At 36.9% G+C, this 144,179-nt stretch overlaps 1 protein-coding gene across 3 annotated transcripts; it reads left to right on the top strand.

Moving 5' to 3' along the window:
- The first annotated feature begins 38,784 nt into the window (after positions 1-38,784).
- EMC2 (ER membrane protein complex subunit 2) lies at positions 38,785-105,410 on the top strand. 3 transcript variants are annotated; one of them, XM_010588451.3, is made up of 12 exons: positions 38,883-38,935; positions 46,057-46,105; positions 63,131-63,244; positions 63,764-63,828; positions 66,241-66,326; positions 72,508-72,565; positions 83,706-83,791; positions 83,947-84,006; positions 90,749-90,830; positions 91,757-91,867; positions 93,978-94,082; positions 104,999-105,410. In XM_010588451.3, the coding sequence occupies exons 3-12, from the start codon at positions 63,133-63,135 to the stop codon at positions 105,083-105,085; spliced, it is 852 nt and encodes a 283-aa protein (XP_010586753.1). In that variant the 5' UTR covers positions 38,883-38,935; positions 46,057-46,105; positions 63,131-63,132; the 3' UTR covers positions 105,086-105,410. The 3 variants fall into 3 exon arrangements, with proteins under 3 accessions (XP_003408483.2, XP_010586753.1, XP_064124071.1); XM_003408435.3 differs by lacking the exon at positions 46,057-46,105 and having other exon boundaries at positions 38,785-38,935; XM_064268001.1 differs by lacking the exons at positions 38,883-38,935; positions 46,057-46,105 and adding an exon at positions 50,791-50,981.
- The last annotated feature ends 38,769 nt before the right edge of the window (positions 105,411-144,179 follow it).

Here is a 144,179-nt window from a genome sequence, read left to right on the forward strand (position 1 = left end):
AGAGACAGAAAGGGGCACATAAACCAGAGAATCCATCAGCCTGAGACCAGAAGAACTAGAAGGTGCCCAGCTACAACCGATGACTGCCCTGACACAGAACACAACAGAGAACCCCTGAGGGAGCAGGAGAGCAGTGCGATGCAGACCTCAAATTCTGCTAAAAAGACTAGACTTAATGGTCTGAGTGAGACTAGAAGGACCCTGGAGGTCGTGGTCCCCAAGCCTTCTGTTAGCCCAAGACAGGAACCATTCCCAAAGCCAACTCTTCAGACAGGGATTGGACTGGACTATGGGATAGGAAATACTAGTCAGGAGTGAGCTCCTTTGATCAAGTAGACACAGGAGACTATGTGGGCATCTCCTATCTGGATGGAAGATGAGAGGGCAGAGGGGGTCAGAAGCTGTCGGAATGGACATGAAATTAGAGAATGGAGGGAGGGATTGTGCTGTCTCACTAGGGGGAGAACAACGAGGAGTATATAGCAAGGTGTATATAAATTTTTGTATGACAGACTGACTTGTAAACTTTCACTTAAAGCGGAATAAAAATTAAATTAAAAAGATTTAATATGGATAAAGCACTTAGAACAGGGCATAATATATAGCAAGAACTCAGTATTTTCCAGTTTTTACTACGTGGCAATCTCTCATTCATTGTTTAAAATTTTGGTTAGTCCTCATCTTTCTGAAGACTTTAAGATTATCCCTTTCCTAATTCCCCACTGAATAAAAGTATTCATACCTCTGTTCTTCCTATCTACTTAATTAGTCAATATCATGAAGTAATTAACTTCCAATACAAAATTGGTAAACTACATTAAAAAACCAAACCCGTTGCTGCCGAGTTGATTTGAACTCATAGTGACCCTATATAAGTTAAATTTTGCTCAATTACTCCAATTCCTTTTAAAGGAATAAAAGTTTCTGTAATGTAGTTTCTACAGCAATATGTTTAAGTCAAATTGTGGAACTGTAGAATTTTAAGTTCCAGATAAAGTTTATTTTCTCAGAGGAATTTTATCAGGCACATTGTTAATTTTTTAAAAAGAGCTCAAGAGAATTTATATAACACATTCAAATGTTAAACTTATATTCTTTAAGTGAATTATTAATGGGAGGGTCAGTATCCCTTTCTTACATTCTGAATCTAATGGTAGTGTTCTCATATTTATGGCATAATTATTAAAAGAATACAATTCATATTTCAATTATTTTCAATTGCACATGTTGCAATGACTTTTTCCCTCTGAGATATTGCTTAATTTAAAAGTACATCAAATTCACTTGTGGGAACACGCAGAAATCGCACTAATTAAGTGCACATGGAGAAATTACTTAGCATTCCGGGGTTGCTTCACAGGCTATACTTCGATAATACATTAGTACAAGTGGAGCAAGAACAATAACATAAACCATAAGTCAAAGGAATGATAAATTTAAAACTTATGCCCTGAAAACTAATGTATACCTTTTGCAAGATTGTTATGAATCAGTTATTGTATAGAGGCTTTTAAAAATATATGTTGGATCAATAACTGCAGTTTTTAGACTCCTTTATAATTTGTCTTTAACAAACTGTCATTGTAATACAATATCAGCAGAAGACTCTGGGGGCTGAGTTTCTAGTCATCAATGAGAGCATTTCAGCTGTAATGTAAGTCCCAAAGTTCTATTTTGGTAAAGTGATGAGTTTCATCTTTGGTCCTAGGAGGTAGCAAAACAATGATCTAAATAATTTCACTAATATAACTAGGATCTTCTGCTTTCTTTATGAAAAACTTCTCCTATCTACCTTGGTGTCACAGTTGGAACCATAGATTGTTTACATATTCATTTTCTTTCCAGCTGACTATGTTGCAAGTCCAAGGGTACTATGCTTACTTGCTAATCTCTATTCTTTACGCATCCTTCCTCTTTCACCTGCCAGACATACTTTCCTTTCTGGGTCAAAGTTCTCACAAATCTCATCTTCTCCACAAAATTTCCCAAACTAAATGTAAACAAAATTAAAATGCCTTAATCTTTTCCCTCTGGATCTCACAAGGTGGGAGAAGTTAATGTAAAAATATTAATTTGTCTTTTTTTTTTTTTTTAATACAGTCCTCTATTCTTCCACAATTCCCAATCCTACTACAGAGCCCTGCCCTTTAGTGGGCCTAAGCCCTGAGGTTCTCATCAAAATTTACCTGTCTGGCATTCCACTCCCTCAGGTCTTTCAAGTGATGATTAGATCATCTGAGAAGGCAATTTGCGCTAATGTGATGTACGGAAGTAGCACTGCCCGTGGTTATAAAACACAGAATCTTATAAGGTATGAACTCAAAGGGGCCACCCATGATCTGCCACCAGCCACAGGAACTGGAACCAACTAGTTAGATTCTGGCACAATTAGGAAAAGGCTTTATTTCTAGTTTGTTTTATAGCGTACGGTAGATATTTTAAGTGGTTGGTACTGTATTTCAAGAAAACAAATGTAATGATCTAGTAAAAACCTCAATTTAGAGAACATATTTAAAAATTCCATGGACTAAACAGGTATTACTGGAACTAAAATTTAATGAATTACACTTAAGTAGCCATTGTAACACATGCCTCCTGATAAAATATTACTTTCCTTGAGCATGTTCTGATGCACTAACCCGAAGGCCAAGTGACTTCATTCTTCCCAGAATGTCAACTTCTCAGCGTAACACACCCTGGAATGTATTATTGTAGTTTCGAAATGGACTGTGTAGTGGGAAATTTGTCATAATTAAAATGTTTTTCAGCAAATAATAAAGTATTAAGTGAGAGTTATCCCTAAGTATTGAAATGTGTGGAGATTTATGTATATAAATATATAATTGAAAGTACTCTTACATTTATATAATTATACATTTTATGTGTTGTTATATTAATACATTTATTCTATATGATTTTATATATTCTATAATTATATGTTGCTGTTGTGTGCTGTTAAGTTGATTCTGACTCATAGCAACCCTGCAGGACAGAGTACAACTGCCCTGTAGGGTTTCTAAGGCTGTCATCTTTATGGAAGCAGATTCTCACATCTTTCTCCCATGGAGCAGCTGGTGGGTTTGAACCACTGACCTTTCTGTTAGCGCGGAGCACTTAACCACTGTGCCACAGGTCTCCTCATACAATTATATACATATATAACCTTAAGTTGAATTTAACTTTTTCCAGATGTATTTCACAATCTTTTCTCTGCATGCAATTTATTTAGCTGTTATCCTGCTTCTTAAGTATAAAACTTCTGAGGAGACTGAACTGACCAAGAATAAGGTAACGACGTTTTCATGAATTTACAACATAAATAAACTAACACCCAATGCTAGTAAGGGTGAGGAGAAACTGGTGAGTTCTCACACTCCTGGTGAAGATGTATATCGCTACGTATCGTCTGGAGGTCAATTTGGTCTTTATATCAAACACCTTAAAATTGTGGATACCTTTCACTACAACATCCATACCCAAAGATGCATCCTAAGGAAATGATTCGATGAAAATACAAAAAAGGCATATGAAACGGTGTTCATCGTAGCATTATCATATTAAAAGAATGGAAAATATCTACAAGTACACAAAGAGGAGCTTCATTAAATATGATATATAACTACAATGAACTATTTATGCTTTAAAAGTAATTATACAGATTACACATAACACCATTAAAACCAAACACACTGCCATCGAGTTGATTCCGACTCATAGCAACCCTACAGGACAGAGTAAAACTGCCCCATTGAGTTTCCAAACAGCGCCTGATAGATTCAAACTGTCAACCTTTTGGTTAGCAGCCAGAGCTCTTAACCACTACGCCACCAGGGTTTCTGGATTACATATAATAACCTGGAAAATGTTCACAGTATATGTGTTAAGAGGAAAAACTCAGGTTACAAATGTTATGAATACCATGACTCCGTTTTTAAATACAAATTTACATGTGTGCATATACCTCTGTGTTTGCGTGTGCTGCTTCATGCATTAAAAAGTCTACATTTACAGCACTGTCAGAATTTTGGGTGGTGATGGAAATATTCTTTGTCTGTGCTGAAAATACTTGTGATTACTGAGCACTTGAAATGTGGCTAGGAAACTGAGAAACTTAATTTTTAATTTTATTTAATTTTAATTCAAATAGCCACATGTGGCTGTTGTTTGGTGTCATCGAGTTGGTTTCAATTCATAGTGACCCTGTGTACAACAGAATGAAACACTGCCTGGTCTTGTACCATCCTCACAATCGTTACCTTTGAGCCCATTGTTGCAACCACTGTGTCAGTCCATCTTATTGAGGGACTTCCTCTTTCTCGCTGACCCTTCACTTACCAAGCATGATGTCCTTCTCCAGAGGCTGGTCCCTCCTGATGACAAGTCCAAATTACAGGAGATGAAGTCTTGCCATCCTCACTTCTAAGGAACATTCTGGCTGTACTTCTTCCAAGACAGATTTGTTCATTCTGTCTTGGAAGAAGTACATGTGGCTTACCTGTTGCCTTCAAGTCGACTGTGACTCATAGTGACCCTACAGGACAGAGTACAACTGCCCATGGGGTTTCCAAGGAGCGGCTGGCGGGTTTGAACTGTCAACCTTTTGGTTAGCGGCTGAGCTATTAACCACTGTGCCACCAGGGCTCCACATGTGTCTAGAGGCTACCATACTAGATAGCACAGATCAAGAAGGGTATACACCATGATGTTAACAGTGATTATCATTGACTGCTATTTATTTTCTTTTTGTCATTCTTATTTTTAAAGTTTACAAATGAACGTGTATTACATAAAAGACGTGATAAGAAAAGAATAAGGGTTCTGTTGTGGGAGGCTGGGGGGAAATTTAAGCATAGGACTAGGAGTCTGAAGTACTAGTTCTGCCTTTTACTGGCAATGTTAATTTTCACTCAAAACAGAAATTAGAAAAACTTGTGTAATACCTGCAGCACCTCTCATGATATCATTTTATGGTGCTTTTGATTAAATTATTTAATGTCTGTGACCAATGTCTTCATTTAGGAATAACTGAGAATAAAGGAGGCTTTATTTACTGTGGAATCTCTATGTGGAAAATGAAAAGAACAGTCAAAAAAGAAAGACATGTAAGAATACCAAAACCAACTTAAGATTATGATATTTATGATATGGAAAATGAAAACTAAAAGTCTGCATAGAGGGAAAGAAAAGTTGCCACATTTACCAAAAGCAAATGAAATTACTTGAGACAGAGTCATTAACGTGAATGGAACCCTTGGTGTGTGTCGTATAGCTATTCACTATTTCAATAAGGCATAATAAAAACAAAAACATTCATCTAAGAATATCTCACTGATGAGATGAGTTATCTAAAACACTAATAGAAGCCTTGCACTCCCATTATTAAATTTCACTAATTAAATTTTAAAATCCACATGACTGCAATAAAAATATGGCATTTGTATGCTCAATCTATAACATTGTGTTTGAAGAGCAGTTTTCTGTTTGAGATTGACAAAGGATCTTTTGTAAATTCATAAGACTCTGAAGAACCTACTCAAAATGAGTTCTTAATTCAATGAAAAGGGTCATTGACAGGGTCAGCAGAAATACCTTCATGTTGTTGTTGATCTTAGGTGCCATGGGGTTGGTTCCAACTCAAAGTCACCCTATGTACAACAGAATGAAACACTGCCTCATCCGGCGCCATCCTCACAATCATTGTTACGCTTAAGCCCACTGTTGCAGCCACTGTGTCAATCCATCTCATTGAGGGTCTTCCTCTTTTTCGCTGATTCTCTGGTGGTGTAGTGGTTATGAGCTATGGATGCTAATCAAAAGGTAGGCAGTTCGAATCCACAAGTGGCAGTTGGAAACCCTATGGGGCACTTCTACTCTGTCCTTTAGGGTCGTTATGAGTCAGAACTGACTTGACGGAGATGGGTTTTTTGGTTTCTACCAAGCATGCCGTCCTTTTCCAGGGTCTGGTCCCTCCTGATAATATCTCCAAAGTAAGTGAGATGAAGTCTCCCCATCCTTGCTTCTAAGGAGCATTCTGACTGTTCTTCTTCCAAGACAGATTTCATTTTGGCAGTCCATGGTATATTCAATATTTTTTCACCTATGTCATATTCAAGGAAACCCTGGTGGTGTAGTGGTTAAGTGCTATGGCTGCTAACCAAAAGGTCAGCAGTTTGAATCCACCAGGCACTCCTTGGAAACCCGGCAGGGCAGTTCTACTCTGTTCTACAGGGTTGTTATGAGTTGGAACTGACTCGAGGGCAAGGGGTTTTTTTTTTTTTTTGCACCATAATTCAAAGGTGTCAATTCTTCTTCCATCTTCCTTATTCACTGTCCAGCTTTCAAATGCATATGAGGCAACTGAAAACACCATGACTTGGGTCAGGTGTGCCTTAGTCTTCAAGGTGACATCTTTGCTTTTTAACATTTTAAAAGAGGTTTTTTTTTTTTTTGTAGCAGATTTGTCCAATGCAATGCATCTTTTGATTTCTTGACTGCTGCTTCCATGGGTGTTGATTGTGCATCCAAGTAAAATGAAATCTTCGACAACTTCAATCTTTTCTCCATTTATCATTATGTTGATACTGGTCCAGTTGTCAGGGTTTTTGTTCTCTTTATATGGAGTTGTAATCCATACTGAAGGCTGGAGTTTTTGATCTTCATCAGTTAAGTGCTTCAAGTCTTTTTCACTTTCAGGAAGCAAGGGTGTGTTATCTGCATAACAGAGGTTATTAATGAATCTTCCTCCAATCCCAATGCTCCGTTTTTCATGTAGTCCAGTTTCTCAGATTATTTGCTCAGCATACAGACTGAGTAAGTATGATGAAAGGAACAACCCTGATGTACACCTTTCCTGGCTTTAACCCACCCAGTATCTCCTTTTTGTTTGAATAACTGTCTCTTGATCTATGTACAGGTTCCTCACGAGCACAATTAAGTGTTCTGGAATTCCCATTCTTTGCAATGTTATCCATAATTTGTTATGAAGAAACAACATTTTAAACGCATTTACTTAAAAGTCAGAGGCAGATGAACACATACTTCTATATTCATAAATGAAATCAGGTATAGAGTTTAAGGATAGTCGGAAGCTAAGATTTAAAAATACTCAAAATGCTCTGTCTCATTTTTTTTTTCTATAAGATGGCCATAGGGAATAATGTTTTTAAGAAATGACTAAAATTTTAGGATGTTCTTATAGGATTCAAATAAGAAGTAGAAAGAAATAATTTATTATTACCCATAAAAAGAAAATAGATATTTATTAAATACATAAAGCTTAAGAGAAATAAAAGACAAAGACAAATTTCTACCACCCTAATGACCAAAGAGTTATTATCCTTGTCTTCCTAGAAAAACTCATTTGTGATCTGATTCATCTAAACCCATTGCTGGCGAGTCAGTTCTGACTCAGGGAGGACAGAGTAGAACTGCCCCATAGGGCTTACAAGGCTGTAAATCTTTACGGAAGCAGATTGCCACATCTTTCTCCAGTGGAGCGGCTGGTGGGTTCGAAACACCATCCTTTTGGTTAGCAGCATAGCACTTAACCTCTGCACCACCTGACTCCTTCTTATTCACCTAGGTGGCTAAAAATGAATGTGACATCAAAGAATGGCACTAAAATATACGAGAAAGATGTTTTTCTAAACTGAAAGCTTTCCCATTTGTAAAGTCCAATTCTTTCCTCTTAGGTTTCTTAGGAAACCCTGGTGGTGTAGTGGTTAAGAGCTATGGCTACTAACCAAAAGGTTGGTTTTTTAAGGAATTGGTTGAAGTCATCAGTAGCCAGTAACAATTGTTTTGGGGAGACTGGACAGATGCCAGTCGGCTAGGCTGTAAGTGCTTATAATCACAAGGAGAGAAAATAACGATGTTAGAAGCTATAGATTTATAGCATCAACTACAAAACTTGGAAAATACTAATACATATTTTGAAGAAATAGATTTGTAATCATTTAGGCCACGGGTTAAAAAACAGCTTGACCCATTTCTTTTCATTGAATGTTATTAAAAATGACCATAGAAATTAAGTCTAAGTTTTTGTATTTGAGCATGAGATAGTAATGTTGTAGTGATTTGTTGTTTATAAAGTATTTTCATGTAACTTTTACAGTTTTACCACAGAACTATGAGCTAAAAAGGGATTATCGGAATGAGATGAGAATTTTACAGAAGAGAAAACTCAGAGAAATTTGTAAATTTATCTAAGGTAAGCAGCATTGGTAGAGCATGAACCTAGATTTCCGGATTCTAAGGCTGCAATTTTAGTCTTTATGACCTTTCCAAGTCAGAATCAAAATGAGTGCATGGTTATTTATTGATGCAAATACCTTTCCTTCATATACTCCCAGAGATAGGTAAAGAAGCACATAATGAGGGCTGGATGAATCTTTTTTTTTTTTTTTCTTTTTCCTTTTCTATAGTATAGTATAGGCAGTGTGGTTACTTCCTTGTACCCATTTGAGTAGGCACTCAGTCACATGCCCCTCTGTTTGGGATACAGGAGATCATTGCCATATACTTAAAAAATAAGCTGTAGTCTAGACCTGCTGATTCTTTTAACAACATGGAATATCAAAGCCATATGTAAGTATTATTATAAACTGCTGTTCTGAAATGTCAGGAAACTATTGTCCCAAAGACAGCAGATCATCAGAGCCACAAAATTACTTAGTTTTAAAATAAAATGTGTAACAGGAAAGGGATATTTGGAACGTCATTTGCAATTGTCTGGTTCTTCTTTCCTGAGAATTTTTACACTAAAAAGAACAAGCCAACTACACTAGGCAAAGGAAAACTCAGTCTGTAATTGATCAATAAAGTTATTATCTGTGGTTGTATAACACTAGGGCAGAGAATAAGTTTGGGACAATCTGAGTGAAAAATAAAATGTAAGGTAAACTACATTTACTTTTTTAGTGTTTTCTTGTTTTGTTTTGGTTTTTGTGGTTATGAAGTTCACAGAAATGTCTTCATTTCCTCTGGAATAAGTGATGGTTAAACCCCAGATGATTATCCCCAAGATTTCCTACATAGTCGAAGCCTTCTTACAGGTATAAGGAACACATAAGACCTTCCAAGTATCAACTGTCTTCTTATCCTCAAATAGCTAGGTCATAAAGCAGGCATGCTGACTCCTTATTTATGTAGAAGGAGTTTCACAAAAACTATTTCCCACCTGTAAAAGAATGTAAAATAGTAACAGTCATATTGGCGCTGAGAAACATTAAATTTAGTCAGGCCTTTTTCTGCATAATAAGGTTGAAATCTGGTGAATCTGAACTGTGTGGACAACCATTCTTTATAATTTTAACAGAATATACATCCATTTTCCTTATTACATGCCGTCGAGTCGGTTCTAACTCATGGCAACCCTACAGGACAGAATAGAACAGCCCCATAAGGTTTCCATTTCCCTTATAGGGTGTAAAAAACCCATATACTCATAAAAGTAATCACATCTTACACAAGTCATTTTAATTTTCATAATAGTAATTTTAATAATATTTGTAATACTACTAACCATGACCTTATTTAAAGAATAAGCATACAATAAATATTGAATTTATGCCCAAATTCATATTTGAATTAGCTTTAAATCTATTATGTGCTTGGCATTAAGCTAAGTGCTTTATGTGCATTATCTCAGTCAACCATCATTAATACCCTTATGAGGTAAAAGAGGATTATACCCACTTCATACACTTATTTTTTATATTAACATTTTCTAGTATGTTCCATAGATCACTAGTTCTAAAAAATGTCCAAAGAAAAGACAGTTCTGTGATCAAAATTTGTAACATCATTCCTCTCGGAGATTTAAAATATACTTTATAAAGGATATGCGATCTGGTGCAAAAGAGAAAGAAGGAAATGAAAAGACTCAAAGAAGAGTCTAGTTACAGGACTAATGGCCTCATCTACCCAGAGACCAGAAGAACTAGATGGTGCCCAGTTACCACTATCAACCATTCTGATCAGGGTTACAACAGATAGACCCCAATAGAATGGGAGAAAAATGTGGAAGAGAGACTCAAATTCCCAAAAACAAAAAAACAGACATTGGATTGCTTGAGACTGTAAGACTCCTCAAGACTACTGCCCTGGGATAAACCTTGAACTGAAACTAGCCTCTGAGGTCATCTTTTAGCTGAATAACAGATTGGCTCACAAAATAAAGACTATCACTTGTGAACACTGTTATATATATACACGCATCAACAATGAAGCAACCAGAACAGAAACATTGAGAGTGTTCTTGCATTGCGAAGAATGTAACCAATGTCACTAAACAATTTGTGCAGAAATTGTTGAATGGGAACCTAAACTGCTATGCAAACCGTCACCAAAAATAGTACAAAGAAAACAATATGAAAATTTACATCAACAGGCTAAATAAGATAACCAAGATGATCTTCCCAAGAGATATAAAAAATAATTTGACAAAATTCAACATCCATTCACGATAAAAATTTTCTCAGAAAATTAATAGAAGGGAACCCCCTTAACCTGATACAAAACCCTGCAATTTGCTATCATAATTACCATATTTTTACAGAAATAACATGTGCCTTCTACGTTTGTTTGCCAACTGCACCCTCCCCTGAGGTATTTGCATAAGGGTGCTATGCTTCTTTTGTTGCATCAACATGTTAAAAAAAAATGGCATACCAGTGCTTAAGAAAATACCTCACAGTGGGAGGGCATGGTTGGTAAGGAAATGTTGAAGGAGTGCATTATTTGCGTAAAAATACGGTGAAAGACTGAATACCTTTCCCCTAAGATTGGGAACAAGGCAAGGACATCCCATCTCACTACATCTTTTAACATTATACTGGAGATTCCAGTCAGTGGAATGAGGTAAGAAAAACAGATACAATTAATCCAGATCAGGAAAGATGAAATAAAAGTTTATTTGCAGATGAAACAATTGCCAATATAGAAAATCTTATAAACTAAAAAACAAAACAAAACCTGTTGCCATCAAGTCGATTCCAACTCAGAGTGCCCCTGTAGAACAGAGAACTGCCCCATAGAGTTTCCAAGGAATGCCACGCCACCAGGGTTTCCACAATAAAAAAAAAAAATGGAATACTGCCAGGGAAACACAATGAGGAAATGATTGTTATTTCAAACAATTAATGTATGATTAAGCAATTCTACTTCCAGGTATTTTCCAAAGGTAAATGAAAATGCATGTGTATATGTATACATATGTATGCGTGCATATACATACACACACATATATACATATAGGTATTTTTACATACACTTCAATAAACCAAACTTGAAGAAAAAAAGAACTCTTAGAAATTCTTCACAAAGAAACTGGTTTAAATATTTTTTAACTCAACAGTTTTCTGACTATTTTTCACTGAACAAATTTTTGCTACTTCTTTTATCATCCTATAGAAATCTCTAAAATGCTCTACTATATTAATTCTGAAATGTTGTCAAAAAGATGTTTACTACTATTAAGAAAAAAACAAAAAACCTAAAACTTGTTGTCATCGAGCTAGTTCCAACTTATAGTGTGGCCTTATAGGACAGAGTAGAACTTCCCCATATGGTTTCCAAGGAGCGTTCGGTGGATTTGAACTGCCGACTTTTAATGCTTAGCAGTCAAGCTCTTAACCACTGCACCATCAGGGCTCCTAGTATATTTAAATAGGCAATACCAGAAATTAATAATTACAAAAAAGAATGAAAGTTGCTTAAAGTTCATTCTGAAGACTGTAGATATGTAATAGAGATATAACATTCCATATGTTTGAATGCCACCCACAGAGAAGCAGTACAGGACAGTTCCCAAGAGTATGCAGCACTTAAGAAACATTCACTATTTATCCGATACTACAAGAGCTGCTGAGAATATAAAGCTAAAAGGCATATTTCTTGCCTTTACGTTGCTAATAAATGTGGAAGTTAGATAAGTCAAGTGCTATTGGCAATTCAGCATGAGAAGGGGAATATCAGAGGTGTTTACACAGCGATGCCTGAACTAAGTGTTAAAAGACAGGCTGAATTTGTCTAGGCAGACGATGAGAGTAGGGAAGTGTGGGGCGTGTGTGTGCGCGCGCATGCATGTGCATGTGTGGGGGGGGAAGCATTGTAGCAGAAGTAAAAGCATGTACAAGTGTGAGATAACATGGCCCTTGACAGAAAATTCAAGTGGTTCAGCACTGCTGGAATATAAACATTTTGTGGAGATTTTAATTGGGAAAATGACATCAGATTCAGATTTTAGAAGGTAATTCTAATTTCAGTGTAGAGGTGATTACAGAGGTAAGACTAAAACAGAGAAACTAATTATGGAGTTTGAGGTGACAAATTAAGAGGGTATAAACTTAGATAAGGAGCTCTGGTGGCACAGTGGTTAAGAGCTATGGCTGCTAACCAAATGGTCAGCAGTTCAAATCCACCAGCCACTCCTTGGAAACCCTTTGGGGCAATTCTACTCTGTCCTGTAGGGTTGCTATGGGTCACAATTGACTCGACAGTAATGAGTTTAAACTTAGACAAGGAGCCCTGGTGGCAAAGTCGTCAGAGCTTGGCTGGTAACCAAAAGGCCGGCAATTCACTCCTTAAATCCTATGGCAGTTCTACTCTGTCCTATAAGGTCACTCTAAGTCAAAACTGACTCAACAGCAATGGGCTTTTTTTTTTTTTTTTAATGGAAAAAAGGAGATACATGATAGGTTTATTTAGAAGGTAGAACTGATACTTTTTGAAGGTGGAGTGGATGTTGAGGGTTAGGTAGAAGGAGGGGTTCTTTCTGGGTTTTGTTAAGAAAACACCTAAGTCCAATTTCAGATAAGGATCCTTCTCAAACTTCTATCACAACATATCAAACTATATTTATACAGTTTCATTCCCTACAATTTCCCACAGTGTTCAACAGGCAAGACATTCTCAAAAACTGCTTGTTGGGTGAATGATCAAATGAACGAATAGAAGACTAAAGAACGAAATAGTCGTAATTGCAGATTTTGGGGATAGAGAATAGAGTTTTAAAAATAGAATTTCAAGAAACTACAATTTTTTCCAAGGTCCAGAAAGTACAATTGCTCCAAGGCCCTGTTCTCTACCTTATTGTTCAGGTGACATTATTCTAAATCTTTTCCATTCTTTCCAAATGCCCATTCCTATTCTTACCCTTCTCATTTTTAGTTAAAGATCTCACCTTCCACTTTACTGACAAAAACAGACATACAACCCGAACTCCCTCGTTCTCCCCTCCACTTTGTGAGCTACTGGAAGGTTTTCTTTAATGAGAATTGGTTTCAACAGTTCCAGTGAAAATGATTGCTTTTTGAGTATGTTAGATAAAAAACTAAATATTAACCTTCCTGATACAATGGTATACAATGTTGATTTAAAAGATAAGCTGGATTTATAACTTGACTTTGATTTAATTTATAGATGAGAAAACTGAGGTTCAAAGAGGTTCAATAAATAGTCCATGGTGACCAAGCTATTTTCTTCGCCTTAAAAGGTCCCTCAGCTCTAAAAATCTATTACCCTTTGATTAAAAAAAAAAAAAAAAAAAAAATGAGGTTATAAGAGAGAGAAAAAAATAAATTGTATACAAATTACCAAATTAAAAGTGGATTATGGTTATTTAAAATGTAGCTATGAATAGGTTAAGGAGCCCTGGTGTCACCATGGCTAAGCATTCGACTACTAAACGAAAGGTTGGTGGTTCAAATCCACCCAGCAGCTCCACAGGAGAAAGACCTGGATTAGCTCCCATAAAGATTACATCCTAGGAAACCCTATGGGGGCAGTTCTACTTTGTCACATGGGGTTGCTATGAGTCCAAATCAACCTGATAGCACTTAACAATAAGAACACGAACAGGTTAAAAATAAGTACATCAGTGTACATTAATGTATTAAAAAATAGTTACTGAGAGCCTACTATGTGCCAGGAGCTGTTCTGGACTGTGGAGATACAATAGTGAACAAAATGGACAATAATCCCACCCATCTTTTTTTTTTTTAATCTGGCTTATATTCTAGTGAGGAGTCACAGTGAATATAAAAATAAATAAGCAAACTGTGCATTATATCAGTTGATGATAAGTGCTATGGAATAACAAAGCTGAAAGCAGCATGCTAAGGAGGCAAGGTTACAGTATTCTAAATAGGGTCATCACGGAGGCTCTTAAGAAGAAGGTGACATTAGAGAACAAAGACCTGAAGCAGATCTTTGAAGCAAGAAATAAATGCAGGAAGAAATCCATGAAATGATTGAGGGCTGGGGGGATGTGGAAGGAACATGAAGTGCAAAGGCTTTGAGGTAGAAAGCATTACTAGCGTGTTTCAGGAAAAGGACGCCAGAACAAGGAGGCCAGCGGGGCTGGAGCAGAGGGAAGGGGGTCAAATTAATAAGTAATAAAAACAGGAAAGTATTAGGGTACCAGATTGGTGTAATGTCTTATATTCAGAGTGACACGGACGCTGTTGCAGGATTTTTGAGTAAAGATATGATGTGATCTAACTTATCTTTCCAAAGGGTTACTTTAGCTTCTATATTGACTATATAAGAGGACAAGGGGTTAAGCAGGAACCAATAAGAGGGCAGCTGCAATAATCTAGGTGAAAGATAGATGTGGTGAGAAGTGGTTAAATTCTGGATATATTTCGAAGGTGGGACCAACAGGATTTGCTGACAGATTGGATGTGGTGTGTGATGGAAAGACTATAGGGTTTTTGGCTTTAACACCTGGAAGGATGGAGATGCCATTACTGAAGAAGGAGAGACTTTGGAAGAAGCAGACTTGGATGGCAATGGGGGAATGGAATATCGAGAATTCAATTTTAATCATGTTAAATATGAAATGCTTATTAGACATCAAACTGGTGATGTCAAGTAGCAGTTAGATACATGAGTCTGAAGTCAGAGGAGAGGTCTAGGCTGGAGATACAAACTTAGAATTCACCAACATATAGATGGCAAAATAAATTTAAAGCCATGGAACTGGATGAGATTATCCAGAGAGAGTGCAGAGAAAAGAAGGTTCCAAGGGCTCAGCATTGGGACATTCTAACAGGTGAGATACAGGGGAATCAGTAAAGGAGCTTGAGAAGAAGTGACCAGTAGAGCAGGAGGAAAACCAAGAGAATGCATGTCCTGGGAACCACTATTTAAAATGCTGCTCATAGGTCAAGTAACATGAGGACTAAAAATTAACCACTGGATTTAAAAAGGTGAAGGCCATCTCTGTCCTTGACAAGATATATCTAGAAAGAAGAGGACACAAAAGTCTGATGGGAGAAACCACACCATGTTTTTATATTTTTAATCCAGAAAAAGAAGAATGAGGATGAAGCAGGAAAGAGAAAAATTGTTGGAATGATGGTCTCAGTTGATGTGAAGGGATGGAATCTAGTGGGTTTGCCTTAGGTAAGAGCACAAACAATTCACAAATAGGAACAAGGGAGAAGGCAGAATAAATTCTGTTTATAAAAAACAGCTCATGTTCATTTACTACTGCTATTTTTCTTAGATTCATATTTTATCTTTGCCTTAATGCATTATCTTAACTCCTTTATGTTTTATTACTGTACTTACTTTACTTTTATGCATAATAAAGCAGTGGCTTTGAGACTTTCTAGATTCTAGAATATCTTACCTGCAGTTCAAGGAACACTGCCTGCAGTTCAAGCAATCCCACTGTGCTGCAGCACTAGGCCAAACAGCAGAACCACTCACATTCAGAGGACATTCCAAATCTCTTTATTATTTTTCTTCACAAATAAAAAAGTAACCAGCACACCTCATAAGGTATGGTATCCCCATTAACAGAGATATGCCAGGATAATATTCCTTTTAGTCTGTATTATTTACCTGGAGTGAATAATTTATATCAACAAATTACAACAAATTGTTACAATTTAAAACAACAGAAATCAAATATTATCTCCTTTCATATTTTTTTATCCCAGGTAACAATATACTGCCATAGTATAATACCCGGGTAACTAATAGACAGGGAGATAATATTTTGATATACAGAGAGATAATGTTATATTTGGGCCAAATAAAATAACATTTGTTCTCTTTCTTCTGATTAATAAATTGACTTCAAATGTTTTTCTAATCATATTATGAATTTTTGAGCATGTGAGATAATATCAGTAAGTTATGCACTTTTCAAATATTTTTATTGATTTATTTTTATTAGGTTATTATTAATAACTTAACCTAATATATCAGAATTACCATACAGTCTCACCAATTCAGGTTATGCCTTAAATACAAATGAGAAACTACATTATTTTTCAAAAACCTACCACACAGTTGCAGTTTATATAATTCCTGTTTCTAATTTACTGACTGTGTCTATATATCTATACAGATGTATACATTTTTTTAACAGCCAAGAAAAATCACTTGCATGCTAGCTGAATTTAAGCCTTATTTACACCAAAATTTAGACTGTTAAACAAAAAATAAAGCAAATCTTACACAAGCTATTGATGGTGCTACTGAGTACATGACTCAATAGCATTTTTTTTTAATGAAGTTTTCCTGATTAGATTTATGAAGACATTACCACCTTATTTCTCAGTAAAATTTAAACTAAATACAATCAGAAATAATGTGAAATAAAATATTAAGTCAATAAAATTACCAACCTTTTCTATTTCTAGAAAATAATCTTTTGGATGCTTGTAAAATAAATTTCTAAGGAAAAAAATGCATTTTGTCCTGGAACAATATGTGCCATTAACTTAATTATATTTTTCTTTCTTTTTGTCTTAAACACTACAATACAGTTAGTTACAGAGAAAATGCATGACATAGAGAAGGCCCGGAGGTATTTTTTAATGTAGTCACACTATCTCAATAAATCAAAAAGTAGCTATCCATTCAAGTTAGCCCATTCAAATTATTTTTACTATAATGATCGTTGTTCATTCCTTTTCATTTTAAGGAGAATCATCACTCAGCGTTCTTTGAAAAGCTGAAAATGGTGGAACGCATATACAGGTTTCTTCATCATTTACACCAAAACCAAACCAAACCTGTTGCTGTCAAGTGGACTCCGACGCATAGTGACCTTGTAAGACAGAGTAGAGCTACCCCACAGGGTTTCTCCAAGGTTGTAATCTTTACAGAAGCAAACTGCCACATTTCTCTTCTGCAGAAAGGCTGGGGGGTCCAAACCACCAACCTTTCAGTTAGCGGCCAAGGGCTTTAACTACTGTGCCACCAGGACTTCATTTACAAGGCACTTTCAAACATATATTCTTGTTTGATTCTCACAATCCCAGGAAATTGACACTCATAGAAATTTGGAATATATGACTAGGTCCAAAATTCAGTCTCTTATTCTTCACTGGATCGTCATTTAACTGTACTACGCTACACATAGAAAAGATAACAGCAAATGAAAATTTATGTGCATGAGAACTTGGGAGACTCAAATAGTTTACGTTTTAGAGAGTTTTCCAGAAGACTGATTTAGGCCTAAGCCCACAGCTGGACAATGCTTCAAGGATCCTAAGTATGGTTGCCTGTATCAATCACATGGTATCATAAACAGGGTGAAACTAAGAAGAAAGAACAGACTTATTTCATAAACTGGACTAAGCTGTCTTCCTAGGTCATCTGAATAGACATTGGCTTATATTTTACAAACAGACTTTCCTCAGCCTTTGATAAAGTAAACTTGAAACTTTGGCCAATGTATAAAATTTCAGATCACTCCCAGTAGATGATAGTGACTATGGTAAGCTAACATTCTGTACTGTATTTTTAAGGCTGCAGTCTAAAGGGCAGAGCCACAGTACACAGGACCAGTGGCAAGCACATGGCATTCTCCTCCTTGGGGATGTCCCCAGAGGACCATCACTTAGCTTGATCAAATTAACTGAATCATTGTTCCACTCATTGTGCCAGTGTGTTCATGGCCTAAAAATTTACAGCTCTGCCAACTGTGGCTACCATTATTATGATGTGTTTTTTCCTTTTGGCTAATACCATGCTTTTTGGCTGAGTAGAACTATAGGTTATTATAACTGAAGTTCTCTATAAGAATTCAGAAAATACTTCATGCTAATTTTTTTATGTTGAAATCTCTAAAGCATTATAAGCTGGGATAAACTCAAGACCTGGCAAGCAATATGCAGAAGCATCTTTTAAGAAGATGATCTGTATTTATACTTCACGAAGTGAGGAGAAAACTTCTGATGAACCATGCCTCTATTTCCTCATTCTCCTGTTGTTGTTCTGTGCCGTTGAGTTGACTCTGACTCAGTGACCCTATAGAACAGAGTAGGATTGCCCAATAGGGTTTCTAAGGCTGTAAATATTTACAGAAGCAGACTGTCACATCTTTCTCCTGTGGAGCATCTGGTGGGCTCGAACTGCCGACCCTTCTGTTAGCAGCCTAGCACTTTAACCACTGTGCCACCAGAGCTACTTCCTTATCCTCCTAAAGCCCAATAAAATTATATTAATTTAAAAAAGGACAAAAATGTAACAAAAAAAATGATGAAAGATCAAGGTGATAAGAGATTTCAACTGAATTTTTTGAATGGAATTTGACCAAAAAAACTCACTGCGACTCAGCACCATGTGAGTTCTTCAGGTCTCTTATCTTGTCAGATGGGCCATTATCTATCGACTTTTTTTTTTCAGATATATACTGGGATTCCAAATCAGGGGAGCTACAGGAAACTTCTCAGTCCTATTTTTTTTTCCTTCTAAAGGCATTATCACAATTGATCAGCATTTTAGGTCAATATCATTCCCCTGGAAACCCTGATGGCATAGTGATTAAGTGTGATGGCTGCTCATCAAAAGGTCAGCAGTTTAAATCTACCAGGTGCTCCTTGGAAACTCTACGGGGCAGTTCTACTCAGTCCTGTAGGGTCGCTATGAGTCGGAATCGACTCAATGGCAGTGGTTTGGTTTTGGCTTTTTATCATTCGCCTGATGACATGAGTTGTTACTTTACTATTTTCATAATGGCTGCTGTTGGCATGAGAATAGACCCTATGTCACAGGAAGAGGTTACCAGATGTTGTTATTCATGCTGTTGCTGCTTTGCTTATTTTTAAAGGATTAAAAACATTGTATTTACATTACTGTATGTGGAACCAATTTTACATTCTCATCTACTTTATGTCTTATATAGATAAGCACAAGGAACAGTTAGGATGATGAGCAATGGACTGGAAAAATATATTATATTCTGAAACACAGATATTAAAACTAGCATTATTGTAGCACCCATAAAAATATCCCCAACCCAGGTTTGGAAGACCCGGGGTTTGTAAGGAGCCCTGGTGTTGCAGTGGTTAAGTGCTGGGCTGCAAACTGAAAGGTTGGCAGTTTGAACTCACCAGTGACTCTGTGGGAGAAAGATGTGGCAGTCTGCTCCTGTAAGGATTTCAGCCTTGGAAACCCTATGGGGCAGTTTTACTCTGTCCTACATGGTCAGAATGAGTGAGAATTGACTTGAAGGTTTTTGTGTTTTTTAAAAATATTCCACGTGCTTATTTCTTGACAATTGCTTTCAAGTTCTTTTAGAGCTGAAAGAAAATAAAACAAAATCAAATTTATCTTAAATGACACTCATCAAAGCCATAATCTTGGCTTTTTTCTAAAGACATTAAGGGGAAATTTCAAAAAAAGACAAAACAACAACCATATGTTGGCAGGGTTTATCAGCAGTGTTTTCATAGTTAAGGGAGGTTCAGTTTTATGTGTGGGAAGAGATGTGAGACAGGTATGATTATAATCTCATTGCATTTCCAGTCTTCTTAGAATGTTAGCTCAAAATAGGTAGCTGATTATTTTATAAGCTTAAGAAACAATTTGGGCTTCCTGGAGATCTGACTGAAAGTTCAAGACAACCGCCTTCAGATTTTACAAATTTAAAGTAGATTAGTCAGGTGTGAATAAAAATGTAGCAAATGGAAATTACCTTTGCTTCTTCAGCAATATGAATATTTTCAGATCTACATCAGGGTTCCATTAACTGTCACCAAGGAAATATTACGCAGTTGGCTATATCATCCTGTATCAGAGCTGAATGATGAATGGAAAGGAAAATAGAAATTGTCCATGAAATGCTGACTTCATTACAGCGATTATTCTTAATCACTTACATTTTTTTTTACTTGTCAAGTATTATGGTAAGCTTTCACCATCATTTTCACATTTAATCATCTCCAGAACTCGCTGAAGTAGGTATTATTATCTTCTTTAATCAAGTGAAATAGTCATGGCTTTATGCAAGGTTGCATTATTAATAACTGATAAAGTCAGAAATCAAGTCGAACCTTTTGGATTCCAAGCATATCAGGTGTTTTAGTATATTTTGCTACAATTGAAAAAGAATAATTCGATGCAGTTTCTTTTCTCTTTTCTATGAGTCAGAATTGACTTGATGGCAACAGGTATGGAAGGGTATGAGAAATGGTATGCCCTTACTTTTGTGTCATATTTATTTAGATTATTATTTGCATGCTTGCAAGTTTCATTTGGGTGTCTGTTCCTTAGTGATAAATTCTTCAAAAACAATTTGTCTCCTCATAGATTTGGACACCTTGGTAATTCAAAATTATAGTTCAGAAACTCAGCTGCCTAAAGTTTCAGCAAAAGAATTTTTATATTTTATAACAAAAAAAAAAATTTTTTTTTTTGTTATCAAATATATAATTTCTCTTCCTCAAATTAAAAAAATTCTTTATCTTTTCTAGTTTTCAGAAATTGCCTATGTAAGTTAAAAATAAAAGTTAGCTTTAGGTAATTACTCTTACGTGACTGTGTTATGAAACTTTAGAAAACTCTCGAAATCAGACCAGTGGACTCTGGTTGAATTTTGTTTTTCAGTTAATGGTGCTTCGTGTGCAGCTCAGGTTGGTAATCTTGTCTGTGTTAACACTTAAGTATCTACTCATTGATAGTATACCCCCGGTTAGTTCCAGATAGTTCAAAACTATTTAACTATTGTCATTAACATTTCTAAAAAAAAAAAAATGGTAACATCATTTTATTTTTCATTTCTTAGCATTTTCAGAACAGGAAAACTTGTGTTCAAAATTAACAGTTTAAGATGTTATTAGTCTATTTATGAACTACATGAAAATCTGCAAGATAGGTTTACATTTTTAAAATATATAGTGTAAACCTGACCCCTTATGCCCTGGCGGTGCAATGATAAGCGCTCGGCTGCTAACTGAAAGGTTGGTGGTTTGAATCCACCCAATGGCTCTGCAGGAGAGAAGACCCAGCAATCTACTCTGGTAAAGATTACCAGGAAAACCATTAGCACTGAGTCGATTCTGACTCATAGTGACCCTATAGGACAGGGGAGAACTACCCCATAAGGTTTCTAAGGCTGTTATCTTTACGGAAGCAGTCTGCCACATCTTTCTCCTGTGAAGGGGTGGTAGGTTCGAACTGCCAACTTTTTGGTTAGCAGCCAACCACTTTAACCACTGCACCTTTAGTAAAGGGCTCCTTCCAGTAAAGATTACAACCTAGGAAACCCTTTGGAGTGGTTCTACTCTGTGGGGCCACTATGACTTGAAAATTGACTCTACGGCTCTGTATTAGGGTTCCATCGGGCTAGATTAATGATACCAAACCAAAACCCATTGCCTTCGGGTTTCCAAGGCTGTAATCTTTGTGAAAGTAGATTGCCACATCTTTCTTCTGTGAAGGGCTGGGGGGGTTGAACCACCAACCTTTCAGTTAGTAGCCAAGCACGCTTAACTGTTGCACCACCGGGCCCCTTAGATTAATGACAGTAATCATAAATATCACTTCTGGATGCCAAATTAATTATTCCTTAAGTTAATAAATTAAGTACTGCCTTAATTGGGCAATAAGTACCGGCAGACCCAGGTTACAAACGTTCTACCTTCTGACAACTTGTACTTAAGAACAGGCTGCCGTAAAGCCTATTATATTAAAAATTTGAGTTAAATACATACAATGGTTCGTATTAATGAACGTACACACTACTCTGTGATGTTCATGAAAACAACAGCAGTTTGGAGGTGTTTCTGAAGCGTTTTATATGCACTGAAAGGTAAAATATATACTATACACTAAGATAAACATTTGACTAACTGATGAAATTTAAGAACCATATGTACCTGTTCCGACTTACTTACAAATTCAACTGAAAGACAGACTTAGGAATGGATCTTGTTCGTAACTCAGGGACTGCCTGTATATCAAAATAGACTACTTTTTACAAGTTGGATCTTACAAGTTGTGTATTTCAAATCAGAGTTAAATTTACTAGATTTTTCCCTTTTCAAAGAATTTTGATAAGGCAAAATACAAAACAAATTCCTCTTAAGAGTTAACAGTGTAGAGATCTATAATTCATGAGATTTCTAATTTTTATTCTTGGGAGCTGGACTTTAGTTGTGAAATTTATCTTGTGAGTCTCCTGTATCATCAAGGGTCTAGATTATACCATTATATCATCATTGATTCAACCTTTTCCATTTCCTAATTTTAATGGTTCTAGTTTCCCAAAAGGCTGTTGTAATTTATTCCATGGGTTCTCAAAATAAATTTAAAATAGAAACATCGCTTCTCTATTTTTCTTTATTGTCATTTGTTAACATTACACCTATTTGCAGGGTAACAGTACCTACTGCTCTAATTCCAATGGAAATTCACTGTTTTGTCACTGAGATCAAAATTTTTTTTATTTTTTAAAGGAAAAACTAATAATATATTTACCCTGCTTGTGTAAAATGTAATCAGTTGAATTTTGCTGGATTTATGAGACAAGATCTATATCCTGAATAAATCTGCCAGAAACATTTTGCATCATGAGCTACTTCAACTATAATTTTATTTTTCTTCTTAGATCACTGGAGCAACCCTTCCTCAAATATGTTTTTTAAAATAAAATTACAGTAGTTCTTCCTTCCTAATATGTTCAGAAATTTATTAGGAAACAGAGTAAAAAATCTTGAAGAGGATAATGAGTCCCAGCTGAGTATCATGTACCAAAATATTCAAGAGACTTTTTTTCTTTCGTTAAAAGACATAGATTAAAAAAAAAAAAAAAAATAGGGATAGAGAAACAATTTTTGGTTAATTGGGAGCGGTTCTTTAAAAAAATCTAGAAGTTGACATCTTGAAAATAGCTGAATTACCATTTCAAATTGCCCTACTTTATCTATTTGAAAGTTTAACAGGATTTAAGAAGTTACCAGTAGTTCCCAAACCTGTCAGCCACGTGGTGCCAATCCAGGTGGAAGTGGACACTAGTCTTTGACAAAGAAGTAAAATTTACTCCGTTTCAGGGACTGTTCTTTACTAAATCCTTACAACACCTTTGTTGTTAAAAAGCAATTTTAAGACGAAATTATGTAAAGCTAAAATACAGTTATTTTTTAATGTATAAAAAATAAAGAGTTGGCAGTCTTATCTTGGTCTCTCCTCCCCTTTTATTTCCTTGAAATTCTATTTGTCCATTAGCCCACTGACCTAATGGAGCTTCTGCCTTTCCATGGATACTTATTGGGCCGCCAGGGACTGACTGTGGACATGACACACTGGTGTCAAATAGAGCTTAGAGTCTAATGATAAAAGAAACACTAATAAAAAAGTAACAATTACTAAGAGTCTAAAAAAAAATTTTTTTTTTTTAATGATAGACACAAAGAAATAATAGAATCAAGGGCAACTAACAACAACAAGAAGGATACTTGCTTTTGGGGAGAATATGCAGGGAATACTGGAGCGTATGAGGGCACCTAACCCCAATTTGGAGGCCTGGTGGCACAGTGGTTAAGTTATGGCTGCTAACCAAAACATCGGCAGTTCGAATCCACCAGCCGCTCCTTGGAAACTCTATGGGGTGGTTCTACTCTGTCCTATAGGGTTGCTATGAGTGGGAATAGGCTTGACAGAAACGGGTTCGATCTGTTTGTTTTTTTTTTTTTTTAACCCCATTCTGGAGCCTTGGTGGTACAGTAGTTAAAAGCTTGCCTGCTAACCAAAAGGTCAGCAGTTCAAATCCACCAGCCACTCCTTGGAAACCCTATGAGGCAGTTCTACTCTCTTCTATAGGGTCACTGTAAGTTAGAATCAAGAGGACGGCAAGAGGTTTGGGTTTTTTGGTAACCCCAATCTGGAGGCCTGGTGGTGCTATGGTTAAAATGCTCAGCTGCCAGCCAAAAGGCTGGTAGTTCAAACCCACCAGCCGCTTTGTGAGAGAAAGATGCTGCGGTCTGCTTCCCTAAAGATCTACAGCCTTGGAAACCCTACCAGGCAGTTCTACTCTGTTCTATAGGGTTGCTATGAGTTGGAATCGACTCGATGGCAGTGGGTTTGGTTTTGGTTTTAGGAACCCCAACGTGGGTAGGTCAGGCAAGGATTTCTCTAGGAAAGACAAAAAAAATTTTTGAATAGGATATATCATCTTCATGGGCAGAGTTATCTCCTTCAAGGTATCTAGGTCCTTGGGAAAGCCAACCAAAGGGTTGCTTTATCATCAGCCCAACTAATCATGTCCTAGCCCAAACAACAGTTCTTTGGTGAGCAGAATATTCATTTCTCAAGATTCAATGTGGTAGGAAAATATTTTGAGATATGAAGTGATTTTCTCTCTCTTTCTCTCAGGTCCTGGGTCACTGTCTTGGGGAAGGAGCGTGTCAGACAGAAAACCAGGAGACAAGAACTTTTTGTCTCCGGTTTTGGTTTTCAAAATCCATCAAGGAGGATATACTTAGGTGCCTTTGGATTAGTCACAAGTAAAGCAATAAAGGTGCTGTGGGGGAAATTTACTGAGACTGAAATATTGCTCTCACAGGCCTGGAGGGCAGAGATAAACAGGGAAGAGAAGAAAAGCAGAAATCCAGTGGAAGCTGATGAAAAGATTCTGGTGGTTTCCAGGAAGAGCAGCCCAATGTCCAGTCAGAGTTCCAGAGAGGTGAGAGCACCCAGAAAGGAAAAGGCTTCAAGGTGTGCCGGAGAGGGAACCCCAAATTCCCATGTGACCCAAAAGTGGGTAAGAGAGCCAGAGGACTGGAGGTACTTGTGAAGAAGAGTAAGGGCTTATATGCTAACTGGAAGGCCAGTTGGGATTCCCAATCCCTTAAGACTACTAAACAAGACTGATATACAACTGGTATGGCTGTACTGGTTTAAAAATTATCAAAATACTTTGTACTGGTTGATAAATAGCCATTGTCCAGAACTACCTACCCGCCCCAAGCTAAAGAGATCATGCCTGGGATAGCACAAGAGCCTTCAGGACTCTGCTTAAGCACTAAAACCAGTATCTGCATCCTTTCTGACTGGTTGGCAGATTAGTTATCTATTGCTATATAGCACTATATTCCAAAAATTGGCAGCTAAATGCAGTAATAAACACTTATTATACATTTTCTGTGGGTCAGGGATTTGGGAGTAGCTTAGCTGAGTAGTTCTCGCTCAAGGTATTTCATGAGTACACAGACAAGATGCGAATCAGGTCTGCAGTCTTGATGCATTGGAGGATCTACTTCTAAGATGTCTTACTCCCTTGCCTGGAAAGTTAATGCTGTCTGTCGCAGGAGCATCAGTTCCTTGCCACGTGGACCTCTCTGTGAGCTACGTGATGTCGTCATGACATGTTGTCTGTCTTCCCCCAGAGTTAGTGATCAAAGAGAGAGTGAAGCAGAATCCACACTGCCTTTTCTGACCTAGTCTTAGTAGCATACTTTATCATTTCTGCAATTTCCTATTAATAGCACAGGCCATCCCCTATTTGATGTGTGTTGGTGCGGAGGGAGTACTACACAGGATGTACTAACCAGGAGACAAAAATCATTGGGGGCTATCTTGAAGGCTCATACCAGTTGGTGACTTTGCTTTATAGGTTGTTAAATATTTTGAGTATCACTTTCACACATGAGTCAGTGTGACCTAGAAAAAGTAGAAGGGAGCAGAGTGGGGCAAACCCCAAAATGACTGAAATTAAATTTTTGTCTTCTTAAAGAACAGTACCTCAAGTAGAGACTAAGTTGAGTTTATAAAAATATAGTTTTTATTGTTGCATACCTTAAGTTTTATATTGAGATTGACAGCTACTATGTATCATGTAACTCCTCCCTAAAGATTATGGCCAAAGTTTTCTTTGTTCATCACTCTTTTTCTGTTGCTATATTTGTTTTTTTTAATGAGACAATCCTTTAATAACTCTGCTATTTGTGTGAGTCTGAGAAGCACTTCCCCTCCTTCCACTAGGTACGGATTTCATTACATCATTTCTCGGGTATCTCAGAGTACGGATCACTTCTAATACCCTCCCCAGAAGGGCACCTGTGCAGCCCGGCAGATGCTAACTAGGGTTGTCTTAGCATCCAGAAGGGAGAAGAGCAGGTTGATAGTGAGGGTCTGTGGATTGATGTGACATTCTCATTTCGGACTTGTAATCAATTAGCTATTATTGGTGGAAAGTATTGATAAAATTTGGCCTTGCTTACAAGTTTACTAACAAGCAATCATTAACGATGGTACGGCAGCTACCCGATTGATTATCAAGGAACATTGTGAGTGTAATGTCTTTGGAATCTTCTAGCACTCTATGGAGATCTTGGGTTCTAAAATTTTAGAAATGTTATGTTCAAGACATACTAGACAGACACTTAAAAAATTCTAAATTATTTGGTAACTGAGTTAAAAAAAAAAAGGATTATGAAGTCCTAGGAATTTTATCAATGGTAGTAGTATTAATTGCCACCTAAGAAAAGAATGAATAATTCCTGCTCCGTGTCTCATAAACAAGCAAAATTGTCACGTCTTTATGGGCTACATACATATTCTACCATGTCTTTTCTTTGACAAAAGGCAACCACTGCTGAGCTGTTCATCATATACTAGAAAAAGACATTCTATAATATTCTATAATACTGCTATTTCTAGAAAAATTATATCAACTGAAATCATTCCCTTCTGGGGCTTCCCCCCACACAGATACAGGACAAATATTCAAAAATGTAAAAGAAATGTATAATAGATATATAATGAGAAGGAAATAAAAATACTGACAGTGTTAAAGGTGACAGCAATTTGAACTGAGTGGCAACTTTTTAAACACACCTATTTTGTTTCTTGCCTGATAGTTTCAAAACAGAGAATTTACATTAAGTAAAATCTTTAAAATATTACATACAGTTTAAAAGAAACATTTGAAATTGTACTCTTTCCTCAGAGAGTGGGGTGGTGATTGATGGGGTTGGTGGAATGGATTTAGGGGGTGGGAAGTCTTCTTAGTGACATTCTGCCAGGAAATTAGTCTTTTCCCCAAATAAATCCATGAAAGTTGACTAAATAAACCCTCCTATGTGTAAAAAAAGCATATGATTTATGATCTCAAAGGTGAGACGGCCACTTTATGCCCAATGTGGCTACTGGCCTTTATGCCAATTTTAGCCAAGAGTGGCCAGCAAAACCACAGAAAGAAAAAAATGACCAATGAAGTAAATGACATTGTAGCCTAGTGGCCAGGGCAAGATACCTCTGAACTACAAGTCTGAGAAAATGACTTAGCCACTTTTTGGCTAGAGGGAAGCTTCTAAACCACCAAAGAGTTGGGCTGTTCAAAAATGAAAATCGCAACTCTAAAAGAATAACATAATTATAACATGTATAAGCTAATATTCATTATATCTTTGTATGAATTTACCCAAGGCAATTCATTTATTGTGAATAAATAACTTTTGAACATTTTTCAAGTAAAGAACTCAGTTAAAGTTCTATTGAAAAAAAAAAAAAGAGTCTAGATGGGCTCCAGAGACCATTAGGAACTGGACCATAACGGCAGTAGTACGTAGGAACTCCTGGATGTTTGGTACCCCAAATGGAAGTTTATGAAAATAAATTTTGCACAAGGACTGTTACACATGTACAATGTATGTGTATATAAACAGAAAATGCACTTTGGGGAAATTAAATACAAATCCTTTGGAGAAGTGGCACTTAAGTATGACTATAACTCTCAAAAAGAAACAGCTTTAACAGGCTGCCCATGTGGGAGAAATTCTGGGTGTACTCTTCCTGGATGTACTTGCCTCTTTAATTGTTGCATCTATGGCCAGAGGGGTAATTATCAGTTTCTGAATTCTATTGTCAAAGAATCAAAGTGATCTCACTGGAAATGTATCCCAGAGACTCTCCTTTGCTTTCTAAAATAATATAAATGAATGTGAAATGAATGGCTGGCACATTTTTAAAAATCGTATATTGCAAATGGTGGCAAACTTGAAAAACTAGAAGTTTTTCAAGCAAAGGGGGCATAGGTCTTGTATTTGGGGGGAATATTTCAAATCACATAATCTAAAACATAATAAAAAATGTTCAGTAGGTTCCTAAAACAACTCCATGTTAATCTGGCTTTTGGTACATAAAACTCTGAGGAAAATTTCCTTCCAAAGTAAATGTGTCACACCGACATGGAATGAAAGATGAAATAATAGTTTCCCTTAAATACAAAAGGATTATGATTGTGATTCATTAATTAGAAACAATAACATGATTTAAAAGCTACGGTAAATTTTACATGAGAGTTATAATGAGACCAGTTTCCTTTGATGGTTAATTGTCATAATGAACAGGGGTTATAAACGCTGCTATATTATGTGGGAGGCTTCAATTCACTATGATTAAGACAGGACAAAGTCAACAATAGATTCTAAACAAATGATTTGATGAATATGCTGAATACTGTGAAATCAATTAAAAAGGTATTATGCCTTGCCCTGTTAAATAACGTATATTTTAGAATTTTTTATAAGGCTTATTGGAAACCCTGGTGGTGTAGCGGTTACATGCTATGGCTGCTAACCAAGAGGTCAGCAGTTCAAATCCGCCAGGCGCTCCTTGGAAACTCTATGGGGCAGTTCTACTCTGTCCTGTAGGGTTGCTATGAGTCGGAATCGACCCGACAGCAGTGGGTTTGGTTTTGGTTACAAGGCTTATTAAATTTAGTCTTTTATAATTTCTAAAGATATTAATTGAACTAAGTAAACCCTGACCATGAAAAAGCACTCTACAGTGCTTTGTGGGCCAATCTGGCTTGATAAACGATAGACTACATTTCAAAGAAAATGTGGGCTTATTCAAAGTTACTCCTGTCTGAGCTGAGTTCTTTCTGATTTATCATCATTATAACTATTCAAATATAATCTTACAGAAACAAAACAATTATATCACAGACCATATCCAAGGGCCTTTTTCACTGCATTGTTGAGAGCATTAAATATGATAATGCTTCCCATGGTGTCTGACACATAATGTATTAATATACCACAAATACACGAACGAACCTATTAATATAGGCTAACCAATATTTGACCTTTGCACAGATATATTTGGGTATCAAAACAAAAAAATGCACTTTAGGGAAATTAAACAAAAATAAAATATTAAATAAAAATATTTGGCTGCCTTGATATTTCCTTCATATTTATCACTAATATTGGATGGTAGTCAGTCAAATTGGATTAAATATTTTCACATGAAAACTCTTCTCTTTCAAAGGAGTGGGAAGGTGAAGGCAAAACCAAAAACATCTTGTAAAGGCGGATTTATAGAAGGTATAATTGATGTTTATGCTTTCATGGTTATAGTTTTATCTAAGGAAGATAACTGTTTTTTTATTTAAAGTTATAATTACATGTTATAAAATGTTAAAGAAGAATACAGAATTTTGACACTGATATACCAGTGTTTTTTTTTTCCTGAGTGTGCCTGAGGGAGCAAAATTTTTTGGACATCTGAAAGGTTGTAATCTATAACCAAACACAATCACTTTCCCTGTTTCAAAGAGCATTGTAAGTGACAATATTTCCCTTAAATATATTTTTCTCATAAATATTTCATGTATGACCTAAACAATTCATTTCCTCCATATGAACTGCCCATCTGTGTTACCTACTAGTGAGAAGTTGGCCAAATCCTTTCACTTCCAGGCCTCAGACTAGGAAACATGTACAATGTCAATTAGTGTTTTTCAAACTGTCAGTTATAACTCGATTAATAGTGCTAAGAACTGCTAACAGGGTCACAACCAGCGTTTTTTTTTTTTTTTTAGATCACATTGTGGATTTATATCACAAAATGGAGGATAACTACATCATTCCATAACTGCAAAACTTAACATCATTACATAATTGCCGAACCACTGAAAATTGTGGCCCAACTAAGTTGACACACATAAAACATCACATCACCCTAAACACATTTAGCTATGAGCCTCAGAATAACCCTTGAGTCCTCTTGCGATTCCATCTCCTCCTCCTCTAATGCAGATGTTTCGTCTGCATTCTGGCAATCACTAAGTCTCTCATTGGGGTCCACTAACAGGTCTCCCAGCCTCTTTCCACTCTAAATGGTGAGCCGCTTTATTTTTTATTTTTTTAATAATTTTTATTTTGCTTTAAGTGAAAGTTTACAAATCAAGTCAGTCTCGCACATATAAACTTACATACACCTTACTACATACACCCACTTACTCGCCCCCAATGAGTCAGCCCGCTCCCTCCTTCCATTACCGTTTTCCCAGTTTCTAACCCCCTCTACCCTCCCATTTCCCCTCCAGAGAGGAGATGCCAACATAGTCTCAAACATTCACCTGATGCAAGTAGCTCACTCCTCATCAGCATCTCTCCAACCCATTGTCCGGTCCAATCCACGTCTGATGAGTTGGCTTCGGGAATGGTTCCTGTCCTGGGCCAACAGAAGGTTTGGGGATCATGACTGCCGGGATTCTTCTAGTTTTTAGTCACACCATTAAGTCTGGTCTTTTTATGAGAATTTGGGGTCTGCATCCCACTGTTCTCCTTCTCCCTCATAGGTTCTCTGCACAAACAGCATTTTTAGAAAATAAAATGGAATTGACTCAAATTGAATAGAAACTATAGAAGGCAAAACACGCAGTAAATGCAGTCTCTTAAATGTTTTTGTTTTACATGTATGTATGCATACTGTATGCCAATGTAAATGTCTTTTTTAGGTTGTGTGATAGATATGTTTACAAAAATGCCAAAAAAAAAAAAGAGCAACTGCTAAGGCTGGTTATGTACAACCAAATACTTCATGGGATTTGGTTCCTTGGTTTGGAGGTTTAGGGTCATGGTTTCATGGGACAGCTCAGTTAACTGGCCTAATATCATGTTTAGTGCTTCTGTTCTACCTCTGAGTTTATTGTGTAGTGCCTGGGGTCTTAAAAACCTGCAATCAGCTATCCAAGGTACCACAATTGGTCTCTATTTGCCTGGCGCAACAAAGGAATCCACCGTCTGTAATCTGTTGTTGTTAGGTGCGGTCAAGTTGGTTCTGACTCATAGTGACCCTAATTGTACAAGAGAATGAAATAATGCCCAGTCCTGCACTATCCTACCATTGTTATGCTTGAGCCCATTGTTGTGCAGCTACTGTGTCAATCCATCTTGTTGAGGGTATTCCTCTCTTATGCTGACCCTCTACCAAGCATGACGTCCTTCTCCCGGGACTGATCCCTCCTGACAACATGTCCAAAGTATGTGAGACGAAGTCTTCCCATCCTTGCTTCTAAGAAGCGTTCTGGCTGTACTTCTTCCAAGACATATTTGTTCCTTCTTTTTGCAGTCCATGGTATATTCAATATTCTTCTCCAACTCCACAATTTAAAGGTGTCAATTCTCCTTCAGTCTTCTTTACTCACTGTCTAGCTTTCCCATGCATATAAGGTGATTGAAAACATCACGGCTTGGGTCAGGAGCACCTCAGTTTTCAAGGTGACGTCTTTGCTTTTTAACACTTTAAAGGGGTTTTTTGCAGAAGATTTGCCCAAAGCAATGTGTCTTTTGATTTCTTAACTGCTGCTTCTATGGGTGTTGATTGTGGATACAAGTAAAATGAACTTCTTGACAACTTCAATCTTTTCTCCATTTATTATGTTTCTTACTGGTCCAGTTGTAAGAGTATTTACTTTCTTTATGTTGAGGTGTAATCCATACTGATGGCTGTGGTCTTTGGTCTTCATTAGTAAGCGCATCAAGTCTTCTTCACTTTTAGCAAGCAAAGTTGTGTCACCTGCATATGGCAGGTTGTTAATGGGTCCTCCTCCAAACCTGGTGCCCCATTCTTCTTCATACAGTCCAGCTTCTTGGATTATCTGCTCAGTACACAAATTAAATAGTATGGTGAAAGAATATAACCCTGACGCAACCTTTCCTGACTCTAAACTACACAGTATCCCCTTGTTCTATTCGAACAACCGCCTTCTGATCTATGTAGAGGTTCCTCATGAATGCAATTAATTTTCCAGAATTCCTATTCTTTGTAATGTTACCCATAATTTATTATGATCCACACAGCTGATGCCTCTGCATGTTCAATAAAACACAAGTAAACATCTCTCCAGTATTCTCTATTTTGAGCTGGGATCCATCTGACATCAGCAGTATCTCTGTCTGGTTCCACATCCTCTTGTGAATCTGGCTTGAATTTCTGGCAGTTCCCTGTTGATACACTGCTGCTGCTGCTTTTGAACAATCTTTAGCAAAATTTTGATTGCCTGTGATATTGTGACATTGTTGGATAATTTCTACATTTGGTTGAATCACCTTTCTCGGGAGTAGGCATAAATACGGATCTCCTCTAGTCAGTTGGCCAGGTAGCTGTTTTCCAAATTTCTTGGCACAGGTGAGTAAGCACTTCCAGAACTGCATCCCTTTGTTGAAACATCTCAATTGGTATCCAGCCAGTTCCTGAAGTCTTGTTTTTCCCCAATGCCTTCGGTGCAGCTTGCATTTCTTCCTTCTATACCATTGGTTCCTGATCATACGCTACCTCCTGAAATGGTTGAACGCAGACCATCTCTTTTTGGTATTGTGATTCTGTGTATGCCTTCTACCTTCTTTTGATGCTTCCTGCATCGTTTAATGTTTTTCCTATAGAATCCTTCACTATTGCAACTTGAGGCTCGCACTTTTTCTTCAGATTTTTCAGCTTGAGAAATGCCAAGTATGTTCTTTCCTTTTGGTTTTCTATCTCCAGGTCTTTGCACATGTCGTTATAATACTTTGCCTTCTCTAGCTGCCCTGTGTTCATCTCTTTTACTTCATCATTTCTTCCATTTGCTTTAGCTGCCTGGCATTCAAGAGCAAGTTTCAGAGTCTCTTCGGACATCCATTTTAGTTTTTTCTTTCTTTCCTGTCTTTTTAATGACCTCCTGCTTTCTTCATATATAACGTCCTTGATGTCATTCCATAACTCATCTGGTTTTCAATCGTTAGTGTTCAACGCATCAAATCTACTCTTGAGATGATCTCTAAATTCAGGTGGGATATACTCAAGGTCATACTTTGGCTCTCATAGACTTGTCCTAATTCTCTTCGGCTTCAACGTGAACTTGCATATGAGCAATTGATCATCTGTTCTGCAGTCGGCTCCTGGCCTTGTTCTGACTGCTGATATTGAGCTTTTCCATCATCTCTTTCCACAGATGTAGTTGTTTGATTACTGTTTATTCCATCTGATGAGGCCCACATATATAGTCGCCATTTGTTTTTAAAAAAAGGTATTTGAAATGAAGAAGTCACTGGTCTTGCAAAAGTCTATCATGTGATCTACTGCAACACTTCTATCACCAAGGCCATATTTTCCAACTACTGATCCTTCTTCGTTTCCAACTTTTGCATTCCAGTCATCAGCAATTGTCAATGCATCTTGATTGCATGTTTGATCAATTTCAGACTGCAGAATTGGCAGAAATCTTCAATTTCTTCATCTTTAGCCTTAGCATTTGGTGTTTAAATTCGAATGGTAGTCATATTAACCTGGTCTTTCTTGTAGGCGCATGGATATTATTCTATCACTGACAGCACGGTACTTCAGCATAGAGCTTGAAATGTTCTTTTTGATGATGAATGCAACACCATCTCCCTGTCATCTAGCGCTGTAATCTAGCCTCTGAGATTGTGTATGTTCAGGAGGAGGGGCGAGAATCAGGATTCGCCCAAAGTTGATACCAATGCGGTGCAGGTCAGACATATCGCTACTGTCCAACTTTTTCCTATTTGACACCAGTGTCCTTCCCACCCGCAACGGCACTCTCTACTTCTCTGCTGGGTTTGATAATTCGTTCCACTGGCCACAAAGAACTCATAGACTACAACAGGCTGTAACTCAGGATGAGGACCAGCTTGGAAGTAACAGGATACAACTCAGGACACAGGATACAGTTTGTCAATCAGGATAGCTTTCAAACAGGATGACTCTCACCTCCTTCTTGGTCATGCTGCAGGCAGATCCTTCTCCCTGTTGTACCGGCCAATGGCCCTTTTTTAAATCACAGCTGTAGGCCCTCCTCTTGACTATGCCAGCAGGTAGGCCCTTCTCTTGGCTATGCCAGGAGGCAGTTGCTTTTTTGACCACACCAGCTTGACAGGCCCTTTTTTCAGCATGCCAACCAGCAGCCCTTCTCTCAGCATGCCAGCTGACAACCCTCCTCTTAGCTGTACCAGCCTGTGGGCCCTCTCTAAACCCCTGCCCTGCAGAGGCAAGTGTTACAACTCTTTTGGTTCCACTGACAAGTGCTTGTAGGCATCCCACTCAGCCAGCAAGGCTCCTGCCTGAAGGCACTCAGCTTTCTCTCACTCCACGGGCCAGCAAGCCCACTGTAGCCGCCTTGCTCTGTGGGCTGGCAATCACCACTGTAGCCATCTGTTGTCCCCGTGGTTCTTGCTGTTCATACTGCTGCTGCTGTTTCTCTGCCACTGGGCTCTGCTGTGGTTGCCACTATTTCTTGCCATCTTACACTGTCTTGTGTTATAGCTCTCTCTCTCTCCTGGGACTACAAGGTTCTTAGTGCAGGGACCCCAGATCCAAAAGATGTGCTCTACTCCAGAGTCCTCTTCTTGGTGGTAATGAGGTCCCCCTCAACCTCTGTGGTACTGGCCGTTATACTCAATTTCAAGGCATGTCCTTCCCAGCCAGACCATGAGCTGACCAATCCTCTTGGTACACTGCACTTAATCTGCATAGTAACGGACAAATTTCCTCAAGGTCACTTAATCCTACTGCATTGTCTTACATACCCTATCTGCATAGTATACTGACCAATCGCTTGTAAAACTGTGGTCCAGCCGATCATTTTTGGCAGAATTATAAACCCAAGGCCAGAAAGGCCACGTATAAGAGAAACCCATTGCACTAAAGAGATTCAGGAATGTTACTATTGTGCCCTATCAAGGTGATTCCAACTCATAGCAACCCTACAGGATACAGCAGAACTGCACTATAGGGTTTCCTAAGCTGTAATCTTTATGAGAGCAGATTGCCAGGTCTTTTCTCCCAAGGAACTTCTGGCAGCTTAGAACCACTGACCTTTCAGTTAGCAGCCAAGGGCTTACTCATTGTGCTACCAGGGCTCTCAGGAGTCGCTGGTGGAAATGGAATGTGTGGCTAACTGCCTCCGTGAGTAGGTATGTTTCAAACTGAGAAATGAATGACAAAAAGACGGCTACTTGAAGATCTGGAGAGAAGCATTCCAGGGAAAGGGAACAACCAAGGCAGATAACAACTTGGCATGGCTGAGGAATAGAAAGTAGGTGAGAAGGGCTGGAGTCCAGTGAAGAGAGGAGATTACCAGGAGGTGAAATCAGAAGTAAGTGGGGGTCAGATTCAGTAAAGCCCTGTAAACCATAAGAAGGCATCTGGAGTAAATTTTTATTGTCATCAGGAGTCATTTGAGGGCTTTAGCCATGGACTTCCATGGTCTGATTTTTTTTTTTTTAAGACCATTAGGGCTACTATAAGAAGCCCTGGTGACAGAGTAGTTAAGCAGCTCAGCTGCCAAAAAGTTGGCAGTTCTAACCCATCACTTGCTCCGTGGAGAAATATGTGGTAGTCTGCTTCCTTAAAGACTGCAGCCTCGGAAGCCCTATGCGGTAGTTTTACTCTTTCCTATAGGGTTGCTATGAGTTGGGACAGATTCTGCAGAATCCACCAGGCGCTCCTTAGAAACTCTATGGAGCAGTTCTACTTTGTTCTATAGGGTTGCTATGAGTCGGAATCGACTTGACGGCAATGGGTTTGGTTTTTGGTCCTGGTATGCCACATACTGTGGTAAGGGGCTAGGCAATACAAGATAAACTGGACATAGTCCCTGCACTTAGTGAATATATGATTTGAAGGAAAGCATTGGATATAAAAAAGAAAACATGCTATTCATACCAAGTAATAGAGTTCATGTGTTGCGCTATGAAATATTATCCTTAATAATCTCTAACGTCAGCTGCCTTTTTTAGTTATCTACTTCATTCATTCATTCATTCATTTAATAAATATTTACTGTGTGCCAAGAGTTTTTCTGGGTTGATCTTCCAAGGTTAAAGTGACAGACAAGGTCCGTATCGTCAAGGAGCTTATACAGTAGTAGAAGACACAGAAAATAAGTAAACAAAGAAAAGGTGTCAAATAATAATAAGTGCCATAATGATGTGATAGGCATTGACTAGGGACTACTTTTTATTGGATGCTCAAAAAAGACCTTTCCTATATGCCAGAATTGACTCCGCGGCATGAAAAAGCCGGAAAATGAAAAAAGAAGACAGAAGAATTGGTGCATTCAAATGGTAGTGTTGGTGAAGAATACTGATTATATCATGGACTGCCAGAAGAATGAACAAATGTGTCTTGGAGGAAGCACAGCCAGAATGCTTGTTAGAAGGGAGGACGGTGAGGCTTTGTATCACTTACTTTGGATCATGCTTGGTAGAGGGTCAGCAAAAAAGAGGGAGATCTTCAACAAGATGGACTGACACAGTGGCTGAAACAATGCAGGATCAGGCAACGTTTCATTGTTATACATAAGGTTGCTATGAGTCAGAGCTGACTCAATGGCACCTGACAACAATACATAAGGTCTCCATGAATGAGAGCCCACTTAATGGCAACTAACAACAACATAACTACAGGGCTAGTACTTACGTGAAAGTGCCATGAAGGTACTTTAGCTGCAGTATCTCTTTTAATCTTGATAACAAGTCCACAAGGTAAGTATTTTCTTTGTTGTAGTTGTTAGGTGTCCACCAGTCAGCCCACAACGCATGATGACTTCATGCACAACGGAAAGATACTCTGCCCAGTCATCTGCGAATCAGACAGCTGTGATCCATATGGTTTTCACTGGTTTATTTTTGGCAGTAGTTCACCAGACCTTTCTTTCTAGTCACTCTTAGTCTAGAAGCTCTACCAAAACCTGTTCAGCATCATAGCAACACAATTGATCACTGACACAGAAATGTAGATTGTGCATGAGGTGCATTGGCCGGGAATTGAACCCGGGTCTCCCATAAGGAAGGCAAAAATTCTGCCACTGAACCACAAATGCCTCTTACTTTCCTTCTATATAGAATGTTATTAGCTTCTTTTTATATACGAGCATCTCTGATGCTCAGAGCGTCATATATGCTCACAGCAGTGGATCATGGATTCATGCCTGTCTGACACAGGGTTCTTCTTTCTATCACATACTAAACCCACTGCGGTTGAGTCAATTCCGACTCATAGTGATCCCATAGGACAGAGCAGAACCGCCCCATAGAGTTTCCAAGGAGCGCCTGGTGGATCTGAACTGCCTTTTGGTTAGGAGCCATAGCACTAAACCGCTATGCCACCAGGGTTTCCTCTATCACACCAAGTTGTTTTATAGATGCGTTAGGAGAATCTGTGAATTTCTGAGTGGACAATTTTTAACTTTTTTTGAGTGAAAGATTTTTTAAAAGGTCTGTTTAGTCTGGGGAGAATGAAGCTTATTCAGATTTTAAGCCAAGGCTATAAAATCACCAGTATTTTCTGTCCTTATATGACTTAACTGTGGCATGTTCCACTTATATTTACTTTTTTTCTGGATATTACTTTCTTTCTCCTTGCTCAAATGTTGATTGATTGCCTCTTATTTCTTCACTGCCCCTTAACTGTGGCTGTTTTACAGGGACTTTTAGCCTTCTTTCCTCACTTTACACATTCCTTTTATACAATATCATATTCTTATACCTTCAAATACTAAACATATGCTTATGACTCTAAAATCTTTTGCTTCTAATTCAGACATTTCTCTCTAGTCTTGGGAGAATAGGACCAAAGGTTCCAGAAAGCAGTTCAGTTTAGTGGGAAACGGTGGAAAAGTGAAGTGCAGGGCTATGAAGGATCATTTGAACATTCATTCATTATTTAATCCACTATTTACTACACACTTACGCTGAGGCTGTTCCTGTGGAACTTCACAACTACAGTGGCAGACATCACAAGCAGAGCAATTACATTCACGTCGAGAGTTAACGAAGGGTGCAGGTGGCCAGGAAGGTACTAGTGCATTAAGTCCTCAGGCACAGGTACATAAAGCACAAAGGCAGAATTCCACCTAGTGCCTCAAAGGGATTTAATGAAAATCTTGGAGTTTATCAGTTCACTAGATCATTAAAAAGGAAATAATCGAATGTAACACTATTTTAACGCTGGGAACGATTAAGAGATTCGGGGCAGAATGTTGCAGCAGGCCATGACTGGGGAATGTGAGAAGATTGGATACACCTAAGTAGAGAAAAAAGAAAACCCGCCGAGGGATGTTACAAGCCATGTGTTTGTTTAAAAGTCACGGTAAAAAAGCCCCCACCAAACGCTGCCTTTGCTCTCGTCGGCCTCCCGAGCGTTCCCAAACTTCCGGCGCGCTAGGCACCGTCCATCTTGCTCCGCCCCTTCCCCCAAAGCCTCTCCGCACAGCCGCTTGCACGTGCGTGGCGAATCCCGCCCCCTCCGCGCTCTCGGCCAATGAGAAATAGTATCGTAACTCGCTACCGCCCGGTCGTCCGTCACGTGACCGCATCTCCCCGCCCCTTCACCCCGCTGTTTCTAGGTTCTGTGAAGATGGCGAAAGTCTCTGAGCTTTACGATGTCACCTGGGAAGGTAACTGCGAGCTCGGGGTGGGGGCGGGGGAGGGTGCGCAGAAAGATCAAAATCTCTGGGAAGCAGTTCGGAAGTACCGCTGCTCTCGGAGAGTTGGGTTCTCATGTCTGTTTCCGGTACCGTGTTTCTCAGTGGACGCGCCAGACTGAAGTCTGAGAGGGGCCCCTGCCTTGGCCCGGCCACGGACTGGGGTCCGCGGCGTTCCCGCCGCGTGTGTTCATCTGGAGACTGGTCCGCCTATCTCCGCGCCAATCCACTGGCTCAGGGTAGCTTCTGTTGTGAGGCGGAGGGGACGTGGTGCTGGGGCTGTCACACTCTTGCGGTGGCTGCTGGGCGGCGCGGAGGAGGCAGGACAAGTAGCTGCTGTAGCTTCTTTGCAACCAAGAAATACAGGGCCTGTAAGGCCTTGTACTCAGCGCAGTGTCAGGGTTACACGTCTGTGCAGAAAAGGTGTAGAAGGTCCGTGAACAAATCTGATTCTTCTAAATCTTACTTTTTGTTTCGTTCTCTCTTCAAAAGCGGGTTTTGACCCCCCCTTTATTTATTTTTTCCGTATTTCTTTACCTTTCAAAACACATTTACACAACAGAACTTTTTTCTTACTTCCTACCGGTATTACTTTTCTGCAGGGGAGAAGAACTGGTTAGCTTAGGGGCACCTGCTCAAGTGTGATGGACTTCTGGGTTGATGTAAGGTGGGGCGTGTTCTTTAAAATCCAGAAGCAGCCAAACCTTGGGCCAGCTCTGTAAGAGAGATTTTATCTTCTCAAAAAGTTTTATTGTTGTATGCTTTCGAGTGGATTCCTACTTAGCATATTACATTAGACTTCAATAACTAATCTGTTCAATAGATGCCTTCTTGGAGTGTTTAATACTTGGGAACTGAAAGTTTGGTGGTAAATAAAGAAAGAAAAGGGAAAATTCTTTTATACTTGAACTGAGTTCAATGCTTTATTGGCTTTATGGCCTCTAACACTCTGTGAACCTCAGTGTTTCCACCTGTATTGGGGAAATGCATTATGTTAAACAAAGGTGTTAAGTAAGGAGAGTTAGATCTTGCATATACCAGGTTAAGTGACACACAGTCCCACCTTCCTAGTTTGATGGAGAAGTCCAAACTCAAACCCATTGTTGATTTCCTACTCATAATGACTCTGTAGGACAGGGTAGAGCTGCTCCATAGGGTTTCCAAGGCTGTAAATCTTTGTGGAAGCAAACTGCCCCGTCTTTCTCCTGGGGAGCGGCTGGCTGGTGGGTTTGAACGCAGACCTTCAGTTTGCAGCTGAGTGCTTTAACCACTGCACCACCAGAGTTCCTTTGATGGAGCACATAGACCTGTAAATACGTTGTGTCAGGATATGTTTTTTTAAGCTGGGTAGTGGATATGTGGCTGTTATTTTTAATGCTTCAGTTGTTTCATAATTTTTAGAAAGTGCTTTGATGAATGTTCAACATAGGCTTCTTAGAGGATGGTAGCATTGTAGGGGATCTTGAGAGAGGTATAACTACCAGCAGACAACATGGTTAAACCACTTGGACTTTACCCTTTGGGCATTCTAAAGAGGAGTGAAAGAATTAGGTTTGGAATAAGTAATAACTACTTCACAAGTTTGTTGAGTGACAAAACATAAAACATGTTGAAGTACTTTCTTAAATACTTTAGAAAAGGATACATTTTTATTAGGTAATAACATGATTATGTCCTTCTCCTGTGTAGTTTGGGTCCTGCACACATCTCCGGTTTTATCTCGAGCTATTTTCCCTCTAAAGAAGCTCTGATGGTGCAATGGTTAAGCACTTGGCTGCTAACCAAAAGGTTTGAATCCACCCAGCGGCTCTGTGGGAGAAAAGACCTGGTGATCTGCTCCTGTAAACACTACAGACTTGGAAACCCTATGGAGCAGTTCAACGCTGTCATACACAAGGTCACTATGAGCCAGAGGACTCCTGGTGGTGTAGTGGTTAAGAGTTTGGGTGCTAACCAAAAGACCGCTGTCTGAATCCACCAGCTGCTCCTTGGAAATCGGATGGGGCAGTTCTACTCTGTTCTATAGGTATTGACTCAATTAGCAATGGGTTTGTTTTTTTTTCAAATGAGTCAGAGGAGCCGTGGTGGCACAAAGGTTAAGAGCTATGGCCGCTAACAAATAGGTCAGCAGTTTGAATCCACCAGGTGCTCCCTGTAAACTTTACGTGGCAGTTCTACTCTGTCCTGTAAGGTCACTATGAGTTGGAATCAACTTGACAGCAATGGTTTTTTTTTTTTTTTTTCTTTAAGAGTCAGAATCAACTTGGTGGCACATAAAAACATTCTCCCTCTCAACTTTCTCTGAGCTGGTTACATTGGCTTTCCTTGAATTTCCTAAATGTGCTGTGCTCTTTCTTGGCTTCAGGATGAGCACGTGTTATTCCAGGAGTGTTCTTTCTTTCTTGTCCTCCTCTTGCCTCATTACCCTTTTCATTTCTTGTAGTTTTCCTCAAAGGTTACATACTTAAGACATCGACTCTGCTTTCCCAGTTCTCTGGCAAAAGAAAAAAGAGAAAAACAAAACCTAAACAGCAATAAGAAAAGAAAACAAACAAACAAAAAGCCTAGGCCTGATCCTATAAGTACATGTTCTCATACTTTGGAAGCATTTGCCCAGTTGTGTAAGTTTTAAAAATGTTTGTCTCTCCATCTAGAAGAAGAGGCCTATATTGTTCATTGTCACATCACTCCCCCCCACCAAAAAAAAACCAAACTCATTGCCCTTGAGTTGATCCTGACTCGTGGCAACCCCATGTGTTTGTGTTATAGAGTAGAACTCCTCCGTAGGGTTTTCCTGGCTGTAATCTTTTTGGAAACAGATTGCCAGGCCTTTCTCCAGTGGTGCCACTGGGTGAGTTTGAACCACCAACCTTTAGGTTAGCAGCTGAGAGCATACTGTTTGTGCCACCCAGGGAGCCTTGTCATATCACTCCCACCCACCAAAACCCACTGCCATCAAGATATCACTAGTGCCTGGCATATAGGAGGGGCCCAGTAATTATTTGTTGACTGAGTGAATTGTTAATGGGATTAATAATAAGCATTAACAAATTGTCACCAAAAGGCTGTAACTGTACATCATTTTCTAAGTGATGAAATAATTTCTTTGGTATCTTAGATGAATTTAGGGTACAGTTTGCTCATCTGTGAAATGAGAGATTAGACTTTTCCAGAACTAAAATTCTATGTAAGGGTCTTTTAAGAATAAAGAATTCTAGATTTTTATTTCAGAAATCTAGGATAACAGATTTTTTGGGATTAGGAGAGTGATGAGATGACTCTCAGGATTAGTTTTTTATTTAAATTTAGGAGGTGAGGGCTGTCAGTTGGCGCTGTATCCTCAGGAATTCCACGGAGTACTATCATGAATTCAAGTCATGGAAATGGTTAGTTCAAATAGTACTGTGATTCTTTAATAGGAGAATTTATCACATGTTTATGAAAGACTTATATAATTAACACTCACCTCACCTCTGTTGGGCTGTATTAAAAAGATATGTATATGGTTTATTTAGCCAGTTGAAAGTTACATTTATGTTTATTATCTAGGGGAGCTATTAAAGAGGAGTTTGGAGGTGGGAAAGAGAATTTTGAGTTGTAAGGAGGGTAAAATCAAGTTTCTTGAGAAGATGGCATTTGGGCTGGACATGGATAGGATGCTTAGCGCAATGCCTGGCATATAATCTGTCTTTGTTTCTTAGGGCTGCAACAACAAAACACCACAAAGTGGGTGGCCTTTGACAACAGAAATTTACCATCACAGTTCTGGAGCTGAGAAACCCAAATTCAGGGTATTGGTAGGGCCACACTCTGTCTGCATTAGGGGAAGATCTTTCCTCGTCCCTTCCACCTTCTGGTGGCCCCAGTCATCTGTTGGCATTCCTTGGCTGGTAGATGCATCTTCACATACCTCAGTCTGTTTCTCTCTGTTTTCTTCATTCATAAGGACACCACTCATGGGATTAGAATCCATCCTAGTCCAGTGTGAGGGCATACTAATAACATCTTCAAAGACCCCATTTCCAAACAAGGTCACAGTCACATACCCAGTTAGGACTTCAGCATATCTTTTGAGGGGACACAATTAAATCTGTAATAGGGACTAAATGAATATTTGTTGAAAAAAATTATTAAAAATGTTGGAGAGAACTTAGTTGTTTTTGCTGTCCCTACTTCCTGTCTTTTTACTCAGTCCTTTAAGCCACCACAATTTTGTTTCCATGTCCTGTGACTCCACTAAGGTCTCTAGGGAGATCTAATGCCAAAACTAATGTATGTGTTTTGTACATCTGTACTTCATTTGCCATTGCAGTTACCCCTCTATGAAAAATTCTTTCCTTGATTTTCTAACAATGTTCTTCCCAGATTTTTCTCCTGCTTTTCAGACCTTTCCTTTGCTGAGTTCTCATTATCCATTTGCACCTTAATTTTTGGTGTTCTCAGTGGTTCTTCCCTTAGCCTTTTGTTTTCTTAATTACCAGTGATTATTAAACCTGAAAGTCCCTGGGTGGTACAGTTTGCGCTCGACTACTAACCTAAAAATTGGTGGTTCATACCCACCCAACAGTGCCATGGAAGAAAGGCCTGTTGATCTATTTCCATAAAGATTACAGCCAAGAAGACTCTTTGGAGCAGTTCTACTCTGTAACACATGGGTCACATGGGTCACATGGGCCATGAGTCGGAACTGACTCAATGGCAACAGGTTTGACTTTTTGGTTTTTATTAAACCTAAAGTCAATAGACTTCTGGCTGATGCCAACATAAGTGTTAATGTGGTCTGTGAATACCCTGAAATTATACAGTATATAAAATTGAGTATGTATGTAAATATTCATGGTTTTGGGAAAAGATGGTGCAAAGATCTCATCAGTTTTAAACAGATCTAAAAAACGTTAAATGTCTTCTATGAGCAGTCTCATTCACACCCAGCTTTAACTGTCAGCTTTTACGTCAGGTATATAGTTGAGTATGTTGTTCTCGCTGTTCCCTTTCCTGAGGATACAGTGTTGAACTAAACAGGCAAGGTCCTAGATCTTGTGGAACATGTCATGGGATTTCACTCCTAACTAAGGATCCATATTTCCAACTATTTACAGGGCATGTCTACCCAGATGTTCCACAATTAATAAAATTTAGAACTGAACTCATCGTGTGTCTTCCACCTGTCATAGTTATCTAGTGCTGCTATAACAGAAATATCACAAGTGGACGGCCTTATCAAACAGGAGTTTATTCTCTCACAGCCTAGTGGGCTAGAAGTCTGAATTCAGGGTGCCAGATCCACGGGAAGGCTTTCTCTGTCTATTGGCTCTATAGTAAAGTCCTTGTCATCAAGCTCTCCTCGGACTAGGAGCTTTTCCGTTTACGAACCCCAGGCCCAAAAGATACCCTCTGCTCCCGGCACTGCTTTTTTGGTGACCTGAGGTCCCCCGTCTCTCTGCTTGCTTCTGTCTTTTATATCTCAAAAGAGATTGGCTCAAGACACAATCCAATATTGTAGATTGAGCTCTACCTCATTAACATCACTGCTGCTAATCCCACCTGATGAATATCATAGAGATAGGATTTACAACACATAGGAAAATCACATCAGATGACGAAATGGTGGACAGTCACACGATCCTGGGAATCATGGCCTAGCCAAATTGATAGATATTTGGGGGACACAATTCAATCTCTAACACTACCTGCTGCGTCCTCTAGCAGCATTACCACGGTCGTCACTTATTCTTTTCTGTGTTTTCCCTACGTAAGTAGATGACACTGTGTATCTCTCTCCATTTCACAAGACAGACTCCTGCTGTTCCTTTCAGAGATAGCTCTTTCAGACTTTGAAGTCTGGAAAATACAAATATGATTGAGAAATAGGTAATAATCAAATTTAACTGAAGTGTATGTTTCCTGACAGTCACTTTTGAAAGATAAGGTCCAGAAAGGTAAGTTGGAACCTTGAATCTAGCCTAAGGAGTTTGTACTTTATTTTGTAGGTAGTTGGGAGCGACTTTCCTAATTAAAAAAAAAAAAAAAAAATCAGTGGCTTCTTTCATTCAACTTAAAGTTATGAATGTACAGGTTGATATAGGGCCAGGCCTTTTCTTTGATAGGAATTCACTGATTGTAGTTCCTTGTCATCTTTTGGGGCTCTGGTGGTGCGGCGTTTAAGAGCCACAGCATGCTACGGTTGCGAACCAAAAAGGTTGGCTGTTCAAATCCACCAGCGGCTCCTTGGAAACTCTATAGGGTAGTTCTATTCTGTCCTATAGGATTGCTGTGAGTTGGAATTGACTCAACGGCAGCAGGTTTGGTTTCGGTTTGGCTTGTCATCTTTAATAAACCATTTTCATTTTTTAATGTGGACAGAAATATAAGACCCTTGTATAGTAGCTTCAGCACACAAGTATTATAGATTATTTTCTTCATAATATTTTTAATTAAGTTACTATACGTAATGTTACAGCAGTTTTTCAAATCTCTTTACCTTCATGGAGTCTTTTTAAAGCGTCCAGCTTTATTTCGTGAAATAAGTATCTTTTTGTCCTTAAATTTTCTTTGACTTGCGTAATACTTAATTATATTGTATAACTACATTAGGTTTAACTGGCATGAACTGGTGGAAATACAGATACAGCTGACTTTTAAAAATGTAACAACTGATGGAATAACCAAGAGCTAGTTGATGAGGCCTATTAACCGAGAGCTCCTAAAATGCTATGGACATCATCAGTATGTTTTACAGAAAAAATTCTTTGAGTTCATTCTAACAGGATGTTGGTTAAGAGAGTTTTTACCGAACCTTATTATCTCACTTTTCATATTTTACGTACTTCTTTATGTTTCTTATGCACATATATCTTCTCAGTCCTTTCAGTGACCACATAGTGGTGAGAGTCAGAAAACGAGCTCTCACTAAACACTTGTTTGTTTAGCGAAAGAATGAATGCTAGGATATGTAGTTTATGAAGTTTGACCCACTAGTACCTCTGGTAATGGTAATAATAATGATGAAAATGGCATAGTGTATATTTTGCAGATATTATCTCCTTTAATCTTCATACCTATCCTATGAGATATGTTTTATTTCCATTTTACAGGTGAGGAAGCAAACTAGAGAGGTGAAGTGGTTCATCTGAGATCACACAGGTAGTAAATAGAGTGCCGTGATTTGAGCTGCTCTGATCTTATGCTGCTTTTGTCTTATTCTCCCCTTCCCCACTCAGTTAATAACTGAATTCATCTACCTAGGCTGTCATTCTGTTTTTGAAACGTGACAGGCTAGTTTCTGTCTTAAGAACTTAACATTTGCTATTTATGACTGGCCCTTTCTCGTTCTTCCCTTAGCTTAAAATCTACCTCCTCTGAGAAGCCTTCTCTGACCAGCCTTTCCAAATACTGCTCCTTTCCCTATCCCCTGACTTTATCATTATTTGAAGTTATGTGGCTTGTTTATCATTATACACTACTGGAATGTAAGCATGATGAGTACAGGGACTTTGTCTTGTTTCTCACTTTATCCCCAGTACCCAGAATAGGCCTGGCACATAGTAAGTGTTCAGTAAATATTAGTTGAACGAATGAAAAAATTCCAAAGGTTATGGTTCCAGTCATTACACTGTACTGCCCAAAAAGCAATAGGGGTCATTGAATACCTTAAGAATTTGAATTGCATAATGAAGTAAATCCTTTTAGAAATATCTGGTATAATTTGCAGATGGAATTTGGACAGAGACCAGTTAAGAAGCCATCCTAGCATCTTTGGCATGAGGTTAGGAGAGCCTGGGCTTGAATAGTAGCGGTAGAAGTAGAGTGGAAGATATAAACCATAGAAATATTTCAAAAGAAGAGTTACAGGGCTTAGATACCAAAGGAGGAGTCGGAGACAGCAGTAAAAATTTGAATCCTAAGGTGACATTAACAGAAGGTGGCATTAACAGAAAAGTGAACATTAAGAAGGGAAGCCACATTTGTTAGGAAAAGAAGATGATTTGGTTTTTTGATGTGGTGAGCTTTGAGATAATGGAATATCAAAGGGGAAAACATTTCTCGAAGGAGTAATTTTACTGCTTATATTTTTACTAGTCATTTATTTGATGAAGGTATTTAAGGCATTACTGAAAAGATTAATATGTGACAAATATTTTCACATCGTACTTAACAGCAGCGTCTGGAATGTGACAGGGTCAACTGTGTAGGTATAGTTTAAGTAAGATACTTACAGGTGAAATGCTGCTTATTTTACAGAAGTTATATTTTCATACATAAAAAATGTTCCTTGTTTTCTGTTCAGCTGTTGTATTTTTATGTTTGTGACTGTGTGTTAGACTGTTGTTCTCCTGAGCAGATGTGCTTTAAAACAGTGTGTCCTTTCTCCTGCAATAGTGTTTTCCCACAATTCACAATAAGAGATACATTTTACAATTTAACCCAAGTTTACTTATTAAACGAATAATTTCAGCACACAGCTTGTTCCTATGAGGCAGAGGTTAAAGATGTCCCAAATGTCCAACTTTTCCAAGCTGCTGTACCACTGCATCATCTCTAACATCGACTACTCCCTCTCCCCTCAGCACTCTCCCTCCTGTCTTTGGGTTCCCTAATTTGCTGCAACATCTCATAGAATTCATGAACAGTATAAATGATGTGGCTCACTTGATTGTGGAGGCTGGCAAGTTCCAAATTTGTGGGTCTGGCGTAGACTTCTCCCGAACCACATGGCTGCAGGGACTGATGAATCCAAACCGCGAGTTTAGACCGTAGGGTGCTGGCTCACAAGGCTGTGGAAGCTGGTGGATCAGGTCACACAATAGGCCAGTGGCTCTAGGGGCTGTGGAGGCCAACAAATCCCAGAATTGGCAAACAGCAGCCTCTGGCTTGAGTCCCAAGAACTGGAGGCCAGTTGATCACGAATGGGACACGGGATCCAGATACAGAGAGAGAGAGCCCCATGAGGACACACACAAATATCTTAGATGCAGGCCACACCCCAGAGAGGGACATAACTTGAATAAGAGTGGAACTTGAACCTCACCCTCCTGCAAGGCTTCCCCCCAAGACACATCCTACACCAGTCCTGCCTCTTTAGCATGTAGAGGTTAGGATCCACAACACATAAAATGGAAGATGGTTGTTGTTACGTGCCTTTGAGTAGCTTCCTCTTCATGGTGACCCTATGTACAACAGAACGAAATGTTGCCAGGCCCTGTGCCATCCTCAGAATCTTATGCTTGTTGCAGCCACTGTGTGAGTCCATCTTGTTGAGAGTCTTCCTCTATTTCATTGACCCTCTACTTTACTAAGCATAATGTCCTTCTGCAGGGACTGGTCCCTCCTGATAACGTGTGCATAGTCCGTGAGATGAAGTCTTGTCATCCTTGCTTCCAATAAGCATTCTGGCTGTACTTCTTCCAAGACAGATTTGTTAGTTTTTCTGGCAATCCATGGTGTGTTCAATATTCTTTGCCAACAGTATTGGAAATACATGCAATACTGGGAATCATGGCCTAGCCAAGTTGACATATAACCCCAACCATCATAGGTTCCATATATCTTATTTGCATAGTCCCACTCAGTCATTGTGTGTGAGTCACAAAGACCACGACTAGAAGGGCCATATTACGTAATTCATTGCACTGCACTCGTACACAGAGTCTCGGGGACGCAAATGGTTAAGTACTTGACTAGTAGCCCAAATATTGGCAGTTCAAGCTCACCCAGAGGTGCCATGGAAGACAGACCTGGCGATGTGCTTCCGAAAGGTCGCAGCTTTGAAAACACTATGGAGCAATTCTACTCTGAACACATGAGGTCGCCATGATTCGTAATCAACGGCAACTGTAACAACAACAACATGCTCATACACGTACACATACGTAAATGTGTCTCAGCATGTGTGTATGTACAAACTGAAACCAAGGTCCATTTAAAAAGTATTCTTACAGTGAGCAAAGCATTCTGTTCTATCCTGTTCTAGTCATTCTATTTAACTCCTCCTCTCCCTCCTTTTTTTTTTTTTCTCCCTCCAAAGGAAACCCTGGTGGCGTAGTGGTTCAGTGCTACGACTGCTAACTAACGAAAGGGTCAGCAGTTCGAATCCACCAGGCGCTCCTTGGAAACTCTGTGGAGCAGTTCTGCTCTGTCCTATAGGGTCACTATGAGTCGAAATTGACTTGACGGCACTGAGTTTGGTTTGGTTTTTGCTTTCTTCCCCCAAAATACTGGAAGAAAGTCACTGAATTAATTTCACACCCCGCTAACAGTGCTGCAGTGCAGTTTAAATACACTTGTACTGGAGTTCTCTGTGCGTTACAATAAATGACTTCCTTTTTTCCGGTCAAATGGCCTTTTCTTTCAGATTGACTGTTTTCGACATCCTGAAACAGTCTGATTAGACAAATTTTTAGGACTGTGAATAATTCAAAATCTCTGTTATCCCATAGGTATTGACCTTTTTAAAGAATATGTTGATTCATGTAAATGAATAAATGGTATCTCAGGATATATAATGAAATGAAAGGAAGAGAGAACAGGATTTGAGGAGGGAGTTTTGGACTAAAGGAGTCAGCAGAATAAGAAGCAGGCATGTTTGTCCACCTTTCAGACGACAGCAGCCTCTCCACAGCAGAACCTAGGCCTCGTGGAAGGAATAAATAGAATGCTCATAGTCATTTTTGTTTAACCTTTGACCATTAGCTCATCCTACACAGTAGTTAATAGAATGTGCAAGCAGGTAGTGAGCGACCTATTTACACAGAATATAATAAAGTGCCCTTGGCTTTGAGGAGCGTGCCTTTTTTTGGGATAGAGTAAAATGAAAAGTCTTAAGTCACCTTTGAAGAAAGAGTGAGGGAAGAGTCTTTCTTTCTTGCCAGAGGCTGAAACATATATCAGAGATTTTTCTTAAAATAAAGTTAATTAACATTTTTGTAGTACTTTATGTTTTATGAGATGCTTTATATAAGTTATCTGTCACAAATTCATGGGCTAAGCAGATGAGGAAAACATGTGAAGCTGGATGAAGGATAGTAGTGGTGCCTGTGGAGAACTGGTACATGCACGCCCTACCTATAATCAAAATCAGATTAAAAACAAACAAAAACCCCCAAAGTATTCTACTGGCCAAGCAACATTTGAGGGAACCAAACTTTGCTTTATGTAATATTCATCACAGACCTCTAAGACAGGTTTATGGTCCTCTGTATTTTACAGTTAAGGTTACTAAGCACTGGAAATGTTAAGGGACAGGTCTAAGATCACCAAACTGATAAGTGGCAGAGTTGGAATTTAAACCCTAGTCTTCTTTCTGCTACTTCTTGCTCTAAATCAGGGCTGGCATACTTTTTTTTTTCCCCCGGTAAAGGGTCATATTTGTGGGCCATATGGTTTGTCTCAACTATTCAACTCTATCATTGTAGCACAAAAGCAGCCTAGACAATAAGCTAATAGAGGCGGTTGTGGTCTGATGGAAGGTTATTGACAAAACAGGCGGCTGCAAGATTTGGCTGCAGCATGCTGATCCCTGCTTTAAATCTCCTGCTGTAAATGAAATGTGAAGAGCGAAGCCAGAAATGGTGGGATTAGGAAAAGATAAATAGCATTTGGTTTTACAGGGTGTAACACTGGCTTGGGGAGAAGCTTCAAAACCTCTTGGTTCAAAAACTTAAAAAGAATTAACAGTGGACCTGAGAACAAGGAAGAAGGTAGAGAGTAGAAATTAATGATAGCTAAAATATATTGAGCATATATTGTCCTAACACATAAATTAACTTGTAATTGTTATCGTAACAACTCAATGAGGAACTTCTTATTTCCATTTTCTAGATGAGAACCTTAAAGCACAAAGCAGTTAATTCAACCAAAGTCATACAGCTAGAAAGTGGCAGAGCTTGAATTTGAACTCAAGCGGTTTGACTTCTGCATCTCAGTTCTTAACCACCACTTGTTGTGTGCTGTTGAATCGATTCCAGCTCATAGGACCCCATGTGACAGTAGAACTGCCCCCATTTCTAAGAAGTTTTCTAAGGTTAGTGGTTCAAACTCACCCAGCTGCTCTGTGGAGGAAAACCTGGTGATCTGTTCCAGTAAAGATTATAGACTACTCCTAGGGAAATTTTGTTTGTTTGTTTTTTTAAGGGAAATATTTAGATAAAAGAGCTCTTTGCTCCTCCTCTTAATCTTTGGAAAAAATTACTTTCCTCTCCCAGTTTTCCTTCTGATGGGTGATCCTTCAGGTTTTTATTTGGAGTCCCCAGGAGTAGCCTTTGACAGAGAAATGTGGCTCCCTCCCTGGCAGTTTTTGCTTACATCAGTGAAAAATTACCTTGAGCACCATTCTGCAGTGTCCTAAAGGAACTGTTTCATCTTCCTTCTCCCTCTCCCCTCCCCATCTGGGTGGATTGGGCAATTTCCCAACCCCTGAGCATAACAGATACTGTTACCCACCTACCATTGCTTATGCTCTTCCGCAAACTTCATCTAACAAACTCATTTTAATCCTTAGGGTTTAATTCATGTGTCATGGATGTCTTCCTTAACCCTTTCTCTCTGCCAGGTGGAATTAATCTTTCCCTCACCTTGCTTTCTTAGTGCTTTGAACATAACTATATCTTAGCTTTTATGACCTTTTGCAGTTAAACAACTTCTTTTAAATTATGGATTTCTTAAACACAAAGGATTTTTTTTTATCTTTATATTTCTAGTATATTTTATAAAGGTGATATATAATAAGTTCTTAATGTATTTTTGAATAACTGAGTGGAAGTCACAGGGATGTATCAATAGATGAAACGGAAATGTTTTAAAAAGCAGAAATAGTTCAATGATATATCTTAACTATGAATAAGTTAGAGGAAACAGATGGAAAATTGAAGATTGTTGGTAAATGAGATATTTGACAAAATAGGAACCATTTTTTCTCTTTTAGACTTTAGTTTATGGGCTAGTGTTCTGCTTCTTACAGCAACGTAAACAACTATACACACGGACCTTACCAGATGGAATACACAGGAATCAAATTGACTACATCTGTGGGAGGAGACAATGAAAAATCTCAGTATCATTAGTCAGATCAAGGGCAGGGACCAGCTTTGGAACAGACCATTAGTTGTTCGTGCAGGTGTTGTTGAAGCTGAAGAAAATTTTAAAAAGTCCATAAGAACCAAAGTATGACCTTGAGTATATCCCACTTGAGTTTAGAGACCATCTGAAGAATGGATTTGACCTGCTGAACATTAATAACCAAAGACCAGAGAAGTTGTGGGGTGACATCAAGGACGTACATGAAGAAAGCAAAAGATCATTAAAAAGACAGGAAAAAAAGAAAAGACCAAAATGGATGTCAGAAGAGACTATGAAACTTGCTCTTGAATATCGAGTAGATAAAGCGAAAGGATGAAGTAAAAGAGCTGAACAAGATTACAAAGGGTGGCTCTATAAGACAAAGTACACTATTATAATGAAATATGGAAAACTAAAGGGAAGGACAAGCATGTCATTTCTCAAGCTGAAAGAACTGAAGAAGAAAAACCAAGCCTTGAGTTGCAATATTGGGTTCTATGGACAAAAAGTTGAATGACGCAGGAAGCAGCAAAAGAAGAGGGAAGGAATACACAGTTACTGTACTGAAAAGAATTGGTCGACATTCAACCATTTCAGGATGTAGCATATAATCAAGAACCGGTGGTATTGAAGGAAGAAGTCCAAGCTGCTCGAAGGCCTTGGTGAAAAACAAGGCTCCAGGAATTGACAGAATACCAGTTGAAATGTTTCAGCAAACGGATGCAACCCTGGAAGTGCTCAACCGTCTATGCCAAGGAATTTCGAAGACAGCTACCTGTCCAATTGAATGGAAGAGATCCATAACCATGCCCATTCCAAAGAAAGGTGATCCAACTGAATGTAGAAATTATCGAACAATATCATTAATATCACAGCCAAGTAAAATTTTGCTGAAGATAATTCAAAAATGGTTGCAGAAATACATTGATAGGGAACTGCCAGAAATTTAAGCCAGATTCAGGAGAGGATGTGGAACGAGAGCTATCACTGCTGATATCAGATGGATCTTGGCTGAAAGCAGAGAACGCCAGAAAGATGTTTACATGTGTTATCATTGATTATGCAAAGGCATCCGACTGTGTGGATCATAACAAATTATGAGTAATATTGTGAAGAATGGGAATTCTGAAGCACTTAATTGTGCTTATGTGGAACCTGTACATCGATCAAGAGGCAGTCATTTGAACCAAAAATAACAAACCAAACCCAGTGCCATCGAGTCAATTCTAACTCATAGTGACCCTATAGCAGAACAAGGGAATGCTGAGTGGTTTAAAATGGGGAAACGTGTATGTCAGGGTTGTGTCCTATCACCACACTTAATCTGTGTGCTGAGCAAATAATTCAAGAAACTGGACTATATGAAGAAGAATGGGGCATCAGAATTAGAGGAAGTCTCATTAACAACCTGCAGTGTACAGATGACACAACCTTGCTTGCTGAAAGTGAAGAGAACTTGAAGCACTTACTGATGAAGATTAAAGCCTTCAGTATGAATTACATCTCAACATAAAACAAAAATCCTCACAACAAGCAACATCATGATAAATGGAGAAAAGATTGAAGTTGTCAAAGATTTCATTTTACTTGAACTCACAATGAACACCCATGGACGCAGCAGTCAGCAAATCAAATGACACATTACATTGGGCAAATCTGCTGCAAAAGACCTCTTTCAAGTGTTGAAAAGCAAAGATGTCACTTTGAGCACTAAGGTACACCTGACCTAAGCTATGATATTTTCAATCACCTCATATGTATGTGAAAGCTGGACATGAATAAGGAAGACCAAAGAAGAATTGATGCCTTTGAATTATGGTGTTGGCGAAGGATATTGAATATCCTGCCAGAAGAACGAACAGATCTGTCTTGGAAGAAGTACAGTGGGAATACTTCTTAGAAGCGAGGATGGTGAGACTTTGCCTCACCACTGTGGACATGTTATCAGGAGGGACCAGTCCTTGGAGAAGGACATCATGCTTGGGAAAGTAGAGGGTCGATGAAAAAAAAGAGAGATCCTCAATGAGGTGGATTGACGCAGTGGCTTCAACAGAGGGCTCAAACATAACAACAACTGTGAGGATGGCACAGAACTGGGCAATGTGTTGTTCTTTTTTGCATAGGGTCACTGTCAATCCGAACAGACTTGAGGGCACCTAACAGCTAACAACAGCATTCTGCTTCTTAAAGAGCATTACAGGGAATTCCCATTTAATGGAAATTAGTGGGATTTATCTAATAGATTAAGTAATTCTTTAGGATTCAAACAGCATATTACTTTAATTTGTCTAGGCTAGCATTTTTAAGTTGGGTGTTAGGGTATATGCAATGGGTACGCTGTTGTGGAATAGAGGTACAAAACTCTAAATAACTCATATTCCTGAGGCCCCTCATCCTCTTTAAAGATCATCTGTCAGGTTGAAAGAGAATGTGAACTTCAGACAGTGTAGGAGAACTATGGCATGGGGATGTGGTCTGAAGGAGTTCTGAGAACCAAATTTATGGAGCTCAAGATAACATACACTTTCTTTGTACAAGTTTATTTTTGAATTGTGGATGAAAATCCAGATTAAAGCCACTAGGTTTTTATACACAAAGCCCAACAATTTTGCAGATAGATAGTATATTGATGCATTGTTTTAATCCTTCTTAGCCAACTCAGTTTTAAGAGAATATTATTTTTAATGAGATATTTATCATTGGATGTGAATATAGTAGCACTATTTTGTTTAATGATTTTTTATTTTCTGAGTGAATAAGTTTTGCTTTTTGACATTGGTTTTATGTCAGTGATTAAGTGACAGTTGTTATTACATTCTTTTACCATATTTCTTTTAGTAGTTAAAACTTTATGTAAGCTATAAAATTTAATGATCTAATTAGGGTAAAGCTTGGAGCTGTTTGTTAATTTTCTGTTTTTAAGCTGCCATTGTCCAGAAAGCATTTGTGTTCATTAATGTTTTTGCTCTCTAATTTCTTGGAATCTTCATGTCAAGAACCATGTGTTTTTAGCCAGTCACAGGAAATATATCCCCATCTTGGTTTTGGTTGATTTTCAGATTACAAAATATTACACAATAACAGTTTTATGAGAGATTCGAGACCATTTCTGGCAAATATAAACTCTGTCTACATTTGAAAACTGTTTGGTTATTAATCTGTGTCAGAATTTCAAGGAATAGATAGTGCTATTCAATGTAAATATTTTTTCAACCTTCCAGTGCTTTATTTGGTGAAAGACTAAAAGTTTTCAATCTGTTTTAAAGAATTTCCCTCCCCTTTTCATCATCATCTTTTTTTTTAATCTTTTTTATTGTAAAACTGAAAGAAAAGCACACAAAACAAATGTATGACTGGATGATTTATTACAAACTGAACACCCTTATACTACCACCCAGATTAAGACATAGAGCTTTATCAGCCCTCATGAAGTCCCTTCATGTGCCTCATCCCAACCACAGCTCTCTCTCTCCCCCCCATAAGTAATCATTATGCTGACTTTTCTAGTAATCACCTTCTTGCATTTTTAATAGTTTTATCATTCAGATAGGTATCCCTAGACACTATAGTTTCGTCTTGTCTGTTTTTAAAAAGATTCGTATGTCTTTCAGGTCTCTTTTGATCTATAAGTTCCCATTCCATCTCTTTCTTTTCCTTAAAATCTATGAAATAACTTGGGCCGTTTGACCTGTAGAGTTTTCCACAGTCTTTATGGTGCTGAATTGTATACTCAGGGTGCAGTTCAACATGTTTCTCTGTTCTTGACAATTGGCAGCTGGATTCAGAGCCTGGATCAGTCTAAGGTTTTATCTTTTCGTCAACACTATGTTGTTGTTGTGTGCTATTGGGTTGATTCCGACTCACAGTGACGTCATATGACAGAGTAGAACTGCCCCATATTGTTTCCTAGGCTGTAATCTTTACGGGAGCAGATGGCCAGGTCTTTTCTCCTATGGAATGGCAGGTGGGTTCAAACCTCTGACCTTTCAGTTAGCTGTCAAGTTTTTAACAGTCGCACCACCCAGGCTCCTTGTCAAGACTGTAAAGAAAAAAACTGTTGCCTTCGAGTCAATTCCGACCCATACCGACTTTACAGGACAGAGTAGAACTACCCAGTAGAGTTTCCAAGGAGGAGCTGTTGGCTTTGAACTGCTGACCTATCGGTTGGCAGCTGATCTCTTAGCCAGGAGGCCCATAATAACTGGTTCTCTCTCTTTTTGTGATGTTAGCAGTCGTTGATCCTTAACGTATATAGTAATTTCAATAAGTTTGCAAAATGGTGGTATACTAATTGTATCATTTCTTTTTCATTCATTAGTTGGACTAATATAAAGAGATACTTCCCCTTATCTGGTTAAATAGTGGTACATGTTGAAAAGGCGGGATAAATGGTTTTTTCAGTTTTCAGAATAGTGAGTTGGTTCCCTGTCATCCTCTGAAAGTGATCAATTCTTTTTTTTTTTTTTAATCACTAAAAACTCATGAATTTAAACATGTTTGATGGGTTTCCATCCATTGCAGTTGTTATCATTACTGAAACTCAGATTGTTCTTTGATCAGTGGGAGCTCTTCAGATTAGCACCTGAGGTTTTTCTGACCTGATGCTGGTGGTCTCCCTTGCTATGTGGTATAACAAGATGTTCCAGGCTCATTTTATACACTTGTTACCCTGTACCTGGAATCAGCTATTTATTTGAGAAATCCTGATTTCTTTCAGTGAGAAATGGTATTTCAAAAGCACTGACGGGGTCGTCATGAGTCAGGGGCAGACAAGACGGCAGCCAACAAGAACAACAGTTGGGCGCTAGGGACGCTCATTACCCCTGGATTTGTTATTCATTGTTTCTGGGCCTTTTTAATGGACCTAGCTACGAAAGGGTGTGCATTTAAAGACAAAATACCTTATGAGTTTATACAAAAATACTTCAGAATTCAAAATTCAGGATGGTTGTTGGATGCTATCGAGTCAGTTTTGACTTAGCCACCCCATGTAACGAAGTAGAACTGTCCCATAGGATTTTCTAAGTTGTAATCTTTACAGGAGCAGATTGCTAGATCTTTCTCCCACACAGCATCTGAGTGGGTTTGAACCGCCCATCTTTTGGTTAGCAACTGAGTGCTTAACCGTTGCACCACCAGGGCTTCTTAAAGTCAATCTTAGAGAATACATAAAATGCTTTTTTTTTTCTTTCAACACATTTGTATCTCCTTTGCTCTACTTAGAACTCTTGGTTCTCAAGGATACAGAGGATGGCAAAACTTGAATACCCCATAATTGCTCATATATTTTACAACTGTAACAATCTTAGAAAAACAAAATAGAACCAGGAATATTATTACTAAAAATGTTAAAAAAATTTTTTTAAACATCTCCTAATATGTAGGTTGTGTTTTACTTTGTTGATAGAGTCCTTTAATGTCCAAAAGTGTTTAATTTGTATGAGGCACCTATCTATTTTGTCTTTTGTTGCTTGGGCATTTGTTATCATATATGGTAATCTATTGATAAACACTAGGTCCTGGAGCATGATTTTGGTTTTCTTACCCATTTTTTCCTCTGTTTTTATAACGGTGGTGACACAGCAACTTCCACATTTGCAACTCAGTGATGTTGACTACACTTCATGTTGTGCCACCGTTATGGATATCCTCATCCAGAACATTCTACCACCATTAACCTAAGCTCGTTGGCCCCCAAACAGAAACTCCTTCTTCCTCCCTCCTTCCTATCCCTGGTTAACATTAATAATCTGTTTTGTTTATATTTGCTTATTTCATATAAGTGAAATCATACAGTATTTGTCCTTTTGTGACAGACTTATTTCACTCAGCATGTTTTCAGGGTTCACCTGTGTTGTATCATGCATTACAACTTCATTTCTCTTTATGGCTGCGTAGTATTCCGTTGTATGTATATACTGCATTTTATATATCGATTCATCTACTGATGGATATTTCAGTTTCCACATTTTGGCTATTGTGAAAAGTTCTACAATGAACATTGGTATACAGGTGTTTGCTTGTGTTCCTACCTTCGCTTCTGGGTATATACCTAGGATTGGGATTGTTGAGTCATACGGTAATTGTATGTTCAACTTTTTGAGAAACTACCAAACTGTTTTCCACAGTGGCTGCACCATTTTACATTCCCACCAGCAACGGATGTAGTTTCCAGTTTCTCCACAACTTTGTGAACACTACAGTTTTCTGTTTTTTTGATCATTGCCATTCTTATGGAGTGAGGTGATACCTGATTTTGGTTTTGATTTGTATCTCCCTAATGACTAATGGTGTTGAGTCTCTTTTCATGTGCTTGTTGGCCATTTGAATATCCTCTTTGGTGAACTGTCCAAGTCCTTTGCCCATTTTCTGATTGGGTTGTTTGTCTTTTTATTGTTAGTTTGTAGCTTTATATATATCTTGAATATTAGGCCCTCATCTGGTATATGTTCCTGAAAAACGTCTCCTGATATGTAGGTTGTGTTTTACTCTGTCGTTAAAGTCCTTTAATGTCTAAAAGTGTTTAATTTGTGTGAGGTCTCATCTATTTTGTCTTTTGTTGCTTGAGCATTTGTTTTCATATATGATAATCTATTGATGAACACTAGGTCCTGGAGCATGCATTTCTTTTTTTAAAGTTGTATTTTGTCTGCATCATCAGAGTATAAAGCATATGTCCCCTTCTTCTTAGTCACTGTCTATTCTTAGTTTTACACGTACCTATATATTTAACGATAACTACAACTTCTTATATTAATGTCTCATAAGTCATTTTAAGGAGCCCTGGTCATGCAGTGGTTAAGAGCTCGGCTGCTAACCGAAAGGTTGGCGTTCAGGTTCCCAGCTGCTCCTTGGAAACCTGATGGGGCAGTTCTACTCTGTTCTGTAGGGTCACTATGAGTCAGAATTGACAGCAGTGGATCTGGTTGGATTTTTGATGGCACACTCGTTAAGCTCTCAACTGCTAACCAAAATCTGCAGTTTGAATTGATCAGCTGCTCCCTGGGAGAAGGAAGTGGCAGTCTGCTCCATAAAGATTAATCCTTGGAAACTCTATGGGGCTGTTCTATCCCGTCCTGTAGGGTCACTATACATCAGAATCAACTTGAACGCAATAGGTTTATAAGTCATTTTGTTTTTTTTGAAACCTATTCTTTAGTCTGTTCCTCAGAGAGAGTGCATGGGCACACTATTACCTCAGTTCAGTTTGTGTATTTTATACTTGGACCTGAGTTTTGAGGGATGAAAAATCTTAGGGCTTACACTTTCTTTCCTTGAGATCTTAAATGTTACTCCAGTCTCTTCTGACATAAAATACTGCTGTAGAAAAGTCTAACAGTCATCTAATTTTCTTTCCGTATAAGTCAGATACACCTTTTTTTCCTTAGATACCTAAAGGATTTTTCCCTTTTTATTTCAGCAAAGTTTTCTTGAATTATAGTTTTTAGTATTTGTCCTGTTCCTTTGCTTTGATTTTCTTCTTCAGGAATTCCTTTTCTTGTATGTTGCATATTCTTTGCCTGTCTTCAATATTTGTCACATTCTCTCCAATTTTTTTGTATCTCTTTATTTCTTTTGTATTTAAAAAGTTTTCCTTTTCCATCTTCTGTGTTTATGCTTATTTTCCTTATAGTTTAGTTTCAATTTCTGAACTGGTTTTTCTTTTATTTCTAATTCTTTGCTGAGTTCTTGAAACTTCTCACCTCAGTTCTGAAGTCCTCACGTTCTGATTCATGTTGCAATTTCATGACTGATATATTATCCTAAATTTTTTTAATAACATTTTGAAATAGTAGGTTAAGTTTTGATCTGTTTATGGGCTTGTCTTTGTGACATGCTTTCAGTGTCTTAGCAATGATATTCTTATCTTTTGATCACCTGATATGGGATTTGACCTTGATACTTCTCTGTTACTCATTTGTATATGAATTTAGTTTTCCTGAAATTCAAGATGAGGTAGAGTTCAGTGAATTCTTTTTTTTAAAACTTCTAAGAGCTTTCCCTTCTATTGTTTGTGTAGTGTTCAAAAATATGGTGACTTGCTTTCTGAGATTTTCTGTCTCTGTACCTCTTGTTGTTGTGGCTGTACTGCTGAATTTTGATTCCACTTGCAATGGTTTCTCCTCAATTAGGAGTCTTCTAGAAAAAAGCCCTGGCTGGTCAATTTTGAGAGTTCACAGAGACTCAGCTGTTCCAGTCCACTGGCCCTTGCATTCTCTTGGGATTGGAGATGTCAAAGCCAAAAAAAAAAATCAAACCCGTCACCATCGAGTTGATTCCAACTCATAGCGACCCTACAGAACAGAGTAGAACTGCCCCATACGGTTTCCAAGGAGTGCCTGGTGGATTTGAACTGCTGACTTTTTGGTTAGCAGCCGTAGCTCTTAACCACTGCACCACTGGGGTTTCCAGAGATGTCAAAGCTCCTTTTATTTTAGGTGCTTTTCACAATTTGGCTCATGGTGAATACTTGTTGGCTGTTTGGGCTCTCCTGTTGCTGGGTCCATCAGATACCACCTGTTGCTTCCTTTCGTTTTCTCCCATATAGATATTGCTACCATGCAGCTCCTGTAGCTGTGGGTAAATTATCCTGACCTGCTTGGATTTTGGGTTTACGGGAATACCTTATTACCTAGTTTTGTTGTAAATACTGTTCCTGACCCTAGTTGAGATATATATATGCGTGTTTTAATACATATATATACACACACTCTCTCTGTGAATACATCATTTCCAAAAAACCAGACCCACTGCCGTCGAGTCAATTCTAACTCATAGCGACCCTGTAGGACAGAGTAGAACTGCCCCATAGAGTTTCCAAGGAGCACCTGGTGGATTCAAACTGCCGACCTTTGGTTAGCAGCTGTAGCACTTAACCACAATGCCACCAGGGTTTCCAAATACATCATTTAGAGATATTGAAAAACTGTTGCTGCCACTGCCACCATCCATCTAAAGTCTCTCCCATCTGTTTTTAAAGAAGAAATAAAATAGTTCATGTGTAATTTTCTGATTCTAATTCCTTCCCTCATTCTCTATATTTATTGCCATTGCTTAATTTATGTATTTTATTTAGACTGTTTCATTGTCAAGAAGGAAACTAATGCTTACAGAGTCCCCACTGTATGCCAGAGACTCTGCTGAGAGCTTTATATGTATTTCATTTACTCCTAACTACACATTCCTGAGCTATGCATGCTTTTATCTTCAGTCATAGGTGTGGAAATTTAAGCACACATTTGTTAAGTTGTATGAGGCCATGCAGGAGATAGAGTTTTGTTTCAAAACAAGCCTATTAAATCCATATTCTTTCCACCAGACTATACATCTTCCCTGACTGGTTTCTTTTACTTTTCCCAGTTTATCTTATGGGTTTGTCTTCTCTCTCTCTCTCCTCTATTATCTGTTTATCTTTCTATCACTAGAATGATCTTTCTAATATGCAGATCTGATCATGGTACGTTTTTCTTTTTTTTGGCTTAACATTCTTTAGTTTTTTTCCAGCACTTTAAAAAATGAACTTCAAATTCTTTAGTGTGAAAATAAAAGGCTTCTCATAAAACTCACTCTTTTTTACTTCCTACCCATTCATCTCCTGGTCCCACTGTTTGTTTTTAATTCTGAATTGCCAGGAGTTCCTTCTGTGTGGAACAACCTACTTTCTGGTTTGCACGCTGAATTCCTCTTCAACCTTTAAGACTCAATTCAGTTATTTCCTCTGTAGGGTGAGAAGCAAGCCCTTGCAATAGAGGGAATTAACTACTTGTTAATTTGTAATGCTTGTCGAAGACTATTTTTGTAAGGTCACACAGAGTCTATTTTCATGTCTTTTGTTTTCTTTTGGAGCCCTGATGACACAGTGGTTAATAGCTTGGCTGTTAACCAAAAAGTCCACAGTTCGAGTCCACGAGCCACTCCTTAGAAGCCCAATTGGGGCAGTTCTACTCCGACCTATAGGGTCGCCATGAGTCGGAATCAACTTGATAGCAACGAGTAGGTTTGAGTTTTGTTTGTTTGTTTCATTTTGTAAAGACTTTGAAGTATAGGGTAAACCCAGTGCCGTTGAGTCGATTCCGATGCATAGCGACCTGATAGGACAGAGTAGAACTGCCCCACAGAGTTTCCAAGGAGCGCCTGGTGGATTATCAGGTAATACATATAAAAAAAAAAAAAAGATACTGACAATTACTTGTGCTTCTCGTATTTATTCCCTAGGGGCCTGGCATATTGTTTATTTAATTCATCTGTTTAACATGTATGTAATTCAACGATTTAAATCTCTTCAACACCTATGTCTATAAAACAGAGAAAGTGGTACTTCAGATGAGTACATATGTAAGCTTTTCAGCCAGATAGAAATAACAAAGCATGTGTATGATTGGTAAATTAGACAGTTCATTCCGTCTTAACTGTGTAAAAAGGAACCTTTTGTTTTCTGGAGCCCTGGTGGTACAGTACTTAAGAGCTACGGCTGCTAACCAAAAGGTCAGCAGTTCACGTCCACCCACTGCTCCTTGGAAACCCTATGGGGCAGTTCTACTCTGTCCCGTAGAGTAGCTGTGAGTCAGAATCAACTCGACAGCAACGGGTTTGGGTTTTTTGTTTTGTTTTGTTTACTAGATTAGGTACTTTTTTTTTTTTTTTCTGTTGTTATCAATGATATGCATTAAAACTTCTAGAATTCCCTATTGTATGTTGAGCTGTTTTCTTAACTTTTGATGTTTGCCAGTGATGCTGACCTTACTTGTTATGCATGATTTTATGCATTTTTTTCTGGAAGAATAATCCTTAGTGTTTATCAAATTCTGAAAGTAGCCTGTGATTCTGAAAATTTAAGATCCAAAGTTGCTTAAAGGGGTAGAGTGGATCATTGTAGCAGATGCATGCCATTCACTGCTTATAAAGATAGCTGTAATATCAATTGAAATGAATTTTCAGTCTTCTCAAGGATCTGTTGCTCTTATTAAATTGATTTTCTACTTTTTCAGTTTTGGGATGCCATATAGTGTTCTACATTAGTTTAAGTTTATTTTCTTTACCTAAAAAAGTTCAATTCATCTTGTGGATTGTTTGTCATCAATCAGAGATATAACACTACTTATTTTACTTTGCCAGAAATGCGAGATAAAATGAGAAAATGGAGAGAAGAAAACTCCCGAAATAGTGAGCAAATTGTAGAAGTTGGAGAGGAGTTAATTAATGAACATGCCTCTAAGCTTGGAGATGATAGTAAGTTTTTTATTTATTATATTCAGACTCAGCACATGTCTCCTTTATGGTTCTTAGTTGCGGTTTTTTTGTTGTTAATTAAAACTGCATGTTCATTTATCATGTTTTTCTACTGTTCATATCAATCTATCTAACTTCTTGTTTCAGAAAGGTTAATACTATATTTTGTGAGGGATTTATAGTTGCTGGTAGTAGTGAAGGTATCAAATAGGTAATTTTGTTTTAATGTTCACAGGGCCACAGGTCTGATTTGGCCAAAATGTGTTTCACAAAGAATCTTTATAGAACAACAAAGGTGTTAAATCACTGTAAATTTTTACTTTATAAGATATTAAAATATTTTAAAATGCTAAAAGCATGTAAGGATGCCTTATTAATTCCAGAAATATATTCAGTAACTCAGTTTTCAGTTATAAGTAATATTTTCTAAAAAATGAGAGAACACGAAGAATTTACTAATATTTCTGTTTCAGGGATTATTATCTTAAATTCAGTTTATTTCTCTCTTTATTTATGTAGTTTGGATCATATATGAACAAGTGATGATTGCGGCCCTAGACTATGGTCGGGATGACTTAGCGTTGGTAGGTATTTAAACTAATTATATTTTATCTTTAATTTGCTTTATGAATTACATATAATTGAATATACTGTACTACACTATATATACTATAAGTAGTTAAGACATAGTATATGGCCTTATATTGAATGTTTTCTATAGCTGGTTTTGAATGCTACTCAATAGTAAGTGGTACTAAGTACTTCGGGATACAGCATCTCATATCTTTATAATAATCCTAAGAAGTAGACCTTTAGTATCCTAGATTTACTGAAGAGGTTAAATTAGTTACTAAAAGGTATTCACATAATAAGTGAATTATGCCACACTTACAGAGTTTAAAATAAGAAACATAGTTTAAAACAAGTTTATCTTTTGAGTTGTTGAATGGCTTTCATAGTATATAATGTTATGTACTATCAAGCAATATTGTAAACATTTATCTTAAGTTATTAGCAAATCCTGACCTGTACAGAGGATGACTTAAAATATTAGTACTGATTCTAAAAATTAAAACATTAATAGCCATTTTTTTGAACTCTCACATGCTAGGTATTATGCTCAGTGCTTTACACCCGTGATTTTATTTAGTCTTCACAATTATTTTTAATCAGATTTGTGTTTGATGTTATTATATCTGTTTTATAATTTAGGAAACAGAGGTTTCTGTTTTTCTGTCTTGCTTTCCTTATGATTCTGAATTCTTGAGTACTATTTCATGTTGTCTCCTAGTCTAAACTAAGGAAATAATCAAAAACAAAAAGTGGAAAAGCAGGAAAGCATGTATGTGTCTGAATTAACATTGTCTCTTTCAAGGTAGCCACCTTGTATTGGCTGTTCACAGAATTCCAATGGTTCTGCCAGTGCAGAAAATATTCCACAAAACTGTTTTGAATTACTTTCAGAACTTATAAGATATAGACTTTGGAATATTTGCAGAGGTGGCAATTTTATAATTTGAGGAAAATTTTGATATTTTATTTGAAATAGCCAGATGCCATTTGATAAACAAAGTAGGAAATCATATTATTCAATACTAAAAATAAATATATATGTATTTTTTTTATTGATAAGCAAAGCAGAAGAAAATTAGACAGCAACTTTTTTTTTTTTTGGTAAGACAGTGCTTTTTTATGGTTCACAATTTCTACGTAATTAACTTGATTGACCAAGTGATACGAATTTTGTATGATGTCAAAGAAATAAATGAACATCATCTTCACTTTGACTAACTTGAGTGTTTTTCTTAGATGTCAAATTTTCAGGCACAGACTTTGAAGCTATTTCCAAATCACATTAAAACTTATTTTTACTGGTTAACAGTTTCAACACTAGTTATACTTTTTGATCATACATGCTTTGGGGAACATGAATGGACCATTTGTGTAATCCTTAACATTCTTAGCATTTCCAAGGCTCCTGTAACCCCTTATGTATTGCGGAGAACATAATAGGTACTCAGATACTTGAGAATTTGTTTAGTTGAGTTGATGGGCAAATTATGGATAGCTGTTCAGAAGAAACTGGTACTCAGTAGATTTGATGTCTCCATTTTCTGACCTCATATCCAGATTATGTGGACTGACAAGATGTTTGGTTATGTATGAGTCTCACAGAGCAGAATTAAAGTGCTGATAAGATTGTACTTGACGGCAGTGGGTTTTAAGATTGTACTAGACACTTGAGATGAGCTTAATTCTTACCAAGAGAATGCTTATGCTATAGTTGGGAAGAAAAGACCAGTTCACAAATAATAATCCCACCCGTTGCCGTCGAGAAAAGCAAATAATTATAACTTCATATATAAATGTTATGGTGTAAGCAGTCAGTTCTTTAGAAATCTCTGGAAGAGGGAAAATGGGACATAAACCAGAGATACAGAAGGTTAGGGTCTTTTGGCTAATGAGAAGTTAGAAGGTTACTCTGTATTGGTGCAGTGTAAAAACAGAACGGATGCAGACGGAGCTTGTGAGTTAGATTGAAAAAGCCAGCTAATTAAATAATTCTATTTATAAGAAGCAGCATACTATGTTGAATTACATAGGATACAGCTAGATATTTGAGGGTGTTGAATAAATTGCTAATAGGAATCTGTCGACATTTAAGTAGGGACCTGACACTTGATGAAGACAGTTTTTAAGGAGTGGTAATATGGTATTTGAAGAGTTACTGGTGGACCTCATGGTATACTCATTTTCCCAGTTTAAGACCATGATCAGTTTCTGAGAGCTGATTGCTGCCTTCACTGTAATTTCATAGTTGCATTATTTTACCCCATTATTTGTTACTGATTAATTTCACTTTGTGTTATTAGATGACAGTAATAAAATTACCTAAAAAGATATACTGGAGTACGTAGGCCATTCCTTGTAGCTCATTTAGGGTATATAGTATAATAAATACCCTTCAAGTCTTACTTACCAATTATTTTTTTTAGTTTTGTCTTCAGGAATTGAGAAGACAGTTCCCTGGCAGTCACAGAGTCAAACGACTAACTGGGATGAGATTTGAAGCCATGGAAAGGTAACAGAATCTTTGTCAGTGTGCTCCTGTTTAAAAATGGCAAACACCTGGCCTACATTTAAGTCCTCCTACATCCATGGCAACACCATTAATTGTACATGGTCTTTTTGCTGTTGAGCTTCAGAATAGTGCCAGAGTGCTTTTCAACATAAATCCTAGTAGTAGACTTTGACATAAAAGTGCAATCCCATTGCCATCTTTAGCCTAGTGAAATAAGATCGTGCTTTGGATTATGAACTGGTTTCAAATCCTGTTTCTGGCATTTAATAGCTGCTCACCTGGCAAGTCATAGTAAAACCTGTGAAAGCTGAAACCTGTGTAAGGCAGAAACCTGTCAGAGAAGGAAACTCAAATGTTTTCCTCTAAAATGAGAATAGAAAAGTGGTACGACTACACCCTGTCAAAGGCAGAAAACTTGCAGTCCTGTCAAGTTCTGGCTCTCACAGGTTTCGCCGTATTTTTTTTTTTGGTGACGTCTTTAAACTCACTGCTCTGTAAAACAAATATACTACCAGTTTCTCAGGGTTGTTTTGGTAACTTATGGTGATATGTGTATAGTATCCCCACAGGTACTTGAGATGTGTTAGCTATTACATGTAATGATAATTTCTGTTCATGAACTCTTACATAATTCACCAAAAACATTTGAAATAGACTCAGAATAAAGCAAATGGAAGGAATCTTAATCATCTAGCCCAGGAGTTTTCAAGCTTTTTAAAAAAAATGATCTCTTTTTTAAATGAAATTTTATACTTAGCCTAAAAAACAGAAAAGAGAAGAGGAGCTGTTCTAATCGGCACAGTGTTAGGGACCCACTTGGCCTATCCCTTCTTCCCCTGTGATAACTTCTGAAGCACGTCTGTGGGGAACTCAAGGAGAATGCAAGAATTCACTATAGCTAGAATAGAAGGTGTAGTGGAGTTCTTGGCTAGAGTTGAAGCTGGAAATGTAGGCATATTAAATTGTGGAGACTTCATATGCCCTGCTAAGGAGTTTGAACTGAATGTAGGGGAAACCATTGTAGGAATTTGAGGGAAGTAACGTTAGAATTTGTCTGTAAGACCAGTGTAATATGTATGTGGAATCTAGGGACAAGAAAACTATTTTTGAAACTACTGCAGTAGTCCATTAAAGAGGATGGCTTGAACGATGACAAAGTTTGGAGACGTTAGGATGGTTAAGAGAGAAATTAAAGAGGTAGAAGATGGGTCACTGATTGCATCTTAGGGGTGAGGGAATAAAAGAGATCTAAAATGACTTGGATTTCTGTCTTGAATACCTAAGTGTTATTAATCAAATAGGAAAAAATACAAGAGGATGAAGAAGGGAGTAGGTTTAGCAGGAAAGAGATGTTGGGTTTGACATATTGTCATGGGATATCTAGCTGGAAAAGATAAGGAGGTAGTTGAATTATATATTCTGAGGATGGTCTCAGAGAGAGTTTCTACCTGTCAGACTAGGTTTACATTGATGGGATGAGAAGGTCACTTTTATGATGAGAATGTAAACTGGCACAACCTATGTATCAAGAATCTTAAAAGAATTTGCTCACATTAAAGCTGGCGATAAACAATGTCAAATTGTTCATCAGAGGATTGTACCTGTTTGCTCTCTCTCCAGAGTTCCTAATATCGTCTCATCCTTAAAAGAGTAGACATGGCTATTCTTTTTTTTTTTAAATCTTCATCTCTTTTTAAGGGTGAAAAATAACCTTTTATTTTAGATTTCTTCTGCCATTTTTCAAATAGCTAATTAGTCTTTTATTTGTAATTTACCTACTTAAAACTGTTGGCCATTTTTTAAAAAATCAACCTCATCGAGGTTTTATATTTAAAAAATCACCTGTTTTAAGTATTTAGATCAATGAGCTTCATAAATTCATAGACCCATGTAGCTACCACTCCAATCAAAATATAGAATATTTCTATTACCATACAAGTTTTTTCATACACCTTTACAGTCAATACCCCCCACCCCCAGGCAGTCACTGCTCTGATTTCTGTCATAGATTAGTTTTGCCTGTGCTAAAAATGTATATAAATGAAATCATTTTGCTGAGCATAGTCTTTTTGAGATTTATACATGTTGTTTTCTGTATCATTCGTTCATTTTTTGTGTGTATCATTAATTTTTTTTTTAATTGCTAAGTAATTTTCCATTATATGAATATACCACAACTTATTTATCCATTCTCTTATTGATGAACGTTTTGGTTGTTTCTCATTTGGGGCTGTTACGCATAAAGCTGCTATAAATATATGTGTACAAATCCTTTCATGAATTAATGTTATCATTTCTCTTGGGTAAGTACTTAGGCGTGGATTTTCTAGGTCACATATGTTTAATTTTATAGGAAACTGCCACACTTTTCCAAATTGATAGTTCCATTTTACCTGCCCACAAACAATGTGGGCGGGTGCTTGTTGCTTCATATTTTTCTCAGTATTTGATATTAAGTTTTTTATTTTAGCCATCTAGCTGGTGCTATTGTAACTTGCATTTTATTGATGGCTAAAGATTTTGCACATCTTTTCATGCTTTTATTGGCTCTTGTACATGTTTTTTTTGGTAAATGTTTTGTGAGGTGTCCACTCAGATCTATTTTTTAATTGCTTATTTTTGTTTTTCTTTTTTATTCTTGTTTACATTTTTACTGGATATGTATTTTCATTTTTTTTTATATAAATGTCTAGGGTTAGAATTTATGTTTCATAGGGTAGATACGTGTTTAATTGTGTAAAAGCAATTCTTTAATGATTTTATCATTTATAGTCTCAACTAGAATGTGAATTCTAGTTGCTTTACATCTTCCTCAGAGTTTGATAGTGTTAATCTTAGATTTTAATCATTCTTATTGTTGTTAGATACCATCGAGTCAATTCAATTTCAACTCAGAGTACGCCCTTGTGACAGAGTAGAGCTGCCCCATAGAGTTTTCTAGGCTATCATCTTTACAGGAGCAGATTGCCAGGTCTTTCCCTTACAGAGTCACTGGGTGAGTTCAAACCACCACCCTTCTGGTCAGTAGCAGAGCACTTAACCATTGTACCAGTAGGTATTCTTCCTGTGAAACCTGTCTCATTATGGTCTTAATTTGCATTCCTTGATGACTAACTTTTTTATGTGCTGATTGGCCATTGAAATAGCTTCTTTTTGAAATGTCTTTTTAAGCCTTTACCCATTTTAAAAATTGGACTATTTATTATTTTTTATATTTATATTATTTATTTATTATTCATGTAGAAGTGCTTTATATATTCTGAAGAAAAGAACTTTGTCAATTATATATGAATATTTTCCACTATTTTTTTTTTAATATGTATGTAGAGAGGTAGACATGCTCATACATACATACATCTTTTTTTTTCCTGACACGTGTGGCTGACAAGTTGATCATGACTATTGCCAGGAGGCCTTGTGTGTGTGTTTCAGTCTCTTTAGATCCTCTAAGTAAGCAAAGGGGCATAGATAGATAAATAAAAACAAATGATGTAGTAGTTTATTTTAAGTTAGCAGAAAGTAATTTTGAATCAGAGGACATGATGGAAGAAATCTGGAAAGGTTTTTATTGCTACTAAATTAGTCATCTACTCTACTTTTTGTTGTATTTCAAGTTGTATGAATTCTTGGAGCCCTGGTGGTGTAGCGGTTAAGAGCTTGGCTGCTAACCAAAAAGTAGGCAGTTTGAATCTACCAGCCACTGCCTGGAAACCTTATGGGGCAGTTCTACTCCGTCCTGTAGGGTTGCTATGAGTTGAAATTGACTCAACAGCAGTAGGTTTGGGTTTTTCGTTTGTTTAATATGAATTCTTAGACCATCAGACATAGATTTTTAAAATATGTGAATACAAAACACATTCCAGAGTCTAAGACGAATGATTTTTGAATTATCTTGCAAAAGGTAGAGAGGTACTACTTTCCAAAGCATACATTTTGATAGTTAGCATCCCTCCGTTTCCTTTCCAACCATACTAAAAATAGAAATAGTAGCAACATGTTCTCTTCAGGCATTAACTCAGGTTTTCCAAGACTCTCTATTATGTGACTGTGCATATTTAAATCTAATAAAGTTTCATTTGTTTAAGCCTTATTCTTTAATTGTAATTTGCATCATCAATTAGTTTAGCTAAGGTTTTCCTTTTTCTTTTTTCAAAAGAGTATCATTATGTATTTGTTACATAGGACATAGACCATTGATTCTCATACATGACTGTGTGTATTGGAACCATCTGTGGAGTTTTAAAACAATATAGTTGTCCAGTCACCACCTAAAACTTACTAGGGTCAGAGTCAGGGTTGCAGTCCAGGTCTTTTTCTTTTTGAAAATCCCTGCAGATGAAACTCGTGGATAGATAGGGTTGAGAACCATTGCTGACTAAAGGTAAATTTTTGTGGATGCTCAGTTTTTACATAAATTATTATATTTTGTAACATAAACGTGTAGAAATATAAAACTAGCTATGAATAACCTGTATGCATAGCTGTATAACTATAAAACCAATATAAATTTGCTAAATGCCAACAAAACTTAAAACTATTAAAATTAAATTATCATATTAATAAAATGGATAGTCTTTTGTCTTCCTTTGCCATCTTGGATACATTCCCCAGAGGTTATATAGTGGGAAAAAAGATTCTCAGGTGATTCTTGTGTACTGTGTCTTATAAGAACTCCTGCTCTAGAGCATTAATTTGCCCTTGTTTATGTACTTTATTTTATTATTTCGTGAGTTTATGTTCTATATACCCATTTAGTAGCAGGTTCTTATGGGGCTAACATACCTACCCTATTACAGGTATTCAATGCCCGAACTAATTTTCTTCGTTTGTACTACTGTAAAGTCTGGTTCTCTAAGTGTACATTTAGCTTTTACATGATGTGACACATTTATGAATTAAGTCTTTTTATTTTTATCAATAGTCTACTGCAGTTAAACTATTGTAATCTATTGGTGTGATCTAATCACAAATACAAACATGGACACTAAAATTGTGTGGCAGTACTCAGTTTTAACTTTTAAGATGTCATCATGATGATACAGAATATTTGTATGTTTAGTGTTAAAAGAAAAATGTAAAATTAAAAAATTCTCTTAGGGAACTTTCAAATGGATCCTTAAGAATGCATCTGTTCTTCTCAGTGTTAGAAACACTACTGTGAAATTCTTAAACATTATTTTCTACTCTTTGAAGACCTACATCCTTAAGTGGAGAAATTAATCAAAAGGAAGTTGGGGGTTGTGGATATGGTTAGGAAGGAGTTCCAGAATTACTCATTGCTCCTCTGTACCAAATAAGATTATATAATATACTAGAGGAAATAGGTAAAGTTCTTTGTGATTTTTGATATATCCCTCCTATGAGATTCACTGTCATATGTTAACTTTGGGTTCCTAGTTACATGCTGTCTTAATTTCTTTTTTTCATTTGATGAATATGTGCCCTGTTTCTCTTAAGAGATAGTAACTTAGCAGGTAATAAGTATTTTGTGTGCATACTTAGTAGGCGCTTAATAAACTGAATTGCATCAGCTCAACTAAGAAAAGCTGTCATAAATATTCATCAAAAGGGAATTAATACATAGATCATTTGTGAATTTTTTTGTTGAACTTGAACTTTGATGTTTTATAGGCTATAATTCTAGTATAACTAGAATCATGGTGTTTTATGTTGCTGATTTTTACCTTTGTTCAGGCCAAATTATATCAGTATTTTGGGGGAGTACGTTTTTCTGAAGATATTTTATACATGACTTTTTTCTACTTAAAAATGGGACTGGAACAAACTTTTACTGTTAAATGAAGATAGGAGGAGACTTGGATTGTAAATGGACTTGGATAGCAATTGTAAATGCATTCTTAATATAGTAAAAGATTTCAAACCCTGTCAGTCTACTGTATTTTTATGCAAATAATGCCCACCTTCTATGTTTGTCAACCGCACCTCCCCCGCCCCCCAGGTATTTTCATTACCGTGCTATGCCAATTTTTTTTTTAACAGCAAATGTAAAAAAAAATGGCATATGGCACTTATGAAAATACCTCATGGGGTGTGGGCGCGGTTGGCAAACAAACAGAAGGTGCATGTTATTTGCATAAAAATACGATAGTCATTTTCTGTATTTACTGTTTATCTCCGTATTTTAAAGGTAATCATTCCTGATTTTTTTCTTTTTAAATAGATACGATGACGCTATACAGCTATATGACCGAGTTTTACAAGAAGATCCAACTAACACGGTAAGTTAGCTGATGATCCTGAAAATGATCTAAAATTTAATTGAAAAAGTGAAATTAATTTATTGAGGAAAGAGTGAAAAATACATATGGAATGAGGTTTTATCTTTGTATTTTAAATATTTCATGATGGGCCACATTTTCTTTTTCTTTCTTTAAAAGATTTAGGAATCTCCAGTACTGTATTTGTACGCAAATAATGCTTTTGTAAGTGTCCTATGCTAATTTTATTTTTTTTACAGGTTCATGTGAAAGAGGATCAGGTGGCCTTACTCATGAGGGCGTCCCTTACTGGTGGGGGGGGGGGTTGGGGGTGTTAGGGGCCCCGTGGCCAGCATTATTTGCATAAAAATATGGTACTTTAACTTTTATAAGTTATCTTCTTAGAGAGAACCTAGTTAGAATTTGGAAAGCATAGACTGTGTTCTTGAAAAAAAAGTCTGGCAGTGTTCAGTGTTTTTGTAATATTTGAAGATTATGAAATACTGACTTATCTAGTTATTTTTAATTGTCTTAATGAAAAAAGTCATTTTAATAATTAGTATATAGAATTAACGAAGGTGTTTTGTTTCTGCCTTATATCTAGATAAGAGTATATGTGTTTTATGCTTTTCTTAAGATAACATCTTTAATTTACCTTGATTTTGAAGAAATATTTATATCAGTTTATTAGACAGAATATTTGTTCTGAAGATGCCTATTTAGTATTACTTGTTTTTACAAATACCCTGATGAATTTTTTTTAATGTTGAGAACATTTTAGTTCAATGTATTGGTATAATATAATAGCTTCCCTCAGACTTCCTTTTACTAAATGAAAAGTTGAATAACCAAAAAAAACCAAACCCAGTGCCATTGCGTCGATTCCAACTCATAGCGACCCTATAGGACAGAGTAGAGCTGCCCCATAGAGTTTCCAAGAAGCGCCTGGTGGATTCGAACTGCCAACCCATTGGTTAGCAGCCCTAGCACTTAACCACTATGCCACCAGGGTTTCCGAAAAGTTGAATAGAAACTTTATATAACATATCAGATATTTGAATATGTTATGCCATCATTTCCATGCAAATATGCCTGTTAGAAGAAAATAAGTATTTTTAGAATTTTTTTTTAACTAACATTTAAAAATATATTTTTTTCTATTTTTGGTGAAAATAAACACAGCAAAACCTGTTCCCATTCAGCAATTTCTGCACATAATGTTCAGTGACATTGGTTACATTCTTCACATTGTGTCAACATTCTCATTATTTCTGTTCTCGTTGTTTTACTCCCGTTAACTTAGTCTCACTGCCCCCCAGACTGCTCATCTATGCTCTACAGTAACTGTTACCCATTTGGTCTCATAAAGATAATTTTTTTAAAAGAGCCTAGTACTCATTATTTACTTTTGGGACTAACCTGCTATTTAGTTAAAAGATGACTTGAGGGAATAGTTTTGCTTCAAGGTTTAAACGGCATCTCAGGCTAGTAGTCTTGGGGGTTCCTCCAGTTTCAGTAGGTCTGGTAAGTCTGGATTCTTTAAGAATTTGAAGTTCTATTCCACGTTTTTCTCCCTTTCTGTCAGGATCCATCTGTTGTGTCCCTAATAAGAATATCTGGTACTGGTAGCGGGGCACCATCTAGTTCTTCAGATCTCAAAGTAGAGGGGACAGTGGTCATGGCCACAGCCCTGTAGTCTGGTTCCTTCTATGATTCTTGGATTTCCTTCTTTCTCTTTTGCTCCAGATGAATAGAAACCAATAGTTGTATCTTAGATGGCTGCTTGTAAGGTTCTAAGACTCTAGACACTACTTGCCAAACTAGGAGGTAGAACATATACTTTAAGAGCTGTATTATGCCAGTTGACTGGATTATCCCTTGACACCATGACGCTAAGTCTTCAAACCAAGAAAACCCTGTGAGGCAATTGGTTATGTCTAAGAATTACAACCATCTGTAGTCCCTATTTGTTTTATATATATGTATTTTTTGTTTCCTTTTTTTTGGTGGTGGTTGTTACAAAATTACATATAACATGTTGTTGTGTGCCATTGAGTTGTTTATGATTCATAGCGATTCTATAGGACACAGTAGAACTGCCCCATAGAATTTCCTGGGCTGTATTCTTTACAGGAGCAGATCACCAGGTCATTTCTCCTGCAGAACCGCTGGTAGGTTTGAGCTGCCAACCTTTTGGTTAGCAGCTGAGCACTTTAACCATTGTGCATTTACCAATCCACCCTTTTTCGTGTGTACAGTTTAGTGGCATCAGTTACATTAATCAATCTGTGCAAACTTCACCTGCATTCAATGCCACCTTTCCCATCACCATAAACCAAAAATGACTGCTATCTAGAGAACGATTCTTCCTCCCACTCCACCACTGACCACCAATGAATACTGGTCTCTGTATATTGACCTATTTTTGTCATTTCGTAAAAGTGAGGTCATGCAGTATTTGTCCTTTTGTGATTGACTTATTTCACTCAGCTTAATGTTGTCCAGGATCATCCATATTACAAAATGATTCAGGAACTCATTTTTCTTTATGGCTACGTAATATTCCATTGTATGTATGTACCGCATTTTGTTTATCCATTCATCCGTTGATAGGCACTTAGGTTGTTTCCATTTAACCAACATTTTTTTTTTTTTTGTATATGTGCTTTAGGTGAAAGTTTACAGAGCAAATTAGTTTTCCATTCAATAGTTTGCACATAAAATGTTTCATGACTTTGTTTTCATTCCCCACAATGTGCCCACACTCTCCCCATTTCTGCCCTAGTTTCTTGTTTTCTTTCATCTTGATTATCTACCCTTTCCTGCATTCTTATTTTACAATCGACTGCCTGGTCTTTTTTGTGAATTTGATTTTTTTTTGTTTTTTTTCCTACAATTTTCTCCCACTCTCTCCAGGACCCTCTGTTGTGATCCCAGTCAGAGCAGTTGGTAGTGGTAGCTGGGCATCATCTAGTTCTTCTGATCTTGGGTTGTGTAGTCTGTGTTTCATGTGGCCTTTGGTCTCCTTTACTCTCCTGTGCTCTGGATGGGAAGAGACTAATAGTTGTATCTTAGATGGTCACTCGCCAAGCTTTTAAGACACCAGGTGCTACTCACCAAAGTAGGATGCGGAGCATTGACATTATATACCGTGTTGTGCCAGTTGATGTAGATTTTCTCTGAGTCTATGGTCGTTTGTCATCTAATCTAGGAATTTCATCCCACGACGTGTTTGGTTTTGTCTAAGAGGTTTTCTTGACTTTACTCCTCGTGTGCTCTATATGAGCTGCAAATGCAATCATATACGTAGAAATATCTACCACCAAACCTATATTTTCCCGTGGGTGTATTCCCTTACATCCTCCCACACCTTTCGGCATATCTATCCACCTATTTGTCCATTCCTAAATTATTGTTTGTTAATATTATTGCTGCAGGATTGTCTAAGGCTATAGTAGTTACCATAGTTGCCCTTTGTTCTTGTGTTCCTCTTAGTATTCTCTCTTGCCTTGGTCATGCTGTACTGACTTCCCCCATGCAATGTATTGCCTTTCCTTTCACCAATATTAATTCCTGTCTTCAGTCTAATTGATAATTTTCCCTCCTTCCCTGTCCCATGCCTGGTAACCATCAAGGAATGTTTTTTTTTTTCTTCTTCTTCTTTTTTCCCTGTGTCTAAGCCTTTTGTTGTTACTTTATAGTAGTGGTCTCATACAATATTTGTCTTTTTGTGATTGACTTATTTCATCAAATTCATCCATGGTATGAGGTGTTTCACGGATTTGTCATTATTCTTTATCGTTGCATAGTATTCCATTGTGTGAACGTACCACAGTTTGTTAATCCATTCATGTATTGATGGGCACTTAGGTCGTTTCCTTCTTTTTGCTATTGTGAATAATGACTGCAGTGAACATGGGTATGCATATGTCTATTCATGTCATGGCTCTTATTTCCTTAGGGTATATACCTAGGAGTGGGATTGCTGCATCATGTAATAGTTCTATTTCTAGCTTCTTAAGGAAGTGCCATACCCTTTTACAAAGTGGTTGTACCACTTTACATTCCCACCAACAGTGTATAAGAGTTCCAATCCACCCGCAACCTTGCCGACATTTATTATTTTCTGCTATTTTTTGAATAGTGCCAGCCATGTTGGGAGGAGATAGTGTCTCAGTGTAATTTTGGTTTGCACCTCTCTTGTAGCCAATGATCGTGAACATTCCTTCATGTGTTTGTTAGCACCTGAATGCCTTTGGTGAAATGTCTGTTCATATTCTTTGCCTATTTTGTAACTGGATTGTCTTTTTATTGTTGAGATGTTGAAGTTTTCTGTAAATTTTAGAGATTAGATTCTTGTCGGATATTCCGTAGTCAAAAATTTTTCCCCAGGCTATAGGTTCTCTTGACTCTTTCGGAGAAGTCTTTTGTTGAGCATTAACTGTTTACTTTCTAGGAGGTCCCATTTATCTAGTTCATCTTGTGCCTGTGTGTGGGTTTAGGCCATATATTAGGGCCCCTAGGGTTGTCCCTGTTTTTTCCTCCATGATCTCTTTCGTTTTAGCTTTTATATTTAGGCTTTGATCCAGTTTGAATTAGTTTTTGCATATGGTGTGAGGAGTGGGTCCTGTCCCTGTTTTTTACAGATGGGCATACAGTTTTGCCAGCACCATTTATTGAAGAGGCTGTCTTTTCCCCATTTAATGGTCTTTGATCCTTTGTCAGATATCAGCTGACCACAGATAGATGGATTTACATCTGGGTTACTTTTAGAATTTTTAAACAAAAACCAGATTGAGTTTGATTTTTCCTTCCATAGAAGGATAAATTGTTATATTAACACATGTTACAGGTATGTGAAATTTTTCTCTTACTTGGCAGGTATTTTAGTAAAAGTAGACATTTTTTAAAAATACGGATTTTAAGATGCAAAGCTGCTTAATAATTGAACAACAGTAGCGAGATTAATTTTAAATAAATTAGCATGTGAAACAACTTAACATTGAAGTGTACAGATAGCATTTATCTGAGGCATTGGTCATAAATCCCTGATGTTATATTTTTTAATCTTATATATTTATTTTCATTGTTTTGTGATCTTATTTCATAAATCTCTGATCTTATCCCTAATCTTAATTTTTGATGCTCAGTAGTAATGTTCATGTATTAAAGTAGTTAGTATATTGTTTAAGTGATAAGATTCTTGATTTTAATGCCATCTATATCGGAAAAATTTCCCTGAGAAACTTACCATTTTTTAATTTAATTTTTTTTTTTTCTGATACTTGAATTGTAAATTTTCATTATTTTGTAAAGATCCTCAGAATATGGAAAGTTCAGGGGAAAGTGTTGACAGATCTGCAATCCTAATTGCTATTAAAAAACAAAAATAGGAAACTAGCTTGATCAGTATATCTAGATATTACTAATAGCCAGAAAACCAAACCTGTTGCCGTCGAGTCAATTCTGACTCACAGCCACCCTATAGGACAAAGTAGAACTGCCCCGTAGGCTTTCCAAGGAGCGCCTAGTGGACTCTAACTGCCAGCCTTTTGGTTAGCAACCAAATAACCACTTCGCCACCAGGGTTTCCAGATATTACTAATAAAAAAACCAAAACCAAACCCACTGCCATCGAGTCAATTCTGACTCATAGCAACCCTGTAAGGAGAGTTAAAATTGGAAAGTTTTTGTATTATTTACTAATCTCAAATATCCTAATAGCTTGCCATCTGTCTTAACAAAACAGTCCCTTTATAAAAAGCACTATTTCCCTTTTCCTAGAAATTTTCTCATTTTCCTATTTCCGTTATAAGACTTCACCATAGTTTCAAAGGTATTTGATTTTTCATTCAGTCATTGTATTGAAAAAAATTGAAATGAAGTTTCTAAATAAGATTCCAGGTATCATATATTTTTCTCGTTGTTAAGTGCCGTTGAGTCAGTCTCAACTCATAGCAGCCCTCTGTACAACAGATCAAAACATTGGCCGGTCCTGTGCCATCCTCACAATTATTGTTATGGTTGAGTCCATCATTGCAACAACTGTGTCAGTCCATCTCTTTGAGGGTCTTCCTCTCTTTCACTGACTCTTTATCAAGCATGCTCTTCTCCAGGGACTGGTCCCTCCTGATAACATGTCCAAAGTATGTGAAACAAAGTCTTGTCATCCTCGTTTCCAAGGAGCATTCTGGCTGTACTTCTTCCAAGACAGAGTTGTTTGATCTTCAGTATTCTTCGCCAACACCATAATTCAAAGGTGTGAATTCTTCTTAGGCCTCCCTTTTTCATTCTTCAGCTTTCACATGCATATAAGGAGATTGGAAATACCGTGGCTTGGGTCAGGTGCATCTTAGTTCTCGGAGTGATTTCTTTGCTTTCTAACACTTTAAAGAGGCCTGTTTTCTTATACTGTGTTAAAAATCAATAGCTAGTCATTTATTTTCTTAGAATTAATGGTCAAACATTTTACTTCTGTCTCAGTTTGAGTTTAGAGTATTTTTAATAAAATATTCTGCTTCATAATCTAAGATAAATTGTAATCGAATGTTATTTTCATAGTGCCTTCTAGGTTTTATGGCTTTTCATGACCCTGACTTTTTAAAAGAGAAATCCATATGATTTCCCTCTTAGAATATGTGTGAGGTGGTAGTAACCAAATCCCTTAGTGGGTGGGTAAACAAGGTGACTAGATTCAGCTTTGCTAAATGTGTATTTTCTTCATCAAGCATTATCTTGATATAATCTTCTATCAGCCCCTTCTTTCCTTCTACCAACATTTATTGAATACCTGTCATGAGCCACCCAAGTGTTGGTGTTTTTAAGAGTAAAGACACTGTCTCTGTTCCTGTATCCACAGAAAGCACTTTGCTAGGCATTGAGAGGGATAAAGCCATAAAAGACCGAGAACTAATAAAGTCTAGTAGAGGAAGACTTCACTTAAAACACTTGAGTTACTGTGTGGAAAACATCACAGTTTCTTTTTTCAAAGCAGCTTTACTGTATTTCCTCAAAGGTGGAAAAGTCCAATTTCATCCTCATCCATAGTTGTAATTCAAGTTTTTATACTGTTGTTCTGTGCATTGTCTGAAAGTGAGCATATTATACTTTTATTGGTCTTGTGCCTCTATGTTCCTCAGTATCCAGTATATGAATGAAATTGTTCATTCAAGGGCCTCTCTTTCCCACTCACGTGCATTCATTGTTCTTTCCAAAAACATTCACTGATTGCTCGCAGTGTGCTTAGTGCTAGAAATAGAAGGAATGAATGAGACACCATCCCTGACTTTGCTTTTAGGGTGGCAATGTGATGTAATGAATAGATTATGGACTTTGAAGTAGACTCCTTAAATCTTGATTCTTTGATGATTTGCTGTGTGATTCTTGAGCCTTGTAGACCTTGAAGGATGAATCTGGCTTAATGAGGCAGGTGATGAGCTGGGCTGAGATATCATATCTCAAGAGAATGGCATGTATGAGGCTTAGCATTATGGAAGTGCAAGGCCTGCTTAGGGAAGAGTGAGTAGGGTGATTACAATAGAAGTTTTCAAATTTTGTTTTTGTATACCAGTGTTCATTGCAGCATTATTCACAGTAGCTAAAAGGTGGAAACTACAAGTCTCTGTTAGCAGATGAATGGATAAACAAAATGTGGTGTAGCATACAGTGGAATATTATTCAGCCATAAAGAGAAATAAACTCCTGACACAAGCCACAACATGGATCAACTTTAAAAACCTTATGCTTGATGAAAGAACCCAGACACAAAAGGCCACATATTGTAGGATCTCACTCATATGAAATGTCTAGAAAAGGCAAACGCAGTCATAAAGGTTTATTGGTGGTTACCAGGAAATAGGGGGTGGGGCTTGAGGGGTACTAAGTTTTTATTTGAGACAATAAAAAATTTTTCAGAACTAGCGATGATGGTTCACAACATGGTGAATGTAAATAATGTCACTGAATTGTATGCTTAAAAATGGTTAAAATGGCAAGTGTTTTGTTCTATACATATTCTACCACAATCAAAATTTTTTTAAAATCAGCTATTAGAAAGTTAATATTGAAAATCTATTTATTTTAAAATTACTCTTATAAAATTATGATATACCACCCACCTGAAACACATAATTCAGATCTATATATTTCTTTATTCAAAATTATTTAATTTACATTATTTCAGATTCTTCCTTTCAGGAAGTCTCATAAAAGCATCTAGGGTGGGAATTGGAAACTTTGGATCCTATTTCTAATTCTACCTATTTTAATGTGTTTAAGTTGTTCAAAGTTTTATTTTCTGTCATTTACAAAAGGATAATACCTCAGTTTTTCTTTAAAAAGGCTATATTTGAGGATTAATTATCTGTTTCTGAAACACTTTAAAATAGTGCTTTGCAAACTGTATTCTGGAAAGTCCTGCAGTCCTACAAATGTTACTGTGTGTTCAGCAGAAGAGGAATGGTTTTATGGTCAGATAACTTTGAGAAGCTGAGTTAAAGTTAGTTTCTTTTTCTTTTCAGTATACCCATCACCAAATTCATATTGTGTGTAAAGATGTCTGTTGCAGTCTTCATATCATATCTCTTACTATGGCTGTAGAAGTATTAGTTGCTATTCATGTTTATACTTTTAATTGTCTGACTGGTGGCATTTCAAACGCAGTGTTTTCACTGCAAATATATATATATTCTCTCTGGTACAAATCCTATAGGTATGGGGGCATGATATAAATATCAAACTAAGCAAGCCTGTGCCAGTCCTTAAAGATCTCATAGTTAAAGCATTGTGGGAAGACTTAATACATAAAGGTTAAGGATAAACCAGAGGAAAAAAGGGAGATAACATTTATCAATTATTAGTTATATACCAAAAAACCAAACCAAACCTATTGCTGTCAAGTCCATTTTGACTCATAGTGAGCCTATAAGGCAGAGTAGAACTGCCTCATAGGGTTTCCAAGGAGTGCCTGTTGGATTTCAATTGCCAACCTTTGGTTAGCAGCCCAACAATTAACCACTACTCCACCAGGGTTTCCAGTCATATAATTATTATATATACATTGTCGTGTGCCATCAAGTTGATTTCTGACTCACAGGGACCCTGTATGACAGAGTAGAACTGCACCATAAGGTTTCCTAGGCTGTAAATCTTCACAGGAGCAGATCATCAGGTCTTCTCTCCTACAAAGCCACTGGCAAGTTTGAACCACCAACCTTTTGGTTAGCAGTCGAGCACTTAAACATGGTACACCAGGGCTCCTGATTTTATATATATAAACATATATAATTACACCATTATGTGCTAGGCACTCTGTTAGCTGCTTTACACTGATACTTGGAGGTAAGTAGTATTACTGAGTTTTGGAGAGCTTATTTTGCCTTTGGTTCGAAAGCTGATAAGTAGCAAGAATTGGAATTCAGTTTCTTGCCTTCTAGATTTCAAAACCTGGAGTCTTTTTTTTGTTACCATATTCCCTGTGGAATAAGTAATGTCATGAAAAGTGAAAGGAATCTATTAAATTAAGATATGTTTTGAATGATGCTGGATTGGTGAAATTAGACATTATATGTTCAAAAGAAATCTGTTTCTTAATTATGTGTTAGTTTATCCCTCACCTATTTTAGAAGGACTTGGGACAAGGCTTCCATTTTAAGTCTAAGGGCTTTGCTTTTACTTCCATTCTAGATTCTTGAGTCTTTTTAGACTTTCCAGTTATCGTACTACTTTTATTATTTTACAGAGTGAAATTATTCCAAAAATATTTGTGTCTATTGTATAGCAAGCATTTTGCTAGGCCTTTGGCAAGAGCCAAATAATCAAGGATTTAAATCTTAAATATAATTTTTCCTTACCAAAATATTGTTATCACTATTACTAACTACAAATACTTCTTGTTGACCTTATTTACTGGAGAGTCTTTTTATTCTCTCTGTTTCAGCTTTTCTTCTTCAGAGCCGTTCTTCCCTCTACTGCCCCCAACAAGTAGCTCCATTAATGTCAAGAGCCCTATTCATTTTATTTTTGCCTGCATCTGTTGGAGTGCATTCTATATAAAACAACAAATCATGTTCATAACTAATAAAGATTAACTTGGCCCTCGTTATAGTGTGTTTTATTGTTTATCCTTCTGCATTTGAATTAAACAAACGGAGAGGATACAAAATGCCCTCCAGTCCCTGACTGTTTACTCCAGCTTCAAAGTTGTAGTCTTGATTACACAACAGTGATGTCGCCTCTGCTTTTGTTCATGTGTTCCTTCTAGCATGGATTGTCCTCCACACAGTGTCCTTTTTTGCTTTCTTTATGTCCAAATACCCATCCTGTGGCAGTACAGTTACCATACCTGGGATCCTCTTTGTATCTCCCCAACTCTGCCACAGCCTATGTTAGGCTGTCCTCCATGTTGCCACAGCACCCTAGGTATGTCTGTCTCTGTTCTCACTACATTATTATTTTTATTTCGTGTTTTTTCTCATGAGACTGAGCTCCTGCAAGGAATCATCTCTTCAGTTTTATCTTTATATTTCCGCTATCTAGCACAGTACCTGGCAGTGTATATTCAATATATATTTATTCAATACATATTTGATGAAAAGAATAAATAAATGACATTGGTTTTTATGTTTATTATTTAAAAACTTTAAAATGCAAGTTTTATATGTTTATTATATTTCTTTTAGGGTTTATGTTATTCTTTTAAAAGACTTATAGTTGAAATTTTCTCTTAAAATTACAAAAAAGTTGTCAGGAGCCATTTTTGTATGGTGATATTCAAGTGGCCACTGATTTTTTTTCTAATCTCCACTATCCACCTATCTCTAAGATACAGATCTTATGAATGACACAGCGTAAAAGACTTTAGGCTGGATAAGGATTAGGCTTCCCTGCTGGCTTGTAATTACCGGGGTCTGGGTGGTTATTTATTTGGATGAAACGATGCATACATTGTGTGCATCAAAAGTAAAGCATATGTGATTGTTAGAGGAATGTTTGAATTCCCCAGTGGGATGTCATGGGGTATGTTTATAAACTCCAACTAAGCAGTTGCTCTACAATGGAATTTTACTGGCATTGAGATAATAATTTGCACAGTCAAATTACCTTCTTTACAAAAACCCAGGGAATCATGAGAGCCTAATCCTTTATTAATGTCAACCCATAGGCTGCAAGAAAGCGTAAGATTGCCATTCGGAAAGCCCAGGGGAAAAATGTGGAGGCCATTCGGGAGCTGAATGAGTATCTGGAGCAGTGAGTGTTTTACAAGAGGATTGTGTTTTGTTATTCTGATAAATCTTTTTTAATTAAAATGGAATTTGCATTCAATTTTCCCTTTTACCTTCCATGCTGTTCATTTATAGAATATCTGCATACTTACCCTTTGTTTTTTCCTTTTCTCCCACTAGATTTGTTAGAGACCAAGAAGCATGGCATGAACTTGCAGAACTTTATATCAATGAACACGAGTAAGTTGTTAACCACACATAAAATTGTATTAGGAGTGTTATTTTCCTCACTGTGTAAGTTCAGAAGACATAGTGATTCCTGAAGGACTGGTGAGAAGGTATCAATCACGTGTCATTTTAAATGAAAAAGAAAATCAACAATTAAATAAAAAATAACATAAGTCAACAATTTGTTGGTCAGGAGATGTGACCAGCTTTAACTAGGTCATTTGCGTTTTACTATATTATTTTTGCTTGGGAAATAAAGTTTTTCTTTCAAATATAGATACATTCTTTGGAAGTAGAAAGGCCCACATTTGCTAAGCCAAGGATATTTTTGGTGAATCAAAATTGGGAATATTTAGAATTCAGATTGTTCTTACATACAAAGAGTATTATACTCCCTGCTGTTTAAAAATTCTGTCAATTGTATGCACTTATTAGTCTTCATACTAAGAGAATCACCTCTTCCAAAGTAGAAGCATTCTGTTGCCTGGGTAAAAAACGAAGAACAATCAAGAATGTTGAATGCTGTAGGAACTTGCTTATTGGATATTTAATGTTTTTGTTAGCTCTTTTTATTGCTGTAGTGACAGGAGGAAGTCCCAGTGTGAGAGGATTAGTTCAGAGTCTTAGTGCAAGTTTTCTAATATCATAGCATTAGCGCCAACCTCCATCTAGAGGCATGATTTTCTTTCTTTCCTTAGTTCTTCTGCTGAATTTGAAGTATATCACATTGTTTCCTTCCTTCTTTTCAAGAGAATAGAATCAGATTCTCAGGGAGTTATAACCGTATTCTTATTGTGTGTGAATAACTAGCTTCGTTCTCATACTACAAATGGCTGACACAGGAAATAAAATAGGATGAAGACACTATATTCTCTTGCCTTTGCCTAGGCCAAATATATAATGGGAGATGTAGAATTAAGGTAGTTATCTGCATAATCCTAATAAAAATGTCAGGAAAACTCAATATAGCTGTCATTTAATGAATGTATACTGTATTCTGCATACTATTCTTAGATCTCATCTATACTCTGGGATCAAATTTTCTGTTTACAGTTAGGAAACTGTTTCCTGAATCATGTTTAGTGTAGGTGTATATAGGCTTGTATGTACACATATGTAAGCGTACTCGTGATTGTATTATGTATGTGACGGTGACCGTGTATTTGGTTTAGATAGTAATGTTTCCATTTTGCATGGTTTTAAAACCAACATTTGTAAAGTATGCAGTATATACTACTTGCATTTAAATAACATGGAACTGAATTTCCAGGATGCAGTAAAGAAATTAACATTAGTTTTATTTTGTTCCTAAGGCAAATAGCAGTCATTTAAAATTGTGCTTTTTAAAGATCTTGTGATTAAAAGCATTTAAAAACATTTCAGATCATCAAGGAAACCTTTTTTTTTTTCCATAATTAAAAAAATACTTTATGCAGAAGATTTATAAAACCCAATAAAGCATAGAGGCAAAGACAGAAACTACCTGTATAATTCCATCATGTGAACTAGTGTATATTTGATTTTTGCTTTTCCATACCTTTTTAAACAGACAGAAACTCACACTATGATTACCTTTTGTAAGCTTATGTTTTTCACTTAGTTATATTTTATCAGAAATTCCTCATCACTAAACATTCTGCAGTGTGATTTTAATGGTTTTATATTATCCTGTATTATCAATATACCTTTGTATTCTTAATGAGTTTTCTAAGGGGATATAAGATTGTTTTTTTAAATTTTGCTATAAAGCTGTAGTGATCATTTTTATTTTAATTGTTTACTTGGGATAAAATCTTAGAAGTAGAATTGCTTGATGAAATGATAGGTACATTTGCATTGTTTTTGATAAATACTTCATGATTGTTCCCTTGAAAGGTAATACTAATTTTTATTCTCAGCATCAGCCATTATGAGAGTGTCTGCTTATATCTTTGACAACACTTAATTTAGTCTTTGCAAATTTCATAGGTAAAAATTGTTGTATCTTTTTTTTTCTTCATTTTTAAGAGCTCTTTATATATACAGTTGAAACCTGTGAGAGCCAGAACTCAACGTGAGTGCCTTGTTTTTCCGGGTTTTGCAAGGTTTCCATCATTGATAGGGTGCAGTCTTACCACTTTTCTATCCTATTAGTGGAAAATATTTGCATTTGCCTTCTCTGACAGGTTTCTTCTGCCTTACACAGGTTTCGGCTTTCACAGGTTTCATTATATTATAGATATCAACCACTGGGCCTGTCAAAAAATACATCCTTGTTTGCTGTATGCCTTTTTAATATTGATTTTTCTTTTTTAAACTTACAGAAACTTTACATTTTTAGATAATCAGATATGTGAGTTTTTTTATGGCTTTCATGTCTACTGTAAGTACTATGTGTCCCCTCTTTTGTCTCATGACTTTTGCCTGTGTTTTCTAATATTTCTATATTTTGTTTTTAAATTTAGGTTATATTTTTAACCTATCTTTACTTTTTTTTTTTTTTGGTTTCACTTTGCAATGGGTGCATTTAGTTTTGCTTTGTTTTGTACTTCCAAAGAGTTTATTGAGATAGAGTTGAATGTACACTTAAGAGAAATGAGCTAAAAAATCCCAATAAATCAAGAAATATAACAACAGAAAAACACTTAAAAAATAATTTCTTTTAGAGGTAAGTATAACTCTGTTTTGGTTTTGAAGCTTAGTAACAACAATGACAGTTTATTTTTCTAATTGAACATTTAGGAATGTTCAGATTTAGGGTGAGTGGAAAAAACATTATCTCCAGAGTTTTTGAAACTGTATGATTCATTTGATTCCTTTTAATTGTATGAGAAAGTCGTTGTAGAAGGCAGAGATACTTTGTGAAAAGTGATAAATTATTGTGGGATGACGGTTTAGCATCAGTTTTGTGGACACAGTGGCAAAAGTTTAGCAATTAAGGAATTGCTAGATGTATTTTTGCTGCGTGGTGTATTCTTTTATGCCTGTGAATAGTTATAATCTATTTTAAATGTAGTAGATCAGAGGCAAGATTGCTAGCTTGGATTGAGAATTTTTGACTCCAAATAAATTTCCATAGTAGAGTGTTCATGAGAGTCTCCTTAGTGTTTTTACAGAGAGTCTCCTTAGTGTTTTTACAGTGATCCAGTATTCTGTCATGTAATTTTTATATCCTCAGGATACCTTTAAGTTTGGTTCTGATTTATAAACTCTAGTTTGTTTTTAATTATTCCAATGGCATACGTCAAACCCACTTACTATACCAAGCTACTTTAAAAACCCATACCCAGTGCCGTCGAGTTGATTCCTACTCATAGTGACCCTATAGGACTTTACTTGTTGTAAATATAAAAAGTTAATTAAAATTTATGTTAGCAACACCAATATGCATTATAAACAAAGATATATTCAAATTATCAGAGGTACTTAATTTTTTTTAACTTGATTTATTGTTGAACCTAGATATTAGCAAGAAGCATTTAGTAACATAAATTAATTGTGATTGTGATTATGGTTCCGCTTTTGTAGGTTCAGCCTTATTATAAAATTCTATATCAAATGGAATTATTAAAATTCTTTAAAGAAAAATCAATGTTGGTAAAGTAGTATAGGTACAGATACTGTCACCTATGGTTACATGCACTTTTGTGAGGAAAGAAGAGAAAACTCTTTAGGTCTGGTACTGATTCTAAATAGTAATAATAGTTATTATTCTACTTTAAATAAATACAAATTATTTTCATTTTTCTAATCTTAGTCTCATTGAGTCAGGTTGCCTAGGTTCCATGAGAGAATTAAAGCCTAAGACATCCATTGTATATAACAAATTAATTATCTTCCATGCATCTAGAATGGTACTGGCTATGTACCATCCTTGGGAGAAGTGAGAAAATAGCCACCCAAGTCACTTTCCAGACGGCTTAATACTCTTGGGCAACCTTGGCTGAGAAAAGACGGACTAGACCATCTCTTGAGCTCCTGCCAGCTCTAAATTTATTTGATTTTATATTTAATTAGTTTAAGATATTCTACTTCGTAAAATTGAGGAAGGGATCTCCTTATGTGTGGCACTAATTCGTTTTTGAGAAAAATATCTTGGGTAGTCAGTAAGAACTCTTACCTGCTCATTTTATTTTACTTTATAATAAAAACCAGAGTCATGGTTGTGCTCAATCCATTTAAATCTCTAAGAGCATTTATTCTTAGCCTTAGTATGAATTTTTAGTGTCAGTTAAACACTTTTAGTAGAAAACTATCTTTTTGATGAAGATGGGTGTGTAAGGTAGAAAGTACTTCCCTTTTCTAGAATGTTAGATACTGGATTAAAAAAAACAAAACCAGATCTGTTGCCATCGAGTCAATTTAGACTCATAACAATCGTATATGACAGAGTAGAACTGCCCCATAGGGTTTCCAAGGCTGTAATGTTTATGGGACAGATCACCAGGTCCTTTCTCCCATGGATCAGCTTGTGAGTTCAAACTGCTGACCTTTTTGGTTAGCAACCAGGCACTTAACAACTGCACTGCCAAGGCTCCTTAGATACCAGATTAAAAAAAAAATTAAAAACCAAACCCATTGCCGTTAAGTAATTCCAACTCACAAAACCAAAAAACCAAGCCCAGTGCCATCGAGTCAATTCCGACTCATAGCAACCCTATAGGACAGAGTAGAACTGCCCCATATAGTTTCCAAGGAGCGCTTGGCGGATTCGAACTGCTGACCCTTTGGTTAGCAGCTGAAGCACTTAACCACTACACCACCAGGGTTTCCTCCTCCAACTCATAGCGACCCTATAAAACAAAGTCTAACTGCCCCATAAGGTTTCCAAGGAGTGGCTGGTGGATTTGAACTGCCAAACTTTTGATTAGCAGCTAAACACTTAACTGCTTTGCTACCAGGGTTCCAGATAGTTACTCAGAATAGTTTTACTGTAGACATTCATTCAGTTTTTTGTTCAGTCATTTGTTAAATACCTATCATATGTCAAGAACTAATGCTAGCTTTTTTATATAAAAATGAAAAGAACTGAATAGCTCCATTGTCTTTGACGAGAATCTATGTATAAAGTCCTTTGTAAATCTAAAATGTTTAATTTTAGGGTAATTTACACAGTGATTTTTATGCCTCAGACCCTTTGGATTAGACTATTGTACCCATTTTTTAATGTTATCATCATGATTTTTCATTGTGATGTTTAGTGCAGCGTAGGAGTATGCATAGTGGTTAAGAGCACAAGCTCTCTAGAGTGACACAACCTGGTTTCAGTCCTCCAACTGCTCTATCCCACCTGTGTATCAAGCAGATTATATCTCTGTGCCTCAGTGATCTCAAGTGTGAAATGGTGGTGGTAATTGTCTACTTCCTAGGGCTCTAGTAAGGATTAAATGAGCTAATGCATGTAAAGCATAAAGCACTTAGAGCAGTGCATGGTACATAATAAGCGTTTACTACAAGTTACCTCTTATTAGTCAGTACATATGTGTGAAACAGGAACATGTATATTTTGAAAATAAATATATCAGACGTTAGTGTGGCGGCATATAGTTGACAAAAGCCAATAACATTAGGTAGTCATTTATTGCTGGGTATTGTCATCACCTCCTCACCAGGAATAAATCTTGGAACACCTGTGTTCTTTAGGATTTCCTCTAAATAGTGAGGATATTCACATGGCTTTATATATTTATATAAAATAATATTAAGGTGAATTAGAGTCATGTGGCTTAAAGCCATTTTTCCAGAGCCTTTTCCAACAATTTTCTCCCTAGGTTTTTAGCAAGATTTTTGTTTCTCTACCACAATAGTAGAGTGCATATCAAAACCACTAAGGATCTATTTTTCATGGGCTTCCAAAGAAAAAAAAAACCAAGCCCGTTGCCATCAAGTCGACTCCAACTCATAGCAACCCTATAGGAGAGAGTAGAACCGCCCCGTAGAGTTTCCAAGGAGCGCCTGGTGAATTCGAACTGCTGACCTTTTGGTTAGCAGCCATAGCACTTAACCATTATGCCACCAGGGTCTCATGAGCTTAGAAGTTTATAATTTCATTTTAATTTTGTATTTGACATTAAATTTAATAATGAGAAACCTTCGTAGTAGAATACCGAAGTGTAGATAGAACGTGTTAGTGAACACCAGTTAACCCGTTGCTGCCAGATCAGTTCTGATGTATGGTGAACCCCACATGTGTCAGAGTGGAATGGTGTTCAGTAGGGTTTTCAACGGCTGATTTTTTGGAAACAGATCACCAGCCTTTCTTCTGAGGTGCCTCTGAGTGGACTAGAACCTCCAACCTTTCAGTCAGCAGCTGAGTGGGTTAACTGTTTGATCATGCATGGACTCTGTTTAGTGAATAAAAAAGAGTATTCAATAAGTGTCTGTTTCCTCCTTATACTTTTGCTATTTGAACGTTTTATTAAATTATCAGTGGACTCCGAAAAGTTATTTTGTATGTAACCTGTATGTCTTGAAGCCTATGCTATTAATATTTGGGTGTCATAGTAGTGACCCAATATTAAAAATGTGTTTTTTATTTATTGATTGTTCTTAGGCTCTTAAAGATTTAAGCCTATGTTTGTTTATTCATTCTTATTTAAAAATGTAATGTTTAGTATTTATGAATTCACAACAAGTACTTAATTAATAAAGTTACATAAATTATTTTGGGAATACAATGTCTAACATCGTTAAATTATCTTTAAATTATTTTAAGGAGTAGCTGAGATAAAATTTATCACTTCTAAAATTAATTTCTCCTCTTGATATTTTTCAGCTATGCAAAAGCAGCCTTTTGTTTAGAAGAGCTTATGATGACTAATCCACATAACCACTTATACTGTCAGCAGTATGCTGAAGTAAGTGTTTTCAGAGACAACAATTGTATATGGCTTTATTTTTATTGCTGCTGGGTATTATTGTGGAACTAAAAATATTTCCTTAATGTTAGGTAAGTATATAAATATTTATTAACATCTGTGGAAAGTTGAGTTGTGGGAATAAAAGTTTTAAATTTTTAATACTTTAATGGAAATACTGACTTTTCCATTAAAAGGTCTCATTTAAAGTAGTGAAATTCTTTATATTTCTATGTTTGTATACTATTTTCCTTCCTAATTATGAATTCAGTGATTGAATTGTGATATTATAATGTGAATATTTTGCCACAGTTGTCAACAGTAAATGGCTTCTGAGACATTTACGATGATTATAATTTTTAAACTCATATTCTGGGGAATTCATATTAAGGTTATTATTTTGGGACATAGGAAGTATTTTATTTGCTTACTATTAAGAAGTTGATTCAGAAAAAAAGACCTGTTTATCCAGTGGATACCTGCTTCATAGCAATAGCAAGATAATCGAATGCTATAAGGTTAGAAGGACTTCATTATTAAGTAATGCCAGTGCAGATATGACAATCCAGTATCCAAGTCTAGATTTGTAATACTAGTAATAGAAAGTATTATTTTGTGAACCATTTGCAAAGCAGTTGAAAATAGAAATTGTAGTGACTTTTTTATTGTAGCAAGATTTTTGTTTTTAAAAAGTACTCAGTGATCTTATTGTTAATAGACTAGTTATTCATAGAATAGTTTTGGTGGGGGTTGGCAGATGTTCTCAGATTTAGATTAGCTTTAACAACCTTAAGATGAATTCTTTTAACATCTTGCGTTTGTTTACAGAATATCTGTTGCAATTACTAATGCCTATGGTATGACAAAACATGCTCTATTTCAAAGTAGTTAAATAAACAGGTTTCAGCACTCTGTAATTTTAACAGGTTAAATATACCCAAGGTGGACTTGAAAACCTCGAACTTTCAAGAAAGTATTTTGCACAGTCATTGAAACTAAACAACAGAAATATGAGAGCTTTGTTTGGGCTTTACATGGTGAGTTGAGGTGTATGTTTAATGTTATTTTGTGAATGAATTCTGTTGTTTAAAAATACGCTAACTATCCTCTCCCATCTCTGTCTTCTTGTTTTTTTGTATTTCATTGATGAGTGTAGTGTTTTTTTCCTTTAGTTAATCATGGGCAATAAGTTGCAAGGCAGTTTTATTTTTTTTAATGTTAATACACCCTAGCTGTTTAATATTTCATTGTAAAATATCTTTTATTATATCAAAATTGAAATCGGCCTTTTAATTAGTAATAGATAGAAAACCGTATTACGTATTTTTAAAATTGTTCTGACAGTCTTGAGTTTATGACTAACGTTGTCTGTCTTACCTTGCATATACACATATAAGGTACTTTACACTCTGCCAGTAAATGACATATAGAATAAAAGGTCTCATATTTCATACTTTTTATTCATTTTTATGGTGTAGAAAAACAGCTTGGAAATTGTAGGAAACATGCGATTAAATGTTTTTACTGTTTATGTGTGCCAAATGATGAGCTTAAAAAAGTCAAGTAACAAGAGCTGTGGGACACAGAGGAAGAATTTGCTGAGCTTTACAATATGCGTAAAATGAGCTCCTCTGCAATCAAAGGGGCTGGGAAAATAAGCTTTTCTTTATTAGGCCAGTTCTTGAAATTTTGATGTATTCTAGGCTTTTCATGAACTCTTTTTTTTAATATGTGTCTTCTTATTGGGGCTCAGCAAAAAAGAATTGGTTGAAGAAATGGGGATAGGAAGAAACATAAATGAAATCATTTTCAAGAAATAAATAGCAAAATTTGGGTTCGAATTTCAAGGCTTTTTTCCTGTATTCTACCAGAGCCAATTGCTTGAAAATACAGTATAGTAACTGTGTCTTTTTGTCAAATAAATATTAATTTAAAAAACGTAATAACAAATTATTAATAATAATAGTTTATCCATAGCACTTTTTGTGTCAGGCATTGTTCTGAACTCTGTTTTTTTAATCATCAAATCCTCGCATCAGCTGTCTGAGTAGTTAAACATACAGAAGCGTACCGTCAGATTTTGGGTATAGATTCCTCACTGGCAGAGTAGACACACAAGCAAAAGAGCCTATGATGCATGCTGGGTATAAAAGGAAGACTAAACCTTCTTTGAATCATATGAACAGATCATTTTAAGAATAAGTTAAAAGTTTTCTCTCTCTCTCCTCAAAAATACAAATATATACTTAAATATCAGTAGATGTTTTTGAGGGTTTACAGATTCTTTCCTGTATCCCAGGTTAAGAATCCCAAGTTTAAATACATTTTTAAAAAGAAGAGAGTGGATCAAATTGCCAGGTTCTAGCAAGTAATCAGGAGCCCTGGCGGCACCGAGGTTAAAGTGCTCTACTGCAAACCAAAAGGTCGGTGGTTCAAACCCGCAAGCCGCGCCACAGGAGAAAAATGTGGCAGTCTGCTTCTGTAAAGATTTATAGCCTTGGAAACCCTATGGAGCAGTTCTGCTCTGTCCTGTAGGGCCACTCTGAGTTGGAATCAACTTGACAGCAGTTGGTGGAAGTGAGTAATCAGTTCTAAGGAACACAGTTTGGAAACTCTTGGTATAATGAAAAGAGAAATGTCTTTCTAAGACTTCCATTAAGTTGCTTTGGTTAAGTCAGATTACTCCTGTTGGTCTGAAATTTTTTTCACCTGTCAATATAGGAAGTTGGATTAAGTTCTTTTTGAGGTTCCTTCTATTAATATTAAATAATACTATAATTCTGGCATAGGAAAGCTGGAGTAATTTAGTAACAAAGTAATAAAGTGCTTTTTGGTTTATAAAGTATTCTTACATGCTTTCTTTATTTAAGTTATATGGGATTTTACCTTTAAGAGATGTGGTAAATACAAAATTAAATACTTATAGATGTTATTTAAAGTATCTTTTTTCATAACTTTGAATTATAGTATATTTTTAAATAAATTCTCATCTTTTTAAACAATTCAACTTTATTTTAAAGATTGTTTTAGTATAATTTTTAAAACTCTTTTCTGCTATTACTGTATCGTAACCATTGCCCTTACATGTTTTGATTATCTTGACTAGAACAAGGAATTTTGTTTTTGATGCTTCTTTTTTATTTTTAGTCTGCAAGTCATATTGCTTCTAATCCAAAAGCAAGTGCAAAAACGAAAAAGGACAACATGAAATACGCTAGTTGGGCAGCTAGTCAAATAAACAGAGCTTATCAGGTTAGTATTAATAATTTTATGTTATCATAGAGGTCAACTACTGTATTGTTATTTCTAAGTTGTTAATTTTGTTTCTATAAACTACAAAACCATGTATCTGTGATTGGACTCTTATGCCATTGGCCTTTATTAAATGTGTCTTAACTGTGTAAAATTAATTTGAAGTTTTAGAATCACTTTTTTTTTTGTTTGTTTATTCCTCAGAAGGAATCTGTTACTATTATGATCCCATAGTTAGCCTTTTTGCCATCTGGAAATCTCAGTAGTTCTGCATTTGGTGTATAAACAGTAATTGAAAAAATTCAAAAGGGTAAATAAATCGGCACGATGTGTTTCAGGAACAAATTCAGTATGCGAGTGTATTATTAGTCAGTGCTATCTCAAGAAACTTAAAAAAAAAGGAAGAAAAGCCTAAAATTAAACAAGCCAGGCATTAAGCTGTAGACAGTATAACAAAGTCAGTGTACTCTGCTTACCCTTCAGACCTAATGCTGAAATGTCTCCACTCATTTCGTAGTTTTCTGAAGCTTGATCTGTAAGATATTTTGGAAGGGATCATGGGAAAAAATATCTTACTACATCTTCCATGTTCATAACTATCTGTCTATAGCCTTCATATTTGAAAGACAGTTTGGCTGGTTATATTATCTTTGACTTTCCTTTACTGAAGTATCATAAGCATCATTTCATTATTTTCTGACAGAAAGTGTTGCTGTCAAGACATTTCATGCTGTCTTGATTTTCTTTCTCATAAAGAACTTAGACTTTTTGTCTGGTTGCCCGAAGGATTTTTTCTTTTATCTTTTAAATCCAGTAGTTTTATTATGATATGTTTTGTTGACTGTTCTTGGGTCAGTTTTCCCAAATACAGGCAGTCCCGGGATTACAAATGAGTTTTGTTCCTGAGTCCATCTTTAAGTTGAATTTGTACAAAAGCCGGAACTGTTGGGTATGCTTCGATCTAATGTCAGTTAGTTAAATGTTTGTCTTAGTATACAGTTTATAGTGTACCTTTCTATGCATTAAAAACCTTAAAGAAACACTTCCAGATACACTAAAACAACCTAAGAATACAGTAATAATAATGTTTAAATGTGTGTCACAAAGTATTGCCCCATTTGTTATTATGAACCATCATATGTACCTCAGACTTTTTATATAACAGGCTTTATGGTGGTTGGTCTGTAACCACGGATTGTATCTAAGTCAGATGTTAGGTAACCTGGGAACTGCCTGTACACCCTTTTAATTTGTGGATTCAGTCCTCTTTTATATGAGGAAAGTTTTTGTGTTTGTTTTTAATATTTATTAATATTTTTTTCCACTTGATTGCTTTAGTTTTCTTTTTCTGGGCTGCAGTTATAAGTGTACTGTATCTCGTTTTCCTACCTTCTGTATCATTCATTTTCTTTCAAATTCTTTTCTGCATTTTATTTTTCACTATACTAATTGTTATGGAATTAGTACGTATTCTTCTTTCTTGTTCTCATTTAAATGAGATAGTTTTTCTGGGCTACTAGGAGATTTTTATGGACGTAGGGGAGGTGGGGTTGATGTAGGGTAGGTTTTCCTGTTGATTTTTCTGTGCCTTCCTCTCCTTTGTTACAGACTACTTGAATATGTGTATCCAGTTTTCCTGAGACCTAGGTCCAGTTGTGGAAGATTTACTGCGTGCACCCTATGTTCCACCCTTAGAGCTCTACAGGTCTTGAATTCCGAGGTGCATCTCTCAGCTTGAAATGTTGTATTTTATTGTTGTGATTTGTTTTTCTGGATTTTGCTACCTTTGGGCACTACCTTCTTCTTTACCTTCCTTATCTGAATCATCTCTTTCTCTCACCCCTACTGTCTCTGCCCCATTCAATTTGGTTTCAGTTTCCAGTACTTCTCTTTCAAGGTGTGAAGTTTTGTCATTCTTGGATGTAGTGTTTACTGGATGTTTGAGATTTTGAGGTCTATAGACTAGACTTCTTTAACCTCACATTTGCATGCAATTTCTAACACTTACCTTTGATTTGGAGCCTCTGAGGACTTCTGCAATTCGCAGGTCATAATTCAGCTCCTCCTGTTTGGGAGAACAAGTTGTTGTTATTGTTAAGTGCCATTGAGTCAGTTCCAACTCATAGAGATCCCCTGTGTACAACAGAACAAAACACTGCCCAGTCCTGTGCTATCCTCATAATCGCTGCTATGTTTGAACCCATCGTTGCAGGCACTGTGTCAGACCATCTCATTGAGGGTCTTCCTCTTTTTCGCTAACCCTCTGCTCTACCAAACATGATGTCCTTCTCCAGGGACTGGTTCCTCCTGATTACATGTCCAAAGTATGTGAGACGAAGTCTTGCCATCCTTGCTTTTAAGGAGAATTCTGGCTGTACTTCTTCCAAGATAGATTTGTTCATTGTTCTGGCAGTCCATGGTGTATTCAGTATTCTTTACCAACACCGTAATTCAAAGCCATCAATTCTTCTTTGGTCTTCCATATGCATTGTCCAGCTTCCGCATGTGTATGAGGCAATTGAAAATACCATGGTTTGGGTTAGGAGCACCTTAGTAGTCCTCAAAGTGACATCTTTGCTTTTTAACACTTTAAAGAGGTCTTTTGCAGATTCGCCCTATGCGATGTGTCATTTGATTTCGTGACTGCTGGTTCCATGAGCATTGATGGTGGATCCAAGTAAAATGAAATCCTTGACAACTTTAGTCTTTTCTCTGTTTATCATGATGTTACTTATTGGTCCAGTTGTGAGGATTTTTGTTTTCTTCATGTTGAGATGTAATCCGTACCGAAGGCTGTAGTCTTTGATGTTCATCTCTAAGTGCTTCAAGCCCTCTTTGCTTTCAGCAAGCAAGGTTGTGTCATCTGCATAACACAGGTTGGTAATGTGTCTTCCTCCGGTCATGATGCCATGCTCTTCTTTATAGAGTCCAGCTTCTTGGATTATTTGCTCAGTATACAGATTGAATAAGTATGGTGAAAGGATACAACCTTGATGCACACCCTTCCTGACTTTAAACCACGCAGTATCCCCTTTTGTTCGAATAACTGCCTCTTGGTCTATGTACAAGTTCCTCATGAGCACAATTAAGTGTTCCGGAATTCCCATTCTTCGCAGTGTTATCCATAATTTGTTATGATCCACATGGTTGAATGCTTTTGCATAGTCAATAAAACACAAGTAAACATCTTCCTGGTATTCTCTGCTTTCAGCCAAGATCCATCAGACATCAGCAATGATATTCCCTTGTTCCACATCCTCTTCTGAATTCAGCTTGAATTTCTGGACGTTCCCTGTTGATATACAACTCCAACTGCTTTTGAATGATCTTCAGCAAAATTTTATCATGTTAATGATACTGTTCGATAATTTCCAGATTCTGTTGGATCACCTTTCTTTGAAATAGTGACAAATACGGATCTCAGCTATGGTTGACTGGTAGCTGTCTTCCAAATTTCTTGGCATAGATAAGTGAGCACGTAAAGTGTTGCATCCATTTGCTGATCTATCTCAGTTGGTATTCCGTAGATTCCTGGAGCCTTGTTTTTTGCCAGTGCCTTCAGTGCGGCTTGGATTTTTTCCTTCAGTACCATTGGCTCCTGATGATATGCTACCTTCGGAACTGGTTGAACATCGACCAGTTCTTTTTGACACAGTGACTCTGTATATTCTTTTTGTCTTCCTTTGATACTTCCTGCTTCGTTCAGTATTTTGCCCATAGACTTCTTCGATATTACAATTGAAGGCTTGAATTTTTTCTTCAGGTCTATCAGCTTGAGAGATGCCAATTTTGTTCTTTCCATTTGGTTTTCTAACTCTAGGCCTTTGCACATTTCATTATAATACTTTGTCTTCTCTAGCTGCCCTTTGAAATCTTCTGTTCAACTCTTTTATCCTTATCATTTTTTCCATTCACTTTGGCTGCTCCATGTTCAAGAACAAGTTTCAGAGTCTCTTCTAACATCCATTTTGGTCTTTTCTTTCTTTCCTGTCTTTTTAATGATGTGATGTGTGATGTCCTTGATGTCATCCCATAACTTGTCTGGTCTTCGGTGGTAGTGTATTTCGGAGATGGTCTCTAAATTCAGGTGGGATATACTCAAGGTCTTATTTTGGCTTTTGTGGCCTTGTTTTAATTTTCTTCAGCTTCAGCTTGAACTTGGATACCAGCAATTGATGATCTGTTCTCTGGCCTTGTTCTGACTGATGATATTGAACTTTTCCTTTGTCTCTTTCCATAGATGTGGTTGATTTGATTCTTGCATATTCCATCTTGTGAGGTCTATGTGTGTAAATCAAAAACACCAAACCCATTACCATTGAGTTGAGTCTGACTCATAGTTACCCTATAGAATGGAGTATAATTGCCCCACAGGGTTTCCAGGGATCAACTGGTGGATTCAAACTGCTGACCTTTTGGTTAGCAGGTGAGGTCTTAACCACTTTGCCACCAGAGCTCGGAATTGTTGAAAAAAGGTGTTCCTAATGAATAGGTCATTGGTCTTGCAAAAATCTGGTATGCGATCTCTGGTGTCACTTCTATACTAAGGGCATATTTTCGAACTACCAATCCTTCTTCTTTGTTTCCAAATTTAGCATTCCAATCACCAGTAATTATCAATGCATTTTGTTACATGTTTGATCAGTTTCAGACTTCACAAAAGGGTAAAAATCTTCAATTTACTCATCTTTGGCATTTGAATAACAATCGTATTAACTGATCTCCGTTATAGGTGTGTGGATAATATCCTATCACTGACAGTGTTATACTTCAAGATATATCTTGACATGTTCTTTTTGACAATGAATTTGATGCTGTTTTTCTTCAATTTGTCTTTCCTGCCATAGTAGAACATTTGATTGTCTGATTCAGAATGGTCAGTACCAGTCCATTCGACTACTAATGCCTAGCATATCCATCTTCAAGTGTTCTATTTCATTTTTGACAACTTCCAGGTTTCCTAGATTCATACTTCGTACATTCCACGTCCTGTTTATTAATGGATGTTTGCAGCAGTTTCTTCTCACTTTGAGTCATGCCATTTGCAGGGGAATGTCCTGAAAGCTTCACTCCATCCACATTATTAAGGCCAACTCTACTTTGAGGAGACAGCTCTTCCCCAGTCGGATTTTAGTGCCTTCCAACCTGAGAGGCTCATCTTCCAGCACTGTATCAGACAATGTACTGCTGCTATTCATAAGGTTTTCACAGCCACTTGTATTAAATATTCATAATTTTTTTGTTTCTGTGGCTTGTAGATTGTTGCCTTATGCTTATTGTTGCTACCACCACGTAGGTGTTGATCTTTTCCAGTTTGTGCGTTTTATGTTCTGTTTAAGAAACCTTGCTATTCCATGTTCATAAATAGAATCTAGTGAGTCTTCAGAATTTTTATTCTTTCACATTTAGATCCACAATCCACTTGGAATTAATTTTTATATATGACATGAAGTTGAGTCAGTTCCAACTCATAGTGACCCTATGTATAATAAAATGAAACATTGCCTGGTGCTGTGCCATCCTTACAAGAGTAGATTTGTTCAAACCCATTGTTGCAGCCACTGTGCCAATCCATCTCATTGAGGATCTTCTTCTCTTTAACTCTCTTTGTTACCAAGCATGATGTCCTCCAGGGATTGGTCCCCCCTGATAACACAGCCAAAATAAGTAAGACAAAGTCTCACCATCCTTGCTTCTAAGCAGCATTCTGGCTGACTTCTTCCAAGACAGATTTGTTTATTCTTCTGGCAGTCCATGGTATATTCAGTATTCTTCACCAACACCATAATTCAAATGTGTCACGTCTTCTTAGGTCCTCCTCTATGCTGAGAAGTAGGGGTCGGTTTTCCTGCCATGTCAATATGCAAAATGTTTCTGTGCATTTTTGCATTTTATCATGAGTTCTGTTTCTTGGAAGGTAATAAAATATAGTAAAGAGAAGAGTCCATATGCTGGATCTGTATAGGCTGGGTTCAAATTTTGGCTCTTTCATGTATTAGCTGTGTGGTCTCAGACAAATTATGTAGTATCTCTGGGCCTAGTTTCTTATCCACAAAAAAAAAAAAAAAAAATTCACAAGAAGGGCATAATAAAAGTATTCCGAGTATTATAAGAGTTAATACCTAATCTTTGCAAAATCACAGTAATACACATTATTTTATGCTATTATGTTCATTTCTTGTGTATTGTATGTTTGTCGGAAACCCTGGTGGCATAGTGGTTAAGTGCTATGGCTGCTAACCAAGAGGTCTGCAGTTCGAACCCACCAGGCGCTCCTTAGAAACTCTATCAGGCAGTTCTACTCTGTCCTATAGGGTCACTATGAGTCGGAATCGACTCGACAGCAGTGGGTTTGTTTTTTTGGTTTTTTATATGTTTGTCTATTATATGTCAGTTATATGTTACACTTTAGGCTCACTTTATTGGTCTGCTTTGATTGTTGGAATAATAAGAATTAACATCAACAGTAGTCATAATAGCAAATTAATAGACGGTTTATTATGAGCTAGGCACTTTTTGTTTTACAAATGAGGAAAATAAGGAAAAATTAAATAACTTTCCCACAGTGACACACATTGGTTAAGAACAGAGCTGCTTTCAAACCCAAGCAGTCTGACTCTAGAGTTGGTGCTCTTAACTGCCATAATGTATTCCCTCCATAAAGAGATGTCTGAAGCTATAGTTATAGTTCCCAACTCCCTTTTTAATTATTTTCTCATGTGAACAATTGACATCCTACCCCCGCTTGTTTCTCTCTTCCATTTCAGACTTAGGGCTCTCAATAGTAACAAATTTTAGGGTTTTTTTTTTTTTTCTTTCTCCCTGTCTATTCAGTGATAGAAGGTCCCATTGATTATATCTGTAGGCAAACATGTGCTTTGATGCCTTATGAAATACACTTTACCACTAGACATGAATCCCTCATCTAGTACATTGGTAACATTTGCCCTCCCTGCCATTCTCATCACAGACTTATAAAGTCTCAGAGTTCTTTGGGAGGAGCTCTAAGAGCGTCACTTGTGTGCTTCAGTCTTTGAGTTTTATACCGTCCACTCCATAAAATCCATAAATGCTTTCTACACCTTTACCGTAGGTGTGATTTGCCCTTTTCTTGACTCCATTGTAAAGGATGATACAAGGAACTTTTTCTTGACGTTTTCTCTGTCTTCTTGCGATCCACTCCAGAAAGATAACACATCTCTCAGTTGGTCATGGAAAGTTTCTCTATAGCCGTGTCCAGTATTCCTCAATTGGGAATCACTCATTTATGGAAAATTTATGTTTGCCCCTGGACACCAGTTACAGGTTTTAAGTAAAATCTCCTGGTGCATTTGTAACGTTCATATTCTATGCTTTTTCTACAGAGGCTCTGTGTACTCTATCTGTGAATCCGATTCCATAAGTATTTGTATCCATTAGCTTTTGCAGCCTTAGTCATTTAAAATAACAATGCTTTAGTTGCTTATGAGTCTGTACAAGGTTGACAGTTTGGCTTGGGCTCAGTTGGGTAGTTCTGCTTTTCTCAGCAGAATATACTCTTGTTTCTGTACTTTCTTTGTCTCTTGTTATGTCACTTTTTGCTAATATCTCATTGATCAAACCAAGTCACATGGTCAACCCAGATTCAACGAATGCAAGACTTCACCTCTTGCTAGGAAGGGAAACATTTGTGGTCATTTGGCAATTTATTACACTATTTTATAATTCCAGTAGCAGTCTTACCCTTAGTTTTTGTTTGTTTTACCTTTTTCTTTTAATCAACTTTATTGAGAGAGAATTTACATACAATAAAATGCACATATAATATACAGTTTGAGTTTTGAAACATATATACACCCCTGGCAGCACCACCTCAATCAAGATAAGCATTTCCATCACCCCAGAATGTTCCCATCTGCCATTTTGCAGTCAACCCCACCCCCCATTCTAGGCAAGCACTGATTTGATTTTCATCACTATAAATTAGTTTTTCCTGTTATTAGAACTTTATATTAATGAAATCAGATTATGTACTATTTGGTGCCTGATCTCTTTCACTCAGCATAATGTTTTTGAACTAGCCGTGGTGGCATAGTAGTTTAAGAGCTGGCTGCTAACCAGAAGGTCAGCAGTTCAAATCCACCAGGCGCTCCTTGGAAACTCTATGGGGCAGTTCTACTCTGTCCTGTAGGGTCGCTATGAGTCGGAATCGACTCGACGGCAGTGGGTTTGGTTTTTTGGTTTATGTTACTTTCCACAAATTGTGCAAAGGTAAATTTTTAGTTCACCTTATTCCAGTTGTTACATTGTGTGAATCATGGTTCTCTAAAGTTGATAGGCAAGCTTTTATTATTTGAGTGTTTTTGCGTTCTTTCTGGTGAGTTTTCTTTTTGATCCACCAGGGAATTATGAAAGAATTGTTTACTTCAGCTATATCTAACTGGATGAAAAAAAATCCAGAATTTGTGAATAACGTAGAAAAGTATAACTTTCAGAGATTGACATTTTAGTAATTAGATAAGTCTGGGATCTAATTGAGATTTCATGACTCATGTCTAGGCATATAAACCAGTATAAAACATATGATATATAATCCTTATTATAATGTTTTTATAGGTATTTATAAATTAGACAAAGTGAAGTTTTAAGAACTGCTTTTCTTTCCTTTTTTCTACTTAATAATGAAACAGAATATGACTACTACTTGCTCTTCAGTTAGGTAATTGGTTTAGCATGTTCAGTAAAGGCAGGCAAGTTTGATTAATGCTCATGGAAAACTTTAATGTGAACCTACACACAATAATTTTCCAGATAAATGCTTCTTTGGTACACTGTTAAGTCCTTTTATGCTAGTGATCCATATGTTATTTATGATTGCAGAGGTGAGTCGGTTACTATCCTTTTGGGAAATAGAAAATTAAATCATGATTTGAGGAAAAAATAGGATTCCAGCTTAATCAGTTAAATTGCCATATAATTCTGGAATAGACAAAATAATTGCATGTCAGGCAAAATTTAAAGTGATAGATTTATATTTCCAACTTTCTTTTTATTTGTTCTGACACAAATAAGTTGGTTTGGTTTATTCTAAATTGCGCTGGTTGTCAGTAGTATTGACAGTCTTAGGTGATTTTTATTTTAATAAGCCAATTAAAAAAATCACAAACTTACATTTTATTATTACTTTAATTATGTTTAACTACAAACAAAGCAAAATGCTATATCTCAAAATACATATTATGAGTTTAGGTCTTATGGAATATTTTTTTACTCTTTAAAAAGCTAGAGTAAATTACTATGTGGTATCCTATTTTGTATCCCCTCCCCCAACCCATGGAAGCTTTTTCTCAGAATTAGACCTTTAAGTATCTGACTGGGACCATTCCTGTTCACTTTGGATAGGCAAAGTAAAAGCAGAGGCTTTCTGTTCTTGGTAAATCTTTGAGAAATGAATTTATCAACTGGATAATAGAAGTATTAAGTGCATCCCACAGCCTTTACTCCCCAAGGGAGATTATGAAAAGACAGTTTTAAATGCATGTTACTGTTACCACCATATTTTGTAATTATAACTTGCATATTTAACACTTCAACCCCTTTAGTTAGTAATGTCTTAAGAAAGGCAAAATAACCTTGATTCTTAATAAGAAACTTTTTTCTTTCCCTGGCATTTATCCTAGAACCCTCTATTGACTATCAGGTCAGGATTCAAGAACAGAAGCTAATGGTTTAGCAGGTAGGGGGATCACAATGTTAAGCTGTAGCCAGAGGGGTCAGAGGCAGGTTACCAATTCCTAAAGCCTATTGCTTCTATGATGTTACCTGTGCTTGATCACTTAATCTTTCTCTACAGGTCATGAGAAGTTTGCCAAATTGAGTTAATTACAAAAGAGAAGGAACACATCATAAATCAAGAACTAAGTACTTTAGACAGCATTGGTATTTGAAGGAGAGATCAGTCACTTGAAAATGTATTAAGTGGTTAGATTTTAACTTGAAAATACTGTATTGCTAATAGCAAATTTTAGCCAATACTTTAAACGGGGAAAAACAGGTAATAGAGTTATAAAAATCCTTTCCCCACTCCTACAAGGAACACTTGTCTAGTAAGTCACTTGTGTTAAATCAGAGCAATAAGTGATGGGAATAGGCAGCCCAGTTAGAAAACTCATTTTGAAATCAGCATGGGGTAATCAACATCTTTTTCCCCACTGATTATGTGCATTATATTGAACTAATATGCCATGAATTTGCTTTTAATTATACAGAGATAGCGTTTGATGCATTATATTTTTTCATTGTAAAATCCAAGCTCAGTCTGGTTTGATAAAGTAAATTACAATTTTATAAACCAGAAACACTTATTTTAAAGCATGTTTATATAATTTTTATACGTAACAGTTCTTTGCTGCAGAAACATGGTGTCATTTAGTCAGTACATAACTAATAAATCCAGAAAACTTTAAAAAATTATTGCCTGCTTTAAATTTTAGAGGTTACTTGCAATTTAAAAAATCTAATAAAACTGCATTTATATTGTACCTTTGTTTGAAATGGCTAAAGTCTGTTTCGAGGCCAGGCATAAGCTATATTTCATTTATAAATTAAGCTTTTTACTTCATAAAAGTTTTCAAGTCCGAAGAAAACAGTTTTAAAATCAAATCTATGTTCTCATAGGTTATTTTACTACTTAAACTGGCCAAGTGTGTGGTGAAATCTTTCCACACTTCAGCTGCAGCTGAAACCTTAATGAAAATTTCCAAAAAACCCAAATTTTGTTCTTAATTGAAGAATAAGAAAAAGAACATACCTGACTTCATTCTAGCGATGAAATGGTTACTGTTAAGTCTTATTAACAACGTGACGGTAAGATTGTGATTTTGAGCCTGCCCTTGAAATTGACCTTAATTGCAAATTTTTTTGTTTCTTTTAATTAGTTTGCAGGTCGAAGTAAAAAGGAAACCAAATACTCTCTTAAGGCAGTCGAAGACATGTTGGAAACATTGCAGATCACCCAGTCTTAAGGTTTCAAGAACTCTTTCTCAATAGATTTCACAGCCGCGCAATTGAATTTACTGGCCTGTAACTTATTTACTAAATGCCCAGTGCTATTTATATACTAATTTTCTGTTAATAAGGCAGTTGTAAAGAATGTGTTTATATAAACCTAAAAATGCCTTTTACTGCTAAGCAGAAAGATGGAGAAAATCCGCAGAGGCGCGTTTTAAGAAGAATCTCGTTGACTGTACGTCAGTTTCTTCATATCACATACATATATAATTGCTTTTAAACCGCAGTCTGATGTAGAAACAACCTTGTTAAATAAACTATGCTGATTTATTAAACTTACATTTGAGAATTCTAGATTCTTTTTGTCATCTACTCAAATAGTTAATGTATTGTTTTAGAACTCAATTTCTAACTTGTCACTGGTGATAGGACATACATAGCATATATAGCCGACAGAAGCAAATTATATGCTAGCAAGTTATTTTGACTCTGTTTATGGTATTAGGCTTTGGATTTTGCTCTGCATTCCAATGGGCTAGTTGAATGGCTTTATTTCCTATAATGTTAATCTGACAAATCTTGCTTCAACTATGTCTTTATCCCAAAGTTCAGCAATACCTTTTCATAAAATTTTTGTTTTACTATAGGACATAATTGAGATTTTTTACCTATAAAAATACTTATTTATTGAACCTTTTAACTGTAAATTTAACTGTAAATATTTAGGGATTATAGAGAATAGGGACTGAAGGGGTAGGAGTGGTTGAGGGTTTGTTTTTTTTTTTTTTTAAGTTTTGGAAGAAGTCAGAAAATCTGAACTATCTTTGACACAAAATTATTACAGGTTTCATATCTTGTCACCTTCTTAGTTAGAATTTTTTTTCTTTTTCTCTTTTCATGATTAACAGCCATTATGCTACTTTCAGCAGTATTTTACATGTTTCAATAGAATTGAAAAGACTTCAGCATGAAACTCACTCAATTCAGGCACAGATAAGTTTTTAAAATAGCCATTGTTTGTTTAGGGCAAATATTTATTGTTAGTATTTCTAAGTAATGCTTTTTTTTTTTTTTTAACTAACAATAAACAGAAACTTCAGCAGACTTATCATTGGGTTTTGGCAAGTAGGGATTGTGTAGAAATTGACAGCCTAGAAATCTTTAGGAAAACTATTGTTAAGCATTAATTTCTTTTTAACATCTTGAATAATTCTCATTGTTAGTAAATTATTCTCTCTATATGATTTTTTTCATAATGTCATCTTTTTCATCTTATTCATTGCCATGAGTGAAATAACTTCTTATTAGAAAATAATTCTTCTCAACTAGTCTTTATCACAAAGATGCACTCTTTCTGCACATAAAACTAGTAACTATATTTTCAACACAGCCATTTCAAATTTATGTTTACTGAAAAGAAAATAGTGCACATATATTATCCCACTTCCCTTCCTCCCTCTAACCTCCTCCCATCAGTTACTAGATGAATGTTTACTTTTCTGGTATTTGTGAAATAAGTAATTCAGTGCCTCTGTAACTGTCAGCCTTAGTTTTACTTTATTTTTCTAGCTTTTGATAACCTCTTGCCAAAAACTTTGTATTTATTAAGCACATTGCCAAAGTGTAATACTTTATAAAGCTCAATTGAAATGTACTGATAATCTGATTGTAACAGACAGTTGCATACCGAACGGCTATTACCTCCACTTCTTAAGAGCACCCTATTTTGTCCAGATAGTAGGCAGAGACGCCTTTTCCTTAGGGAGATTAGGATCTTAACCCCAGGTCCAGGGGCAGGGGCGATGCATCATGATTGATCTAAACCAGAAATGGTGAGTGGTGGTTTGATTCCTTATGGTCTCAGATTAGTCCAAGGCAGAACTTTCTTCAGTGAAGGAAATATTTTATGTCTGTGCTGTCTAATATCATAGCCACTAGCCATATGTGACTGTTGAGCACTGAAATGTGGCTTGTGCAACCAAGAAACTGAATTTTTTATTTAGTTTTGGTTTCAATAGCCACGTGTGGCTAGTGGCTATCGTTATTGGATAGCATAGGTCTAAGGCATGGGCAGATAACCTAGTTAGGGCTAATGAAATAAAGAAAAACCTGCTGAGAAAGGCCTCCCTCCTAATTAAAAAGTCAAAGCTTTGTGAATTTTTGGTGTGTTTTTTTTCTTTTCTTTTTTTGCCTCATTCTCCTCCTGGCTATGAATGGCAACAAGATGCTTAGAGGTGCAACAGCCATCTTACAACCGTGAAGCTGCGTAAGAATGAGAGCTACGTCTTAAAGATGGTGCAGCTGAAAAATTGGGAGGAGCCTGAGTGTGATCTATGCTTAGGAAAAGTCAGCCTTTGAAAACCCAATGGAGTGCAGTTCTACTCTGACACATATGAGGGTGCCACGAGTTGGAGTCGACTCCAGAGGGTTGCTAGTTGGGTCTCTGATGGCATTGTTGAACGCCTCAACCAATGTGAGCGGCTGCCAACTTCTGGACTTACTTTACATGAGGTAAAAATAAACTCATTGTTTCAGTGAGTGTGTTGGATTTTGTTACTTTTACCATATGATTCTGACTAGCATATCCACCATTCAACTTTTTTTTTTAATATGCAAAACTTTTTTAAACATGCCAGGAAAACTTTCAGAATCAGTTAAAGCAAGCAGGTAATTACATATAACAAAAGAAGCAATATCTTGTTGCAGCTCAGCACCTAGCATTCTAAGCCAATTGAGGTGAGAAAGATGCGTATTTCAACAGTTTTAACCATAACATTTTTTTTTTTTGACTTGGGGGCAGAGGAAGATGTAGAAAAAAATAGAAATGGGAGACAAGTGTTTCAGAATGCTCTAAGTATATAATTCAACTATTTATTGGCAGATTTTTCAAATCTTTTTTTGTACATAGTCTGCTTAATTTTCTGAGTAACTCTATGCTACTTCATTTAGTAGTACGATAGGATTTTAAAAGGAACCTTAGAACTGGTTTAGTTGTACTCCATTTTAAGATGAGTCTAAGGTTCAGAGAAAAATGAGACCTTCTGTGACGGAGCAGGGATTAGGACCAGGGTGTGAGGCATATGTGGCATATGTTTATCCTGCCATGCTGTTTCCATCTTAAGAGTAAGAAACCAGATATATCCAAGGCCACTTGGCTTGTTGGCAGAGCAGGGATTAGGATTCAGATTTTCTGATTTATAAAACAATTTTTTAATTGAGTAATAGTCAACTTTATTTTGATTTAAATTGAATTTAAACTAAATTGCCTATTTAAGGTAATGTTACTTCATTTGTGGTAAATGTGAGAACTATTTGAAACTATCTAGAACTATTTCAAACCTCCTTCACTTTGAACCTGTAGTATTCCCCACTTCACACTCTTGTCACGTAATCTCTCATTTCACAGAAAAAAGAGACGTCATCTATAAAAACATACCCAATATCATGCGTACTTATGTGTATATGTGTGTATATGTATGTATATATCTGTACCCAACTTCATCTCCTCTGTGGTAGAAGAAAGTAGCTGTACTTTTCCTCTGAGCTGGGTCCGCCCTCTCCCCTCATTTATTGTACTACAGCCATAGTTCATTTCCATGAACTTTAATATTCCCTTCTACCACAGGGCCTCCTGCCTTCCCCCAAAATTTCACATCATCTCTTTTCTTCACAGTTGTCCTTATTCTATTTCTTTTCTTCATTATCTCATCTCTCATTTCAGCTAGATTCTGCCAACACTAAAATATGCTCAAGTTGCTTCAGTTTTAAAAATATCCTTCCTTGTTCCTACAAACCCCTTCAGCTACTACCCCAGCCCTTTTTTTTTTTTTTTAACTCAGACACATAACTTTACTAAATTCATTTTAAGGGATATTGCACAAAAAGATAATGAAAAGAGGGCAGATTGGCTATTGCAAGTGTTTACTATGGGATCTGAGCTATGGGTGTTGGCACAGGAAATGGGAAAGCTGACAAGGATTATTACTAGAGAGCAAAAGATCCGTACTACAGCATCCACTGACCTTACATGCACAATTTTCCATAAAATTAGCGGTCCTTTGGCCGAGCTGGTCGCCCTCCTAAACAGACAGGACGAGGAGACAGGGAAGAAGAGAAAATAGTAAAATCTACTAAGTCTCTCCCATTGCTCCCTGGGAAAAGGCTCACCCCATGGTAGCTGTTGTTAACTGCCAGTGTAGCTGTATCATGTAAAATGCAAAATTCTGCAAACTTGTCATGGTCTTACTCCAACTCAGTTATTAACCTGGAGGCAGCTCCCCTAGGTTTGGGTTCTAAAAGTTTTATCTCCAAGGAGGCCTCCCTCTCCCCATCCTAATTACAGGGTGGCTCTACTTTCTATTGGAGGAACCTACATGGCATGGGGTGCCCTGGATAGTATGGACCTAGTTGCCCACTACAGAGCAAGCACCACGCAGACTCAAGTCTTGGCTTAGCCTGTAACTTGACAATACAATAGAGGAAGAAGAGGGGTCCCCAGAGCATAGGCTTAAGTAAAAAACAAAAACAAAAAAACCCAGTGCCATCGAGTCAGTTCCGACTCATAGCGACCCTATAGGACGGAGTAGAACTGCCCCATAGAGTTTCCAAGGAGCACCTGGCGAATTCAAACTGCTGACCTTTTGGTTAGCAGCTATAGCACTTAACTTATGCCACCAGGGTTTCCTAGACTTAGGTACCCAATTCCAACCCCTGGGGAGCTCCAGAGACCCCTTATTGGTAGTTTAGAGATTTTGGAAAATGCCTAATGATGTAATTACTGGCCAAGTCCCATGGAAATGACAATTTAAGGATGCCCTTCGTAATTTGGGAGCTTGCTGGTACCCTGAATCACCTTTGCGTGGCTTTTCTCCCTCTCAGTTACTTGTGGCCCACGTTATAGATTCTTCAGGGACAGCCTCATGAGATCAGCCTTGCTGGGTGCTCCTACCCTGACCTCTGCCATTCACAACCACCTAACTCCCTCCTATACCTTCATTGGAGTGTTGAAAACATCTCACTGTTACAGATACTGGTGCCAAATTACTGTTACTCAGCAACCCCTCCCTCTTTTAAAACAGAGGTCTATTTATGCTACAGGGCATAGCCAGTAAGTCTACCTCAAGATTTCACATTCCCCTTGACATCAGTATTGGAATCATCGAACTAACTGCCTCCTCATTATGGTGGCTTTTTGTCTTTAAATTTTCATATTCATAAGCATAGTCCTGGGTGGCTTAAAAGATTAAGCACTCAACTACTAGCCATAGTGGTTCCAACCCACCCAGAGTTGCCTCAGAAGAAAGACCTGGTGATCTGCTTCCTAAAGGTCGCAGCCTTGAAAACCCCATTGAGACCAGTTTTACTTTGCAACGCATGGCATTGCCGCGAGTTGGAGTTCCTCTCAAGAGCAGCTTATTTGGAGCTTTTTTTTTTTTCGTAATTCTAGAAATGGACACCTCCCTGGCTGATCCGCCATTAGAATAAGCTTAAACCTTCGGCTGTCTTTGTGGGACAGCAAAATGGGTTGAAAGACTCAATGTTGTAGAGATACCAGTGATCCCTAAATTGATCATACGTTTAACACAATTCCTATCAAAATCCCAGAAGAATTCTTTGTAGATAGGCTGATTCTAAAATTTATATGGAAAAGCAAAGGAATTAGAAAAGCCGAAGCTACTTAGAGGAAACCCTGGTGGCGTAGTGGTTAAGTGCTACGGCTGCTAACCAAAGGGTCGGCAGTTCAAGTCCGCCAGGCACTCCTTGGAAACTCTATGGGGCAGTTCTGCTCTGTCCTACAGGGTCGCTATGAGTTGGAACGGATTCGACAGCAACGAGTTTCGCTTTTGTTTTTTACCAGTTGCTGTCAAGTTGACTTCGACTCATGGTGACCCCGTGTATGTCAGTGTAGAACTGTGGTCCTAGGGTTTTAAATGGCTGATTTTTCAGAAGTAAACCACCAGCCGAGGCACCTCTGGATGGGTTCAAACCTCAAACCTTTTGGTCAGGAGCCGAGGGATCAATGAAGGACTACAGTAAACCCGTTGCCGTTGTGTCAATTCCAACTCATAGCGACCTTACAGGACTGGAGAGAACTGTCCCTTAGGGTCTCCAGGGAGCCTCTGGTGGATTTGAACTGCCAACATTTTGGTTAGCAGCCGAGCTCTTAACCACTGTGCCACAAGGCTTCAATAAGGAAGTGCAAATTAAACTTATAATGAGATACTACTAAAGACCTGTTAGAATGACTAAAATAAAATCTACTGATAGTACGAGGTGCTGATGATTATGCAGAAAAACTGGCCCTCCTCTGTTGCTAATGGAAATGTAAAATATTTAGTTACTCTGAAAAACAGCTTGTCATGCAACTTATTTTACCATGTGTCTTTCATTTGGAGCGTTTATCAAACTAATGATATTTTCACATTATTACCTGCCTCCTGGAGTAGATTCTTAAATTTCATGAGGGCAGAGACCATTTCTGTTTATGACCATGATTATCTTTCCAGGTCCTACCATAGTGTTTACACATGTTCTTGCTGTTGTTAGGTGCCGTCAAGTCAATTCTGAATCACTGCATAGTCCCGCACCATCCTCACAATCGTTGTTATGCTTGAGCCCATTGTTGCAGCCACTATGTCACTCTATCTCGTTGAGGGTTGTCTTCTTTTTCACTGACCCTCTACTTTACCAAGCATGATGCTTTTCTCCAGGGACTGGTCCCTTATGATAGCATGTCCAAAGTACTGAGATGAAGTCTCGCCATCCTTGCTTCTAAGGTGCATTCTGGCTGTGCTTCCTCCAAGATAGTTCGTTCTTCTGGCAGTCCATGTTATATTCAGTAATCTTTGCCAACACCATAATTCAAAGGCATCAATTCTTCTTCCGTCTTCCTTATTCATTATCCAGCTTTGCATGCATGTGAGGTGATTGAAAACACCATGGGTTGGGTAAGGTGCACCTTAGTCCTCAACCTGACATCTTTGCTTTTTAACACTTGAGAGAGGTCTTTTGCAGCAGATTCGCTCAATGTGATGTGTCTGCTTTCTTGACTGCGGATCCAAGTAAAATGAAATCTTTGACAATTTCAATCTTTCCTCTGTTTATCATGATGTTGCTTATTGGTCCAGTTGTGAGGATTTTTGTTTTCTTTATGTCGAGTTGTAATTTGTACCAAAAGCTGTAGTCTTTGATCTTCATCAGTAAGTGCTTCATTGAAGTCGTCTTTGCATGCAGCAAGCAAGGTTGTGTTATCTGAATATGGCAGGTTGTTAATGATCTTCCTCCAATCCTGATGCCTTGTTCTTCTCCGTATCGTCGGGCTTCTCAGATTATTTGCTCAGCATATAGGTAGAATAAGTATGATGAAAGGATAAAACCCCGATGCACACATTTTCTGATTTTCAACCACTCAGTATTCCCCTGTTCTGTTTGAATGACTGCCTCTTGATCTATGTATAGGTTTCTCATGAGCACAATTAAGTGTTCTAAAATTCCCATTCTTCACAATGTTGTCTATAATTTGTTATGATTCAAATAGTTGAACATCTTTGCATAGTCAATAAAAAACACAGGTGAACATCTTTTTGGTATTCTCTGCTTTCAGCCAAGATCCATCTGACATTGGCAGTGATATCCCTGGTTCCACATTCTCTTCTGAATCCAGCTTGAATTTCTGGCAGTTCCCTGTGGCTGTACTGCTGCAACCGCTTTTGAATGATCTTTAGAAAAATCTTACTTACGTGTCATATTAATGATATTGTTCAATAACTTCCACGTTCTGTTATACCACTTTTCTTTGAAATGGGCACAAATATGAATTTCTTCCAGTCAGTTGCCCAGGTAGCTGTCTTCCACATTTCTTGGCATAAACGATTGAGCATTGCATGTCTTTGTTGAAACATCTCAATTGGTATTCTGTCAATTCCTGGAGACTTATTTTTTTGCCAATGCCTTCAGTGGAGCTTGGACTTCTGCCTTCAGTACCATCAGTTCTTGATCGTATGCTACACCCTGAAATGGTTGAATATTGACCAGTTAGTTCTTTTTGGTACATTGACTCTGTGTATTTCTTCCCTTTTCTTTTGATGCTTCCTATGTCATTCAATATTTTGTCCATAAAATCCTTCAGTATTGGAACTCGAGGCTTTATGGACATTTAAGTAAAAGTTATTTAGCAAACTTTATTTCCAGAAGTAGTTTAGCTTAATTTGTAGTTTCCCGATAAAAGAAATTGAAATCAGGAAGTCACTTCAAAAATCTAATCTGTATATCATGAAGAATATTATGATAAAGGTGTCAAGAAGGTCATATATGTGCCACATAAATAACAGAAAAATCAATGCTTTGTATTTTGACTATTTTGGAATATACGAGCTGGAGCCACTCTAAATGATCCCAGAATTTTCCCCAACTCTAAGGATATCATGAATGGCTAAGAGTGATAAATGGGCTATGTATATAGGCTTAATGATTCTCACAGTGCAGCTGTCTGAAAATTTGCTACAGATGCAAATTCTTGGGCCCAACCCCAGACCTACTGAATGAGAAACTCAAATGTGATCCAGTAATTTATTCAACAAGCCCTTGAGGTATTCCTGAGGCCCACTAAAATTTGGGAACCGTTGGTCTAGACTAGACTCAGTTATTTAAAGACAGTGACTGAAAGAAGCAAGTAATTCCATGGCGATCTGTATGCACTTGCTTTGTTTCTTACATTGTGTTTGTATATACATTCTTTATGTTTTTATTCCCTCCATCTTCCTGTTCACTAATGCCTAGGATATTAATGTTTATGAGTTCCATTTCATTTTTGATGATTTTCAGTTTTCTTAGATTCATACTTCGTACACTCCATGTTCCAATTATTAATGGATATTTGCAGCTGTTTCTTCTCATTTTGAGTTGAACCACATCAGCAACTGAAGGTCCCGAAAGCTTGTCTCTATCATGTCATTAAGGTTGACTCTACTTTGAGGAGACAACCCTTCCCCAGTCATATTTTGAGCACCTTCCAACCCGAGGGGCTCATCTTCTGGAAAATGGAAACCTGGAAATCGTCAAAAATGACATGGAATACATAAACGATATTCTAGTCATTAGTGAGCTGAAATGGACTGGTATTGGCCATTTTGGATCAGACAATCATATGGTCTACTATGCCGGGAAAGACAATTTGAAGAGGAATGGAATTGCATTCATCATCAAAAAAACATTTCAGGGTCTGTCCAGAAGTACAACTCTGTCAGTGATAGGATAATATCCATATGCCTACAAGGAAAACCAGTTAATACAACTAGTATTCAAATTTACGCACCAACCACCAAGGCCAAAGATGAAGAAATTGAAGATTTTTACCAACTTTTGCAGTCTGAAATTGATCAAGCATATAATCAGGATGTGTTGATAATTACTGGTGATTGGAATGTAAAAGTTGGAAACAAAGAAGAAGGATGGGTAGTTGGAAAATATGGCCTTGGTGGTAGAAATGATGCCAGAGATCCCATGATAGAATTTTCCAAGACCAACAACTTCATTGAAAATACCTTTTCTCACCAACGTAAACAGTGACGATACACATGGACCTCGCCCGATGGAATACACAGGAATCGAATTGACTACATATGTGGAAAGAGATGATGGAAAAGCTCAATATCATCAGTCAGAACAAGGCAAGGGGCCGATGCAGAACAGACCATCAATTGCTCATATGCAAGTTCAAGTTGAAACTGAAGAAAATTAGAGCAAGAGCCAAAGTAGGACCTTGAGTATATCTCACCTGAATTTGGAGACCATATGAAGAATAGATTTGATGCATTGAACACTAATGACCGAAGACCAGATGAGTTGTGGAAGGACCTCATACATGAAGAAGTAAGAGATCATTAAAAAAGACAGAAAATAAAGAAAAGACCAAAATGGATGTCAGAAGAGACTCCGAAACTTGCTCTTGAACATCGAGTAGCTAAAGCAAAAGGAAGAAATGACACAGTAAAAGAGCTGAACAGAATATTTCAAAGGGCAGCTGGAGAAGACAACGTATTATAATGACATGTGCAAAGACCTGGAGATAGAAAACCAAAAGGGGAGAACACTCTCTGCATTTCTCAAGCTGAAAGAACTGAGGGAAAAATTAAAGCCTCGAGTTGCAATACTGAAGAATTGTACGGGGAAAATATTAAATGATGCAGGAACCATGAAAAGAAGATGGAAGGAATACTAAGAGTCACTATGCCAAAAAGAACTGGTCGACATTCAGCCATTTCAGGAGGTAGCTTATGATCAGGAACTGATGGTACTGAAGGAAGAAGTCTAAGCTGCACTGAAGACATTGGCAAAAAATAAGGCTCCAAGAATTGACAGAATACAAATTGGGATGTTTCAACAAATGAATGCAAAGTGCTCACTGGTCTATGCCAAGAAATTGGGAAGACAACTACCTGGCCAACCAACTGGAAAAGATCCATATTTATGCCTATTCCCAAGAAAGGTGATCCAACATAATGCAGAAATTATTGAGCAATATCAATATCATATGCAAGTAAAATGTTGTTGAAGGTCATTCAAAAGTGGCTGCAGCAGTACATCGACAGAACTACCAGAAGCTCAAGCCAGATTCAGAAGAGAACATGGAACACGGGATATCATTGCTGGTATCAGATGGATCTTGGCTGGAAGCAGAGAATACCAAAAAAATGTTTACCTGTGTTTTATTGACTATGCAAAGGCATTCAACTGTGTGGATCATAACAAATTATGCATAACATTGTGAAGAGTGGGAATTCCAGAACACTTAATTGTGCTCATGGGGAACCTGTACGTAGATCAAGAGGCAGTCATTCAAGCAGAACAAGGGGACACTGCATGGTTTAAAGCCAGGAAAGGTGTGGGTCAGGGTTGTATCCTTTTACCATACCTATTCAATCTGTATGCTGAACAAAATAATCCCAGAAGCTGGACTATATGAAGAAGAGCAAGGCATCAGGATTGGAGGAAGATTTATTAACCTGCGTTACACAGATGACACAACCTTGCTTGCTGAAAGTGAAGAGGACTTGAAACGCTCGAGAAGATCAAAGACCACAGCCTTCAGTATGGATTGCACCGCAACAGAAAACAAAAATCCTCATAATTGGGCCAGTAATTAACATCATGATAAATGGAGAAAAGATTGAAGTTGTCAAGCATTTCATTTTTCTTGGATCCACAATCAACACCTATGGAAGCAGCAGTCAAGAAATCATAAGACTCATTGCAATGGGCAAATGTGCTGCAAAAGATTTCTTTAAAGTGTTGAAAAGGAAAGATGTCACCTTGAGGACTAAGGTACAACTGAACCAAGCCATGTGTTTTCAGTCACCTCATATGCATGTGAAAGCTGGACGATGAATAAGGAAGACCAAAGAAAAATTGACGCCTTTAAACTGTGGTGTTGGAGGTGAATATTGAGTATACCATAGACTGCCAAAAGAATGAACAAATCTGCCTTGGAAGAAGTACAACCAAAATGCTCCTTAGAAGCAGGGATGGCAAGACTGTGTCTTACATACTTTGGACATGTTATCAGGAGGGATCAGTCCCTGAAGAAGGACATCATGCTTGGTAAAGTAGAGGGTCAGTGAAAAAGAGGAAGACCCTCAACAAGATGGATTGATTCAGTGGCTGAAACAATGCACTCAAGTGTAACAAAGATTGTGAGGATGGCACAGGACGAGGCAGTGTTTCGTTTTGTTGTACATAGGGTCGCTATGAGCCGTAATGGACTCCACGGCACCCAACAACAACAATCTTCCTGTTAAGGTGGTGTAGTGGTTAAGTACTCAACTGCCAACCAAGAGGTTGACGGGTGGAACCCACCAGCCACTCTGGGAGAAAGATGTGGCAATCAGCTTCTGTAAAGATTACAGCCTTGGGAACCATATGGGGCAGCCTACCCTCTTCTATAGTGTCACTATGAGTCGGAATTGACTTGATGCAGCGAATTTTCTTTTTTGGTTTTATCTGCTTATTATCCCTTCTGCTTTATTTCTTTTCCCACTTTTTGCATTCCTTTTTTTTTTTTTTCTGTGAGCCTGTTCTCTCTGTTGTTAGGTGCTATCAAGTTAATTTTGACTCATTCCAACCTCACGTAACAGAGTAGAACTGTGCCATATGACTGTCTTGGCTGTGATCTTCATGGAAGCAGATGACCAGGTCTTTCTTCTATGGAACTGCTGGGTGGGTTCGACCTTCCAAGTTTTTGGTTAGCAGCCGAGTGCTTAACCAGTTTCACCAGCAGGGCGTCTCTATTCTCCCTAGATACCGTAATAAAGAACTGAGGTATAAATGTTTCTTTTGTATATTGAATAGAATATTTTTTCTCTTTGTACCTTAAAAATTAGCATATGAGTTTTATTAATGTTATTATTTCCTTTTTCGGAAGTCAAGCTGAATTAATTTGATTTACATAAGTTACCCTCAATATTTTTTTTTTAAACTTATATTTTTTTAAGAGAAGGGGTGGAAGTGTGTTAGTGGCCTTTAGATAGAGAAATTGTATTTATATCTATGTGTATATATATATATATAAAAAATTTTATATATATATGTGTATCTATGTATGTATCTGTGTGTTTCATACCTATAATCTGTCTATGCGTATTCGTTTCTTTTTGCACCCAGTTGTAGTAACCACAATGCAATATAGAAGGAATGAGATTTGCGTTACAATGGGCATAGCAAACAGCAAAAATAATATGAAGACCTTTGTCCTGTGCTACTATTTCTTAATAACAGAAACCTGATTAATGACTGGAGAAATTTGAATACCCAAAAAGTTAAATTAGAAGCATAGTGCAACGGACCATTTTTAGCCATGAATGGGTGAGTTCCAAGAGGGTCATTGCATTCTTACCACTGAATCTAAGAAAACTTAAACATAAGAATGTACAACTCATTTTTAAGTCTTTAGGTCCCTGAAAAATTTTTTCTGCCTCAGCAAACTGCTGCCACTATCAACAACCTTGGAGACATTAATCTTGCAAATAAGTCACTGTTGGGGAAACACCTACCTACAGAAGTCAAAGTAATAGTGAAACTTTCCAAATAGAGAACGGATTAGTCAACTTTGAAGAAATCAGAGTTCATGCCCAACTAAACTTGAGGGATGTAATGCTAAAAATTTCCTTTACTTGTGAATTCAATTCCTTTTTAGGCAACTTAAATATATGAAAACATGAGTAAGAATTATGTGAAAATGTGAATGTTATCAGATGAATGATGAAACATTTGAGATTTATCAGAAATCATGTTTTTCTAAAAAAAAAAAAAAATTCTAGGTAACAACGTGGGCTATGAACATCACATCAATTTAAAATCAAATTGAAGGTCTCAGAGTGGTAACTATAGCCGGTGTTTTCAAGAGTTAGGCTCAAATGACAGCTGACTTTGGATCCAGTTTCACCATTGGTCTATCTGTCATACTCAGTATGACAGAGAGGATCAGAAATAATACAGCCCCATTGGCTGGTAATTCACCAATGTCCCATCTACTCTGACTAAAAGCAAACTACTGGGATAAGTATGGCCAGAGGTCTTGTGAGAGGAATCAAAGTGGAGTGGTTCCAAATAAAAACCATTGAAGAAAGATTATTAAATTGTCTTGCTAAAAAGATCTTCAAATAGCACAATGTATATGCTATTTTAAGAAAAGGAATAGCAGTTGGGAAGTAGACATGGTGCCAAACAAATGGTTGCATCACAGTTGGCACCCAAGAGTCAGAGCTGCACTTAAAAACAGGCCCCATGATGTAAGCTGGCTCTGGTTAGTGTATCTAACGGTCACCTGGCAGATTTAGTATTGTCTTTCTATATGTGCTGAATTGTTTTCAAATATTAAGGGCAATGAAATTTTATGAGTATATGCATATATATGAAAATGACTGATGCCTGCATAAATGCAGTTTTAGGAATACTGGGATTAGGGGATTTTTTAAAATATATGTTAAATAAAGATATAAAAATAGTTGAATACAGTATTTCTTTTCACTTGGGGGAGTACTTAAAATATTTCATTGTTCTGCATAAAGTTTTTCTAAATAATAAAGTTTTTCTCACAAGAAAATACTGACTAGATTAAAAAACTCAAAATGAAATACTCTGTTTTAAGCTGTATTCTAATTTAGCTTAATAACTTTAAATTTGTAATTAATTTTTCTATTAACAAATCTCAAAGATCCGTGGACTAGTTTTTGAGTTCATAATTTTAACAATGTCATTGATTAGAAATAATAAAAAGCATAATTTTCAAGTGTATACTTTTCTTTCTACAAGCTTGTAGAAGTACGCCACCTAGAGTTTTAAAAAATTAAGTATAAAAACTGCTGGGTGGTTTGATGTTATTTTAAACAACAAAAAGTAGGCATGTTTTAATCAAAGTTAAGTTAAATGTAATAGCAGTTGTGGATTTTTTCATATATGTATTCTTTTCTTTTTCTTTATAACTTTCTTAAGATTGCTGTACGTAGGATAGAATATTTTTGTTTATTCCTAATTAAGCAATTTACCTAATATGCCCACTTGAAATGGATAACAAGTGAAAGTTAGGAATTAAAAATATTAGGACTGATATTTAATATGGTGTTTATAATTAGAATATTCATGGAAATACTTGAGAGATATTATAAATAGTAAGTTTTGTATATATAAATAAATGCATAAGTACCTATGAACCTTGGTGTGTTCAGTGGATCTTTTACGTTAATTGTAGAAGATACAGCTACTCCATAAGTTTTGATAATGGAGAGATATTGGAATATACCAGTAGGTAAAGTTTTTCAAATGCTAATAAAATGTGAATGAAAAAGTACTTTTATCTGATCATTTTTGGTTTTTCAAGTGTACATGAAATTGTTTTTTACTTGGGGGTGGGGAAAACCACTACTGGAAAAAAAGATGTTTAAAATGTGCTCATAGACTAAATATCTTTAATGAGAAAATATTGAAGAAGATGTTGAGGCCTATAGGCTTCTTCAACTACCCATTGCCATCAAGTCAATTCCAACTCATAGCGACCATATAGGACAGAGTAGCACTGCCCCATAGGGTTTCCAAGGAGCAGCTGATGGATTCAAACTGTTGACCTTTTGGTAAGCATCCAAGCTCTTAACCACTGAGCCACCAGGGCTGCTTCTTCAACTAAAACCGAAAACCAAACCCACCGCCATCGAGTCGATTCCGACTCATAAAATATTGGCATTTCATAGTGATTGTGATTGGGAAAGATTTCATAAAAATCAATGCAAAACTTTCTTGGATTTAAATCCAAAGCTTCGGTAGCAGTCAAGAACCTATATCTTTGCTTTAAAAGACCGTTTCTCTTTTGGTTTTTGTAATACTTGGAATTTTTGCTTTGGGGTGTTCAGACTTTGGAGTAATTGTGGGCAAGTGATGTTTCATGTAAGATGGCCCACAGGGGATCAAGTTCTCTAATGATAAATACTTCTTTACTGATTTGATTTATTAGTGTCCTACTTACATCGTTTCTACAAACTAGAGGAAAAATTCCTGGAGAGTAGGGATCTTGCCTTCGATTTCCTTCCCATACAACATCTAACATATATTGGTCCCACAGTGGATGCTTATAAATATTTATTTCAAATTTTGTCTCCTTGCCAACTAATGCTGGTGAGGAGAGACATTCATTTGCTGAACTTTAATCTTGAAATTAGATTATCAGACTACAAATTTAGTTAGCAAAGTTTAAAAAGTGTTTAAGTTTTTTTTTTTTTAATTGAGTGTGGTAAATGGTTTTTTTTTTTTTTTATGGTGAACTTTATTTGAGGTACAGTAGGATCTCTTTGATAGTAGTTATAAGGTCCAGAAACAGAAGCAGAATATCGGAATGAAAGATTTATAAAATTTCTCAATTCACTAAGAATATGAATCAGACAGAAAAATTATCCATTAACAGTAAATGTCAATGTTTTAAAAAAAAAAAAACTTAAATTTTTTAGTTACAAAGGATGCATGCGTTTTATTTATAATATAGCTTCATGACTTTAAATATGCTGCCCAGAATATCTTCCAGTTGCTATGGGGAGTTCTGTTATTCGTCAATGTAGGGTTTCCTACTTGGCAGCATTATGTATTTATGATGGCATCTGTGTTTGCTGGTTGTTGCGTTTGCAGTGGAACTTGTATTTCGGCCAGTTGAAGAAGGAGGGATAAAGAAAGCAAATTAAACTTGACTTCTTGGCAACGCAGCAGTAGCTTCTTGTTACTTGCACCCATATGTTCCAAGAACACCGACTGCAACTGCGGTTGTGTGCCATAGTTACTCTGCGTATAACTGACAATATTTGCAGTGTAATAAACTTGTACAAGAATATTAAAACCCCCAAATTAAAAGCTAAAAACTGTGCCTTGTCAGTGGGCATGGCGCTTTCCAAGTGAAATTTTCATATGGGAGATTAGCCTATGTAGAATAATGTTTGCTTTTTGTTTGTTTTTTATTAAAAGAAATACCATTATTATCATCAATATTATTATGTAAGATCTCTATCTAAAATCAAAACAAGTGAACATCTAAATGAACAAATTAAAAAAAAATCTTACCCTCAACTATTATGAGTGGGATAGAATAGAAAATTAAACTCACTATTATCTGAGATTTAAAAAAAAAATCAAATTTCTAGTATATGTTTTAGATTAGGTACAGATTTAGCTCAGGCCAGTCTTCTAAACCCATCTATACCTACTATGTGTTTTTACTGTTGTTAGCTGCTGTCCAATAGACTCCAATTCATGGTGACCTTCTGTACAATAGAAGGAAAGATTGCCTGGTCATCATTAAAATCACCACCATGTTTGAATTCATCATTGTGGCTATTGAGTCAGTTTATCTCACCAAGCGTCTCCCTTGCCCGTGCTGGCTCTCTACGTCACAAAACATGATGTTCTCCTCCAGCGATGGTGTTTCCTGATGATGTGCCCAAAGCAAGTGAGTCGGACAATGTTCTGTTATGATCCATAAAATTTTCATTGGCTAATTTTTGGAAGTAGATCGCTAGGTCTTCTTCCTACTCAGTCTTAGTCTAGAAATTCCACTGAAATCTGGTATCATGGGTGACCCTGCTGGTATTTGAAATACTAATGGTACAGTTTCTAATGTCATAGCAACACACAGTCCACCACAGTACAACATAAAACAACCAAACCCATTGCCATCGAGTTGACTCTGACTCATAGCGACTCTATAGAACAGAGAACTGTCCCATAGGGTTTCCAAGGATCGGCTGGTGGATTCGAAGTGCTGACCTTTTGGTTAACAGCCTGAGCTCTTAACGACTGTGCCATGGGCTTCATCTGCCACATACAACTGTGATAACTGAAGTTCATAAAGATTATCTTAAAGCATCCCAAGGAGTGCCTTTTTAATATTAAGAACATAGACACGCTCTTGATATTGGTTCTTAATATAAAGGACCAGAATTAACTTCTTAATGTTAGGACATGTTAATTATGCTTGTCATAATTTGTGTATTTCATTTTAATATTTGAACACTGGCAGTTTTTGAAGAGAAGTTTAGTTAAATATTTTCTAAGTTAACTTAGAACATTGTATATACCCTAACTATGATGCACAATTATATATCCTGGTCTCTGGAAGCTTATAAAATGAACACACTGTTGTTTCTAGTATATACAAAACAGAAGGCAATGTGGAGACAAAAATCTAATACTTAGCTCTCACCCTTTCCAAGTCTACAATTTAGCTTGAAAGATAATATATAAGAGTGAAAATGCCATTAGTATAAACAGCAAATAACTGTCCAGAAGGGCAATATAGGAGTGATTCTTAATTGCCTAGAGAAATAACATATTAGTACTGTACAGCTTCAGAGAAAGAAGCCACTGAGGGTTGGAGGGTTCTGTAAAGACTTCAGAGAAGGGAGAGGCTTGGTCTTGATATTAAAAGATTGAATAGTTACGATAGAATGGAGGGATCCTAGGTAGGAGCAACAACCCATGCATCAATCCAAAAGATGGGAAATCAAAACAACTTTTAGAGGCACAAAGAGTAAACCTTTTAGAATAGGATAAAGAATTAAGAAAAGCAAGTAGATAGATATAAGGGTGGGAAGTTTTAATATCTTAGAGCAATGCTTCTCTAGCACTTTACAGTTTATAAAGGATTTCTATGTAATCCTCATTAAACCTTAAATACCTGCGGTGCAGTAGCTTTATTAAACCTATTTAAAAAGTAAGTACAGAACTAAGACATTGGGAATTATTGTTACAGACAGAACAAAATATAAATGTAAATATTGATAATCTAAAGAGAAAAATATAACAAAAATTAAGATCGGGTGGAGATTGGAAGGGAGGAAGGGCATGCTAGTTTAAACTTTCATTGCAATGAGATGGTTTAAATTTAAGCTATGTAGTTTCAAAAGTGATATGAAAGAATTTTATAATATTTTTCTTACCTTTAGTGAGAACTGTGGAGACAAAACATTGATTTGGATTTCCGCAATTCCTTCCATTTATTATTATGTTTTTAATTCTTATTTAAAAATAATCATGATTATTCCATTTTTCTGAAATTATTGTACGTATGTATAGAGATATAAAAGTTGGCACTAGTTATTTTCGTGTGATGGGATATTGATTGATTTTTTAGTTTATTCCTGGCACTTTTCAGTGGCCTTCTAAAACTGAACATGCATAATTTTTTCCTAAAAGTAAAGGCATTACTCGAAAAATGAAAAAATTCCGTTCATCTGCTGTTCTGAGGAATATACTTTGGGAAACACTAATGTACATCATTACTTCTAACATTTTTTGATAAATGATCAATAATACGTAATCTTGCAAACTGTCTCAGGAATTGCAAATAATATTTTCCAATTTTTTGTGACATGTAACAAAGCAATTTAGCAAAAATTTTTTATAATTGTATTTAATTCTCAAGTGATGAGAGGAACTTGTTATTTATTAGCATATCTTCACAAATAATACATTGTACATGTTAATTTTTATTCTCAGTTAAAATAAAACCATATTGTAATTGTCACTATAGTTTACTAACACTGATCTTTCTAAGTATGAGAAAAGTTGATGTACTTAAAAAAATTTGATCAGATGAATTAAACTAATGGGTCTGAAGATGATTCTGAGGCAAACCTGCTCATTTATCATATTTGTACTCATTAACATGTGTTTCAACATTTTCTTGTGTTAATTTTTTTCAGTCAACGACTGATTATGGGTCTCTATTAGGTAATAAGAAAGCAAAAATAGATGATTTAAAACTACAAAAACCAACCCGTTGCCGTTGAGATGATGCCAACTCATAGAGAACCTACAGGACAGAGTAGAGCTGTCCTATAGGGTTTCCAAGGCTATAATCTTTACAGAAGCAGACTGCCACATCTTCTATTGAGTGGCCGTTGAGCGGCTTTCTTTCAGTTAATAGCTGAGCGTTTAAGCACAGCCCAGTGCTTAATCACTGCACCACCAGGTCTCAGATTTAAAACTAATAATATCATGATGACCAGCAGTGCTCTGTAGAGCTATAAACTGATGGGGACTAAATCTTTAGCACATTTGTCTAATTTCTGATAATCACTGTTTATACTTCCTGTGCTGGCACCCCCGGGTTCTCCAAATGTTCAATTTAAATAGTACTTTAAAAATAATTTTTATTAGTATTTTAGAAAATACTGAAACAGATCTTATTGCTAACTTTAACATCATGATCTCCTAAGACAACTTTGTGAACCCTTCAGGATACTGTTAGGAAATGCCGAAATAGGAGGCTTTCATGTAATTGTAAGAAAAAGGAGAAAATGTATAGAGAGGAGAGCAGAGAAGTGGGGACTGAAGGTTAAGGCATCTTAAAGTTTTGGGAGTGGAAGAAGAAAAAACAGTAAAGAAAGAGAATTAAGGAAATGTAATAATTTCTGAGTGATAACCATTGAATGAGTGACATTACATACTTTATCTCATCTCCTACTCACAAAGACCGTAACCTAATTTAAATGAGAAAGTTGGAAGATTAAATAATTCACTCAAGTAGATGGTGAAGCTATGATTCAAAGCAAGATCTGTAATAAAGCTCATGCTTTATCGTCTGCCTAATTCAGAGATGTCAGAAGATGATCCAGAATAAGGTGATACAATAAAAGTTAAAGGGAGAGTTTCAACAGAAAAGTGTTCTGCGTTAGATGCGGCAGAGAGGACCAGCAAAATGAGATCTCAGGAAAGAGCACTGGAATTGGCAGAGACCTTGAAGGGCAAATTCTAGCACACAGAAAAGGCAAAGCCATATTCTATAGAGTTAAGGAGACATGATTGTGTTTCACACCAGACTTGTGCTTTATGCTGTTCAGGTTGTGTCCTACTCATCTTTTCCTTGTATCCCTAAGGCCTAGCACAGAGTTTTGCCAGCAGTAGGCACAAGACTGTAATCTTCCTAGTGGATGACTGATGTTGATAGAAGGTCAAAGAGGTCATGGGACCATCTTTTTAAGGTCCTAATGGGTATTGAAGATCCAAAACATAATGATACTCTGAGGGATAATCCACAGAACTGAAGGTTTAAAGGTAGTGACGAATGAAGACAACAGGGACATTAAATGATGAAAAGTGAAGATGGGTGGTGTATGCATCATCTGGATCTGTCTCTGGAGTCTCAGAAGAGGATTGTGCCTCTCCTCCTTCCCTGACTCTAGCTCTTCCCATTGTGGTCACTGTAAGTCAGTAACGTCACTGAAAACCACAATTTTTGATTAAATGGGGTCACAGAAATTTTGGCCCATCTTAATGACAACTTAAAATTTTTTTTAAGAATTCATCATATAAAAATATACTGTTCTTTTTGTTGTTAGTTGTCACCAAGTCAATTCTGACTAATGCTGGTAAATATTTTTCAAAAGATGAAGAAAAAGATTTAATATAGTTCACTGCACGGTTATGATTTACAAAATCAATGAGAAGTGAACAAGGTATCTGAACAGGTAATCCATAGAAGAAGAAACCTAGCAAAACATAGTTGTTCAATGACTACTTGTTGAATAAAATGTAAGGCATGGTAGAAATCTAAAAGGAGAAGCAGGAAAGGGTCATGTCACCTTGTGTACCATACTTTGGAGCTTGTACTTTATCCTGGAGATGGGAGGCATTTACGAAAGTGCTGTCCACATTGAAGTAACATTTATAAGTGTTGTAGATGATTTACTCAATACCAAATTGAGCTGCTGGAGAAAGGAGATAGGCACAATAGTTCAGGTGAGAAAAAAAGATGATGAAACTATGGTAGGGATAGAAGGGATGAGAGAAAATGGGTAGATTAAAAAATAAATTAAAAATGAAAAGTAGCAAGACTTGATTATGGAGCCCTGGTGACACAAAGGAGTGGCTAAGCGCTCAGCTGCTAACCAAAAGGCTGGTGGTTTCAACCCATCAGCCACTCTATGGTAGAAAGATGTGGGAGTCTTGCTTCTGTAAAGATTAAGGATTACAGCCCAGAAAACCCTAGGGGGTCGTTCTGCTCTGCCCTACAGGGTCACTAGGAGTTGGAATTGACACAGTGACAATCGGTTAGAGATAGCAAGGAGTCTAGGTAAAATTCTATTTTTCTGAGCCACTTGTGTGACTGCCTGGATGGTATGATGTTTGATAGGAAATACACAAAGGATAGCACATGAATTTATTACAAGTTTTTGAAGCCGAGTTTGAAAAGCTAGTTTTAAGAATCTAAAATATATTTGTTTTTTAAAGTGGAGTTGCATGGAGTTAGAAAGTTTATATTAGTTCATTAGTTGTATTTGTAATACCATTCATCCTCCAAGCTGGAAAAGCAAATATGATAAAATTTTCATAAATTCTAAAAATAGTTTGGAAGAGTAAATGCATACTAATATATTTCTATCAAAAGTAGACTTGGTAAAATATTTGCCTCAAATATGATTTAAAATATTGTTAAGGTTCTATTAGGTTCAGTTCTGGTTGGTGTTTAAAATAAGAAAGACTACTTTTATTAATTTCACTTAGTTGAGGCACAAGGTCTCATTTAACATTTCCCTTTTGTATCAGGTAACATAACTTTTTATTTAGAAATCTTTTATTGTAGTAGGATCATTTCCTTTGTTTAAAAGTGTTATGTTAATCATGAAAGATGAAGAAACTCATTTCAGATATGTAGATGTTTTTCTACATAAAGATTCTAACATTCAGTTTTTATGGCATATGGGAAAATATATGCAAAATACTTTGAAGAATCTATTTCAGAATCTATTTAGTAATATGAAAATACACACTGAAAAATGATCAGTGTTTTCTATTTTGGCATTGACACTTACATGGATTTGATAGAAAGGTAATTAATGAAAACCGTATTTGTCAATGTTCAAATAGATTAGACTGAATAAAAGAAAACAAAGAACACCAACATCTGTAAATTATGACAATATATTACAATCTTAATAAACATTTTCACTTAGTTTGAAGTTTTTATGCAGCACCTAATACCTTGATATGGCTCAAAGTTAGGTACTGAGTATGGGTAAAAAAGAAGTGAGTAAGATTATAAGCACTGTAAGAAAGCCCCGAAATGAAATATCATTTGGAAAGTAACAAATTGGTTATGCCAGGAAGAAATAAAATTGGAAACACGAATGTTCAGTCAGAGCCTTGCTTTTGAAAAATAATAAAAGGAGTAAATATTTTTCCATATAAAATGTTATAGCTATTAGGACTTTCTAAAGAACAGATAATAAAAGTATGATATGGATTTTTATAGCATGGGAGTAGGTGTTATTGCTTCTTTTCCATTTAAAATATGAATATGTCTTCTCTCAAGACTTTGATCTGTTTCTTTTGGCATCAAAAATTCAGGTAGACCAATCTAAAACAACAAAATACATCAAAGGGATTCTGGAACAGATAAGTGTCTTTTAGGTCCCAAGTTATCATATTATCTTTTCAAAAGTACTTCCACTTTAAACAAGACCCAAAAGCCTTATTTTCCTTTCAGAAGTAGCAGGTTAGGAAGCTTTCATAGGTTAGGGCTGGTGAGTAAATAATAAAAAAAAAAGTGAAAAACTCAAATCCTTAACAATCTTACTTTCCCTTATGGCAAAAATAGAATATATTGTTCTCTAATAGAAATCATATTGCTTATAGAAAACATTCTATTCTTCAGAATTCCTATCTTTTTTATAATTTTAATTCTCAAAGAATGAAACATTAGATATCAACAGTAACTAAAATCCTTAGAGCTAGAGGTAAGAGGTAGAATCTGAATTTTACCATGGGGAAAGATGACCCTCTTAGATTACCCAGTGTTTTAAGCATCATTGATATTTTTCCTCTTCCTACATCACTGAACACATCTCTGATTTGCTATGGTGTTTGCTGAATTCTTAGGATTATTCAGTTTTCCCTTAATCAAGTGAAGACTTATTACAAATCCAGTTTCTTCTTTGACTTGAGTCAGTAACTAGCTCTTGCATCTTTAAAGCTGAGAGTCCTGTTCTCCTGCCATTTGCTTGTCTGGCAGTTTTGCAGTCAGTTTGATTTAGTTCGAAGGATGTTTAACGTTGTGGCTGATTTGGATTGCATGAAATAAGATAGTCAGCTGGTGGAAGCCAACCCAGGCCACACATATTTAAGGCTTAAAGGCTGAACCTGTGTGGTGTAGCTAGCTGTGTTGGAAGTTGCCAAACAGGAGTCCCACAGCCTACGTGCAGCAGACTGGGTGTGGTCTAAAATGGCCTGAGCTTTCCAAATTTCCTGGCTTTTTTCCTCTCTTTGGATTACACCAAAATAATTTCCTTCAGCATTGAAGCATCTGGCTAGCTCTTACGGTTTCTTTTTCTTATGATTAACTAAGGGAGAAAATTTTATTCAGGGGAAGACAAACTATAACTCAATCCAAAATTTTCGCTAAAGATAAAGCTCAGTGACACTGTGTTTGTGTGGGTCTGTGGTGAGCAAAATACCAGGACCTAATTATCTTTGGAAAGTAGAAAGAGCAAAATACCAGGACCTAATTATCTTTGGAAAGTAGAAAGATTCAATATACTTAGGAAGAATCTGTCAATCTCTCTAATCTTTTGTGCAGAGACTAAATTATTCTTTTCAATTATATTTCTGCTTCATTTCTTTAACACCCATGAATTGTTGTATAATTCTAACTTTAAGTCCCTGGGTGGTACAAATGGTTAAGTGCTCAGCTGCTAACCAGAAGGTTGGAGGTTCAAGTGCATCTAAAAGCACCTTGGAAAAAAGACCTGGTAATCTACTTCTGAAAAAATCAGCCATTAAAAACCCTATGGGGCACAGTTCTACTCTGACACACATGGGGTTGCCATGAATCAGAGTCTGCTCAGTGACAACTGATATAGAACTTTAAATTCATCCATTGCTGTTGAGTTGATTTTGACTCATAGGACAGAGTAGAACTGCTCTATAGGGTTTCCAAGGAGCACCTGGTGGATTTGAACTGCCACCTTTTTCATTAGCGGCCTGAGCTCTTAACCACTGTCCAACCAGGGCTCCTTAAATGTATAGCATAAAACCAAAAAACCCAAACCCATTGCCATCGAGTTGATTCTGACTCATAGTGACCCTATAGGACAGAGTAGAACTGCCCCATACGGTTTCCAAGGAGCGCCTGGTGGATTCGAACTGCTGACCTTTTTGGTTAGCAGCTGTAGCTCTTAGCTACCAGGGTTTCCAATGTATAGCGTAAGTAATATTTTCCTTTATAGAGTCTGAGCTAGTTGATTAGGGCTCTTAACTCATGGTTCTGTTGACTGAGCTTAGAAGTTGTTTCTTAATTCCACACTACTATTTATTCATCCCAAAGTATATGAGTGATAAGACATAACCATTAGCTAACTGGATTAGGAACAAAACATTTTTCTGACATGAAATTTTAGGCTAGACATGCAAATAATTGTTTTGCTTTTGATTTTTCTGAATTTTCTAGGGCACAAAACACTGCCTGATTTGTGCCATCCCCATGATCAGTTGCGAATCAAATGACTATGATTCATAGGGTTTTCACTAACCGATTTTCTGAGGTAGGTCGCTAGATCCTTCTTCCTAGTCCTTCTTAGTCTGGTAGCTCCACTGAAATCTGCACAGCATCATAACAACACACAAGCCTCCACTGATGGATGGGTCGTGGCTAAGCATGAGGTGCCTTGGCCGGAATGGAATTTGGGTCTCCTGCATGGAAGGTGAGAATTCTACCACTGAACTACCTCTGCTTCCTGATGTGCTATTATAGAGCATTTATAACCATTTTTAAAGGCTATTTAACTCTTCAAGTATTTCACAATTTGTTTATTGCATATTTTAGCCTCCTCCCCTCTCCCCACTCCTTGCTATTGTAAATAATGCTGTAGTAGTTGCATGAAAGTAGCTATTTATGTATTTTAAATTAATTTCTTAATATATATTCCTCAAAGTGAAATTAATGCTTTAATAATGGTTTATTTAAGTCATATACCATGCTATGATTGTAGCTACAATATTTAAACAGACTGAGAATTGAATTGGAAAATGCTAGAGTTGAAGATTAAGGAAGGAACAAAAGGTAAGTGTCTTTCAATAAAATGGTATATTCCTTAAGGATAGGTACCCAGCCTTATAGTTCTTTGCTCCCTTCTCATATAGGGAAATAACGCTTATTCATTAAATATTTATTGAGCTCTTATTTATCGAACACTCTAATGCTGGGGACATAGACAAGTATAGTGCGTTCCCTCAAAGAGCTTACGGTCAACTCGATGGAGAAGACATGTAATCAAGCCATTACAACACACACAGATGATGGCTACAATAGGCATAAGTCTATCCAAGTAGGAGGGAGTGTACAGAAAGAGCACGTAAACCCATATTTGAAGGTTCAGAGAATTCATTCAAAAAGTCCTTTGCTGGGCACCAGAGATAAAGTCTCAACATGCATGGAGCTCCCAGGCTGGTGGAAGAGAAAGATGTATATGTGCTGGTGGTACAACAGTTAAGTGCTTGGCTATCAATCAAAAGGTTGGCAGTTTGAACCCACTCAGATGCTCCACTAGAGAAAGACCTGGCTATCTGCTCCTGTAAAGATTATAGCCTAGAAAACCCTAAGGGGCAGTTGTACTCTGTCAAATGGGGTAGCTGTGGGTTGAAATCAACTGGACAGCACCTAACAACAATACTACTCTGCACACATGGGGTGCCATGAGTCTGAATCAACTGGAGGGCAAGTCACAAAAACAATGGATATAAAATTCCAAATAAATTTCTAGGCCAAGATAAAGATTTCCAAATGAAACATCTGGAAATTGGTTTTTTGACTCAAAGAGTTGATGAAATGAAACATTGAGAGAGCATTTGTGAGATGGACTCAGAATAACACCTGGGAGTTGTGTAGGGACTGAGCAAGAATGGGAAAAGCAGCTAGCCATACCCCTTTCTCTACATTCTATCTGCCACTGACAGAAGTACTTAACTTTAAATGAAGTCTGAAACGATAAGTATATTTGACTGACCCTTTTAATTTCTACACAAGGCTGTGTTTTTGCTATTTAAGTAATCATGGAACATTCTATTTCCAAAAAAGATCAGAAGAAATAAAAATCAAGAGACTACTTAAGTTTTTATCCCAGACAAGGGTAGTATTACTCCCTACTGACCAGAAAGATAATGGGAGATTATTTTTGTTATTATATTATGAATCTTTTTGTTTAACTTACCAGTGGCAGTGGTTATGCGTACAGTCTTAATTTCCTGAATGGTCAAAAATCTTTGTAGAAATGGTAATATGGTGCTCTGTCCTCAGAGAAATGTGGCAGAGCTGGGTAATTTTTCCTCAATCCCTCCTTCCTCCTTTCTTTTGGCAATAGAATCCCAGAACTTTTAGATCACAAAGCTGCCCAGCTAGAGCCTACACTTCCCAGCCTCCCTCATAACTAGGTGTGTCCATGTGACTAAATTTTGGCCACTGGCGTGTGAGAACTATTTTATGCTACTTCTGGGTCACTTCCTTAAAAAAGAAAACTGAACTACCTCCATTTCCTCTTTCCCTTTTGCCAATGACAAGAATTAGAGTAGCTACCTTGGACCCAGAGATGGAAACTTTGTGTTGCTAATGACAGGACTGCCTTGCCAAACTTACCTCTGGACTGGTGTATGAGATACAGATTTATACTATTTTATGTATAAGATAGAGATAAACTTACACTATTTTGTGTATATTATATGTATAATAAATAACACGTATTTTGCGGGGGGAGTTTCTTAAAGTAAATTAGTCTATATTCTGCCTAATTCAGAAAAAGTAGTGATATAAAGATAGGGTATTCTAGGCAAATGGATAAAAGCATTAAAAACAAAACAAAAGCAAACAAACAAAAAAAGGTGAGATCAGGCAAGGATAGGTATTTTTTGTATGACTAGACGACTGCAGGATATATGGGAGAAAGTGATAAGAGCTGATGTTAGAAAAATAGGAATCCACTGAAAGTTGTTGAGTGGGGGACAAGGTTTAATGAAAAAATCAGATTGGTCACAGTATGGAGGAGGATAAATGACCTTTGGTCTGTCACAGTTTTAGACTGCCTATGCCTTTAATTTCCCTCTCTAAGGTTGGATAAACCCTGGTGGTGTACTGGTTAAGTGCTACGGCTGCTAACTAGGGGGTTGGCGGTTCGAATCTGCCAGGTGCTCCTTGGAAACTCTATGGGGCAGTTCTACTCTCCTATAAGGTCGCTATGAGTCAGAATTGACTCAATGGCACTGGGTTTGGTTTTTTTGGTTTTAAGGTTGGATAATCAAAGGTAAGGTAATCTGGCTTCTCTTCATTTTAATCAAGCTCATATAAAGTCCACTAACTGAAAGGTTGGTGGTTCAAGTTCCCACAGAGGCATCTCAGAAGAAAGGCTAGCAATCTACTTCTGAAAAAATCAGCTGTTGAAAACCCTATGGAGCACAGTTCTACTCTGGAACATATGGGTTCCCCATGAGTTGGAATTTACTCAAAAGCAACTGGTTTTAAAGTCTTTAGACTCCAGGCATCAGTATAAAATTAAAAAGGAGCAGGAACAACTTTTCCAAAATCAACTTCCTAGACCTATGGTGAGTGGGTGGGAGGATTGGTTCAAATCTACCAGGTGCTCCTTGGAAACTCTAAGGGACAGTTCTACCCTGTCCTATAGGGTCGCTATGAGTCGTAATCGACTAGACGGCAATGGGTTTTTTGGTATGAGTCAGAATTGACTCATCAGAAATGGATTACAAGAAATAAGCTGGGGAGAGAGGGGACGAGTAAACTTCATTAGCAAATGAAATGATATAACACATATAAATAGAAAACACTCTTACAACCTGTAGGTTTTTTGTTTGTGGCTTAATGTTAGCAGTTAAAGGCAAGCAAGATTTTACTAAACTTTCTTGGCTCTTGCTTTTATTTTGTTACTCTCAGAAGAGAAAATAGAAAAAATTTCCTCATGAGGTAACCCATTAATCCCTAAGGAGATATCCTGCACTGCACCAGAAGAAAAACCAGGTAAGGGAAGTGATATTTTGATCTGCCCTAATCATGACCGTTTAGTAACGTTTGCAGCTCTTCTGCTCACCCATGTCTTAGTTGAGTAACTCTTATCCCTCCAATGAATGATGTATCAAAAAGCTGAGGGATCTAAACCCCTACCTACAGGAGATTCCCTCAGGATGCCCTTTTTGTCTTGTATGGATTTTCAGCAGACATATTCAATTAATAAAATGGAGACATTTATTCCATTTTATTTCCGCTTTATTTTGAATAGAATTTGTCACTAAAGCTCAAATTTATTTCTCTTTGGTTCTCTCCTTTAATCGAGAGGGGCAGAGACAAAACAAGTAAAACCATTAACAGGAATTTTCTTCTCTTTTAAACATCCCCTTCTAAAGTAAGACTGGTATAAAATCACTCAAATGTCCTATCCCTAGATCTAAAATGCTGTCCAATGGAATTATGATTGTGAAGTACTTAAAAATAATAAAATACCTTCCAAATCATTAAGGAAATATTGATCCATCAGCAAGTATTTACTGATTATCTACTGGATCTCCAACAACCAGAAAAGGTTGGTAGTGTTAGCTCTGTTCCAGAGATGGAGAAATTGAGGCACAATGAGTTTCAAAAACCTGCTCAAGGTCACACAATTAGGAAGTGATGAAAGAAGAAGTAGTACCAAAGCTCAGAGTAGTTTAACTTTCCTCAAAAAGTTGACAAGGTAGATGGGAGGGTAAGACTAACACATGAACAAAATAGAGAATAATGAAACCCACAGTAATGCGGTAGGGACTGTGGGGATAGCAGAGGTTCAGAAGATAGAAAACCTAATGGGGGATATAATAATTAGGCTTCACATAGGTGAGACCTGAGTTAGATGTTGATAATGAAATAGAATTTGCGCAGGCAGAGTGGAGAGAAAATGCAAATCAGTTGTGGAGGCATCATCAGAGCAAAATACCAGAGGAAAAAGAGCAGAATGTAAGTTCATGGTATCGTCAATGTTGCATACCTTTAACTTTATCCTACTTCTCCCAGTTTAGTAACCCATCAGGATACCCCATTTCCAACCATTATAGACAAAGAGATTTTACTATGAAAATCTATGTTAAACGTCCAGAACTAGAGGAGACTTAAAAATTCTGTCCTGAGAATTGGGGCACAGCGAGGGTTTGTACTTCATAGAAAAGTCCTAAATCACTCCATTTCCCATCTGTGATTCCATGTGCTTTCTCCACCACCACACTGCTCTGGGCAGGTGAGGTAAGGATAATGGGGGTGGGAGGAGAGAGAGCCTAGATAGAGTACTGGATATTCTCAAACTGTCTCCTACGCAAGTACTAAGCAGACCCAATTCTGTTTAGCTTCCCAGATTGGAGGGCTGTCAGATGGAAAGGAAAAACAAAGTACATGAAATTTCTTTTAAGGTGCACATGTGGACCTGTGTTTCCTTTCTTGACTGTTAGAAGGTGCCTGTATCACGGTACAAAGGAATTTCCTTGATACTCTGGGGTTTTATTAGCGCAAATTCTAATTTGCCTCAGAGAAACTTTTTCTCCCTGCAGAGTCACATCAGATGGGTGATAAAGCAAACATACAACAGGCTTCTGAGATATGATGTGCAGAACCTGAAAAGCAAGAGGTTTGAAGATTGAAAGGAGAAAAAAAGAAAAAGGAATAAGTTTGTTCTTTCTACCACAACCTTGCTCTTATTATGGAGATCACATTTTTAAAATAAAACAGAAAACCAAGACAACAGTCCATAATTCACAGACATCAGCTTTTGACTAGGAGATGAGAGCGGTTCTTTTAGCAGACAGGTAGACTATAAGGTGTAAAAGAAAAATTAAGCTTCAAAGAACTGCCTGATTCTAAGAGAATTCTTGGAAAGTCATTCAATGGATATCCTGAAAATCTACGTGGGAAGTCTTTAAAAACAGGAGGGAGAAAATTCTATCTTCTTTGTTACATTCCATGTAGTTTTGTCTACAAATGGAAACAAAGAGCTGGATTACATGACTTTTACTCCAGCCTTGCAAATATATGATTCCATTCAACTCATGTAGTCCAAAGGAATTGGCCTTCAGATGTTTAGAGGTATTTAGCAGTGTCATTTTGGAAAGTCTATGCTGTTGTCAAGATAAGAGGACACAATAATTAATCTAGTTAGAAAATTGAAGACCTTGGGCAAAAATTTAGGAAAGAATTCCTGAAGCTTTTGCTAACGGAGAAATGCATGCCTAAGTAAATCTTGACTTGTTGCAGTATAAAAGGGTGCCTTGAGTAATTCTGTAATTATACCTCCACATAAAGAAAAAAATCGGTCAAGGAGAATGTGTCCGTTCCTGTGCCTCTGCCTTGCTTTTGTATTTTGGCCATGCATCCCTAAATAAATGAGCAGTCAATCTGCAGGAAATTGGGGTCTCCCGCCAATATAGGTGATATATCTCAACAGGGCATTGCATGCTACTGCAATGTTTATGGAGATTTTACATTCTCTATCTTTTCCAAATGATTGAAGAGCAGAACTTTCAAGCAAATAGGAAATTGTTATCCAAACCTTGTTACTTCTCATATAGATCTTTTTGGCTCCATTCATTAAGTAGACACCTACTATGTGTCAAGCATAATTCTAGGCACTGAGCATACAACAGTAATACGATGGACATGGTTCTTGTCATCAAATGGTCATTGTCTGACTCCCAAACTCTATAGAAGCTATCATACCCAGGAATAATTTAATATGATTAGAACAGTTCCTTTGTATAAAGCTAGATTGTCGCCAAAATTATTGTAAAATTTATAACAGAGAATTTTAGAATTGGAAAGGACTTGTGAAATGTTTCCGTTTGAGGCAAGAATCCATTTTTAAAATCACTGGTAGCTCTAGATTCATCAGATTTTCCAATTTACTCATAATGTGGCAGAACAGATTTTCATAGATCTGCAATGGCATTGTTGGTAACGGAGGCATCCAAAAAGAAACCAATTTCAAATTTTGTTTCTTATTTCTAAACTGGTTTTCTGTCATAACACTGCAAAACCAGCACCATGACTTTTTTAAATGATCATTAAGCAGCTCTGGCATAATTTATGTTAAGAGGTTTTGGCCTGTTTATGTACCCTGGAATTTGCCAAAATTAGTAATGTGATATTCCGTAGTTAGCAAACCTATAGAGCAATAAATAAGGACACATGACTATTGGAGAGTGCTGTTTGTTTAATGCTTTTTTGTGGCATTCATGAAATGCAGGGGGTTTCCAACTCAAATTCTGCAATATTAGGCAGCAAGTAGTACTCTGAACCAAACCAGATGGTGATCAGCTCTACTCCTATTATCAACTCAATACGGCGATGGTTACCAGACCTTATTTGCAACGTTAACATTTGGAACAGTTTAAGAGCAGTTAGGCTGAAATGAGAAACCTCCATTTTACTAAAAGGTTCAAAACGTATCATGCTGTAAAATCAGAAAGACTTGTAAGAAAAATTATGGGGGAAAGAGTTCACTGTCTACCTCAGTTTCTCCCTGCAGGATGTAGTATTTCCCTTTTATGAGTGCCTTTTTCCAAGGAATTTTAATGTGGGGTATTGTGGGGATTAGGGTCTATTAACCTATCAGCCTCCTGAGGTGCCTCATTCCACAATCTGTTGCCGAATTTATCTCACTGTAACCATGACCAATCTAGGCCTTGAACAAACAAGGGAGACTGCACTTTTGTGGCGGTTCTTTTGCAAGAAGATTACACACATGCGCGCACACACACACACACATATACGCACGCTGTACAAATTCAGAGGTTCACACAGCCACTGAAATGCATGGTGGGAAACATTTGGATGGCCCATGATTGATGTACGGATTTGGGATGTATTTTACTGAATGCTTTGCCTTGTCTGAAAATGCCATATGCTCTTTACTTCTCACAGGTGATATTTTCTTTCTGGCATATTTTGGTCAAAGCCATTCCCAGAGCTTTAGAGAACCAGGGTAAATCTGTGTGTCCTTTACTTCCAATTTTGTATACAAGTAGAAGCAAGTTAAAGGGAACTCTGAGAACAGCAAAAGTTAGTAGTGTTATCAAGACAAAACATTGAAATAGACAACTGAGCTCAACCCTTTTTTTGTAGTATACAAACTGATGTACTGAAAAGTTAAAGAATTTTCCCAAAGACACACAATTAGAGGACGCACAATTAGAGTTGAATGGTAGATGTGATGAAGAAAGGATGTAGGTGTTGCTAATGTATCAACATACTTCTATGACCATGGTTCAGAGACAGAGACAAAACAGTAGACCCTTCACTATCTGTATTACTCACATAGGCAGGCCCTCCTCTTGTTCCTCTAATAAGTTGAACTGCCTGTCAGATAAACCTTTCAAAGAGAGGTCAGTGCCTTTGTACATTTATGTTTATTCTCCAGCCAAGACCTTGTTTCAAGGGTTGATTGAAAAGCTTTTTGCCTGATTCTTGGTATGATAGGAAATAAAAATTCCCCTTTAAGAATGGGTTTTTGGAGCCTCTTGTACTGTACAGACTTAGGGAGGATGAAAACAGAATGCCTAGTGCCAGAAGAATAATAATAGCTTTCTCATGTCTGCTTGAACTGAATTTTGGGGTGTAGTTGTCAGGAATACAGACAATGGAGTCAAGAGAGATCTGAAGTGAATGGCAAGAGATGAGAGAGACAGGTATTCAGGGAACAGGCATTGCAAATTACAAGAAGGAGATTGTTCCTTATTCTAAAAGTGGAAGAAAAACTTTTATATATTTTTAACAGGAGAATAAACATGATAGGATTTGCATTTTGAAACTATATGGCTGCATCTAGAAAAAGGATTATTATAAGCCAAGGGTAGATGAAGACTAGTTAGGAGGTTATTTTAATAGACCATGTGAATGATAACTTTTGCTAGGGAGGTCCTTCAGGGTTTGTATAACCCTGGTGGCACAGTGGTTAAGTACTATGGCTGCTAACAAAGAGGTTGGCAGTTCAAGTCCACCAGGCGCTCTTTGGAAAGTCTGTGGGGCAGTTCTACTCTGTCCTATAGGGTCACTATGAATTGGAATCGACTCGATGGCAGTGGGTTTGGTTTTTTGGTTTATATCTATATATCTATCTATATCTATTTTTTACAAAATCAGAGGTTAAGTCCTACATGCTATTTAAACTGTTGGATTTTTTTAACCTCACAATTTAGTGTGAACATTTTTTTTGTCATTTAATATTCTTCTACATTAATTTCTAATGACCACATAATATTCCCTCATGTGGGAATACTGTAGTTTATTGAATTATCTCCTAGTGATGGATATTTGAGTTTTCAAATTTTTAATAGACACTAGAGTAATGACTATCCTTGTAAATATATTTTTGTTCATATCCATGAATATTTCATTAGGATAACTTCCTAGAAGTAGAATTTCTGGGTCAAAGAGTAATCGAAGCCCTAAATTTTGCAGGGTATTATCAAATTGTACATGGCAGCAGTTCAGGTTCCTTTTGCAGTACAGGCGATACTCAAGATGCTGCAAAAAAGTTATATGCAAGATCTCCACACTGTATGTGGTTAGCCTCTCCCCACATTTGTGGAAGCAAATAATTAATGCACCAATTACCCCTCTTGTTACAAATACTGGAGTTAAAATTTGAAATTGGACAGGGCTTGTGAAATTTGAATCAAGAATTCGTTTTAAAATCACTGGTAGATCTACATTAATCAGATTTCCTCATTTATTCATAATGTAGTAGAATAGGTAAAAGTTCATCCGTCCATCCGTCTGTCCATCCGTCCGTCCGTCCATCCATCCAACAAATACGTTTGCTAGATATAAAAAACATAATCCTTGTACTTACCCATTTAATAGTTATTAAAAAAAAAAAAGAAGAAAAGGAAAAAAATCATAGGGAGATATAAAAGAACATTATTATTTTTCTTTTAAATCTTGTAGAAGGTAATATTAGAATTGGTTAACTGTTGAAACTTCTTATAGTAACTACCATTTCACAGTAGCCTCAAACATAAACATATTCCTATTTGCTTCAGAAACCAAGAAATCATGATGAAGCTAAACAAAACTAAGTGACAGAAAAAAAAATCCAGATGATATATTTATTCTGAGTTTCTTTCACTTCCCTGTTGATGTTCATGAGAATTTGCCTTGGTAGAGAAGATCTTCAGTGGACTATCAGAGAATTCTTTTTCCCACTGTGGTCTTTGTGTTTCTAGTGAGATGAACATTATGGCAGACTTGGAACCATCTTGTTTGTATTTAATACAATTGTTAGTTAAATGTTTACAGTCTAAAAATTGCTTTTCAGTTAAAATTATACCCAACTCTGATTCTTTATTTTTAAATTTCAAACACTATCTTGCCTAATACTATATACAGACATACCTTGGAGATATTGCGACTTAGGTTCCAGACCATTGCAATAAAGCAAATATTGCAATAAAGTGAGTCATACGAATTTTTTGGTTTCCCGGTGCATGTAAAAGTTACATTTACACTATACTGTTTTCTATTAAGCGTGCAATAGCATTATGTCTAAACAAATGTACACACCTTAATTACAAAATACTTCACTGCTAAAAAATGCTAGCCAGCATCTGAGCCTTCAGTGAGTTGTAATCTTTTTGCTGGAGGAGGGCCTTGCCGTGATGTTGATGGCTGCTGATTGATCAAAATGGTGCTTGCTGAAGGTTGGGGTGGCTGTGGCAATTTCTTAAAATAAGACAACAATGAAGTTTGCCACATTGATTGACTCTTCCTTTCATGAAAAATTTCTCTGAGGTATGTGATGCTATTTGATAGCATTTTACCCACAATAGAACTTCTTTCAAAATTGGAGTTAATCCTCTCAAACCCTGTGGCTGCTTTATCAACTAAGTTTATGTAACATTCTAAATCCTTTGTTATCATTTCAACAATTTTCACAGCATCTCCACAGGGAGTAGATTCCATCTCAACAAACCAGTTTCTTTGCTCACCCATAAGATGAAACTCCTCATTCGTTGAAGTTTTATCATGAGGTTGCAGCAATTCAGTCACATCTTCAGGCTCTGCCTCTAATTCTAGTTCTCTTGCAATTTCTACTACACTTGCAGTTACTTCCTCTTCTGAAGCTTTGAACCCCTCAAAGTCATCCATGAGGATTGGAATCAACTTCTTCAAAATTTCTGTTAATGTTGGTATTTTGACTTCCTCCCATGAATCAAGAATGTTCTTAATGGCATCTAGAATGGCGAGTCCTTCCAGCAGGCTTTCACTTTTGCCCAGTTCTATCAGAGGAATCACTATGGCAGCTATAGCCTTACAAAATGTATTTCTTAAATAGTGAGACTTGAAAGTCGAAATGATTGATCCATGGGCTGCAGAATGGATGTTGTGCTAGTAGGCATGGAAACGTTAATCTCATGAATCTGTGGTACTGTTAAAATTAGTAGGTGCGTAGCAAAATACTCTTTGTTGATGCCAGAAAAAGCATATTTGGTGTAACCAAAGTGAGTGTAGGTAGTTTCAAATCATACTGACATTCTGGATGGTGACAGAAACTTTTAACACCTTAGTAACTTTTTTTGCCAGTTACCATGAGCTTTAAGAAATCCACTTCTACTACATATTTACATTTTCTCAATTACCCTGTTTTCTCAAATAGTAAAAAAACAACAAACGTTTTGTCAGAGACAGTCACCAAAAAGACAGTCTAGCCAGACCCTAACCAAATCATCAAATAGGCCACCCGGTCCCCCATTTAATAGTCCTCTCATCTCTGTTATTCTACTTGCAGAATACTGTGGCCACTCTGGTGTCTCATTAGGCAAGACCTTTTTCTCTGTTAAATCCCTTTCAGCCAACACTTCAGGGGAAAAGTTGAAAGCATTACTATTTCCAGGAGTAATTACATTTTATTACAGAGACTTTTGAAAAGGAAAAACTTTTACGGCTCAAGGTAGCAATGTACAATGGAGGGAATTTTAGGTGATGACCTATTGGTGCCATTTGTAAAGTTTTTTTTTAAAGGTCTGTGCATGGAAAAGTGCTTTTCCACATCTCTCAAATCACACCTGAGAAGTTGATGCCAACTAGATTGAAACCTCTCTGGGAATTTTGTCTGTCCCTTGAATTAAAAAGAAGCTGGATTCTTTCTGTAATCTCCCTTCTGCTCCTACCTTTTTCCTGAAAACCGTGATGACTCAATGCCCAAATCTAATGCGTACTTTTCAGCCCCCATTCAATTTAACACCTCTTTGCTAATGAGTTTCCCTTTTGAAACTTTCTTTGGTTTCAGCAGGTCATTCTCTTGGTTCCCTTTCTACCTCTTCCAGTATTTCCCCAAACATCCTCACCAAGTTTTCCTCTTTCTCCTGAACGCTAATGGTATTTCCCATGTGTTAAGTAAGCCTACTCTCTTCTTTCTTTAGAGTTTCCCCTTGGGTGATTTCTTGCAGTCTTTTGTCTTTCAGCTGTTAATCTCAATGCCTAGTGCTCCCAGCTAGACCACCCTCTCTTTGGAGCTTCAGAAAGGCTTCTGGACATTGCCTCTTGTATCTTCTTAAGACGTAAATGAAACAAGTCCCCATCAAACTCATTATCTCAAAGTCCATCCACTTCTTGTGTCTTCTCTTGCATTTTCTGTCTCAATTGATGACAACAGCATTCATAAAAAACTCCTACCCCAAACCTGCTGGATAATTCATATTTATCCTTCAGTTCTCACTTAGACATCTAGTTGACACTCAGATTCTTTTGTTAGTCTTTTTAAATTAATTCAACAAATTCTCTTAATCCTCATTGCTCCTTATTTAGTTTAGACCTTCAACTCCTCTTACTTGTCTTATTGCAAAACCTACTAACTGTATGTAAAGTGTCTACATTGTTTTCTTTCAACAGTAGTGCTTTTGCCACACTGCTATCAGATATGATCATCTGCCTCTCGATTTAAAGTTTTTATGGCTACCCATGTTTACAAGACAAAGCAGGTCTCTCATTCAGCCATTCATTTTCTTATTCAATTAATGTAATTGAATACCTACCATGAGGCTTACATTGGGTAAATACTGGTGAACAGAGACTAATACTCTCCATTTTTGCTGCACTCAAAAATCTGATTCCAACATACATCTGTGGATTTAATTCTCTCCTCCCCAATCACGCCCTCCACCAGCTACACCTCCCATTGCGTCATTCTTTATAAAGTAGTCTGTACTCTAGCAACTCAAATATGTCATATATTCAGCAAAGACATCGTGATCTACCATCCTTGGAGACTCCTGTTTCTTGGTAGACAATTCTCCATGAATATCTTGCATTTCTGCACCTTTCCTGAGCAGAGGCACTGACCACCTTTATTTGGATTATCCTTTCAAGGATGTTTGCAAGGTGACCATTCTTGGAAGATATAATTTCTCCCTCTGGAGCAAAACCCATTGCAGTTGAGTCGATTCCAACTTATAATGACCCTATAGGACAGAGTAGGGTTTCCAAAGAATGGCTAGTGAGTTCAAATTGCCAAAATTTTGGTTAGCAGCTAAGCTCTTAACCACTGAGCTACAAGGCCTCCAAGGACAGGTACATTTACTGCCTATTATAGAAAAAAGTTAGGTTCACTAAGCTCAGGGTTTATCCCCATGTAATGCAACCCACTGTGTGTGAAGTTGCCATGTGGCCCTCTTTGCATCACATTTGGGAATTCAGGCTCAGGGAACCAGTACAAAAAACTGCTGATACTCTGATTACCACTATTGCTGTAAGAAAGTACTCTGTCTTTGACCCAGGAATATCATGTTTTCTGCCAGCAACCATGAAACTGTTGCAAACTAACTTATTAGCTTACAAGTAGGGTAAACTCTCAAACTTTTCACAGTTCCTGACATTGTTCATCTTTTCAGATCCAGCTCAAATGATTCTTCTTTGTTGAAGATACTGCTAACTGTTCCAGGCAAAATTATTCTTGTGGATCTGTGATCTTTCAGTAAATTGCTCTATAAAATTGACACATGTTGTTGTGATTATCTCTTTACAAGTTTGTCTTCCTGCTAGGTTAATAGCCCTTTAGAATCAGATACCAGGATCTACTCACTTTGTATTCCTTGCATTTTGAAATGCACTCAACATTGATGAGTCAATGAATCCAATTCTCCTTATTTTCCTGATTCCCTCCTACTTAGACTCATCTTTCTAAAACTGAGGTGTTGAGGAAGTTATTTAAATTTTCCTTTCAAAGCGTGTCTACTTTATAATCATCTTTCTTCTACTCTCATCCTATAAACACTGGGAGAGTTGGCTTCCTCTACACCCTCTAGCCCAATCAGAAATTTCCCACCATGGAAATGTGTGCATGTTTGAATTGCTTCCCAATTTTGGTTGTAAGGCCAAAATTTCATGAATACAGAAAATGTGTTGATATTGAACATCCTTGATTCCAACATTTTATATAAAACTGGTTTTATCTTTTTGCATATGTCCTTGTAGCTATATGAAGTCATCGCGTTAAAATGTATGCAATGTTCTTTTTAACCTTTAAGATGTTGTAAGTCACAGCATGACATTGAATGAATGAATAAATATGT

Source organism: Loxodonta africana, chromosome 14 (genome assembly GCF_030014295.1).
Source record: "Loxodonta africana isolate mLoxAfr1 chromosome 14, mLoxAfr1.hap2, whole genome shotgun sequence".
Taxonomy (NCBI): Eukaryota; Metazoa; Chordata; class Mammalia; order Proboscidea; family Elephantidae; genus Loxodonta; species Loxodonta africana.

What these genes read in the sequence shown, in the direction of transcription:
- EMC2 (XM_003408435.3), top strand. Translation starts at nt 38,800, where the DNA reads ATGAGAAATAGTATCGTAACTCGCTACCGCCCGGTCGTCCGTCACGTG. An exon ending in CTCTAAGCTTGGAGATGATA is followed by an intron (nt 63,245 to 63,763) that starts GTAAGTTTTTTA and finishes TTATTTATGTAG; the next exon opens with TTTGGATCATATATGAACAA. An exon ending in AGATTTGAAGCCATGGAAAG is followed by an intron (nt 66,327 to 72,507) that starts GTAACAGAATCT and finishes CTTTTTAAATAG; the next exon opens with ATACGATGACGCTATACAGC.